The following is a 121,970-nucleotide window of genomic DNA, read 5'->3' on the forward strand; positions in this document are numbered from 1 at the left end:
TTGCCGTGTGGCAGTACCAACCACGGTAGTCCAAGGTAGAACATCCAGTCAATGGAACCAGGTCAAAATTTATGGATTTTTCAGATTTCTACACAAACATGTATAGCCCAGCTGAACAATTGATGTAATTTTGCTAATTATTGGTAATTTATTTATTGAGCAGAATGATTCTTCGGAAATTTCATTGAACTTTGTATATGGGGTGTGTTCCCGCCTAGTGTGTTTCCACAGAAGAACTACAGTCCTCTACACACAGGGCGGCACAGCATACGATGTAAAGGGCTGTGTGCTCATATAGGGCTGTAGTGACCCCTGTCCACCACCAAAAGCTACACAATGAGCATGTGAGCATTGGAATTAGGCCATAGGTCAGTGGGAGAAGGTATCTGGGTCTGATGAATCAGGTTTTTTTCTTTTTGACCATGTGGATAGTGGGGTATATGAGAACTGTTAAACCTGGAAGAGAAATGTAGCACGATGCATTTGTAACAGTACAAATGTGTAGATGTGTAACAGTTACGCACTCATACCTTATTCATACTGCACTTTATATTATTTATATTATGCTGCAACCCAAACACATTTTCTTGTTTTTTAATTATATTGGTACTATACACTATTTAAAATCCCATGGTATATAGGACCACCTCAAAGAATGATGGATCTTGAGGATAAAATATTTTCTTTTTGTTAAGCATTGGTGTAACTTGCTTAACAGATATTCAGATCACATACAGATGTGTTCATTGTAGTCTCTAGGTTACCTTATATATTTTCAGATTCAAATATTTCTATATAATGATCCTATTCTCTAAATTATCATGATGTCATTTAATTTATGGCTGTGTGCTTCAATGGCTCATGGAGGAGAGGAAATAAATGTCTCTTTATTGTCACTGAATTAAGATTCTACCCATGTCCTAATGAAATCTCCTTTGTAACATTTAGGGTGTTTTGACCCCATTTTTTTGATGAAATTGACATTAATACTGCTCTGACATAACTGTGAAATAGTCAAACATTCAATGTCTTTGACATCTCAATGAGAAACGTCAATGAGCGAATTTTTCTGATATTTCGCACATACTTTTCCTTAGAACTGAGCAGTAAGTCTGCTCCTGAGTGGGTTTCACCATATAGACATATAAAACATATAAAAACATGAACAAAAACTGGCACATTTACTTGTGCCAAAATGGTGCGTTTGTGAAGAGTTTCGTTTGTTAATGGCTGTGCAGCTCCCTTATTCCTGGTGATATAGGTTGAATGTACAGGTTGTAGATTCACAAGTCATGTAAAGCCCAGAAACATACATGGTCTGTGAGCAAGAAAGATTAATTCGGAAGATATGAGCAAAAAAGAAAGACGTTTTGTGATAGTGTGACGTGTGAGATTGAAGATGTAGCTGAAGACTCTGGTCGAAGGTGAAAAGCTTTGAAAGAAGGTTGATGAAGTTTGAAGTCCCAGCCGTGGATTGTGTCTCCCTCCAGTGGGGAAGATCTTCATGAATTTCAAGATACATTTATGTATATCTTGGTTTTCGTTAATGAATGATTACTCAAGCAGTTGTTTGAAGCAAACAGTTTAAAGGTTAAAAAAAATCCATAGACTATAGAATGCAAATTAAGAACAATCCACTGGCCTCTAACCCCAGCATGTCTTTAAAAAGACAGATTAACAAAATGTTCAATCCAGCTGCCTGCTTTTGCATGTAATTTACTGGCAATACTATCAACAGACTGAGGGACAGTAACTTTTAGGTTAATTCTATTTTGTTGTTATTATAGTAACACACTCGCCTGTGAACCACCAGACCCAGGTTCAAACCCCACTTACTACCATGGTGTCCCTGAGCACGTGTCTCCAGGGGGACTGTCCCTGTAACTACTGATTGTAAATCGCTCTGATAATGGCGTAATTGTAAAATGTACATTGAATAACTGTTAAACGAGCTGCTTTCAATTTACGGGACTTCAATAGACAAACAGCTGCAGCTGCTTTGTCATTTTTGCAATTGTTGTTTCAGCGTCGTCTACAGACTGATCTTCAGCTTGTCTGTCATACCATCATACACATCAATCATCACCCTGCAGTGCTGGTGAAGCGCCCTGTACAGACGTCCAGACGTCCAGACGCTCGGCAGTGACGTAACGATGGGGGCGGGGCCAGTCAGCGACCATCACAAACTTCCCGTCCAAACTCTTCAAATCGGATAAATGTTACGCCAGGCGACTAGTTCGAATGAAGTCGTGTGTCACCGTGCTGCGGTTGGTTAAACCGGCCCTCCCTGCATCTCTGGGCGTTTTTTTCCATTTTGAAATCGGGACTGCGGGCGTTGCAGGTTAATATTTTTTTTTGGGGGGCGTGTGATGGGCTGTAAAAGTTGATAAAGCCGCGCAGCTTCCTGGTTCTCGCACCGCGGTCATGTCGGAGTGGAAGGGGAAGTGCGCGGCGCTCTTCGGCCTGCAGGGCGTGTCCCTGCCCGACGGCGTGGACTGGAAGTCCGTCTACGAGAAGAAGCCTCTGGGACGGAACCTGCTGAAGAACCCGGCGCCTCAAGGTACGAACGTCGCTCCGAACCCGCTGTCCGCGGCCGCCTCGCCTCGCCTCGCCTTCTAACCGCGGCCCGTGGTGTTTAATCCCAGGCGCGACGCTGGACCAGCCTCCCCCGGAGCCGAAGCTGTCGGAGGTGCCGCCCGCCCCGCACCAGCCGGCGCTCATCCCGCAGGGTGGGTCCACGGAACCGAGCCTGACTGAGCAAATAGGAATAGTCAGATCAGACCCGATAATAATATGTCCACTGTATAGTATAAAAAATGTAATATACAAATAAGCAAGTAAATAGTCCAAGAAAAGAAAAATGTCAGTATATACATAAAATATGATATATATATATATATATATATATATATATATATATATATATATATATATATATAATATAAATTATTAGTTGCCATAGTGATACGAGTAAAACAGGACAGTACCTTGGCGTTGCGTAATCTGGCAGTTCGGTCCCATGCAGGTGACTACGCCGGGTGGAGCACAAGTGCTGAGGAGTTCCACTATGAAGAAGTGCGGGTTCCGGAGGGGGTGGTGGTCTGCTACATGCCCCGGTTCAGGTGCGTGAAATCGTGATCAACGCTGACGATGGGAAATTGTGTGTTGTGATGCGCGCCGTGTTTCTCTCACAGCTGGTTCACGCTAGAACAGAGAGTCGACTTGAAGGCTGAGGGCTTATGGGATGAGCTATTGGACCACTTTCAGCCGGATATTGAAATAGAAGACTGGTGAGTTCATAAACTGGCACCACGATCACTAACTCACATGCCCACAGAAAATCTTACCCCAGTCTGCACATATAACCATTTTTAGGAGAAGCTGGCCCAGTATTATGAATTGACATAATGCAAAGATGTCAACTGGCTGCCCGTCGTACACTTTCAACAATCATGTAGCTTGTAATTCGGGTGCTGTCAAGATAATACATTTGATTGCACAACTCCTATTTGTGTAAATTCTACAGTGACTAAGACACCTTGGCCCAGTTTCAGAAAGCAGGTTTAGTGAAAGTTCAGAGGACGTATACCCTGAGTTATCTCTTGTTTATTGGTTTCACAAAGCCAGTTTAGATGATTTCTGAGTGAGTTACTATGACAGCACATAGAACGTTACTGTTTTTGTAGACAAGCAACAATTTATTTGTATAAAATCTTCACCCCGTATGTTGCTCGTGATACATTGCAGACAGACTCTCAGTTCTGTGCAGACTATTTGCATTGCAATTTTTCTTTTTCTTTTTTTTTTTTTTGCATGAGGGAGCTTTCTATATACTCTATATTAGGTGGCCTAGCGGTTTAGGAAGCTGCACCGTAATCAGAAAGTTGACTGTTCAAATCATGGTGTCGCTGTGTGCGGTGCTGCTGTGTTTCACAATGACAATTCACAACCAGTCTACTGTAGTCATTTGTGGTGTTTTCAGGTCATAGACCTGAAAAGGGGATTTCCACAACCGTATCAGGATGTTGCCCACCAAACACTTATATTAACATGTTATATTGGTGGAAAACCCTGGATCAATACTTAAATTGACACCCACACATTGACTGTCAGCTATTTTTTTGTGCAAAATGACTTTGTAATCGGCATATGCTGCTTTCTACCTCAAGAGAGGTGAAAGTGTGCAGGTGATGATGAAGGGATGATGTGAAATACACTGAACGCACCTTCTTTCCCACCATCTCCATGGTGACTCGCGTAATCTGTGCTCCCCAAATCGGATCTTGTATCCTGGGGATTAAAGCAACTCTGCGTTAATTGAACTAATCGTTATCAGCCATTCTGAAACCATTCTGAAAGTTGGACAGCTCGGGGATACTCAACGATGAATTTAACTACAGGGTTTTTTAAACCCGCTTTCTGAATCAGGGCCCTTTAAATAACATTTAAAAAATATAATAGTTTTGTCAGTCAATTAAAATCCTGTGATTACAGTTTTATGACATCATTTTCAGTACTTTGTAACCTTTTGTAAGTTCTCACCTCATCTCAAAATAAAGTTTCTTGCCCTTTTCTGTTGATGTTGTGTGTCATAAATGAATCTCACGTGAATGGACAAATATCTGATTGAGCGCTGGCCACACTATAAAACTTTAGAGCCCCATACATCAGCATTTCACTTTTCAGTCCACAAACTAAGTGTGAGTTATTTCTGATACATGCTCTTGTTCACACTTAGACAAATACTGCTGTGTCCACGGTCCCTCATGAAGACCGCCAACCACTCACAGTTAAACCATGGCCATAAAACCATTTCTTTACTTTCCATTTACTGTTACACCTTTAATACTCTTAATTCTTATTTTTTCTTATTAGATATCAGCAAAACATCATTGTTGCCAGTGCTGTTAATGCTCACTTGGTACCAGACAGACTTTGTTCCACAGGCAGCTCCGTTCGAAGATAGAAGCCCAAATATTCCAATTATTATATTTTTCTTAGTGCACAGGAAACAATACCAACAAAGTGCTTGTGTTGATAGGTATGAAGAGAGTCAGGTTCATGAGTCCATCTACCAGCTGCAGGTTCAGCTTCTGGGTGCCGATGGCCAGACCGTTATCAGTGAGCACGTGTGCAACCCCCGAGAAGATCTGGAGAATTACTCTCACACCTGGAAGCAGGTAACAGCATCAAGTTGCAGAAAATCCGAGTGTCATCCTGCACAATTCAACTAAATGCTCCTCTTACTTGTGCAGGTTTCCCACACCTTTTCCTCCTACGGTCCTGGAGTGCGATATGTTCACTTTCTCCATAAAGTCAAGAACAGTTTCATGGTTGAGGTCCGTTCTACTCTTGTGACTGGCAGCTCTGTAAAGGTGAAGCCCAGCAAATCTGGACTTTAATTCTTCTTGACCAGCAGGGAGTGGCCAGTCCAAATATATGCAGATGAAATGCCATAGACAGTGCTGAATAAATCTGGGTAGAAACGGTAATGTTGTGTCTTTTGATTTCATTTACTGGACATAAAGGTTCAACAGCCTTAAACACTGCATTGATATACAGATGGTGGATAAATGAGTGGAAGAAGGTGAATAAGACAATTTGACATCCCATCATGCTCTCCAGCAGGTTGCATGAAGTTCAGTCTCACACGCTCACACACTGTAAAGTGAATTTACAGTGTGTGAGCCTACAGACCTATGGCAAAATTCCCCTCTCCTAACAAAAACATAATTCGCATAAATGGATGTCCATTCAGTCTTTATGTTGCAAAAATGGGACCATGAATGTGGACTCAGTAAAACTCACGATCCTCAACCGCTTAGTCCTGTTGTTTGGTCGTGGCTGTCTGAGCCCATCCCAGGACACTGGGGACACACACACACACACACACACACACACCATTCTAGGAGAAAAACGGCGCCAACAAGGGGAGTGCATGCAAACTCCACACACTCAAGGTCTGTGCTGGGATTCCACCTCACAACCATGGAGGGTTGAGATCATGGCACTAACCAGCATGCCTTGTTTTTTTGCACTCCTAGGCATTTCGATTTCTCCTAGTGAAAGAGTAACACCCATCATGTTTTCTGTGTGTTTTGAGGTTGACATGATCCAAATACACATACAGTATGTGGCTCACATACACTTCACTGGCATCCCTCTGCCATCCAGCTCTGTGTTCTTCGCCAACTTTGTACTTATTAAGGTCAAAACATCCCAAGCATTAATAGCCCAAGAAATTGCCCCCTTGCTAAATTATGAATTGACTGTGGTTAATCACATTTTGGGAAAGTTCAGTTCAAAGATTCTGAGCTTTGGTGTTGGGGGTGACGAGTATGGGCAGGATTAGGAATGATTGCATTAGAAGAACAGTTAGGGTTGGCTGTTTTGCCAAACAAGTCAGAGAGGTGAGATTGTGTTGGTTTGGACAGAAGAGGAGAAACACTGAGTATGCTGAGGATTAAACTACCAGGCAGGAGGAAAAGAAGAAGGCCTAGTAGGAGGTTTCTAGATGTGGTTAGAAAGGACATGCAGGTGGTTTGTGTGGAAGAGGGGGAAATGGAGACGGTTGGTAAGTAAGAAGTCAATCAGTTCATGAGCTCAGGCTGAAATGCTCTGCAGCAGAACAATGATCGAAAACATAGCAGCATGTCCACCTCTGAATGGCTTAAGAACAACAAAATGAGGGTTGTAGAGAGGCCGAGTTTAAGTTCAGACTTTGTGGCATGACTTTAAAATGCTGGTACATGCTCAGAAACCCTCCAATATGTTTGAATTAAAACAATGCAACAAAAAGATCATACCGAAATTTCTCCACAGCAATGTGAAGATTGCCATCTATCTCCATACTTTGGCCTTTCCATTATTTTAGTAGAAGTAGAATCATTTTTCTTTTATGCTTTCATTAAATGGCCAGTCTGGTGCTCCTATCTGTTGCCGTTTTTTGATTGTATTTTATTTATTACATGCTTTTCTACCACTTTTCTGGTCTTCAATATACAGACATGGACGGACTCTACAGCTTAACTGTGAGTAGACATCCATGCGATTCAACCTTTCAGGACCCACCATCTTTCTTGTCATGTTCTAACAGTTTTGCTTACCTGAAGAATCTATGAGGTTTGAAAGTGCAATTCAAATAGCAATAAATGGAAGTAAAATTCTTCAATCAATCAATTTTATTTCTAAAGCACTTTAAAACAACACAGTCAACCAAAGCTCTGTACAGAATTCAATTCAAAGCATAGTTAAAATCACATAGGATACAATTACATTTAATACATTAGGTAAAACAGGACATAAAGTATCTAAATAATTATAAAATAATAATTGTAAACCCAACATCTGAAATCTAAAAAAAGGCAAGTTAAAAAAAGATGAGTTTTAGGAGAACTCTTAAAAGCGGGACGTGATTCTGCCTGCCCAATGCACAATGGTACAGCATTCCATAATCTCGGGCCTGTGGAGGTGAAAGCGCAGTCACTTTCTGCTTGTTTTAGGAACAACTAGGCGTGAATGATCGGCTGACCTAAGGGCGCGTGAAGGAGTGCAGGGCTCAATCAAATCAGGTAGATACGGACAAGCAAGGCCATTCAGACATTTAAAGGTGAATAAAAGAATTTTAAAAACAATCCTGTAACAGATTGGGAGCCAGTGCAAGGAAACTAAGACAACCTTGATGTGCTGGTATTTCTTGGCGCTGGTTAAACGTCGTGCCACTGCATTTTGGACCAGTTGTAGTCGATCTAGATATCTCTGATTGTCTCCAGCATATAGAGCATTGCAGTAGTCTAAACAAGATGTAATCACTTCTCTCTATACATCGTACTGCAAATATGAATGAACTGACGTCTGTTACTAATAATAAACACTCTGAACGGCCATAGGAGGGTCAAATAAAACATGTTATTTACTGACAGCTCTTGCCAAGGCTTCCTAAAGTTAAAGTAAAACAGATTGTCAGCCTTGTGATTAGGCCGGCCGGCTGAGTACAAGTTAACAGAAAGCCCGAGCACATTGCATATAGGAGCCTATTTCCTGGCTCTGCCAGTAGAAACCCAGTTATGGGAGGCTGTGGATTGACTTACAAGTTAATCGATTATGTCAGCCAGATAAATGGTTTGGGCCAATGCTATGAGAGCCCAGGTAACACATTGTACCAAGGAGTCTTAAGAGATTGCGGAGGAGTGGGTTGCTTTTTAAGTTGGAGTTTGATAGTTAGAGTGCATCTTTGTTAATTTTCTGGAGTTTTTGTTTTGTTTATTTACATTTGTATATATATTTGTTGTCATGATTTGTCCCTTTTTGTGTTTTGGAGTCTTTCCAATAAAGGAGGCCGTCTGTCATTAACAACCTGGGTTGCTCTAAAAGGGGGAGTTATCAACCCTGTTGCACTGTTCTAATACTATTGGCTGGTAGTGTAATATAAATATTATTATTTAAAAAAATACACACACACACACACACACACATATATATATAGTATAGTATATAGTATAGTAGTATATACCATATACACACACACACACACACACACACACACACACACACACACACATACAGTACAGGCCAAACGTTTGGACACACCTTTTCATTCAATGTATATTCTTTATTATCATGACCATTTACATGGTAGATTCTCACTGAAGGCATCAAAACTATAAATGAACACATGTGGCGTTTGGTGGGTAGTGTAGTGTAGTGTGTGTGTGTGTGTGTGAAAATAAAGAAAATACATTGAAAGAGAAGGTGTGTCCAAACTTTTGGCCTGTGTGTATGTATATATGTATATATGGTATATACTATACTATTTATGTGTGTGATATGTGATTGGCTGTAGGTTTGTACAGTATGCCAGTCAGTGCGCGCGTCCGCGTCCACTGTCGCTGTGTCGCCGCTGCGCGCGCAGCACCTCCTGTTGTGCGCGCGCGGATTATGGAGATGTTGCGTCTGGTGCTCAACACGGCCAGTGTCTTCTCAGCTGTAAGGTAGGTGCGGTGGTGTTTTCTGAAGATGCTTTGCGCCGTTTGGTCCGTGTGACGCGTTGTTCCCACCAGATGAGTCCCACCTACAGCCTCCATTCACCTGCGTCTAACTAGCGCTGCTACAAACCATACAGACTTTTGCAATTTTAATGTAAAGGTTTTATTCTTCTGCACAGCCTGCGTGACCCGCATGTTAATACATTCTGTATTAACATGTAGAAGCCAAGGCCTGCACCTCTCCTCTTAATTATCTCCAAGGCGGCTCTCAGAAAGTAATAACCCTGAAGTTCTGATGTCATGTGATGTATATGTCGAAACACTGTAATATTCTAATACAGAGTAACACTGTGACAACACACACACACAAACACACACACACACACAGAAATGGTGTACTGTAACACTTAAACTCACATCGGGTCAATAAAGGCAATCAATCAGTAAGGCTTCCATACTAGAAACGTGACCCTGAAGTGTGTGTCCATTAAAGTAAACTAACTCTGGGACATCATATTTCTCCCACACCAATCCTCGGTCGACCTAAACACTATTTACCATGGACTGGACTGGACTGATACCGACTTCATTTACGGTTTATTCAGGGACGTGAAAGAAACAGTATAGTGAGTTTTCCCATCTTTTAACCGAGCGTTGGATGTAATTGAAGAGGAATAAGGAAATCATTATTGCTGCTCATGCTGCATTTTAATGTAGTTGTGGAGTAAATACCACATGTAATAATTACAGCTAATTAGACCTTTAAAAGGCAGCATATTGTTTTTCTGCACTTTAATCTGCGTGTGATGAGTGAATCATGGTCTAAAGCAGCACATTTCTTCTTTAAAGCACGGAAAGAATACTTCCCCGGCAAAGTGCCCGACAGGGTAAATAAGGATTAAATGTTACTTATATAAATGTGTTTAATTTTCATTTCACATCATTTTCATGTATGTTTTAAGACTAATCAGCAAAGTAATATGCTAAACATCACAAAGGTCTCAGGTGGAGTCTGGTTATGGTGTTAAATTATCCAACTTTCCCGTCCTGGCTGCGATGTGACGGTGGCACTTTCACTGTTGTCTGTAAAACGTGACTCTCCTGGACCCAGTGTTTGTGTGAGTGTGTGCACGCGTCTCATTGTTTCAGCCCTGTGCTGAATATTTAATAGCTTGTATCACTCTGCCACGCTGCAGAAGTTGAGACCATGGCTCCTTCTTAGGTGACCTGATCACCGGTGGTCAGAAGAGTGACAGTGGTAACAGACACCTCCAGGCTGGTCTGTCTGCTTGTCTGGCAGTCTGTGTCCCCTGTCTGTACTCATCTGGCTCATCTGTCTTCCTCCACAGGACTCCAGACTCACTTTTCCAACTCTGGTGCTCCTAACTTTGCTCCTTTATTCTTTTTTGGTTGATGTAAACCAACACATGGTTTACATCTTATTTATGTCAGAATTAATCAGTAAACGTGCATACTTTTATGAATCATTGTCTTAATTTAGCTATTCTAATTTTGCATAAATAGAATCAGAAAATTGTATTGATCCTGAAAAAAAAAAAACTATTTTTAATGGCTCACATGAAGTTACAGGGTTACAGGAATGAGATTCAGGGTTTAATTATTGAAAGTTATTGTGACACACTGCAGCACAGCACATGGTGACACAATGAAATGTGTCCTCTGTTTTTAATCATCACCCTTGGTGAGCAGGGGGCAGTGTTCCACACTGGGTGCCACTCCTGTCAGCTAAAAAAAGTGGAAATATAATATTAAAGCTTGTTTAAAGATATGGTAAAATGTTAAAACTGAATTTCACTGTGTTCCAATTAGTTGGATCTGATCACAGAAGAATTTTACGAATTCCTCACGATTCAAAGCAGGTGGAATTTGGGTTTACCAACTTGGTTGCAAAATTTTCCTTTAGGGTCAACAGCACAAATCTTTGACGGCATCGTGTGTATAACAAAGCAGTTTTACAGGTTCACTTTTTCTTCTTTTTAAATTGCTGTCCATATTGTAAATATTGACTTGTAACAACAGAAGCACGATTGTTCAAGAAAGGTACAACTGAAAATGTGTTGGTGCTTAAAATGCTTCACTGAGCCGAAATAAAACAAGGTATATGAAATAAAAAAAATATCACTGCATGTAATGTGTTTTATAGATGCATTTTCAGCGTTTAATTCCTGTTATTTTACTCGGGCTTGTGCGGTCAAATTTTTGATTAGCGTGAAAAATTGTGCTGAACTGGTGAAATGGAGACTATGGATCTGAGGTGTGGGAAAAGACGTTCAGGTTCGGGCTTTTCTAAAGAGGAACTTGTCCAGCTCGGGTCTAAATTTTAGCCTGATTTATCCGTGGCTAAATCTACTCTGTATATTTGACGGGTCCAGGCTACTCACCTCTCTGTCTGACTGCACCGCGCACACTTTCAGACATACAGGAATATCTGGACTTCGGCCAATCAGAGAACATCATTTGGAACAGAGGTGGCTGGTGCCATAGGGCAGACTGAAAAGGTGTCAATCCCGTGGACGCATTCTGCAATGAATTTTGGACATACTCAGGGAAGGAAAGTGTCACGGCCGCCATGGCCATACCGTACCCACAGGGGGCGTGTGACCACCCACCGACCAACCCAGAAGAGGAAGACCCCAGGGTCAGCGTGACACAGAAAGATGCAGTGGCCACTCATGGTTGATTCATTCACGTTGAGCAAGCTGTTCCATGTTCGCTTCCCGTTTCTCCCGACCACGTCTTTTGGATTATCGCTGTCTGTTCCTGGTTGCCCTTGTTGTACTTTGACCCTCGCTACAACCCGGACGTTTCGACTGCATCTTTCTGTGTCTCTCCCAAGCCCTAACATGACCCCTCCCGGGCTCTGTACAAAATAGCATAGTCTACTGCACAAATGCAATATGGTCTAAAAAATATTGCAGCAATGCAGTTAGCATTGATGTCTTTCTTGGTTCAGACTCGTCATTGGATGCAATTGACCCCTGTCTTTAATTCAGCACCCCAACTTCAGGAAATTTTTGCCAGTGAGAGGAGAGATATTTGAGAGATTTATAGGGTCACACACTGGTTAAAGAATTAGTGATGCATTTGTAGAAATTCTTTTTGAATCAAGCACAAAATAAATGACATTATCTGTGAATATGCATCAAACATGAAAAAAAACCTTCACAGTTTTTCCCTCTGCAACAAGTAATGAAGATGATGATGACGATGATTATGAAGGTCTGTAAAACAGTGACCTAAGTGAGGAGTATCAGGATGACTTGGAAACCATAAGGAGCAATTGATTGATCTACAAGAAGCAGTTGAGACAGAGTATGCCACAAACTGCAGTATCCCCTCAGCAGTATCAGCATGATGGAACAGTACTCTCTGCCTTCTGGTGTCAGTCACTAACTTGGACCTACAAAAGCTAAATTCACTCCTGGAAGCCCAAGGTCATAAAAACCTGTGCCAGCCAGAACAATGAGGTCAGCTGAAAAAAGTTTTGACCCCATTTCATGAAGCCAGGAACCTTGTGTGCTCTCACTGAACAGTCACCTCATCAGGATGCTGAGCAAAAGCTCTACAGAAGTCCTCCCAGATCCGTTTTCATGGGATGTTTGTGAATGTCAGAGAAACTGTCCACATGATGTCTGCATCGCTAGACCCATCATTTTGCTTCTTTTGGCTGTGAGGTGAAGGAGATGAGTATAGGTATACTTATCACACAGGTATACACAAAACAATAACTGTGTGTATATTATTGTCATTATAATATAAGTGTGGATTTCTTGGTGAAATGGTCCTAGCAGTTAAGGAAGCAGCCGCGTAATCAGAAGGTGGTTTGAATCCTGATCTGCCAAGGTTTCACTGTGGAGCCACTGAGCAAAGTACCGTCCCTACACACTGCTCCTCAGGCGCCTGTCATGGCTGATCACTACTCACCAAGGGTGATGGTTAACAGCAGAGGACACATTTTGTTGTGTCACCGTGTGATGTGCTGCACTGACAACACTTCACTTTCACTTTTTAAGAACTTGTCTTGGCTGAGGCATGCAAAGTCAATGTACCAGACAAGAGAAGTAGCCCCCACCACCGAAAATCTCTTTTCTGGGTACAAAGAAATAAAGAAAACCATTGACCAAGGCAGAGCTGATCTGCTATATTTAGTTGTTAGGTCATGGAGATGACAAAGGAGGACTTCACTTCTGGCAAAGGCAACAGAAGTCTTTCCCAAGGCTTTATTTTGTGGCTATGAGTGTCTGGCTGTGCTTGCCACCAGTGCACCTGTGAAGAGGGAGTTCAATCATGGTGGAATAATCATGCGCCCTCACAGAGCCAGACTAAGTGCAAAGACACTGTCAGAATTAATATTTCTGAAATTCATCAACAGGGAGAGCAGAATTATTAGGCAAGTTGTATTTTTGAGGAATAATTTTATTATTGAACAACAACCATGTTCTCAATGAACCCAAAAAACTCATTAATATCAAAGCTGAATGTTTTTGTTTTTATTTTTAGCTATTTTAGGGGGATATCTGTGTGTGCAGGTGACTATTACTGTGCATAATTATTAGGCAACTTAACAAAAAAACAAATATATACCCATTTCAATTATTTATTTTTACCAGTGAAACCAATATAGCATCTCCACATTCACAAATATACATTTCTGACATTCGAAAACAAAACAAAAACAAATCAGCGACCAATATAGCCACCTTTCTTTGCAAGGACACTCAAAAGCCTGCCATTCATGGATTCTCTCAGTGTTTTGATCTGTTCACCATCAACATTGCGTGCAGCAGCAACCACAGCCTCCCAGACACTGTTCAGAGAGGTGTACTGTTTTCCCTCCTTGTAAATCTCACATTTGATGATGGACCACAGGTTCTCAATGGGGTTCAGATCAGGTGAACAAGGAGGCCATGTCATTAGTTTTTCTTCTTTTATACCCTTTCTTGCCAGCCACGCTGTGGAGTACTTGGACGCGTGTGATGGAGCATTGTCCTGCATGAAAATCATGTTTTTCTTGAAGGATGCAGACTTCTTCCTGTATCACTGCTTGAAGAAGGTGTCTGCAAGAAACTGGCAGTAGGACTGGGAGTTGAGCTTGACTCCATCCTCAATCCGAAAAGGCCCCACAAGCTCATCTTTGATGATACCAGCCCAAACCAGTATTCCACCTCCACCTTGCTAGCTCTCTGCCCTTCACCAATCCAGCCACGGGCCCATCCATCTGGCCCATCAAGACTCACTCTCATTTCATCAGTCCATAAAACCTTAGAAAAATCAATCAGAGATATTTCTTGGCCCAGTCTTGACGTTTCAGCTTGTGTGTCTTGTTCAGTGGTGGTCGTCTTTCAGCCTTTCTTACCTTGGCCATGTCTCTGAGTATTGCACACCTTGTGCTTTTGGGCACTCCAGTGATGTTGCAGCTCTGAAATATGGCCAAACTGGTGGCAAGTGGCATCTTGGCAGCTGCACGCTTGACTTTTCTCTGTTCATGGGCAGTTATTTTGTGCCTTGGTTTTTCCACATGCTTCTTGCAACCCTGTTGACTATTTTGAATGAAACGCTTGATTGTTCGATGATCACGCTTCAGAAGCTTTGCAATTTTAAGAGTGCTGCATGCCTCTGCAAGATATCTCACTATTTTTGACTTTTCTGAGCCTGTCAAGTCCTTCTTTTGACCCATTTTGCCAAAGGAAAGGAAGTTGCCTAATAATTGTGCACACCTGATATAGGGTGTTGATGTCATTAGACCACACCTCTTCTCATTACAGAGATGCACATCACCTAATATGCTTAATTGGTAGTAGGCTTTGGAGCCTATACAGCTTGGAGTAAGACAACATGCATGAAGAGGATGATGTGGACAAAATACTCATTTGCCTAATAATTCTGCACTCCCTGTATTCTGTAGTCTAAACCCTTTGCCTAAACCCTGGCCTATATGTGTTGGTCAGCGTTTGTCGGATTTGTAATTGCTTTAGTTAGTTATTTTCCTCAATATTTGCAAAGATGAGGGACTTGCCAGTTTAGTGCCTTTGGCCTATGATTGGTGGTAGAACATTGTCAGAATGGATTTTAGACCATATGTGATTTTAAAAAACGTTTATCAAGCACAAAGCTTTCATGATGTTTCTTCACATTGCAAATTGAAAAAGTCCTCTGAAGTGCATGTTGAAAGTGAAAGTGAAGTGATTATCATTGGAAACACACTACAGCACAGCAGACAGTGACACAACGAAATGTGTCCTCTGCTTTTAACCCTCACCCTTGGTAAGCAGTGGGAAGCCATGACAGTCGCCCAGGGAGCAGTGTGTGGGGACGGTACTTTGTTCAGTGGCACCTTGACTTGAGAACATCTCTGGGCTGTGTTGTTCTAGACTTGGAGGAGGCCACTGGTGCTTGGCGCTGAAATCATCTGGTTTAATAAAATTATAATTGCTCAAGTTTACATTTGCCTCTGATGTAGAAAACATAAAAATATTTAACACATTTACATTACATTTACAGCATTTACCAGACACACTTATCCAAAGCGACTTACAATCAGTAGTTACAGGGACAGTCCCCCCTGGAGCGACTTAATGTTAAGTGTCTTGCCCAGGGACACAATGGCAGTGAGTGGGATTTTAACCTGGGTCTTCTGGTTCATAGGTGAGTTACTAAACCTGCTGCACATATTACTAGGAAAGTGCAAACTTCATCATTAGCTGGAGTTCTACACGATCTGCTTCCGTAGACGTGATTTATCACCCCCTTTTATTCTGCTTTTTTAGCTGACAAAGCACCATTTTATTCCTCTCCACCTGAATAAATAGACATCTTGAATTGATGAAAAATACCCCAGTCCTTGGACTGTTTGACTTTGTGGAGGCTAAAGGTGTCCACCAAGTAGGTACATTTTTAATTCCTTGGCACAGACACTTCCAACACGTAGCTTCATACATGTGTACTTTCACACCCTCTGTGTGCACTCCAGGTTAAGATCACGGAGCGCAGATTTTGGGACCATTGGAACTGGTTCATGGTGTCTGACGCCGCCGTCGTGTGTGGTTTTCGGTTGTGAAGGATTCAGTGTGTTGGCCTCAGCGTGGACATCAACCAGAAATGCATGTCCTTGGGGTATGGTTTCATAGTTGCTGGTAGCACTTCCACTCTTGGTCTACCTCAAAATTACCCTCATGTCTGTCTTGCAGCTCCAGACAGTTCTCCCAGGGCTAGTTCCATGCAGTTTCTTGCTTTATCATCAGAGTCACCCAGCAGAGAAGCTCCAGGATGTTGAATTGATTTTGGAGCTGGACAAGGAACCCTGTATGTAGTGTCCCTGGGATACCAATACTCATCCTCACCTCCAGGCACTTGAGACATGCTTACTGTGCCACCAAGGTAGATCGCTCATTCTGTCTTGCTTGAGAAATGGCACAAGGCACAAGTGCATGACGTGAAACTGCACAAACTAAACAACTGGGATCTATGATATTACTGAACCAGGAATACCATAGTGAGGAAGGAAAAGTATGTTCCTACTGTCATGTCCGTGAGCTGACGGGGGAATGAAGCGCAGAGGCGGGACATACTGGGAAATATTTATTTATTAATACAAGGAAACAAAACCGGCATGAGGGCCAACAACAGGGGAAACAAAAGGGCAGAACATAAACAAACTCACAGGCGCCAGAAGTGAAAAGAACCAAACATCTAAGTTGCAGGGTCCACATAAAATGTTGCAGGCCCGACCGGCCGCTCCGAAGTTCCTTATAACCCGGCTCCAGCCATGTCCCTAATTACTCACACCTGTTCCATGGTTGGTGACAGGTGCGTCCCCAACATTTATTGTTTTGTAAATCAACTGTTAGAAATTATTAGAAAATTGAATCAGTGACAATCTTCCTCGAACGGGGGGTCCATGCGAGATATCACCTTGTGGGTTACAAACGATCTTGAGAACAGTGAGGAGACAGCCTGGAACAACATGGGGGGGACTGGTCAATGACCCAAAGAGAGCTGGGACCACAGTAACAAAGGATACTATTATTAACACACCACATGTGGAAACATTATGCTTTGGGGCTGCTTTTCTGCAAAGGGAACAGGACGACTGATCTGTATTAAGGAAAGGATGAATGGGGCCATGTGTCATGAGATTTTTGGCAAAAATCTCCGTCCATCAGTGAGAGTGTTGAAGATGAAACGTGGCTTAGATCTTCCAGCATGACAATGATCCCAAACACAAGCAACAAGGGAGTGTCTACATAAAAAGTACTACAAGATTCTGGAGTGGCCTAGCGAATCAATAGAGAATCTGTGTCCAGCAACAGACCCAAAACATGTCAGCTCTTGATAAGATCTGCATGGAAGAATGGGCCAAAATACAAGCTAAAGTGTATGCAAACCTGGTGGAAACCTACAGAAAATGTTTGATCTCTGTCACTGCCAACCAAGGATACATTACAAAGTATTGAGGTGAACTTTTGCATTCCATTAGAACTGAACAATAGTTGTTGCTGAAATTGTGCCTCTCTACATTTATGCAAATATTCCATTCATAAGCTTTTTCCACCAACCAATGTAATTAACCACAATTTAGGCAGGTTTGAATTGAACCAACCCTGCTAGTACATACTTGCATCACCGCCATCTGTGATGAATCATTATGCTGTCATCTGATGTTCGTACTGATTTTGTTTGTGTTGATTGGTAGACAGGATTAGTAATATTTTTTTTTTATTATTGAAAAAGCAATTACTAAACATCTCATGTTCCACTGATCAATGGGCACAGAATGATAATTAATTTGTTAGTGTAGTTAACACAACTGATTAATTAAATATGAGTAATATGATTATCATCATTATTATAAGTAATTGTCTTTATTGTTGACATAGTGAAGCACAGGTTGTGGCAGTCTCTTTTAGTGAATAAGACATTATCGTCCATAAATAGAATATTTATGTCAATAAAGTCAAAATGACAACATCTTCACATGCACATTCCCAGCTGTAAACTTTGCATTATACATCTCCATTTCCAGTTGTCCTTCTTAGGTCCCCTAAAAACAAAATAATAAAAACGTAGATATAAAAACAATAATATTATTAAAAAAAAACAGCTTCTCTGGTTTTCATTTCCTTTTATTTAGTCTGCTTTGGTGCAGTGGGGTGAAATAATCCATGCTGGCCAGGTACCTGAGGCAGACAGAGGAAATGGGAGAAGTGTTTACCCCACCTTACCGCATCAGTTTACCCTTTCTGCTCCTCGTATCATCCGCTGCAGCTTCCTCCTCACCGCCCACATCGAGGCCCACACTTCTACATCGTTTGGTGTTCAGTGAGATGTCCGACCACCTTCAGTCATGCAGCGAGTCATGTGCACTCAGAGAGGAGAAAAACACGTATTGTTGATATATTATTATTGAACAGTTGTAACTACAGATGGTGGGTAGACTGTTGACTTTTGAGACATGGTTTTCAAATATCATATATTTGCTCCTACGCCATGAACCATGATTCAAAATAGGTTTGTGCGTAGCAAATAAAATAAAGAGTGCAGAGAGACGTTAGACAGAAGAGAGGGAATAAGAAAGAGCAGGAGTAGAGACAGAAGAGGGAGGCACTGTGTCTTGGGAGTCCTAGTGAAGCAGAATTGATCTCTTCATCGATGGTAACATGGAAGCACGTTGTAGGTCGCTCTGGACCTCTGCCAAATGCCTTAAATGTAAATGTAGAGATGTGGCTCAAACCTCCAAGGTTTAGCTCCAAGTGTGTGTGTGTGTCGCTCTAAGTGAAATGTACCGTAATTGCGTATAGATGTATTTGAGCATTTTGTGGGCATTGTCACATTGTGTCTTGCCTCCAGCACTGCCACATTTATTTACAGTGGTGGCCTTGCGGGGAAGGAAGTAGACTCATAACTGAAGGGTCGCGCCTTAAAATCCTGAACCACCAAGGTGGTCGCCTTGAGTGGTGCAAGGTACCGTCCCCATACACTGCTCCCCCACTGCTCACTGAGGGTGATATGTTAAATGCAGAGGACACATTTCGTTGTGTCAACAGGTGCAAAACAAATTAACATTACATAAAACAAACTGACATTTCATAAAACAAATTTATAACAAAAGGGAAAAATTTACAAACCTGTGAAATGCTTTTAACATGATCAAAATCAACGAATCAAAATCATAAAAACACTTACACAAGTAAGTGAGCCTCAAGCATATAACGATAGGTACGGTACGAAAGATAGGTACGATAGCCTGGAAGTGCATGCTTCACGGGGTGAAGTAAAGTGAGACTGAGACTGTACATGATGTTGTGAAAGTGAAGTGATTGTCATTGTGATCGACTGCGGGTTGCGGGTTCACAGAGTGTGCCAAAGGTTTGGACACACCTTCTCTTTCAATGTGTTTTCTTTATTTTCATGACCATTTACATTGGTAGATTCTCACTGAAGGTACCAAAACTATGAATGAATGAGTTACGAAATAACTGAAAACATGTTTTTTTTCTTTTAGTTTCTTCTAAATAGCCGCCCTTTGCTCTGATTACTGCTTTGCACACTCATGGCATTCTCTCAATGAGCTTCAAGAGAGCGTCACCTGAAATGGTTTTCCAACAGTCTTGAAGGAGTTCCCAGAGGTGTTTAGCACTTGTTGGTCCAGCTCACCCCAAACCTTCTGGATTGGGTTCAGGTCCGGTGACTGTGGAGGTCAGGTCTCAACTTTTTGTTAAGTACATAACTCCACATGTGTTCATTCATAGTTTTGATGCCTTCAGTGAGAATCTACCAATGTAAATGGTCATGAAAATTTTATATAAGATAGGGAAAGTAAATAGTGAAAGTGTTTTTTTTGCTTGAATTGATTGAGACCCTGGAGAAATACGGATGCTCTGGTTTTCTACAAGCCCCAATCAGATTGACAGTGGGTTCTCCAAGTTTATCAATAGGTTCATCAAGGGTGGTTGTAACCTAGTGGGTAACACAGAAGACCACAAAGTCACAGGTTCAAACCCCACTTGATACCATTGTGTCCCTGAGCAAGACACTTAACTCTGAGAGTCTCGAGGGGGACTGTCCCTTTAACTACTGACAGTAATGTATTACATTTATAAGATATGAACAGTAAAAATATGTTTAATATTGTGCTAGCATCTTGTGGTGAACATTTATACACAGTCAGATACATGGATCTCAAATGTCTAAGGGGCTACATCTTACAGGATCAAAATTGCAGTTATTACCAATTACTTATTTTAGTGTCCACTACCCCCTGATATGGACCCCTCTCTTCCCTTCGTCCTTATAAAGGTGTGGTGGTACACTGTATTGCATGAGGTGACTGTGATAGACATGATAATAATGGTGGCTGGGTCAGGAAACAGGTCAGGGTAGACAGGTATAGACAATGTGTTTTTTATTTTACTTGACATGATGTTAGTGATTTAAGGGTGAAATAATGATCAGAAACATAACTAATGGATATTTTTTCTTTTTTCCAAGGATTTCCTATGAAAAGACCTGGAAAGGACCCCATCATTGAACCAAGATAAATGCCATTTTAACAGCCTAAACATTTTCAACACGGGTGATGTCAGCAAAAAAGGGCTGTTTATTTTGCTATAAGGAAGTCAAAATGTAAAAAAGAGACTGACAGAAGCCATCTTAATACTAGCCCAAGCCCTCTGAATAGCAACCATAAAGAGGCTTTTCTGCCACAGAGAAGGCCCATCCTTCTTCTTGCAATCTTTCCTCCTCCAGGCTATGATGGATGTTTCAGTGGGCTCATTCTCTCTATTCATAGTCTCGCTCATATGCTTCATGGACTCATGGGCGTACTCATTAAAAAATAACCATAGCAGCACCAGTGCAGGGGATAGTGCAGTTGCAAAGCGCTCGTGCTCTGAGCCAGTGGTATGTAAGCCTGGAATCCTGCTACCAGAGTGGTTGCCACAGGAATATAGTATGGGTGAACAGGCAGGCCGGGCTATTGTCTACTTTTCCTGCCTACTCTACATGTTTCTGGGAGTGTCTATCATTGCTGACCGCTTCATGTCTGCCATCGAGGTGATCACTTCACAGGTAGTCTTCTTCATCTTAATGTAATATTTAATTAAGAATTGATCCATCATAAGTTGTGCTTTTTAGATCCCTTATAGTTGAGTACATGATCTGACTAATATTGACATTATATTATATATTATATTTTAATTCCAAGATTATAGACAATTACTGGATGATTAGGCTGGCTCTATTTCAAAACTGAATAGATTTTGAACAGATTTAAATAGCAAAAGCAGCACTTTGTGATATATTTGTGATGTTGTGCCTAGTAATCAGACCAATCCAAAAGCACTATATAAAAAAAATAAAATAACAGCTAAAAATAATATATGACACAACTAAGATGGACTTGGTTGGTCATGTTCCTCTTTTCATTTGTGCTGAGACCATGGGCCTTTCCTCTTTACTACCATTCTAACACCGGTGAAACTCTAAAACAAACATGCTCTTTTTAAACACAGTAAGAAGTAGTAATTCTATGATGGCTGTGAGATGTTACACGGATGCTCCATTGTTGTTGTGAAATGTTTCTCTGCTTGCAAAAAAAAATGTACCTTAAACACAAAAGGTGGTAAAGTGTAACTTTAGTTATTATCGGTATATTTTAGGTTTTTTTGCTCATTCTTAAGAGAGCATCCACAGAAAAAATATATATACACTAAATACCAAGTGCCGCAAGTGCAAGTTTGAGACTCCTGATCTAGACTCTTGCCTGTCTTGGCTCCTACATGGTGGAATGAACTTTCACTAGATGTTCAGTTGAGTCACTATCCAAGGAAAATTAAAAACCTCCCTTTTTATGAAAACTTTAGGAAAAAAATATATTATTATAATAAGAGTTGTTAATGGTATTTGTGGATCAGGTCCAAGTGAGCCAATGATAGCCATCTTAAAGCACTTGTGTATGTCACTCTGCTGTATCTGCCAAATGCTGTAAATGTAAAATTCATCGAAATATGCCTTACTATTGATGTTTTTATCCTTAAAACACATTCAAGCAATTCTGTTTCCACGTGGATCAGTAGCCATTGCCACATGTGTCAAACGGTTAATAAGTGAAAACAGTGAAAAAATGGAGAGGTCAAGGATGGGGTTGTGAGATTCTATGCTTTTCTTCCCCACCCTGTGTTTCTAGTGCATTAGACCCACATTACAGAGACCTCACCATTGAAGAAAGCATATGAGAAGCTAAGCACACAGCTGAGGACATGCTCTGTTTTGCCATCGTAACCCACTCTGCAGGAACATGGGGGATTTTATCATGGCAACACAAAATGTCTTTCAAGCCAACACAGGCAGACAGCCTCCCGGCATCTCCTAACCCTATGACAAGGCCCCAGGAGGGTGTCTGAATATGCTATTGAGTTCCAGACTTTGGCCATTCAAATTGGATGGACAGAAGCAGCACTCGCCAAGGGTTACAAGAGGGGATCAAAGATGAGATGGTGATGTTGACACTTCCAACCTCGGGGTGGGGGCTGTCCTCTTATTTTGGACCGCAAAAGACAAAAAGCTCCACCCATTCGCCTAAACTATGATGTAGGGAACTGAGAACTACTGGCAATAAAGATGGTACCAGAGGAATGGTCCTCTGGTACCAGGGCCCACATTTCAATGCCCACTTATAGCGCCAGTTCTGGTGACAACTGGGAGTCACAGTCAGTCTGACCTCGGGCTATCATCCCCAATCCAGACTGAACAGGCAGACTGAAAGAATCAACCGAAAGCTCGAGAAGTTGTTACCTACGTTGTTACTGCTTGGCTTGACCCACAAACTATGCATGTCACGTCATCCACTGGCCTATCACTGGACATTGCCCAGTGTGGTTCCCTGGGACCTAGCTTGGTGAGTCCCCATTCAGGCCTCCGCCACAATGAGGAGACAGATTGATCGCCGAAGATGGATTGCATCTGTGTATCACCCTGGGGACTAGATGTGGGTGTCAAGCAAGGGTCTGCCAAAGCCCTCAGACCAAAGCTAGGATCTATGTGTGCGTACGACCCCACAGCCAGCGTACGACCCAAGACCCACAAAGAATCTCAGTTTGAAAAATATGGTGGGAGTGTGTTTATACTCTCTGTGCTGCTGCTGCTGCCGTTTTCTGATTGCATTCCTGTGTTTGACCCCACTGCTTCCCCAACCACTCTCATTTGGATTTTTCTTGTCTGCTCTACTGCTTGTTTATGGATTATGTCTCTCTGCCCACCATTCTCTGCCTGACTGATTTCCTGGTATGAACTCTGCTTGTCTATGGATTATGTCTTTCTGCCCATCACTGCATGTGCTAACCAGCACTCGCTCACTATGGCTGCTGGAGTGCGTTCACGCTCACCCCTCTCAAATCCATGCCAGTGGCAGTCTCACTGCCAGGCTCACCCTTGAGATGTTACAAGCAGGTGCTGTTACCTACTATCTCAATGGACCCACTTATTGACAACTTGACTTAATGACTTTTTCCCAAGTCAATTCATCCAAAGTCTTACTTCAATTCTCGCGAACATTCCCACCATTTTATTCACTTCCAGGAATCTTGCTGACCACTCCCACTGAACACAACTAGTATTTTCTGTATACTGTCTACAGGTAATTCTCACTCTCACCCCGATCTCCACTCTTCCTCTTCCCCGAAGTCTATCCAAGTCTATCCCGTCTATCCAAGAAGGGTTGCAGGTTCAGCGCTAACATCGCTGATTTATCCCAGTTTATCCCATTTATCCCAGTTGGGTTGACAGGCTCACAGCCAGTTCCCTCACCTCATGGCCTGGCTCCATCTTCCACAGTCCCATCTGCCTCAGAAAGTCTGCCAGGTTCAGTCCCAACACTAGCATCATGATGACTGGCCCAGTCTCCCACCGTTCCCAGCTGGTTTGGCAGATTTACAGTTTGTTTCCTCTTCTCACCTCTTAGCAACACCTTTTTGGAGTTTCCAGCTCCAGTGCATTTGCCAGTTTTAACTCCAGTTCCAGCCTCATGTCACCTAGCCATTCTTCTAATTGGTTGCCAGGTCCAGTGCCAGATGATGCTCTCTTCTCTCATTGCTGAACGTGCACTTCGCTACACTACCTTTCAGTTTGTCTGTGCCTTATTATAATTTTTATGTTGTGTTTTGGCAGTTGTGCTTTTTTGTTTCAATTTATTATTACAATATTCACAATGTTGTGCACTTGTGTCTAGCGTGTAATGTGTTATAGTGGGATTTCAGTTGTTATTTGAATCATTTTACAACAATGATTTTAACAAATAAAAAATAATTATTTAAAAATCAAAATCAGGGTAAAGATCATATACTCAGGCTCAAATTTATACATACAATCAAACTAATATGTGTTTGAAGGTCTCTTAGCAAGTTACCTTTAACAGAAACCTTTGGTGGCCATCAACTATCTAGAGCAGCAATGTGACCAAGCCTAAGGTGACACATTCAAGGTAAGGTCTTACAATTGAATAATCTAATCTTAATGTCACCTGATTTATCCAGTCCACACTGAGTTATGATGTTTGGGATCATTGTCCAAATGTCAGTTCTATAGTAGATAGATGCTACCACCACCATGACAATTGGTATAGTGTTCTTTTTTTGAAAGCTCCAACTTTACTCCTTCAAACATACCTTATCGACGTGGCAAAACATCTTAAATGTGACTATAAAACCAGAATGATTTTGGCTTGTCCATGTTGCCAGCTGTTAAATAATTTCAGTCAAGTGTCAAGTCAAATTCAGTCCATTTCTGTCAAGCCCTACCTTGGACCTGTACTGAGCTCCTTCTGAGAACTCTGAAAGTTGGTAAATCTGATTAGTATTGTAAAAAAAAAAAATTTAAATTCTTTTAGAGAGAAGCTGCAGTCAGTTATTTTCACTAACAAAAAACAAATAGGCTTTGGCCTTGTCAAGTTTAAAGACATTGTATGTATCTTTTTGAGCCTGTGTGTATATTTGTATGGATTTTGTATGGATTTAAAATATCATAAATATCCCATAATTTATGTATGTTTTACAATATTAGAAAGCAATAATTGAAAGCCAAAAATGACCATGATATTCTGAAGAACATGTAAAGCCTTCAAAATTGGTGGAACGCTACATGTTTGCATCACTTACCAATCACCAATCTCATCAGATCTTTTTAAAGAGACCCAAGGGTAAGATTTAGTAGAATCACTAATGAAATGCCATGGTTTACCAAAGTGTTCAGAGTGCTGTGTAAGGTTAGGGAAGAACAAATTGTAAATGGGAAAAAACATTTAAGTTAGTCAAAATATTATGGCTGAACTTTTAGGGAAGCAGACTCACAAGTAGCAACAAAGTTCAATAAACAGAAAATTTATTAATTGTCATGTTTTTTTGTTGTTTTTCTTTTCAAAATCAATCAGTGCTTGAAACAGTCACACCATATGATCTTTTTGTAGTTTGGAATAATTCAATCATTAATCCAAATGGAATATTAATCCCATGAATATATTATTCAATATCTATATATTAATATAAAACAGCACTTTCTTAACCACAATTTTGACAGTTTTATATACATTTGATATACTTTTTAAAATATATATATATATTTAAAAAGCCATGCTATGTTAAGCTCTAAAATCTGGATGAAACCAAACCAACCACGCACTGCTGAACTGGTCCTACATCTCACATAGTGCAAGGAACACTAACATTTTTATTTGTATGTTTTGGGTCCTAATATGACAGCTTATACTATAAGTGTGACATATACACCCACAGATTATCTAAATATATAACACACATCCCAATACTACACACGATATCTGACAAACACAGTCACTACTTCCTCAAGAGGTTGATTACATGAATGCCAGCCAATCTTGAGACTTAATCTTGCCACGTAACAGGAGTCAATTTGGATCAAGCAAACAGTTTTATTTGTATTATGATTTACAATAAACATTGGCACAAAGCACACATTTGAAAACAATGGCAAGGAAAACCTCCCTGAGCAAAAATGTTTAAATGAACCAAGGCTCAGCAAGGGGAACCTATGTTCCTCTGGTCAGCACTGGATAGCCTGGTTTTAAAATCAATTGAAAGTGAAAGTGAAGCAAAAATGAAGTGAATGCAATGGTTGACCACATGAACTGTGACCATTTTAATTATTTTACCCACACTATCATTTTTCTTAGTTGCATTCCTGTAAATACAGCAGAGTTTTGGGGTTATGTAATAAGTGTCATAATAATAATAATAATGTGTAATTTTAGGAGTTGTTGGCTTTTAAAACTTTTTTATTATTGTATAATTTTCAGCTGGTGCAGATGACAAATGTACTGTAGAAAATGACTGTAACGTTCAGGTGCCCCTGGTCCACCAGGTGGCACCGTAGAGTTTAATGTGTGTACTTTGATTACCATGTGTTCCCATTTCCATAAGCTGCCTCTTTAAGCCTCACTCTTGTGATTTGTATGAATCACCTGTATGTCTGACCATTGTTCCGTTTTCAGTGCAGACATAACCTAAGTTGTTTTTGTTTAAGTTTCATCCTCCATGTTATTTCCCTTGTATTTTCCTTATCAAATCTCCACTATGTCATGCACTTGTGCCTCATGATTACCCCTTGGCGTGACAGTTTGACTGACCTATCGAAGAGCTGCAGTCAATACATACTCACCAGGAAGGGGAAAGGGTGTCAATGTGCCTGTGGGGGTGAGGCTGAAGGGTACGCTCTCTTCACTGTAGCACTCATCACAGGGTTTGTCATCCCATAGTGCATTACACCATCTTGGTCGAAGAAAATGATGATCAGAATGGGTGGATGGAGGACTACCCATGGGAGTGCTGCCTGAAGCTGGAGGAAGATGACTTCAGTGATATCTGGAAGAGAGCGGTGACCTGGAGTTGAGTTGTTCAAGTAACAGTGTTTCCATTGGTGCAACCTCTACCAATGTTCTCAAGAGGTCTCATCTCCACCCAAAACCACTAACTGCACCCAAACGGCATACAATGCTCCCTATTCAGCACCCGATACCCCAGGCCAACTCATTTCCACCAGCACCACTGCCATCAGAAACTCCAGGGTCGCACCCAACACCCACATCTTGCTATATGGCCCTGCCTTCCACCGTCCCATCAGTTTCAACACAGTTGCCACGATGCCTGGACCTGCTATCTCCTGTTCCACCGGCAGCAGAAAGTCAAGGGTGGTGCCCAGTATCAGCACATTAGTGCCAGGTCCCGCCTCCTTCCAGTCTCTGCTGTATTGGCTACTGCAATGCCAGCCCTCACACCTTCAGTCGCGGCCTCACATCACCTGGCCCCACCTCCTTCCATACTGGCAGTGGGATACCAGGATCAGTGGCAGATTATTCCCTCTTTTGTCTTTCTGTGTCTCCATGTCTCTTTTATGTCGTGTCTGTCTTGCTCTCTCATTCCCCCTTCCTGTCTCCGTACAGGAAAGGATTTATCTCCTCCTGGAAGGGCAAAATTCTAAACACAAGGCACATGGAACTAAAATCTTGTGCTGCTTGTGGGGAGGTTGTGTACAATAAAGGCAAAGAAACAGAAAATAGGTTTGCGTGAAGAAAAGCATGGCTTGCGTTGTGTCTAGCGCCAGGGCCTAAATATAACCCATAATCAGATTACAGTTTATGCAACAGTTTAACACAGTATAAAGCAGAGAAACAAAGTCATGTTACATTATGAAAATGCATGCCGCTATTCTCATCATGATATATTTATCATATTTACATTTACCTTTATGGCATTTAGCAAACACCCACAGGGTTTAGTGTCTTTCCTAGGGACACAATGGTAGTAAGTGGGGTTTGAACCCATGACTTTGCATTACCATCCATATTATCTGTCAAAAACAGAGTCTATCAATGTTGAGGAAAATATACTTTGCAATATTTTACATTTTTCATCATTTACTTGCTTAATTTCTTTTTGCCTTCTCATGCATACATTCTCACAGTCCATTGTCTGTCACAGGAAAAAGAGATCACAGTGACAGATTCTAATGGGGAATCATCTGTAATGAAGGTCAGGATTTGGAATGAGACAGTGGCCAACCTAACGCTCATGGCCCTGGGTTCTTCTGCTCCAGAAATTCTGCTGTCGGTCATTGAGGTATAACCCTATCCAACACAAGCCATTTTCTATATTTTAAGACAATTCAGACATTCAGTACAGTGATATTCATTCCAATCCACAGATGAGATTATGTTATTAAACCACATGACCTTGACCCAGAAAATGAGCATGTGAACCATCTATTTGTCTTGAAAAATGTTAATGTGCCCAACTTCTCTGGGTGAGGTGTGGTTTTCCTGACTTCTGTAAATTTGATTTCATCCTGTGGATATGGGTGTTCCTTATCTGCATGCCAGTGGACATCTAGTTTATTTAGTTGTTGAATAGGAAGACAGGACAAGCCAGCGTCATTCACATTCATACCAGAGGGAAGAGGGTGTAAATATTGTGGTGGGGTTAAACTAATGGCTAATGGCACAAATGGTGGAGATACAAACCCTCTATGCTATCTGTAGTTATGGGGAATGCAAATTCAAATAATAGAATATACAAAATTCAGGAAAGTCTAGAAAAATGGACACTTATTAACACCTCCAATGACTAAATGGATGCCAGCTCCAGTGTGGCTAGGAAACATCATCATTAGATTTTACAGGACTGTATATATGAAGAGAATACATTTACTGTGATATAAAAATGCCATCTGCTTTTTTTACGCTGATATGCTACAACTTGTCTGACTTCATCAACTGAACAATCTGCAACTGTTCTACCCGCACCCTTATAAACATATGGCAAATATGACTTCGGTGCTTGTTCACGGCCTCAACACATGCTACCGGCGCTCCACTTTACCACTATTGAGCTCCTGTTGTCTTCCCACCTGTTTCATGACTTCATCTCCTGTGTTACTGCCTTGACTGTTCCTGACTACGTCTCTGCCTGATCCCAACGCTGTGAGTTGATTCCCATGTATCGATCCTCAACTGTGCCTGTGTACCAAACTCTGACCAGGGCTCTGCTACCTGTTGAATTCTGCTCATCCTCCTGTGCCTCCTCCTTCTGAAGCTCATGCTGCCTGGAGTCCTGTCCACAAAAAGAGTTATTCCCCCTGAATACATTTTTTTGTCTGTTAAGATCATTCCTGCCTACTGCATATTGCTTCCCACAACTGATAATGATACTTGTTTCCAGAGCAGGGGTGTACAGAACTCCAGCTTGTTCAAGCATGATATGAATCTGAAAATGTAAATGTACATGAATACTGAAGATGCAGTGGCAGCTTCAGTATGCAAGTTATGCATGTATAATGTTAACAACAAATAAAGCCAAAATCAGTCATCAGTAACAAAGCCAGTGATTACAACATAGTCTAACTGTAACTGTCTGTAAAAGACTTCTCTCTTCTATTTTCATAATAACTTTATTTACATATTTATTCATTTGCCTTTTGAAAGGTCTGTGGCCACAACTTTGAATCCGGAGAGCTTGGTCCAGGGACCATAGTGGGCAGTGCAGCCTTTAATATGTTTGTGATCATTGGGGTGTGTGTGTGGGTCATTCCTGATGGAGAAGTTCGTAAAATCAAGCACCTCAGAGTGTTCTTTTTAACTGCATTCTGGAGCATCTTTGCCTACATATGGCTGTACCTCATCCTTGCTGTTATATCTCCTGGCATTGTAGAGGTGTGTGAATCTCCTTAATCCTATTTCACTTTGTTTAAAGAAATGTTAATTACTTTGCATAACTTTGGCTATAATTCTACATAGTAAATGTGGCCAGTATGTGTGCTACCACTACATAACCATGTTTTTGGCTTCTTACTACTAAATTAACTTATGTCTTGTCAGTTTAAGGGCCTGAAAGACCATGTGCTTTATCTTGATAATGTTGTGTAAACTGAATTTCTCTAAAATGCATCTCAGTATGAAAGATCAGCAGGAGACCACTGATAAATGAGAGACCCCAAAAAAATGTATATTAATTTTATTACATCAAAGCAATGTAATGCATCTCCTGGGCAAAGACCAATTCAGACGGCGAGTGATGGGGATACAAAAAAGCGGTGAAACATTCTGCATTAAAATTACTGCAATTTGCAACTTTTTTTAATAGTCCAGACTTTTTTGTTAATTTTTTTTGGCTGATTCTTAAAAACACTTTGAACCATGTGTACTGTGTGTATTTAAGTATTTATCTGGTTGCACCAGATTTTTACTCTCTGTCTGCCTGAAAAAAGATACACAGACATAGGTGCATTGCAGACACGAGTGCCATGTGACTCCATTTGAAAACAATATAGTTGCATATCAACTCGATTCATTTTTGTAATTTATTTTAAGGCATTAAATACTTATGGATTAATCACCATCACAATCACAAATGAACACTCTTAATTAGATTTTAATATATTTTAAACCAGGATAATTTACTGTCATTTTGTCACCAGCTGAATCTGGTCTTCCCGTGACATTGCCAGTGGTCTCTTGTGACTTTCATTAACTTTAGCAACTATGCATCTACACATTAGTGACCAATTTTTATACATGCTTTTTATATTTATATATTAATTTTGCAGGTGTGGGAGGCTCTGGTCACTCTGTTATATTTTCCTGTATGTGTACTTCTGGCTTGGATTGCTGACCGTAGATTCCTCTGTTACAAATATTTGCACAAACGACATGATGCCAAAAAACGGCACAGCTTGGAAACAGAAGGAAGCCTGGCACACAAGGGTGCGGATGGGATCATAGAAGAAAAATTCCCAGACAGCAATCCTAACAGTTTGACAACTAATTCCACAAGTAATGAGACCAACAAGGAAGACAAAGAAGAGGTGAGATTATCGGGACTTTTTTAGTGTATAGACCTGTGTCAACAGACTCACTGTAACCTCAAATCTTCTTCTTGCCTTATCTTCATCAGCAAGCTTTTAATATTGTTTGTCAATATTAAAACCAATTAAATAAATCCAATGAAAATCCTCTTCCTCTTCCTTCCTTTGGCTGTTCCCGTTAGAGGTTGCTACTGCAGATCAACCAGTCTGGTCATCCGTATAATTGATCTGACAAAAGTTTTACTACAGATGCCCTTCATGACACAACCAGGCTTAGGACCTGAACCAAGAGATACACAAGAAATACACTGCCACGTGCGTCCACTGTCTGGCTGGTTTTAAGAAAAAAATAATACATTTGGCTCTGTATTCATTTTAATCAGTAGCACCATGGGCCATTTCACTTCAGTCTTTAATACAAGAAACATGGAAGACGTAGGGACCATGGGAGACGTAGGGACCATGACACATACAGAAAATGTTTTTTCCATTGTTTATGATCAGGTAATCCAAAGACTGAAAGACCTACACCAGAAGCACCCAGACAAGGACCTGGACCAGCTCATTGAGATTGCTAATTACTCCACACTTGTAGCACAGCGTAAAAGCCGTGCTTTCTACCGCGTTCAGGCCACCCGCATGATGATTGGTGCAGGAAATGTGCTAAGAAAACATGCTGCTGCTGAGCAGGCCCGACGGACCATGCTCGAGACTTCACATGTGGAGGGGGACTCATGTAGCTCAATAGTGTTTGAGCAGGACCGTTATCAGTGCTCAGAGAGCTGTGGTTCGGTGAGCCTGTGGGTATCATTCCAGGGTGCTGAAGGAAACAGCACATTCTGTGTGGACTACAGCACAGAAGACGGCTCTGCCAGAGCTGGGAATGATTACCTTTGCTGCCAAGGCACACTGGTGTTCAAGCCAAAGGAAACGAAGAAGGAGATCAAGGTAATGACCAACAACCACATTTATTTTTTATATAGCCCAAAGTCACATACAGTATGTCTCAATGGGCATTGACTGGCCCTACAGTTGACAGAATGGTATGAAGGGGGGTGTACTTGGGACACCAAGCCCTCTCATCAAAGAATTATCAATAAAGGAGGATGGCCAGCTGATGTACAGTACAGGCCAAAAGTTTGGACACACCTTTCATTCAATGTGTTTTCTTTTTTTATGACCATTTACATTGGTAGATTCTCACTGAAGGCATCAAAACTAAAGGGATTTCATCTAGCCATTATCTCAGTTCATAACATAAAGAAATTACTATCATGGCAGACCCCAAAACAACATTTAAAAAACATGACAGTCAATCCACTGTTCATTTAAATTTAAGCTTCCTATTCTGCTGGAACTATACTGACTGAGATTTTTAAGGCTTTCCTGAAATTTGACTTCATTGTACGCACACCTTCGATATACCTTTTATTAATTATTAGATATTATACTGGGACACATTTTCTTAAATGTACTTCATACATTAGACACGATTATTCTATGTGATCAACCTGGCCACTGATATTCTGATATTCTGAATGATTCCCCATTTGTTAAGAACCAAGCATGGGTCATGCAAAAGCAATAAATGAAGCGGCATGATGAAGACAATGAAAAATTATTGGATATTAGATGTAAAAGGGATGGAGAGGGTCACCAGCCCCAAACTGTTGACTGACTTGGCCCAGCACTCTCTCGAATCTCTTTTCCTCCCGATTGTTAAAGAGGGTTTCCCTTTTTAAACAGTTGTGGTTATAGTATCTGTCCATCCAGAAAAGTTGTATCAATGTAATTTTCATGTTGTCTTTGTGGAAACTATTTTGTACTGAAACAATGAGACAGGCAGTCCACAATAAGATGTACATGATTGCACACAACACTGTTGTATTCTGGAAGACAATAGAATTATTCATCCAGTTGACCACAATGTTTTTAAGAGAAAGATATATATTATTAGAAACACACCTCAAACTCTCAAGAGGTCCAAACTGAAGGTTCTGTCATGGCCCTCACAGGCCCTCAACCTGTACATCACTGAAAAGCTGTGGATAGATCTCAGAAAGGGCCTGCAAAATGGTCCAAAAATCGTGCTGAATTTTCAAGAACAAATGAGAAAAACCTCAAGTAAGATGTGAAAAGCTTGCCAAAGGGTTTGTTACTAAGTATTGACTATGTTTGATGTACATGAGGCGTTGTGAGGTTCCTTTTTTTTAAACCAATCTGAAACAATTCATTTTGTAATCTCTTCACTTCATCATCTCTTCTACAGATTGACATCATTGACGATGACGTATTTGAAGAGGATGAACATTTTTTTGTTCGTCTCCACAACTTGCGGGAAGGCGAGGGTGCCAGTGCTGGAGGAGGGGAACCCTGCAAGTGCAGGCTAGGTGAGCCTCATATGGCCACTGTGACTATTTTGGATGATGACCATGCAGGCATCTTCACATTTGGCCAGAGGGAGCTGAGAGTGGGTGAGAGTTCGGGCACCATTGAAGTCACTGTGTTACGAAAGTCAGGAGTACGAGGCACTGTTGCTTTGCCTTACCACACAGAAGATGGCTCAGCACGCAATGGCATAGATTATGAGCAAACAGCAGGGGAACTGGAGTTCACCAATGAAGTTACCAGGTGAGAGAGCTTTCCATGAGATGCAAAATACAATTTACAGTGCAATGCTTTATCAAAAAACACACAGAATAGTTGATGTTGCCCGGATATCAAGAATTCAGTGTATGAGTGGCTATAATAAGTGACATATTGACTGAAGCCACCCAATGTGCAGACATTGACAGGGGAAGGGAAAAAGCACCGGGCGAACTGGAGATTGTAGTGTGAGACCGTTTGGGTTTCACCTGGAAGGCTGCTGGAGTCGGGGGCAAAGCAGTTGGTCTGTAACATTCATGGCAAAGAAGGCACAATCAAGGAGAATCTAAAGAGAAGTGTCAAGAAGTCAAGAAACAGGCGGTCATTGTGAGATAGAGTGAATCCTGGTAAATAGCTAGCATCAAAGAGAATAATTTACATTGAGCGTGCAGCGTCCAACATAGCCGCCGGATATTTATGTCCAACGCCAACCAAACCTTGTCTACCGAGTGCCTGTCCCCTTGGGCATCTGCGTGCCCCCTGCTGCCCTGGTGGTGGAACAGTAGCCATGACATTTACACATTGAAGTTGAAGTGTTATACGTGTTAGTGAATATATATATATATATATATATATATATATACACACACACACACACACACACACACACACACACACACGTGTACATAGTGAACCAATATAATGTTTATCTGGAACCTGATCCTACATGTAACATTTGAATGATTAAACAAGTTACATGTATGTTACAAAGTTACATACATAAATGTTACAAAGTTACATCCATGTTTGCTCAGGATCCACTAGAACTCCCAGGGTTTTCTGACCCCCTCAGCCATACCAGAGGTAGGCCAAATGGCCCCTTGATTTGAAACTAAGAACTCAATCACTGACAGTTGGCTCCCATTCATTTGTAAATGTGGGCCATTGGAATGTGCCTCTCCCCATCCCCCCATAAAAAACATGTAAAAAACTTTTGGCCCCATGTAAAAACAACTGGGCCAAATAACCCCTCTCTGGTAGAACTAGGGGGATAGGGAAAAAATGGCCCCTCTCTGGGAGTTCTAGCGTTAAACAAATCTGCATCTGCTAAATGCCATAAATATAAAATTTGAGCCAGATAAATCCTGACAGTGTCATCTTGGAATATGCTTGTGCCATAAGTATATTCAGCTTCATGGCTCTTTGTACCTTGATGCGCCCATCACTCTGCAACTGGGTAAATCTGGACCCATCAGACCACTGTACTCGCCTCACTGATCAGTGGTTTTCTTAAGGCTACACAGCTGTTTAGTTCCAGTCCCTTGAGTTCCCTTCACATTGTGCATGTGGAAATGCTCAGACGGTCAATGTTGAACATAGCCATATTGTTTATTTATGCTCTTCTGTGTTGCATATAACCAACCAGTTTGCTAATGGGGATAAACAATTAATGTATTTTTTATATTCATTAAGCTTTTAAAGAACAGTAACCAATGTCATTTGGTTGTCATTGGAAAAGGTTCTATCAAACTGTTTTATCATTCATCTCAACTCCTGTCACAGTTATTGCGAGCCATCTAATTAGCAAGGTGTGCATCAATAGACAATGTGTGACAGTGATAAGGCCTGAGAGAATGCTAATGTCATGTTGGAGATGGAGAGGAAAGCTAGTAAAGAACTATATACAGGAGGTGTGGAAAGCAATCATCACAGCTGTTGACTCATGGACGGCAACCAAGAGAGAACCTGAGACTGAGAGTCGAGACCCAATCTGAGTTTAACTGTTTTTTCAGGTTCACATTTCAGGGGCCCCCACTTAATATCCTGTGCAGACAGGCTCTTAGTCAGTCTCTCTATGTCAGGCTTGGTGTCCTGTTCTATTGTACCACTGGCCTTCTCAGCACAACAATCAGGATGCTGTGACCCCTCTTGGTATATTCAGCACAACCCAGACTAGCATTCTGAGAGAAAGCCAACAAGCAATTTTGTGACTGATCAATTTTGTGACTTACTTAGATTTCCACAAAAAACACCTGCCCAATGTAGGTGGACACATTTAAAAGAGTTAAAAGAGTTGGGTGTCATCTTCTTAGAAGTGATAGTAAAGTTAAAGTGAAGTGATTGTCACTGTAATGCACAGCACACGGTTGCACACAATGAAACGTGTCCTCTGCATTTAACTCATCACCCTGAGTGTGCTGTGTGTGGGCATGGTACTTTCCTCAGTGGCACCTTGGCGGATTCCAACCGGCAACCTTCTGATTATGGGTCAGCTTCCTTAACTGCTAGGCCAAACACAGCACACTCCATAGAATATTGCAAAGATATGACCTCACCAAGAGATTTGGTGTAAAAGGGGAACAGGAGAGGGCCAGGAACTGACCCCTGAGGGACACCAGTAGAGAGCTTGCGGGAAGTAGATGTGTTCCATGTCACCTGGTAAGATCTTTCATCCAGATAGGAAGCTATCCAATGTCATGCTGAGTTGCTAATTCCCAGACTCCCAGGGATGGTCAGAAGAGTCTTGTGGCTGACTGTGTCAAATGCTGCTCGAAGGTCCAGAAAGATTAGCATTGAAGACCATTTTGCTGATCTATAATCATTTAGTTTTTCTGTTACAGCTAGAAGAAAAATCTCTGTGGTGTATGCAGTTTTGAAACCAGACTGATTTGGGTCTTGAAGGTTGTCCTGGCTAAGGTTGTGAGAACATTGAAAATACAGCAGGGAAAATAAGTATTTGACACATCAGCATTTTTTTTGACACATCAGCAATTTCTAAAAGGGCTATTGACACAAAATTTCCACCAGATGTAGCCATCAAGCCAAACATTGAATATATATAAGTATATAAGTTGAGTCATAATAAATTGTGAAGTTTCATATCTTGAAGGTTCCTTGGTTCCTTTTATGAACTTTGATCTTCTCTCTAAAGATTTTCTATTGGATTTAGGTTAGGTGATTGATTTTCTTTCTTTGAAACTACTTCATTTCTTCTCCAAACATGGTGTGTAGAATGACTGCCAGAAAGTTCAATTTTGTTTTCATATGACAATACTATAGTCTCCCAGTAATCCACAGGCTGCTCAAAATGCTGTTTTGCAAACTTTAACCAAGCCTCAACATGTTTTTTGTTCATCAATGGAGTCTTGTGAGGTGAGCATGCATGGATGCCATGGCAGTTTAGTGCATTGCATAGTTTTCTTTGAAACAACAGTACATGCTGAAGCAAGGTCTTCATGAACTTCTTCCAGAGTGGTTCTTGGCTCTTGGAGAACTCTCCTGATTATTCTTTGGACTCCTCAGACAGGGATCTTACATGGAGCACCTGATCGTGGTCGATCGGAGCAGTGGTGGCTGGGGCAGTGGTTGCCTGAGAGAGACTGGTCTATGGAATTGTTATAGAAGCACTATTATTATAATGTATTATATTACTTACCATATTTAGTATTATTTATTTATTATGTATTTAGTATTATTTACCATAACTTTTATAGTAACAAAAAAGGTAGGTGGTGTAGCAGTTCTAGAGTTAGTTGCATAGATCATACATAGATTGGCAAAATGAGCTGGTTTCAGATGCAGGATAGAACACTGAAGTTTATTGGAAACCCACAAAAAAAAAAAAGAAAGAACAAACGTGAGCAAAGCCCATAAACAGGACAGCATCCGTTCACAAACAAAACTCCAACATACAGCGTGTGCAAGACAGAAGATTTGTAAGACTAAAAATGCCCTCTTTACATGGTCTCCGATCCCAAATGAATCTGTTCTCCTTGTTGTCCCTGGCTGATGGAACAACTTACACTGCTCCATTCTACTAGACGGGACTACCACCACCTTTAAGAATACTCACTTGTTTAAAAAAAGTATTTCAAATGAGTCTAACACACACGCACACACACACACACACACACACACACACACACTCACAAAATAAATATATATATATTTGTCTAGCACTTAGCAAATTCCCTAGCAGGTTCTATACTTGGCAAGTTAGGCCTTATCAGGGCTAACTTGACTCACAATCTATGGAAACCGAATGAGAATTGCTGGTGTCTTCTTTGGATAAAAGTGTCTGCCAAGTAAAATAAAGTAAAGATTGGATACGGCAATAGTGAGAGAGTGTGAGTTCCCTTATGGAACTCCCAAAGCAGGTTGTCATCCAGCATGTCCTCGGCCTGACCCCAGCTCTGCTCCTCAGGACCCCTCCCAGTCAACCAGGTACCTGAGGTGGTTCCCCCAGCAGCTTGAGTCTAGGAGGCAATGTAATCCATTCGCTGGCTTCCCCTCCACCTCCTGTCTGGGCAGCACAATCAGCCTCGGGCCTGAGAAGGGAGACATGAAAAGTGGGAGTGGAGTGCAAGTGTGCTGGGACTTCAAGGGTATAAGTGATTGGATCAGATTGAATCGTAAAATCCGGTATGGCTCCATATAGTGCGGCTGCAGCTTCCAGCAGGACAGATGGAGATGGTGGTCCCAGGTGGGCTAGTGTAGTACCAGTAGCTGCACTTTGATGATTTGACCACCTTCTTGTTAACCTCACTTAATATAGTGCAAACCTGCCTGGGGTTAACGGTTGTTGGTAGGCTCTCCCGGTTCCCATGGTCTGTGTTGCCCGCCAACCAATGCTACAAGTGTGAGCTGGACTGTCAGAATTTTTGCGATTTCCCATGCCAAAGATTTTGGAATGCTCACCTGATCACTGAAACTAGTCTCTGAGGCATTCAACTCCACAATGAACAGCTTGGTCGGATCCAGCATCTTCAGCATGGGGGCGGTACAAAAGCCCCCTGTGCCTCACATGTCCACTGCAGTTGCTGCGACTTCCCCTTCAGCAGATCTGTTACAGGGCAGCCATTGTGCTGTAGTGCTTTTACACTGGAATGGTATTACGTTTCCTATAATCTATGCAGGGGCAGTCTCCTCCAAAGAAAAGGCTGGAGGATGTGGAGTGCCAGATATTACTTGTGAGCATTTCTAAGATTTACAGGTCAGAATTATTTGCCCCCCTGTTTAATTCACACTAAACTCTTAATATTCCAATGGAAATGAACATAACAAAAAGACAAATCATAAAATTGGCTTTTAAAACACACCTGAACTATAGATTTCCTGAAACACCACACCTGAGTAATCTATCAGTATCAAACCTTACATTAGGAACCGTGGTTAACAGGCACTTGAACACTTGCACTACTCCCACACTTGTGGTAAGAAGTAATTTCATCATTCAAAAAAAAATAAATGAAATCAGTGTGGACTGGAGAAAGAGAATAGTGGGTGCTCTCTGTGAAGACAAAGGCTACACTGCCAATTACAAATATTTCACAGAAGAGCTGAACAGTGCATCAATGCAAAGTACCAGGTGACAAATTCTGTTGCGAACTAACCTGGGCGTGTGCAAGTGAAAAATTTGAGCCCTTTCGGCACATGGGTGTTGCTTTTGTTTGGAGAAGGAAGAAATGGCCTTCAACATCATAAGCCAGGGTCCAGGAGTGGCCTTCACAGATACCAGATCTCAATTCCATTCATAATCTGTGGTGGCAACTTAAGATCAACGTGTCTGTGGAGATTGAATCTCCAGACTCTGTTCTTTTGGAAGCAATACAAGTATGAACAGTTTTTGTTATGGTAATATCCATGGGAATATTAAGAGTTTTGTGTGATTTCATCAGGAGGACTAATTACTGTATGTGGCAACTGCACTGTTTTTGAATGGAGGTGAGTGGTGGAAAGGCCCCAGAGAGCAGATCTATCCAGGGAGATTGCAAGCTGAATCAGTCTGTGGTTCGGTGGTTCTATTGACATGCCAGCTCTGCCTGGAAATCAGGATGGAGGGTGGCACCTCAGGGGTTGGTGCAGGGGTGAGTTGTCTCCTCTGCTTTGCTAACTCGTGGATAGCGGTCATCGTCTTGGCCAGTCTGCACTGGAACTTATCTACTACATTGTGGGACATGCCTGTGCTGGGCAGAGGGAGTTGCTGTTGGGGAGTGGTTTGTCTGCTGGGTCCATTTTTGACCTAGGCACCAAAAAGGCAAAGCAAGGTTACACTTAACATACAATGACCCAAGAAACAAATTCACAATAACAAAATAATACAAAACAAAAAGCAAGACAAAACATCAGCGCCAGAGGAACAGCTATTACTTCTGTATACCCGAAGGGTGCTGTCTTCCCGCAACTTAACTCTAAGCAGTATGGCACCCAAGAAAGGTGGGTTTGGTGTACCGATCGGAAATATCTGCTCTGCATGGAATAATCTTTAATGCAGAGATCACGTTCGTACTGCTTACTTCCGAGCCCAAACAACCACCCTAAACACCAGACCCAATCACGGCACACTTCCTGTTTGGATCAGCTGACACGTACGGCCAATGAAAGTGCCTATGCACAAAATCCACCCATTCAAAAACAGAGAACAGGCGTGCATGTTAACACCCACAACTTAACAGAGCGTGAGACTTAAAACAATCAATACAATGATGGGTGATCCATCACAATCACATGTTTGGTGAAAATACTGACATACAACCAACTGACATACAACCAACAATACTCAGCAGTTTTCATCAGTGGTGTTGATGAAGATGATGGTGACAGAAGACCACAACAATGGATATATACAGTGCATCACTTTTCCACATTTTGTTATGTTACAGCCTTATTCAAAAATAGATTTAAAAAAATTCCCTCAGACCCCATAATGACAACAAAAGTTGACCTTATTAAAAATGAAAAAACTGAGAAAGGACTTGGATATAAGCAGGCTTTGCTCAATATTTTGTTGATGCACCTTTGGCTGCAATTACAACCTGAAGTTGAATATGATGCCATCCAGGATGTCTCTGTGCTGCAGTCATCTTTCCCTCTATCCTGTCTCCCTGTTCCTGCAGTTTAAAAACATTCTCAGGATTGTACACACTGTAGCTGGTATTTTGGCCCTTCTCAAGATCTGTGATGTTTTGAGGACAGATTCTCCATTGGATTCAGGTCTGGAGACTGGCTAGACCACTGCAAAGCCTTGTTATATTTTTTATGTAGCCAGTTCTTTATTGCCAGGGCAGTGTGTTTGGGATCATTGTCATGCTGGTAGATTCAGCCACTTTTCATCTTCAATGCTGGTAGCACTGGTAGAGAGAAATTTAGCAGAGTAAAATCTTGATCCAGCTATTATTCTGCACCGTCCAGCAAATGCTTGAAATTGATTGTGTGATGTGTGTTGTCCTAAAATGTGTAAATTATGTTTGTTGTTTGTTTTGCTTTATTAAAAGGCTTCAGTTTGTTATATAATGCAAAATACACTTACTGCAGTTTTGTATTATACAGTATTTAAAATAAAAAGCTAAATTTTTGGATATCTATATTTTCAGATTACAAGAAATATCTGGGTATATCTTATTCTTACTAGTGTTGGAAATATGATTTGGGGTTTTATCTCGTGTGCCATTGTGGCCCTCATCTGGACAAGTCAATGTGAAATTTAACTGAATTCCTACATAAAAACTCCTATCAAGACTATTGTGCCCAGGTATTTCCTGATGGCTGCGAATGTGCCCATCAATATCAAAAGTATGATATCAGGAATTTATGAAGTGGGATGTGCTTTAAATTCAGATCTTTCGGATAATCCCGCTACTAAATTAAAAGTGTACTTTTGTTTTTATTTCTTTTCAGTCAGAAATTTACAGTGCGCATAATTAACATGGAGGAAAGTGAAAAGAAAGAAACATTTTTTATTGTCCTTGAAGAACCCAGATGGTTGCAAAGAGGAATCTCAGGTTTGTGTTTGCCTCCATGTTTGTACCTAATTGAGGAACAGTGTCGGGAAGAACTGTGTTACTCAGTATTCTCATTATTTTGATTTCATCCCAAAAATGCAATAAACGTGACCATTCATTGTAAACTTTGTATTTTAATATAATGACTACATTTGGCTGACTGGACAAAGTACATATTTTTTAAAGCATCTAGAAGCAACGTGAAATGCTGACACTGATTGTAGTTTGATTTACTTATACTTATATTTATAAATTCAGAGAAAGTGGGTAATCTAGTAATATATAGTGGATCCATAGTAATATAATGACAAATGCAATTAAAGACTTCCAATATTATGTAATAAATAAAGTAATATAAAGTAATATTAAGTAAAAAGAGCACAATTAGTAAAAAGTAACTTCATTACTTAGAGGAGTAACTTGCCGAATACTGAAGTACATGTATGGAATAAAAAAAAAAAATCATTAGTAACGGCCTTTAAGGCAATATCTATGTTATCCTCATTGACACTGTCATATCATAATGAGGGCATGAGGCACAAGTATACTACTTGGACATATTTATTAAAGAACAGAACAGACTTTGGCTTTGGGGCTGAAGTTAACCAGTGTTGCTGGGTTATAAAATTCAACCAATGCAGACGAGTGATAATGAATCAGTTTTTAGCTAATTGTTCGACAGCATAAATATTTATTGCTCTAAATACACTATTAGTTGGACTGTTAAGATCAGTGGCTCCCAATCTAATTAGCTCCCATAATTCAGCATTGCCTTCCACAATTTCCTTCTCAGGATGCATCTACGCTGAAGAAATCATTATAGAAATAAGAACAAGAAAGGAAATTTAGCAAACTGGTCTGCCAGCATAGTGAGAATTTTTTTATTTTGTTCTTGTAGACCTGTGGTTCTCAAACTATGTTACACCTGGTGGTACTCGACTTCCTCTAATGGTAAACCAGGACACTGAAAATATTGTCTAGGCCCAATAAAGAGATTTTCTTGTCAAGCACTTGTGCCTCGTGCCCTCACATCAGCGTGACAAAACCAATATGGCTTTATTTGTAGGTATGAACTGTTGTTCCTGAATTATGAATATGCTTCTAATCAAAATTTGTATTTTACTTTGATGATTTTACAATATTTTTATTTATAATATGTTTACATCTCTTGGGACAAATAGGTTTATCTGAAACTTCTTTGGTTACTACTATAATTGCTGAAATCTTTGTGTAGACAATGAACCATTCTTAGCACACTCAGAAATGTAAAATGTAAGTCATAGAATAATGCATTTACATTTACATTTACGGCATTTATCAGACGCTCTTATCCAGAGCGACTTACAATCAGTAGTTACAGGGACAGTCCCCCCCTGGAGCAACTTAAGGTTAAGTGTCTTGCTCAGGGACACAATGGTAGTAAGTGGGATTTGAACCTGTGACTCTGTAGTCTTCTGGTTCATAGGCAAGTGTGTTACCCACTAGGCTACTACCATCCCATAATAATGGTTATTGATGTCCTTTATGTCACAAGAAAAACACTGTAGATTTAATCGTTTTAATAAAGTACTAAGTAACAGTTATGCATTTTCATTAGTCTCTAAATGGTTGATGGTTTTTATCAACTGATATTGTTTTATCAACAACATTCATTCCCATCACTGTTCATTTCATTAGAAATATCTATAACCAACAGATATCCTTGTTGGCCAAAATATGCATACATTTGAACCATAATCTCAGTCTCTCAAGGTCACACTAGCACAATGCTTTCCTTCTGGCTTCTTGTGCAGGCATCTTCTACAATCTGTTGTTATTCCTCCTTTCACAGGTTCTGCCAGTCCTGAGCAGGAAGAGGAAAAATGTATAGCTGAAAGGGGGAAGCCAATCTTGGGGGAGTACAGCAGACTAGAAGTCATCATAGAAGACTCATTGGAATTTAAGGTGGATGTGAAAATCTAACATTTATAAGTACAATTTGTTTGTAAGAGGTCATTAATCATGCTTTTTAATTGTTTTCTCTTAGCTTCGTCAGGGAATGTGTCCCAATGGAACGCTTAATGCGGTAAAGTAGATCTACTCTGCTTGTGGGGATTTTGTATGCTGGAATGTGGGGAGAAAAATCTGACCTTTTATAACAGCACTATTCAGGGGGTAACTGGTAGATGTGGTTCACAGAGCACAGTTCAATATGAATAATTAAATCTGCGCTTTAATGTGCAATGTGTAAAATTTGGTCACTGGGTGCTTTTTGTCGGGTGAATATTTTAAATTAAACATTTTTTTTTTCAAGAACATCATTGTTCACTTTGGAACATTAACATCGTACTAGGGGTTTGCAATATGTATCTCACTCACTATCTAATACTTTAATTGTGGTTTTAGCAATGAGATGATCAGCTCATATACGGAACATGCATATTCAGAAACATGCATATATTTCCTACGTAATGTAACAGGAAAGACTAAACCAATGCAAGTGCACAAGTGGCATGGTCAATTTAAGCTTGTGTAGCTGCCTAAAAATAAAAAAAAGCGCAGAGGATACGACCCCCACGATCTTCACCATGTCGGTCCAGGAACTCTGCGCTCTGCTGGCAAGGCTCCCCATGGACTGGCAAGACACGGACAACGACGAGAGCAATGATAACGCGAGTTGGGTGGTCGTGCCGGGATGGCTCCACCCATCGCGCCCATCCATGATCGTTGCAAGGTCCGTGACACCGAGGAGGAACACAGCAACGCGGGGGTAAGCTCTACCCAGACGTCCCCCAGCAGAACGGCAGTGCAGCACCAGCACCCCCCCCCCCCCCCCCCCCCCCCCCCCACCTGCTGCAAAGGACGTCAACCACCCTCCACCCTACACGCCCACCACCATCTCCAGCAACGCCCCCAGCCCCCCGTGGGAAGTACCCATGGTGCCTGGACCCTTCTGCGGCAGTCTGGGATGAGGTGGACACGCCCCAAAGTACCCCTAAGTCCAGCCAGGAGGGTTGCTCCCCCAAAGTTTTATTTTGTGGGGTGCAGTTCAGGTTGGGGGGCTCCTCCTGAGGGGAGGGTGGATGGGGAAGCAACGGAGCTGGGTCCTCCAGTAGCTGGTGAGGAGGGCGGGCCAGGAATGGGCCTGGGCCCGCCCCCAGAGGGCCAGAGTGCCACAGAGCCCCCTGAGAGGCATGAGGACCCAACTGGGACAGGCAGGAAGAGGGCCTGCTTGTCCCAACGGATGCAAAAGGGGCTGGCCAGATGGTCTGGCGAAGCGCCCACACTGGCACCAGGGATGTGCAGCGAGAGGGGCTGCATATGCCCAGAAGGCACCAGCCTGGGGTGCGATGAGCAGTTGCCGGAGGGTTCAGGACCGCCTCCCTGCGTGGTGCAGGGAGAGAAGCTGGTTGCACTGAGACAGGGCCTGCACGTATCCGGGAGGGTCTGCCCTGAATTGTCTGTGCAGGTTGGAGGGTCCGAGGCCACCATGCAGGACCACATCTGGGAGCAAGCCATGGGGTCCGGGTCCTTCAGTGGGAGGACACAGCAGGGCAGGAGCCCTGTGGTTGCTGCCGCCCGCCTCGCCCCCTCATCTGATAAGATTTTACATGGGGACTTGTACAGGTGGCATCCTATGACAGTATAATTCATTGGTTTTATAAAATGATATGGAAGGGTGTCCCAGTACTCATGACAGTATAATGGAAAATCCAACATGTTTGCCGTAATTGGAAATTTTCATGAAATATAGAATACTGAACAAAAATATATTGCCATGCCTATGGTTTTGGGGTTTGTTCATTTGTACTTCTCTGCTGCTTTAAAATAATTTCATCTAGTGGTTCTAGGGTCACATGTGGCTCTTCCATCTTTATGTCGCTCTTTTCATCCATGAGGCTTTGGAAAATAAATAATTATTTAAGTGTACTATATTTTTAGCTGTCTTTTTTATTGTAGTTGGAAGATTTGAAGATTAATGTGATTTTGCAACATTAAAATGCAATGTGTTTAATTTCTGAGTCACAAATGGGAAAATTTACATTTACATTTACAGCATTTATCAGACGCCCTTATCCAGAGCGACTTACAATCAGTAGTTATAGGGACAGTCCCCCCTGGAGCAACTTAGGGTTAAGTGTCTTGCTCAGGGACACAATGGTAGTAAGTGGGATTTGAACCTGGGTCTACTGGTTCATAGGCAAGTGTGTTACCCACTAGGCTACTACCACCTAATGCCGTATATACCCGCCTGGCCACCCCCACCAGAGCTGTTAATCAGTTTGTTCAATTATAGTCTGAAACTTCTTGTGGTGAGTAAACAGTTGTTTGCAATATTTAGTTTTTAATAATTTAAAATCATTAGAGTCAGGGTGACTAGATTTGTAATAATTTAAAATCATTAGAGTCAGGGTGACTAGATTTTTAATCATTTAAAATCATTAGAGTCAGGGTGACTAGATCTCCTCTCTTCACCAAACATGTCCAGCTAGGTTTTTAGACTTGTCTGGGTGATTTTCTAGTCTAGCTAAAAGGACATTCTGGCCATGTTCACCCACTCCAACCCATCCATAAATAAAATAGAACTAGCAACACACTAACCTAGTTCTTAACATAAAAGTTAAGTGAAAGTGAAGTGATTATCATTGTGATACACTGCTCCACAGCACATGCTGCACACAATGAAATGTGTCCTCTGCTTTTAACCATCACCCTTGGTGAGCAGTAGGCAGCCATGACAGCAGTGTGTGGGGACGGTGCTTTGCTCAGTGGCACCATCTGATTACGGGGCTGCTTCCTTAACCGCTAGGCCACCACTGCCCCAAAAGCATTAAAGTAAAAATAATATAATCAGTGTTATCTTCATTTTACATGTCAAAAAGAATGTTCGGCTTCCATTGCTTTCTCTTTTGTGAAAAGTGTTGAAGGTTGCTGACCCCTGATCTACTTGGTTATGGATCCTAGGTGTTAGAATGAACTTCCACTAGATGTAACTAAAGAATTTTAAAGAACTCAGAACCTTCTTTCATAGGAAATATTTCGATTTTAAAAGGCCTGTGTGAACACTGGTTTTTCACGAGCCAGAAATGTATTTTTTCACTTTATGCAAAAGACCAGTGAGCAGACCTGAAATAAACAGATACACAAAATAAATTAGTATATCTGGCACATCATGAAATGGGCAACTACTATGCAGCATGACGAACTAGCATAGCATTGAAAACACTAACGCTCATTTACGGGAAAATAAATACACATTATACTCAGACATCTGCTGAAAATATACATGTAATTATGCTTATGAATTGGTGTTAATAAAAACGGTATTATTATGCAGGTCATAATAATAATTGTAATATAAAAACACAAGCTGGACTGAAAAAAAAACAGTAAAATTCTAGTTAACTCTAGTATAACCACATGCATGTTATATCAGCTGGGAAAACTATTTGATTGTCATCCAAACTCATCTGGTAATAATGCCTGTTCTTATTGACAAAAAATTAACTTTTTTAAATACATTTTCATATCAGCACCAATGTGCTCCATCCTGTAAAGGGTATTAAGTGATCAGAGCTTAAAATCATGTAACTGATGCTCTTTTATATTCTATCAAAATGTAATATGTTACACAGTGTAAATAATTAATCTCATTGTCATTTTGCTGTTCAGGCTACAGTGGATCAGCTGCTGAAGGACACAAGTATGGCTGTTGTAATTGGCACACATTCTTGGAAGGAGCAGTTTATTGAAGCCGTAACAGTAAATGCAGGTCTGTATGAAGCAAGCGGAGTCCCTTTTTAACTCACACAAGCCTGCTATGTGTACCGCAGTAAGGCCTAGATTACTTTTTATTTATATCTGCATGGTTAATGGTCATAATCAATAGATTTGTAGATTTAATAAAAATATGTCTGTACATGTACACATCCACCCTGTAAAAAATAAAAAAATTGGGAAAACGTACAAATTTAAGGCTACTGGCTGCAAATTTTTTGAGCATTTGAGAGAACTTAAAAAAGGCTTGCAAGCACCACCTTTAATACTCATTGCTTATTTTAAAGGATTTAAAGGCTCAAAGTCAGACTTTTTTGTTTTTCTGAAGCACGCCAGAGCCTATATTATAGATTTATATTTTGGTTTATATTTGGTTTTAAGTAACTAGCAGAAAGTCATTTTGTTAGATTTTGGACATGATTATTTCATTCTTCGACATCCAATGTGTGATTTAAGTGTTTGAGATGGATATGTTGAAGGAATTTTTTCAAAATGTAAACTTCTAAAATGTTTTTAAAGAAATTAATTCATGGTCAATGTTCCTGATTGGACCAATCTTCCATGACAAACCTCTTCTGCTGGAAAACATAGAGGAAACCTAACACAACCTATCCATAGGACATGATTTAAAAAATAAGTTTCATAATCATGAACATTTACAAAGTTACAAGTGTTTAAAAGTTACCAGGTGTATTATACAATTTTAAATAAACTTTTCAATAGTGCTAAATCTGTTACTTCCTGTAGGTGAAGGAGAGGAAGGGGAAGAAGGCCGAAGTCCGTCTTGCTGTGACTACTTCATTCATGTTTTTACTGTATTTTGGAAGATTCTGTTCGCCTTTATGCCACCCACCGAGTACTGGAATGGATGGGCTTGCTTTGTGGTGTCTATCTGCATTATTGGCCTTCTTACTGCTGTTATTGGTGACCTTGCATCCCACTTTGGCTGCACAGTAGGGTTGCGAGACTCTGTCACTGCAGTGGTGTTTGTGGCCCTAGGCACCTCCATACCTGGTATGTCTGCATATGTGTGCACACACATATTTTCATTAGGCAATAATAGCAAGTTTTTATTTTTTCCATGCACCGAATGCTGCTTTCTGTAGCTATGTTGTTATTCTTTCATTTCCATGATCGTATTTCCTCTTCACAGATACTTTTGCCAGTAAAGTTGCAGCAGTCCAAGACAAATATGCAGATGCATCAGTAGGAAATGTGACAGGCAGCAATGCAGTAAACGTTTTCCTTGGTATCGGAGTTGCGTGGTCAGTGGCAGCCATATACTGGGAGGTCAAGGGCGAAGAATTTCTTGTGGACCCTGGCACCCTGGCATTCTCGGTCACCCTCTTCACCATATTTGCATTCATCAATATAGGCGTGCTTCTCCTCCGACGCAGACCATCCACTGGTGGTGAGCTGGGTGGACCCCGAGTATCAAGGATACTTACCACACTCCTGTTCTTTGGACTCTGGTTCCTCTACATCCTGTTTTCCAGCCTCGAGGCTTACTGCCACATAACTGGCTTTTGAAGGTGAGATGTTTAACAGACTAACAGTATATGCATAAATGTTGTAAAAATACATGATTTACAACGAATACCCTGTAAAACATCTGATGAAACTTTTTGCAGGAATTGAATTATTTTGTCAACTGCAATGGAATGACCTGACAGGGACAAGACACAAGCAGGGTAGATTTATACTTAGCAAGATAGGTGTACACAATCTAGCAATCAGGAGCACACACACACACACACTATCAACACCATGTCAGTGGTGGCCTAGCGGGGCAGTGGTGGCCAAGCGGCCCCATAATCAGAAGGTTGCTGGTTCGAATTCAGAACCACCAAGGTACCACTGAGCAAAGTGCTACTCACTAAGGGTGATGGGTTAAAAGCAGAAGACATATTTCATTGTGTCACCATGTGCTGCAGTGTTTCACAAAATACAATCACTTTACATTTGTGGACCAGAAAAAGGAACCAGAGTACCCTGCAAAGTCAAGCAATGACAGTAACTAATCCAAGACATGCACACACAGCAGATCCACAACATGCGCAGACCATAGATCAATGACATGGGTTGAGATAGAGAGGAATATTTGGAATAAGTGGAAATATTCAAATGAAGAAATATTTCCAACAATTTCTTAAAATACAGGTCCTTCTAAAAAAATTAGCATATAAGTTCATTATTTCCTGTAATGTACTGATAAACATTAGACTTTCATATATTTTAGATTCATTACACACAACTGAAGGTAGTTCAAGCCTTTTATAGTTTTAATATTGATGATTTTGGCATACAGCTCATGAAAACCCAACATTCCTATCTCTAAAAATGAGCATATTAGCAAAAAAAAGTGTTTTTAATACAAAAAAAAAAAAGTCAACCTTCAAATAATCATGTTCAGTTATGCACTCAATACTTGGTCAGGAATCCTTTTACAGAAATGACTGCTTCAATGGAATAGTTGTGGCACTGCTGAGGTGTTATGGCCGCTTCGATAGCGGCCTTAAGCTCATCCAGAGTGTTGGGTCTTGCATCTTTCTCTTCACAATATCCCACAGATTCTCTATGGGGTTCAGGTCAGGAGAGTTGGCAGGCCAATTGAGCACAGTAATACCATGGTCAGTAAACCATTTACCAGTGGTTTTGGCACTGTGAGCAGGTGCCAGGTTGCTGAAAAATGAAATCTTCATCTCCATAAAGCTTTTCAGCAGATGGAAGCATGAAGTGCTCCAAAATCTCCTGATAGCTAGCTGCAATGACCCTGCCCTTGATAAAACACAGTGGACCAACACCAGCAGCTGACATGGCACCCCAGACCATCACTGACTGTGGGTACTTGACACTGGACTTCAGGCATTTTGGCATTTCCCTCTGCCCAGTCTTCCTCCAGACTCTGGCACCTTGATTTCCGAATGACATGCAAATTTTGCTTTCATTTCTCTGTAGCCCAGGTCAGGCGCTTCTGCCGCTGTTTCTGGTTCAAAAGTGGCTTGATCTGGGGAGGGCGGCACCTGTAGCCCATTTCCTGCACACGCCTGTGCACGGTGGCTCTGGATGTTTCTACTCCAGACTCAGTCCACTGCTTCCGCAGGTCCCCCAAGGTCTGGAATCGGTCCTTCTCCACAATCTTCCTCAGGGTCCGGTCACCTCTTCTAGTTGTGCTGCGTTTTCTGCCACACTTTTTCCTTCCCACAGAGGTGCCTTGATACAGCACTCTGGGAACAGCCTGTTCATTTCTTGCTTGCTTGCTTGGGTGTCAATGATGACCTTCTGGACAGCAGTCAGGTCTGCAGTCTTAGCCATGAACGCGGTTTGGAGTAATGAACCAGGCTGGGAGTTTTTAAAAGCCTCAGGAATCTTTTGCAGGTGTTTAGAGTTAATTAGTTGATTCAGGTGATTAGATTTAGAGAACCTTTTCATGATATGTTAATTTTTTGAGATGGGAACTTTTCATGAGCTGTATGCCAAAATCATCAATATTAAAACAATAAGAGGCTTGAACTACATTCAGATGTGTGTAATGAATCTAAAGTATATGAAAGTCTAATGTTTATCAGTACATTACAGGAAATAATGAACTTTATCACAATATGCAATTTTTTTGACAAGGACCTGTATATGACACTGCAGCAATAGTAAAATTAAGGAGATAAAAATGCTGCCATACTTTAATATATAGATTTATAATCAGTTTGTAGGTTTTTGTTAATTTAGGTGTAATCGTATAAGAGGCTATGTGTAAGACCCTGTTATGGGGGTGAAGGCATTGAACGTAATGCAACTAATTACTTCTGATACTAAGTAATGTAAGAATGGACATCACAGGAGCATGTTTTTTACATGCCTTTTGTCTGAGACATTCCTGTGTCAATAGTTGTGCGTGAAGATTGAACACCTCTGTTTTACATGACTTTTGTCTGAGACATTCCTGTGTCAATAGTTGTGTGTGAAGATTCAACACCTCTGTTTTACATGCCTTTTGTCTGACGGCAACGTGTGAAGTGTCAGCCGCCAGGACCGCTCACTCTCTTTGTCTTCCCCAAATGGGAGGCACCGGGGGCGTGACATCAGAAACAACAGGTTCTGATTGGTCAGTGACAACTTCCTGTAGGCCAGTGACAACTTCCTGTAGGCCAGGGGTATAAAGGTCTGCTCACATGTGGAAAAAGGGACTGAGCTTTCTTGCTCAGGGGTTTTTCCATCGGAAGCCAGAAGGCTTCTGAGTCTTTCTCTCTCCCTCTCTCTCTCTCTCCCCCTTTACTCTTTCTTCTCATTTTTATTTTCTCTGTAACCTTGGTACCTTTTTACATTCAATATTCACATGTAACTACAATAATTATTTACTGGTGTTAATAAATTAGAAACTGTTCATTTTTAACCTATATTGTGCCATGCCTCTTTCTGCCAGGTAACATCAAGTTGGAGTGGTTGAATACAGTGCTTTTGTGTGGAGGGAGAAAGAGTTTTTCTACACACTCTGTTCTCTCTCACACCACATGGTCGTTTTTTACAGTAATAAAATAAATATGATTACCCTTCAAACTCATATTACTCTTGGATTAATCTGTGCCTTTTACTTGTTGTATGCACACAATAATGTAATGGAGTCAGCCAGGAAACAACAGCAAGATATCTTCTTACATATCAGAACCAATGATCAGCATAAAAAAAGCATAAAACTTAATGGAAGAACTGGAAAAGAAAGAGAGCACTGACACGTCACTCCAGACAAGACAGAACTTCTGCTATATGCTGTAAATGTAGAGAGGTCACAGAGGAGTTCACCTGGATTGGTTTGTGGAGTTCCTGGATTGGTTTGTGTTAATTGAGGAGACATATAGACCAATAGGGGGGTTGAAATTAATCGATTAGATCGCGACGACATTGTTTGGTGATTTTCTGGCAGCAGTATAAAAATTCTAGTTAAAAGAAGTGCTGGTAGTGACTGCAAACTGATCTGAGTGCAGTGTCGCTCCGGTTAGGAGTTTGGACGTTCGAAATGAACCCCCTCTGAACATTTGATTGGTGCTTGTATGACTCTGTTTAATGCTCGTTGTTGTTTAGCGTGTTGGGAATGTTGCATGCAGCAGTCATTTGACGCTGGTGCTGAACCCTCATGTGGACGCTTTGAGTTGCTACAATGAGCAGAAAAACTGTTGGCATTCAGTCCACGTTCACCTGCCACCAGAAAAACGCCTGGTTCAGACATCCGTGTGAATGAGGCCTTAACTCTCATATCATCTCACATCTGCCCACTGGAACACAAATTTGCTCCATTGTGCAGCCTACAGTAACAAAATGTCTCCCTGCATTTATAATGGTTACCATGCCAGTAGTGAGCGCAGTTATCCCATTTCATTTATTTTCAAGGCACTTACACCCTCCCATACCTGTAGCACCAGCTAACTCCAGAACACCCAAATCACATACAATGATGTGTGTGGTGTCTTCATTCGTTTTCCAGCTATTTGTGTAATCGCACTGTGATCAGATTTTCTTCTTTTGCAGATAGAATCTCAGTGCAACAGAACAAAGACATGCAGCTAAAGGAACTGGAGACTTCAGGGCAACATTTCCTTATCTCATAATCTACCTGTGGAGTGCTGCTGTTCTCTCACTCTTCTAACGGAGGATATGGCCCTGCTGTTCTGAAGTCTCAAGTGGACTGAGCAGGGAATGAAACATGTCAGAAGCTTCTGTGAATGTTGAGAATGAATTACACGAACATCAGGCCTTGTTACCTAAATTTGATGACGTGTGTGGTCATTAGACACACGCGTGCGCACACACACACACACTCAACATCACTTGGTGTAAAAATTACTCTTGTTCATATATCAGTGGAACAAGAGACTGCTGCTTTCTGTTGTATAGAAGGAGCATTTGTCCACTAAAATGTCCAGTCCACCTTAACACAACAACTGTATAAATATATTAAAATGATTATGAATTTTGTTGGTACTGTAATGTGGAAAATGCATTATTTTGAAATCTGATGGTCTTGTAAAATGATGATCCAACTGATGACAACAGGATTGCAAATCAACAAACAATAAATCAATTTTAAAAAATCCAAAAACACCACTATCGTTGTTTCTGACGCCCTGCAACTGTAGTTATATAATACTCTGATTCCCATGAGAGACAACAATATTCAATACAACTGTAAAATTAGCATCTAATTTACAATGTCCTGCTTTGTGAGGTGGCAACACATCATCACTCATCACACAATAGTCATGCAATCCGAAGTGCAGGAATTAAAGCCACATTTCTAAATATGATGTCATTTTACAAGAGTGAAAATTAGGTGCCACTGAGCAAGATTCCGTCCCCACGCGCCTGTCATGGCAGCCCACTGCTCACCAAGGGTGATGGTTAAATAGAGGACACATTTCACTGTGTGCTGTGTATCGTAATGACAATCACTTCACTTTCACATCCAGTGGTACAGGAGGGCACAACTAAATGATGTGATAAAAGCACATGAGATTTGCGCTCAGCGAAAAAAAAAATTCTTTTTTATTTTTTTAAATATTATTATTATTTTTCAGCGTGTTGCCAGTGGCAGCCACTTCTTCAGAAAGGCCACCAGTGACGACTGATTTCCGATCAATTTCACATAATTAAAAATAAAACATGGCACCAAGAGATTTTGTTGAATTAGTTTAATAGATTTAATTAAAGTAGGTAAGCAGGTGTCTTTAAATACATGTGATCTACCAAGTACAACAAACCCACAGAAGCAGTCGTGGTGTTAAAAGTCCTGAAAAGAAAAACCAATGAGACTGAAACCTGCAAACCAAACTGCCTGCGTGGTGGGGAAATATAAATCCTCCAATCGCTCTTCAGTCTGAGTGAGCCGACATGGCACACAGAATTACCATCCTGGAGAGTCGTTATCACTGCTGTACGATATCTACACTTGGAAGCTCTAAGAAAGAGACAGTGTGACAGTGTCATTGGTGCCAGAATGTTCTCTGTGAAGGAAAATACAACTGACAAATATTTTAATATGCAGGTAACAGATTCATGTTTCTAGAAGAGTTTCTTCAAAAGCTTGAATACATTAAAGAGGAAAAACATACCAAAGTTGTTCTCATTAACACACAGTCAACAAAAAGCATAAATCTGAGTGACATTAAATGTCTACAAAGTTACAAGTGAAAGAAGAGCAGAAGAGGGTGTGTGAGATGAGTGCCCATCATCATCATCAGCATTCACACAGTGCTGTAGTGTAGGAGAGCAATCTTGCACAGGCCACCATCTTATTCTCCTTTGGCACAGAGAGTCTTGGAGTTTCTTAAAAGTCATTGCGAGACGCTCCCAGGAAAGTTGCCGTTCCTGTTTTTGTGTGATGAGCCAATTTTTTTGTTTGCACATCCATCAATCATCGCATTCATCTGTCAGATTCATTCCAGCTGTTTACCTCCATCTGGTTTCTGGTCCAGTCGACTCTTACTGCTCTTCACCATGTAAATAAAGTAGGTGAGCGTCTCCTTCTCATTCACTGGAATATTCCGGAAGTGGCGACTCACGGTCTGAACACACACGAGAAGAGCAAGTTACTAAACAGCAAATGAATCCTGTTCTACTCACCATGAATAAAATACCGGTGTCTGACAGAACCTGAAGCCTAAAGAGCCGTTATAGGAGAGGCATTGCCTATTGATTCACTCTGGTAAACTTAAAAACTAAAAAGAATGAATGTGAAGGTCAGAATGTCAAAGAACACATTTGTTCAATAGTCTGTGCACTAGCGTTAACAAGGTCTCATTCGTTCTCTTGGCTCCAGCATAGTACCGGACCAGGACGGTACGAAGTCTCCACCCTCCCAGTCTACAGATTCATGATTTTATGAACTCTGTCTGCATGAACGACCATCAGGTTACACACCTCAGCTGTCTTGCCTTCCAGTATATGCTAACCACCAACATGGAAATAAACACGTTTTTCACATTTGTATATGATTTTCTAAATCACATAGAAATAAAGATGTCACATAAAACCCCCTTTACAAATCTCAACATGGTGATCGGTGTCCTACCTCAGCCAACTGGGCCTTGTTGAGTCCAGGCCTGGTTTGGAGTTTGTAGTGCCTCTTATAGCGTCGCAGTGTGTTCACCTGCAGCTGAAACAGATCCACCTGCAAAACAGGCGCAGTAAAGCCCTTCAGAGCGTGATCATAGCATCATTTGGTTTGTGTGTGGTTTGCATTTACAAGCCTATGGTTAAAGTTAAAGTGAAGTGATTGTCACACGTGATACACAGCAGTGCAGCACACGGTGCACACAGTGAAATTTGTCCTCTGCATTTAACCCATCACCCTTGGTGAGCAGTGGGCAGCCATGACAGGCGCCCGGGGAGCAGTGCGTGGGGACGGTGCTTTGCTCAGTGGCACCTCAGTGGTACCTTGGCGGATCGGGATTCGAACCAGCAACCTTCTGATTACGGGGCTGCTTCCTTAACCACTAGGCCACCACTGCCCCACCTGAAAGAACCCCACCTGAAAGGACTCCAAACTTATTTTTATGTCGTTGAATGGAAAACTTTTGAATGTATATGTTAACAAATAAAGTCTAAAACAGAAGAAGTCAGTACGTTCCATGGACATTTCACATCATTTCTATCCCATAGGAAAATGTCAATAATGGCCATTCTGTCAAAGATCACACTTGTCCCCGACCCCACAAATACAATGTTAATGCATACAAAAGTTGTCACTTTTGTATTTAACTTGACAAGCAAAGCACCGTCCCCACACACTGCTCCCCGGGCGCCTGTCATGGCTGCCCACTGCTCACCAAGGGTGATGGTTAAAAGCAGAGGACACATTTTGTTGTGTCACCATGTGCTGTGCTGCAGTGTTTCACAATGACAATCAGTTCACTTTCACCTTTTTCGCAATATATCACATCAACTACAAGATCTTAGTTTAATTTTTGAAGATGACTGAGAAAATGACAAATCTCATGTCTCCTTTGTACAAGAGGAGAAATATCTAGGTGGAATCTCCAAAGTATGCATTTTGACCCTATAAGGACCCAAACTGCAGGTACCACTGTAATCTGCAGATTTGTCCTTCCCAGTCTCCAAGCATGCAGGCCAGCAAGATTTTTTTTTTTTTTTGCCGTTTTCCTGTTAATTTGTGTTTTGTTCGGGTAGATGCTCGGCCCATTACACGTTTAGTGGGTGGTTAACTGAGAGAAACTGAAGCCAAATCTCATGGGAATCAGAGTATTATATATTTTCAGCAAATCTGAAAAAAGGCTTAAACTTGCTGGGGAGTGTAAAGATTGGACTCCGGAGCATTGGAAGAAGGTTATGTGGTCTGATGAGTCCAGATGTTCCATCATGCCCACTTCCTACTATACAGGCCTGCTGTGATCTGCAGTTGTTGTCTCTGTGAGCTTCTGCAGTGTCACATCACAGCAAATGTGTAATAAGAGCTAAAAGCGATCAGACAAAATCTTAAAGGGTGTGAATTATATATATTGTTATAAGGATATGAGATGACATAACATGATATGAAATATTGCACACTCTTCCAAACAATCCACATCCGGAGGCATGGGATGAAATGACAATGTGACATTTCTAGCATTTAGTATTTAACTTCCTCAATCTATTCAGTTGCGTCACTTAATGTTACAGTAAAATTGTGAAATGTCCCTCACCTCAGGCACCTCGACATCGTGGTCGGGAGACTCCCCACCATCATCGCTGGTCTTCCTCTTTCTTTTGTTCCGAACACTTTGAATGAAGTTCTTGTGAAAGTCACAGATGTACAGATGTCGAACCTGTGACAAAATGAGACTTTTAATAAACTGTAACCCTCTTCCTCCTGTCCTAGTGTGCGGTCGGGGTCATTCGGGGTCACCTGCAAGCCAGTCAGTTAAACGCTGCGCCAGAAAAACAGAAATCCTGCTCACAATCATTCAGAGGATTATAATCTCTTACATACAAACATTCTACAGCAATCAAAATCCTCCACGGAGTGATGTACAGCGGCAAAAAGTAAAAATGAAGAGTACCGGGGTAGTAGCAGCCTAGCGGGTAACACACTCGCCTATGAACCAGAAGACCCAGGTTCAAATCTCCCTTACTACCATCATGTCCCTGAGCAAGACACTGAACCCTGAGAGTCTCCAGGGGGACTGTCCCTGGTGGCAGGAAACGGACCCGTATCCCGATCCGCCACGGTGCCACGGACACTGCTGTCCAAGGGTGATGGTTAAAAGCAGAGTGAGATTTTTGTGCTGCGGTCACTTCACTTCCCACTACTGGTCGTAAGGCGCTCTGGATAAGGGCGTAAACGTAAAAACGAACAGTACAGGGGCGGTAGTGGCCTGGCAGGTTCTGCGTCCCCCTGTCCCTGTAGGAGCATCTGATAAGCGTGTGTGGAGTCAGCATGTTCTGAGGAACATTTGGGCCTCGGTTCCAGAGAGAGAGAGGGGGGCTGCTCGTACTTACACTCTTGTCGTTGTCCAATTTGAGCTTCTTTTGGGAAATGCTCTTCTGTATCCGCTTGCTGAAGGAGGCGTTTCCAGCCGATCGGCCGCAGCGCTCCCCATCATCGATCAAACAACAACTTTGCCCATAAAACGGTGGAGCAGGCGGCCCGTCGTGACTGTCCTCTTCCGTGCTAAACCCATTCATAATGGAGCCCTCGAAATCCGGGCGACTTCTTCACTCAGCCGGCCCGTACTAGCGAACAATCCGCCGAACGTCGCGAAGTTGTGCAGCGGACGCGAGACGCGAACTTCCTACAAACGCCTGAAGAACTTCACGAAGTCGCACATTTTCAAGTTCGTGCGGTTTGCTTACGCGACAAAGTTTCCTGCCCGACCAACAAGCTAAAATTAGCGACGTTTGCTAACCGGTTAGAAAAGCCCTCAAATAAACGTACCGGCCCCGGCGAAAAGGACGCGTGTTACGTGCATTTAGTCGTGCTGAGCTCGTGTTTACAGCGCAGCTGAAGAGTCTCTTAAAAAGCAGGAAATTTGGAAAACTTAATGAATGGGCTGACTAGCAGCGTCCAGCAGCATTAGCAGCCTGCTCCGAAAGCCTCGGTACAATGGAGCGTGCACTGCAGCGATGACGGAAGTCCCGTGGCAGCGATTCTATTGGTCGATGTACGCAGAAGGCGGGGCTTCAGCTCGTTTCTGGCCTTTCGATTGATCTCTGGACGTGCCATTCATCTGACACGTCGGACTTCCTTCCTTCACGCCAGGCTTGTTTCTTTATGCCTCACGCAACGTCCCTGGTGCTTTTCGTCTGCCGAGTCTGTATTCAAGCTGTTCTTTCTGAAACGATGCAGCGTCTCTAGACATTCGATGTATTTTCAGGAAGATGAAGCAGAGGAAAGAACGTTACACAGAAACACGGTGTTGACATTAAAAGTTGTGTTGCCCGGCGTGGTGCAGCCTGTCGGATGAAACTGGGAAGTTTTGTCGTGGTCCACCTGGTCCAGGATCTGGATCAGATGGCTGGCCGCCCATGCATGTTACAGCCATCACACAGCCTGACTATTGCTCCGTTATGTGATCGCCTACTAAAAAGTTATCAGTTATTAGGGGTGTTCGAAAATATCGATACAGCAATATATTGCGATAGTTTTCGTTGTGATATTGTATTGATACAGGGACGTATACAAATTTAGTCCAAAATTAAGTTCTGAATTATGTTGTTTTGGCTGATTTATTAATGTAATATGATTCATGAAGTTCATACACAGCATTTTGTATATCAGCTCTCTTTCTTCATTGAACTGTAGAACATCACAATATGTGGGACAGTGGGGCAATGTGAGACAGCATACCTGTCAAATTTAATACATTATTATTGTTGATATGGTCATTACTATGTATATAAGAGCTGACTGTTGTTCCAAGGGTAAAATACCTGGGTCACATTATCAGGAATGATCAGAGTGATGAAGATGTAAAGTGGCCTTTCTGTAAATTTTATGCACAAGCGAATATACATATGTGTACAGATTAACTTCAAATTGCTCTGTTTAGAACATCCTTTACATCACTTTATACAGCCCTCCTATGGTATAGGTGTAGTAAAACTAAGACGAATAAGATTAAGGTGGCGATAATGATGCTCTTAGAATATTGTTGACGTATCCTAGATAGGATTTCAGGCTTTACTCAGGAACCTTATAAATAAATTTATGTGCAGATTAACCGAGTCATGAAATGAAAATATTATGTCTATAATTGACCCTGAATATCAGCAGGCTGCAACTGGCTAATAAGTAGGTCTAAATTAAATTGTGCTTGTACCAAAATTAAATAAAATATCTTAAATCTTTGTAGTGCAAATTAAACGAATGAAATTGTCACACAACTTTAGAATACACATTTTCTTCCTCAAAAAAGCAAACAGTTTAACAACAAATTGCCTCAATAATTACAAAAATAATAATTGTCTCACCCTCACATGATTATTTAAAGATGTAATGTCATTAAAATCCCCAAATTGACCCCACAGATGTTTGTTTGATCTGGAAGTTTTAGATTTATATGAATGCACAATGTATTAATATAATGGGAAAAATTAAATAAAAGACATTTGATTGAATATGTAGTGTTTTTATTTTTTGCCTTTCTTGTGCTTCTCTTTCTTTCCCTTCTTGTTTTTGGATTTGGCCCTCATGGCCTTTCGAACACAGAAGCCCCTCCAGTAGGATTGGATGGAAGTCGCAGCACGGGTCTTTAACTCTCTGTCCCTCTCATTCTGTCTACTTTGCTCTTGGGCCTGATGGTATTCTTCCATAATCTGTGAGTACTCCACCTCTAAAACAGAATAGTGCTCCTCTAGTTCTTGCAGTTCAGCTCTCTCCTCCTCAAAGACTAATGACATCCTCTCCATTGCAGTCTGAGGAAAACAAAAATGCATTTTAAATTTCAATTTCTGTTGGGATTATGCGTGAAGGAGCATACAACAGGGGTGGAAAAATTCTTGTGAATTTCTCAGCTTTCTATATTCTCTTAAATATTTTCTGTCTGGTAAATCATGGAATCATGATTTTGTGCATAATGGTATATTTACTTTACTTTATATCTTATGTCAGTGCAGCTTGTTGACATAAAATGACACATGATCAAATAATCATATAGAAAAAATTTATAGATGAAACATTTAACAAGAATGAGGTAAAGAAAAGAGTGCTTGCAGGGTGGAATGGGTGGAGATGAGTGGAGATGAGTGATTTGTGACAGGCGAGTTCAAGCAAGGATAAAACCATCTATGTTATACGGGTTGGAGACAGCAACATGGACAAAAAGACTGGAGGTGGGAGGTGGCAGAGTTAAAGATGCTGAGATTTATGTTGGGGTGACAAGGATAGACAGGATTAGAGGAACAGTTAGGGTTTGATGTTTCGGAGACAAAGTCAGAGAGGTGAGGTTGTGTTTGTCTGGATACTGAGACACTGAAAAGGAGGATGAGGATGGAGCTGCCAGGCAAGACGAATATAGTAGGAGGTTCATGGATGTGGTGAGGAAGACAGGATGTGGAAGAGGAAGAGGGAACATAGGAACTTGAGATCCACAGTGCGATTCATAATGGGAGCAGCGAAGTAAGTCGCATTTATGCAGATTTCGTAGCTCAAGTTCCAGCCAAATCGGTCAAAAGTTCTCAGCAGGGAGAAACAACGATTGGTTGCTGCTTCCCAACACGACAGATATGTGTACAGTGACAGAGTGATCACTGAATGATCACAAATGGATTGTTTATTGGCTATTTGTTCACACCTGTTTTTCCATCATGTCGTTGTCATACTTCTGTATCCAGTTTTCAATTTCTGTCTCAGTCTTGAATGTTCTCTAAAAAAAAAAATTAATTATAAAAATTTGTTCACAAATTAATCCTTTTCTGCAGAATTCTCAGGTCGAAAGGCAACCTGGAAGCTTTGGGTGCTTGTCTAGGTCTACCATATAAATGTTGGTGTTTGGGCTGCTCTTATCCTTTTAATGAATAATTTTCCAGTATTCTTTCCTCTTTCTGTCACCCCCTGTAAATACATTCAAAAGCATGGCATTCCACAGTTATGTCTATTCTATCAGTGCTTCAGTATTGTGTCTTCCTCCCAATTTCACAGTAATAAGCTATCCGAATGTTTGTTAGGTCCCACAAGACCTCCAGTTTTGGAGATGTTGTGACCTGGCTGTTCAGCCACCACGCTGTTTTGTTGCATTTTAAATAACTTAGCTGACAGTCTCAGTCTCTGCAGGTACAAAGATCAGATATGGACAAACATAGTTTTCACACGGACTTATGTCAATTCACAATTGACGTCTGACATATTTGTACAAAATAATTATTCCTCAATTGTACTATAATTTAATATGATTCAGCATTAATAAAACAGTTTTTAAACACATGAACCGTGAATCGGATTCTACAGATTCTATCTATTTAATAACATACCTTGCGGAGGGCTAATTCTGCCTCACGGTTTTCACAAATCAGGTTGTTGAGCTGGAGCTTTATATGACTGATCTCCTGCTGCATACGCTGGATGCATCCCTTAGAGGTATTTTGGTCTGACTGTTTTTGCTTCTCACCGTCTTGCTGAATATGTGTGCAAAAGTCCCCAGACTGTTTCACTACCTGATGCAGTGAGTTTTTCAGCTCACGGACTGATTCATTCTTCTTTGAGTTCTGCCAACCAAAGCAAGTTCATTTTCTTAGAACAGAGTTGTACAAGCTTGTTTTGGAAATAGACAAGCATAGAACGCATATATTACACTACCCGCATTTAAATACGTAATAGCCTTCAATGATTAAAATATCCCGGCTGGCAACATGTTATTTCATTTTAAGATGAATATTTAACAATGAACACAAGGAAAGACTTTGTTGATCATAAAAAGGTGTGACTGCATATCAGAAGGGTCAAGTTATTGGCCTACATCAAGCAAATAAAACAATTGATTTCCCCCCCTTGAAATCTCGAAAGACAACAGGGAACCATCATATAAGAAGAACAGTCCAGAAACAATTTTAGATGGTTTTATTGCTAATAAAAATTGGAATTTAAGTCAATATCATATCTGTGGTTTAATCAGTAAAACCCCAACATTTTCATTCTTACCTTCTCATTCCTGACTTTGATGGCTGATACTACATCCAGCTCCAGCGAGGCTTTCAGCTCTAGATTTTTTTTGTAATGCAGGTAAATCTCCTTCATCCGGCAAACATTCTTCCATTCTTCATCCTGTGTAGTGAGTAGCTGCTCAAGGAGGGTTGTCTGCAGCTCTCGGAGCCCTTCCAAAAGACCATCGCATGATTCCAGCTGGACATCTACTATGTCCTTTAGAAACATATGTGCATCCTTGACACAGGGCCCCAGAGTCTTCTGCTCTTCTATGACTGTACATAACTCTGTACCTTGGACAGTGCACAGTGTTTTAGGATAAGTCTTAGCTGTTGACTGGACATCAACCATCTTTGTTATGCACTCATCCAACACAATCGCAATCCACTGGGTTTCCATTTTCTTCCTGGATAGGTCGATCTGGGAGCCCCTTTGTGTCCCATTACTTTGAAAGGAGCTCTTAGACTCTATAAAAGAAAACCGATGTGAGTAGAAATAAACAATTATGAATGTTAAATATTGTCCTATTTAGAAATTGAAGCAAATAACAAGCACCCTAATATTTATTACAATGTCTAAATAATGTCAACAGTTTTTAAATATCAACTATGTAGAAATCTTTGAACCCTAACATATGTTTCCAAATTTAAAAAAAAAGAATCCAAATATGTGGAAACACACAAATGTGTTCACACTGGTTCAGATTACACATTTGATGACAAAGGCATGCATCTGGCTTGCACATAACTCACCAACAGTGTTGCTGACTTGATTCATATCCTATTTTTTCACAAAGCAGGTAATTTCAAGCACCAAACTTTAGTTAACAGTTGTGTCTATATTTCATAATAATTGTCCAATTGCTTCTGTATAACCTGCAAGGCCCTAGGTCTGATCTGTTTTATTTCCCAGTTGTCATGAGAATGGTTGACACGGCAACACGAGCGTAACAAGATTATTTCTGTTATTTCTATTGGTTGGAGGCGAGATCAGGAGAAGTAGGCGGTGTCAAACCCGGAAAGCACTACTGCGCCTACACTTGCTGGGGAGACTTTTATTTTGACACTATCAGTCTGGCACGGATCACTTTTATTTTGACACCATCAGTCTGGCATGGATCACTTTTACTTTGATACAGTTTCCGGGAAGCTGTTGACGGCAAGTCGTAATGAGCGGATTTTTTTTCTTGATAATGTCTTAGTTTGACGCTTTACAAACGCATTCTAAAGTAGATGCGTGTGTGCATCGATGGGGCAACACACCAAATCGCAGCTGACATTTTGCAGTCGCTCTTGTACGCAGACGTACTACATAAGATCCCAAGATTAGCACAGGTTGCTAATAGGTTTCTTCCTACCAATTATTTCTTTCAACGATAATCAAATTGGGATTGCAATTGGATTATCCACCGACCCGAGTCCGGCTTGTTGTGTCAAGCAATCGCTGTCAAGAACCCAACAAGACCGATGTCGCTGATCTGGAGAATGACTCTCCCGTGATAAACTTCAAAAGTTTCTTTTAGCGCTTCGTGTCCCAGAAATGGCTTCATCGTTTACAGCCAAGCAGCAAGCATCGGTCGGCATTCGGTGAAAGTTTAGCGTTTATGCTTGAGCTTGGCAGCGGAATGGCTCAAGGCGACGACGACGACGTCCCGCTGATTTTAACCTGGGACGAGGACGCGAACAGCGGCTTGCTGTCCGACGGCGCCTTGGAACGAGTGGATGAAAGTAAGCGAGTATTCGGAACTTCATTAAAAGTCTCGCTTGCCAATCTTCAGTCTTCATGGGCTTATTTTCAGGAGAGAAGCACGCATTTCAAGCCATTTGCCTGCCGTCCACCACCATACGCATCTTTTACACAATCATGTTTCAGCCGTGTAATAAACAGCTTATATCGAGTACGATACGACACAGACAATACCGCTCTTCTTCCCCGATTATCGCCGATGTCGCATTTCCGAACCGTTCTACCGATGATCAGCAGTGGCTTGCAGTAAACCTCCAGAAGAGGCTCGTTTAAAAAAAAAAAAAAAAAAAAAAAAAAAAAAATTTATATATATATATATATATACATACACCTTATTTCTAGTATTTTTTTATACGTGTATTAATTATTAATTTTGTTCTGTATAAGAGAGAAAAAATACATATATTATTGATGTATTAATATCAAAATGAACCTTTACTGCCTTTTAATGCTCATGGTTTTTAGAGAATGCTTCCTTTCCGACGCAGAAATGACCGTTCACTGCCAAAGCTTTTTAAAGTTATTTCATCCTCTTGTTTTGCTCTGTTCCAGAGATTTACAGCAACGTGAAGTGTACGAGAAGCAAAATGATGGCCTCGAGACGGGACCTCTGTCTTAATGAGAATCCCCTGAAATACATAGTCTAGTTTTAATTTGTGAATGTAATGCGAAACCTGTTACGCTGCGTTTACACTGCACTCCGTAGATGCAGAGAGCACATTTCACTCTGTGCACAGGGTGCTGTGCTGTGGGGTGTCCTGTGTGACAGTGAATCACTTTCAGCACGCGGTGACACAAGGCGTTTAACCATCACCCTGAGTGAGCAGTGGGCAGTGTGTGGAGGAGCTCGAATCGAACCCTGGCCTTCCACGGGGTTTCTCACAATAAGTGGTTCTTTGTTTAAGGGTACGAGAATATAAACTGCTTTTTCCTTTCCAGATGGTACGGGGGATTGTGACGGTGTGGGCGATGCTTCCGTCCCCAAACCAGTACCAGTTCATTCCAGGGCACAGATCTCTAACAGACAGAGCTGGGAGATTAACTATCAAGAGGCCGCGATCTACCTACAGGTACTTTTTATCAGTACGCCGAACAGGTGAACCTGTCCACCTGATTTAGAACATGAAGTACTTCTACACGCTCAGATGAGCGGGATCTTGTGCGATGGGGGCAGAAAATCTTAAATGGAGTTGCCCCATACTCTGAGTTCATCACACACATTAAATGTGTGTGTGTGTGTGTGTGTGTGGTATATTTCCATTTACACACCACTTTCTGTCTAAAAAGTTCATTCACTCTATTGCAAATGTAAATGCCCCATCACTCTATGTAATCTCTGGCACCTGCAGCCCGAATGGAAATTGTGCTTATTAGACAATGCTCTAAAATAGAGATAAACAGAAGTGAGCTAATGAAACGTCTTTTGATCACAGGAGGGTGAGAATAATGACAAATTCTTCACCCACCCACGGAACCCCCAGGCATTGAATGCGTACCTGTTTGCACACAATCACCTTTTCTACTTAATGGAACTGCTGACAGGGGTGCTGCTCATGATGTTATCTCTATCTGAAGCTCCCGCGGTTCCCTCTCTACGCCTGGATGTCTATGTATGTTGGAAACTTTTTTTTTTTTAATTGACAGTAGTTGGAAAAGTATTTGGATCCTAGTGCATAAGCATTTCATTTTCTTGCAAATGAAGCATGTTTTATATAGAGTGTGTAGACATCATAAAGTTTTCACACATTCAGTTCAGAATTCAATCATTGATGTTGTGGTAATAGGGAAGTAATAATCTGTATTTATGTCGTGTTATATATCAGGTTCATGCAACATTGGAACTGTTGGCCCTGGTTATGGTCGCTTTTGAACTATGTATGAAATTGCGTTGGTTGGGTTTTCATACATTCATTCGCCACAAAAGGACAATGGTGAAGGTACGACCATGCGGAGATATTCTGGGATTTAATGCCTTGCGTGTCGGATGTTCTCATGTTTCACTGCTGTGTTTTGTGCAGACCTCTGTCTTGTTAATCCAGTTTATCGAAGCGATAGTAATTCTGGTACGTCAGACCTCACACCTCCGAGTCACTCGTGCGTTGAGACCAATCTTCCTAGTGGACTGTCGTTACTGTGGAGCAGTCCGTCGGTAAGTTTTTTTTTTTTTTTTTTTGTGTGGACATGTTCGGCATTTGCAAGATAGATGTACAATGTGCTTTCCAGAAATACTATCACTTTAAGGTATTGTGACATGAATTTCACTTCAAAATACAAAAACAACTTAAGCAATAAAAACAAATACATAAATAAAAGAATAAACTTTACTTCATTTTGCAGACGCTTTTATCCAAAGCGACTTACAAGAGGAAGACACCAGCAATTCTCGTTTGATTTCTATAGAATTTTGAGTTTACAAAACTAAGAGCCCTGATAAGGCCAATAAACAAATGAACATTTACATAATACCATAATGCTATAATAATTCATTTAGAACAAACACATACAAAAAAGCACTAGAATCCAACAGAACCAAGACCATTCTTTATGATTTTTCTTTTAAATGTAACCACTTCAAAACCCTAATTGACACACAAAACTACTGATTGTAAGTGGCTCTGGATAAGGGCGCCTGATAAATGCTATAAATGTAAATGTAAAACCATTTTCCTCACATCTGCAAAGTGATCGGGATAAGTGATCTATAAAGGGAGACCATACGTTCTGAAAGCTATTTATATTACCCCTAAACACAACCACCAGCCTCTCATGAGGCAGAACTGCAAAAATCTCTCTATACCATTGTACATAATAACATTTTAAACTATTGTAGACTTTTGTGCCTTTTGGATGAATAACTAAAATAAGATCATCTGTCTGTTAAGAAAATATGTTAAAGTCTGTAACAACAAAGTTTATTTCTTGCATAGCACAATATCACAAAATCTGTCTGCATACCATAAACACATCATAGAAGATTACATGTGCCTGTCCCTTCAGTGGCAAGAAAAAGCATGTGAACTGTTTTGGAATTTTAGTTCTCCTCATTCATTTGTCACGAAATGTGATCAGTTCTTCATCTAAGTCTCAGACATTAACAAATCTTTTAAAATGATTAGTAATCCTTAAATCCAGGGTTTAAAGGTCTTAAAAATACTGCTGTGAATGAAGGGAAACAAGGCTTCAGTCTGCCAGTAACCCATCGGTCCTAGACTGGAAATGACACACAAATAGTACAATCCAAAAATATTGCTGTCGCCCCCTAGTGGCTTGCAGCACTACATGTAAAATTAGTATAGACAAAAGCTAAAAATAACGAATTTGGAGGGGAAAAAATGTTATACCAAGTAATAATATATTAATTAAGATAAACTACAATTAATGTTGTATTTTACAAGAGGATCTGGTCCTGCCGAGAAAAAAACTGACAAATGTTGTTAATTAAACTAATTCAGGCATGCAGGAATGTTCTTTTCAGTAATCAGCAGCTTCCTTTGTGGATATTTCTTTGTGCAGTTTGTGGTGTTTTTTTTTGTCATTTGCAAAGTATTAGATGCAGAGTAACAGATAGAAGGTGTGTTTTTTCTTATTCCTCCTCTAGAAATCTGCGACAGATCTTCCAGTCCCTTCCTCCATTCATAGATATTCTTCTTCTTCTTTTCTTCTTCATGGTCATCTTTGCTATTCTTGGTGAGTCTTCCAGCAGCAATACACACACATATAAATTTACACACACACACACACACATACACACACACACACCAGCAACAACACAAATCCTGCAAATCCGCATTGGACTGAACTCGAATCTCTAGTTCCTGTTTTGGTGCATTTATTATAGAAAAAACAAAAGCAATATACAGGCATTTATTTTCATAGAGCAGTCGCTGCTGATATATGTTTAATGTGTGGGTCTTATTGTATATGTGTTTGTTTCACAGGGTTTTGTTTGTTTTCACCAAATTCTAATGATCCAGTAAGTATTTTGTTTTGACCAGAATAAAAATGGTATCAATCTTGGATTAAATGTGATTCATATTGGCCAATTTTTTTATCCTGGATGCACTATCAGAAAATTAATTTCTCTGCACTTTGCCTTGTAATCTTTTCTTTATTTACAGTGACCAATTTACACAATGTAATACACACCACCACATTTATAGCCACACTCCAAAGCTGACCAATGGCATCAGCTTGCATTAAAATAAATGTCTGGCCACTGATCTTTTTGGTGAATAGTATAATTGTATTCTGATATTATTGTTTTAAGCTGCCAACATTAATAGGTACACATCTAATGATGTTAAGCATTTTAGGGCCAGGTTGGTTAAAATACAAATTTGAGCCAATGTTCTATTCACGACAGAACACCAACTGAGAAATTTTACGATTTTAAACACAAAATGAGTTTATTTCAAATTTGATGCTTGCAACAGGTCTTAAAATAGTTGGGACAGTGGCACAATGTACCATTGTGTAGCATCTGAAGACGTCTGGGCATCAAGGTGTTTTGGTGATGGAAGTTGGTCCCATTCTTGCTTGATGTAGTGTATTCAAATTCAAATTTTGTTTGTTACATATTATATGCAGTGAAATGCTTTTGCGACTGCTATAGATCTCAATATTGCAAGTGAAACCAATATTCAAATATTGCAAACATATTACAATTTTATGTAAACATAAAATATGTGTAACAGGTAGGGTGAAGGTGTGCAAATGTGTAAAGTGAAAGTAAAGTGAAAATTTGTGCAAAATTCTGGGGAGATTGAGTCCAGAAGTGATTAAAAGTGCTGGAGTGTATTAGAGTTCTGTCCTATGTAGTGTTGTTGTGGTTGCGCTCATGTAGCTTGTGGGAAGAAGCTCCTCCTCATTCTCTCTGTGTTGGATTTCAGGGAGCAGAAGCGCTTCCCTGATCGCAGCAGAGAGAGAACAGACCATTGTTGGGGTGGCTATAATGGTGGACAAATATTTTCAGGGCATTGGGTTTTCCTAACCCATCTCTAGATGGTATGGAGGGCTGCAATTGCCAACCTTATATAGGTAAATACACCAGAAATTTAATAAAAATAAAATAATAAAACAAATTAAGTATGACAAGAATTATAAAAACTGGAAAAAAAAAACATTATACAGTGTAGCACGTAATAAATCTTCCAAGTCAGCCTCCTTTGTATTAAAAATAATCAGTATAGTGTCATTTAGTGTCCATTCCTTTCTCTAAATTCTACCTAGCTGCCATTGGTTTGCTCTGTGGTGATTTAAAATACATTAAAACACAATAATCGTAGGAAACGCGTGTTTGGGTTGGTGCATATGAACCTAACCTGAGCACATAGTAAATAGCACGCTGGAGTAAAACATTACTATGCAAAGTGCAGCTTCTTAATCTCGTTGTAGTATGAGAAGTAACATCTTTCATTGCATCTGGAGCGAGTAATCTGTCTCTGTCAACTGTGTATTGTTTTTTCTTATATTGTATTGAATATGGTGTGACAATATTATCAGGTTTACCACCACCATATGTTGTTTTTTTTTTTGAGGGCTGTCAATTGAAATACTTGAACTGTTAAATTGTGCATTTAATCTTCATTCTTAAGACTGAAGGTTGCTACAATGCATATTTAAAATTGACAGAGACGTGTGGGTACAGATGGGGAGTAATGAGTTTTTTATTTTTTACTCCATCAATAAATGGAAATAGAATTTATTGCACCTTTTTTTGTTGTTTTTCTCAATAGTTCGGTCAGGCAACTTTTTAATACATACATACATGCATACATACATACATACATATATATATTTTTTTATTAAAGTTTGAGGGCACCTGACCACTACCTCTACAGGAGCTATTATAATATCCCATCCCATTTACCATTAACATAAGTACAGATTTGGCTCCTCTTTAATATGTGCTTAACACTATATTGTAGGAAATTCATAAGTGGTCTGTTGCATAAAGCTCCTGTACATTTTTGGAAGCAGTTATTGAGTCAATGTGCCTTGGAGACCAGCATGGTCTGACACTTCAGTTTCTGTTGTTCCTAAAATGATTCCTTTATCACTTCCAGTTGACCATGGAATATCACTGCCAATGGTGGTGTAATTCACACAGAATGACCCCCCTGATCGCAGTGATTATGGAAAGTGCCCTAACACTGTCCATATGTCATATGTACTTTTTTTGTTTGGTTTTGTCCTAATACTGTGGCATCCCGCGCATAAAACTGACTTTTAATATGTTACACTGCTCCATGTGGTATGTGCTTAATTTAAAAATCCTTTTCCCCCCTCTCTCTTGTTCTAGTACTTTAATACTTTGGAGAACAGCATTGTGAGTTTGTTTGTCCTGCTTACAACTGCCAAGTAAGAGCTTCATTCATGTTGGTTTATAACAGGATTAATGCTCTATGTTTCTGTTTTCTTTTACCTGTGCTAGCAAAATATTTTACCGTAGCCAAGCATCCATCATTAGGAATACTGTAAAAGGGGAAAAAAATAGCAACTCCCACTATGACGCTGTACACTTGTAACACCAAAGCCATCTTAGTTAACAACAAATGTCCAGACAAAATTTGCAAGCCCCACTATGATGCCTATCTAAAAAGAAATAAATCTAATGAATGTCTATTTAATAATAATAATAATTATTATGGCCTCCAGTTTTGTATTTGTGGAGTTTGCTTGTTGTCTCTGTGTTGGCGAGGATTTCCTGCACAATGTCATGCAAGTGGTTTTAATGTTAAAAGCCAATCATTGTCCCAGTTTTCCAGATGTAATGATGCCGGCCTATTCCCGTAACCGCTGGTCATGTGTGTTTTTCATCATCTATCTGTCGATCGAGTTGTACTTCATCATGAATCTAGTAAGTTGAAGTTGCCTTAGAAAAAAAAAAAATCAAGTGGTACGTTTCTGAGCAACTTCCCTTGTGGTTTTCTCTAAAGCTTCTGGCAGTCGTGTTCGACACCTTTAATGGTGTTGAGAAAATGAAGTTCAAATCTCTACTTCTTCATAAGAGGTCAGCCATTGATCATGCCTTTCATCTCCTTGTTACCAGACAGGTAGGTTCAGAGAATTAAAGAATGTCTGGAGTTGACCGTAACATTTTGGACAAGTTGTGAATGTGTGTGTTTCAGAGGCCTGATGGAATTTCACTTAAGCAGTTTGATGGACTTATGAGATTTTATAAACCACGAATGTGTGCTCGCGACCGCTTCCTCACATACAAAGCCCTCAACCAATCAGATACTCCAGCACTATGGTACTATATGTCCTGTCAGCATTTAATTGTATTCTAAATCACAAAATACCCAGATGAAAATGTCAACGTTGTTTTTATTTGCAGCCTTGAAGACTTCTATAAGTTTTATGAGGTGATTGGGCTAACATGGAAGGTGTGTTGCGGAGTCTTCAGGATGTTGCTATTATTAAGTCTCTCTGGTTTTTAAGCCTGTATGTTCTAATTATGTGTTGTAGGCTCGACAAAGTAGAGAGCACTGGTTTGATGATTTCTCACATACGATGTTTCTCATCTTCAAAGGTTTTGTTACTTCAAATGTTACTTTTACTTTATTAGACAATATTATAAAAATAAATAACTTTATGTTTCATGTTCAACACAGGAATCTACATCCTAGTAAAATCAAAAGCTTTTCAGTATGCAATGTGTAAGTTCTGACTTCAATTTACTCACATTTTAATTACCTTTAGACATTTGGTATATATTTGTTTAGAATTTTTAGTTATATATTATTCTTGTTTATACAGATGTTGTTGTTGCCGTTAATGGGATCTGGATCCTGGTGGAAACAAATATGTTGAACGGTAAGATTTCCCCCCTCCCCCAAATTAGGCCTTAAATCTCGTCAGTTTTGCTGCTAAGTGTTTAAAGAATATAAAATTTTTCTTTTGTTTCATGTTTTTGTTATAAATTACATTTAAATTCCCAACATTTTTCTTTAACTGTGAAAACTGGACATATAATTATGTTAAGTCAAATGAAAATAGCAACTTTAAATCTACTATTTATTAGTAACTTTTGAGAAATGGTCACCAGTCAGCATATTAATAACTAATAACTGGAACAATATGCTCTTTTGTCAGTGAAGTGTTATACAAAATATAAATTTTTTGAAGCTGCTTTTCTTCCACTTCCACAACAGGTGTATCACAAGAGCACATGCTATGAATACTGTAGCACAATATCTAAAAACTTTATTTCATTTCTTTTCCATAAAATCATAAATAATTAATCTATTTTGCAATTTAATTGCAGGTGGATTGCGGTCTGGAACGGTTGCCAGGAGCTACATTGTGTTCCTTACAAGTATGTCAGCTTACATTTGATATAACTTTCTCTGGTTTTCTCTTGTAGGGAAGCACAATATAATGATGTTTCTTTCAAAATAAAGTTTCCTTCATAAAAACATTAGGTGTTAGATGGCAGATTTTGATTAATTGCCTTTTGCATTTGATTAATTATTTTATTTGGATCTACCAACTATGAAAGCTTTAGACTGCTCAGATTTAAAATATAACTTATTGACTATAGCTAACTATAATATTGTGCTGTACATTTGTAGTGTACAGTGTTGTAAAGGACATTTTTATGTGAAACGTTTTAGGAGAAAAAGATTTTGTAGGAGAAATTCTACATGCTTCTCTTATTAATTTATTTTTTTGACATTAATTTATCTCATTAATTTATTAAATTGACAGAACCAGAAGACTAGAATGTTTAATGTTTGGCTGTGGTCTAAATTGAAATGAAGTGTTGTTGAATCCACATATCACAGTGTCCTGTGTAATTCAGTTTCTAAATGCTAATATGGTCAGTCACTCTGTCAAGTGAAGTGATTGTCATTGTGATACACAGCAATGCACATGGTGACACAACAAAATGTGTCGTCTGCTTTTAACAATCACCCTCCGTGAGCTGTGGGCAGCCATGACAGGCGCCCGGGGAGCAGTGTGTGGGGACGGTGCTCTGATCATCCGCACCTCAGTGGCACCTTGGCGGATTGGGATTCGAACCGGCAACCTTCTGATTACGAGGCCACTTCCTTAACCACTGCCCCCGGAAGCGTCTGATAGGTTAATTTACATCACTTGAGTTGATTGGTGGCACACCTGTGGATGTATTTAAAGGCACACCTCAACACACTGCTTCCTTTTGTGAAACCTGGGGAAAGGCTAAAGAAATCAGCCAAGACATCAGGAGGAGAATTGTGGACCTCCACAAGACTGGTTCATCCTTGGGAGCAATTTCCAGATCCCTGAAGGTGCCATGTTCATCTGTTGAAACCATTATACACATGTATAAACATCATGGCAACGTCCAGTCATCATTCCTGAGTCCAAGAGATGGAGGTGTTCTGGTGCGGAATGTGCATATCAATCCCAGAACAACAGAAATGGGACCTCGTGAAGATGCTGGCTGAAGCTGGTAAGAGTGGATCACTATCCACAGTGAAACAAGTTCTGTACCGGCATGCGCTGAAAGGCTACTCAGCCAGGAACAAGCCATCAAAAGCCTTTGCAAATACACACGGGGACAAAGACCCTCATTTCTGGAGACATGTTCTGTTTTCTGACGGAACAAAATATTTGGAGGAAAAAGGGAGGAAGCCTTCAAGCCTGCGAACACCATCCTAACTGTGAAGTACGGAGGTGGCAGCATCATGTTGTGGGGTGTTTTGCTGCAGGAGGGACTGGTGCATATCACAAAATAGATGGCATCATGAAGATTGAAGCAGCATCTCAAACCATCAGGCGCAAATATGTCTTCCAAATGGACAATGACCTTAAGAATACTGCAAAATTGGTTACAAAAGCGGCTTAAGGACAACTAAATCAATGTTTTGGAGTTGCCATCACAAAGCCCTGATCTCAATCCCTTAGAAAATATGTGGTCAGAGCTGAAAAGATGTGTGAGAGCAAGGCGGCCAAAGCATTTGCGTCAAGTCATTCAGTTTAAAGGCAATTCTATCAAATACTAAACAATTGTATGTAAACTTTTGACTTTGAAGAAAGTAAGAAAAAATCTCTCACACATTATTTTGACATTTAGCAAATAGAAATTTTTTTGGGAATGGACCTAAAACTGGTTTTTGTATGATTTAATATCAGACGGTAAGAAAAAAAAAAGTTATGTGTTTTTATACAGTGTATGTAAACTTTTGATTTCAGCTGTGTATATGAGCAAAGGGTTACTGGTTGTACCCAGTTTGTTGTCTTGCATTTTATAATTCTATACTCTTGTCTTTCTTACTTTAGCTTCATTCTTTATTCCTTTCCAGTTTATGGTGTTGAAATGCTGCTGAAGATCACAGGTCTTGGACCAATGGCCTACTTTAGCTCAGGTTGGAACTTGTAAGTGATGACTCCACACATACACACAAAACAGTTTTTGTGGGATTAATTACGTCACTGGGAATTAACTTATTTATGTAATTTATTCATTAGAATCAATGTTTTGTTTATGGCCATTGCACTGGTTTGCCAGACAATTAGAATTTTTCAAAACCTCAAATTAATTGAAGTATTTTATCAGGGACTTATTGAAATTGCCGGTCCACAGTCTCAATATTTATGGTGTTTTTTTGTTTTTTTTCTTTCAGGTTTGACTTTTTAGTGACAGTAATAGCTTTTCTTGGTTTAATTGCAACGGCATTCAACATGGAACCCTTTTACTTTATTGTTATTCTCAGACTTCTTCAGCTCCTTCGGTAAGTATAATGGTGTGTGTGTGTGTGTGTGTGTGTGTGTGTGTGTGTGTGTGTGTAGTGACTATCGTGGGCGGCTAAGTCTCACACATGGATGGGTGAGCTGCTAGAGCTCTTATCTGCTGAAAATTTTGTCAGAACAACCACAGACTTCTCTGACGCTACATACATACCGATTTCAACTACAGTCTGTTGTACATAACATCTATGAGCAGGATAAAATATGAAAATTGCAAAGTGTGTTTTTATCCGTTTTTGAAAGTGAAAGGTATTTTGCTGAATTACAACCTGCTTTGTTCCCCTCTCAGGCTCTTCAAAATAAAACAGCGATTTCGTAATGTTCTGGATACCATGTTCGAACTCTTCCCACGTATGGCCAGGTAAAATAATTCTTTCCATTTGCCCTTCATCCACTCCGTTGTTCCATTTTTTTTCTCTATCACAGTTTCTTTGTTTCTATTTGTTTGCAGTCTAGGTCTGACCCTCATCATATTTTATTACTCTTTTGCTATTGTGGGGATGGAGTTTTTTGCTGACGTCATCTACCCTAACTGCTGCAAGTAAGATGATATGCATTATTTCATAATGCCAGCATTCATTACTTGACGAGTCCTTGAAGCTTATTTAAGACTTCTGTTTGTTTAGTACCAGCACTGTAGCTGACGCTTACCGGCAAGTCAACATAACCATTGGAAATGACACAGTCCTGCAGGATGGATACTATTACCTGAACAACTTCAACAATATTCTCAGCAGCTTTGGTACCCATTCCTTATTGCCCGCATTTATTGCCTCCACTGGCACACCACAACACATTATAGTTCCTTGCTTACTGTGCTTCTATTTTATGTCTCTCTTTTTTTTTCTCTCCAGTGACATTGTTTGAACTGACTGTTGTGAATAACTGGTACATTACCATGGTGCGTATTCTTCCTCTCTTATCCGTGTACCAGAATAAGCACTTTCATTAATACAGAGACCATGTTCCCGTGGTTTACACAAAATTCCACAAATGTACATTTTCTGCAGTTAGTACTGTGGAATAGATTCAAATTCATACTTTTCAGGCTGGTTTTAGCAAACCATTAAATGCTTGACTCTCAAGCAAGAACTCATCTAACTTGTTAAATCAATTTAAAGTACCTAAGAAAATGGAATGTTAATTTGCATGTTAATTTGGAATGTTCATTTAGTGTAATGTTTATATGTACATTTTACTTTTTTTTTTTTTTTTTTTTTTTTTTTTTAAATAAAGACTGCAGAAACACAGTGTTAATAATAGATACTGTCTAACTCAATTCAGGAGGGGGTGACCTCCCAAACGTCTCACTGGAGTCGGCTGTACTTCATGACTTTTTATATTGTCACCATGGTGAGTACACACATGTTGGGCTTCTGAAAAGTTGTGAACTACTGTATTGTAATCTTGACATTCATTTGCTTTCTGTGCTGTCACCCAGGTTGTCATGACTATTATTGTGGCCTTTATATTGGATGCCTTTGTCTTCAGGATGAATTACAGTCGGAAGAACAGGGAGACGCTTGACAACTCTGAAGGTTCAGTTCTTGTATAAATGAGGAGTTGTGTAGTCAAATAATAAATGCCAGGATTGCTTCTGATAATCTGTCACTGTCATACTCTGTCTGGTCAGATGAGAAAGGGATTGTATTCGAGGCTGAAGTGGCTTGTGCTGAGATCCGTCAAACTTTGGAGCTGTACAAGCAGATACTCCCTGGCACAAACCTCAGCTCACTGCAAGGGCTTTGTGTGGCCATAGAACAGACTGCGGTAAGGACTGGTGTGTGCAAATAAATAACGTTGCGAGGACAGTTACTCCTTCAGAATTGTAATAATGACATGTTTGCATTGTGAGGAAAAGGACATTTTTTATGTCAGTAGTGCATGGTTGGTCTTTTTTTTTTTTCCGCATCAATTCCACCTATAAATTAATACAGTGCATCAGGGTTTATTGGAAAATTCTCATCAGTTGGTTTGTATCTTGGCTTATCAAGCTCGAGGAGATATATATATATGAATTGCTAAAATTGTAATGTAATGGATTCTTTTCTTTTTTGCATTTAGGACTCTGTTGTATTTTTGGGACGGCGGGCACGCACTAAAAGCGATCTGAGCATGAAGATGTATGAGGAAGAGATCCAGGTACAAATCTGATATATGAATTTGGAACATAGTATTCTTGTCAGGGCACTTTTAATTTGTAAATGTGGATATGCTTTAGAGTACCAATTATCTCCCAATAAGATTTCCTTCCATTTTTTTTCCCCCTTTCCTTTGATTTGTCTAACTGAAATATATTATCCTACAAGTCATTTAGTGTCTGCATATACATTTGCGTTTGGTCAAGAAACATCCACATGTCTGACTGCAGGACTCAAGGTTTTGCCACCTCCACCCGACTGTCTTCTTCCCACCATGCAACTCTTTCAGGTCAACCTGATATAAAAGATAATAGGACCACAACACTTTCTTCCATTTCTGTGGGGTTTCGTACTGATTCTCACATGTCCATTGTTCGAGCTTTCTGTGGTGGGCATGGGTCCACCGCCTGCAGCTGCGTAGCCGCATGAATTGCAAGCTTTTCTGGCCCAATCATCTACAAGAACAATATGGTCCTTGTCAGAATCACACTTTTCCGTTTGTTTCTGCTTCCACTAAACCAAATTCAAGAATTCAACTGTTTGTGTGAATTTGACTGTTTTGTTTGTTTTACAGGAGTGGTATGAAGAGTTCTCAAGAATCAGCTTTTCTCAATCGGAACAAACACTACAAGATTGAGTCTCCTCCCAGCAAAGCACCAGCCTTGCAGTGTCATTCAGATGGAAACGTCACTTACTTTGTGACCAGCCGGGGCCATCGGTCCATGTTAATGCTGTTCAGGGACGTGTCCCACACCTTTTGTTTCTCGTTGCACTTTGTGTTCTAAGCTATAGAGTATGAAGCTGAATTGATAAGGTAAATATTAGCAAGGATGCTATTCCATGCTTTTAGTGGCCTCTGTAGTTTATGTTTTATAGAGTTAACTATTTTAAACTTTATGTATTGTCATATAATCTGCTGAGAGAACTGGATAACCTGTTTTAGTTCAAATGCTAAAGGTATTGCCTCAGTTATATCAGGTATAACAATTTAAGGACTTTTCAGAGGAGGTTGTGGTCGTCATTGTGGTCCAAGCTTTATTTTTATGATGACATCACTGATGACTTCAGTATGACGACATTAGTAGCCCGCTGGAGCTTTGCCACATATTTTCTCTGTGGTTTGGTTAATTCTGTTGGCTATCAGGGAAGGACCGTTATGCAGACATTTTGTCTGGTGACATGCATGTTCAAATGCTGTTTAAGTCTTTGAATCAGTAAGAATGATTTACTTAACAGTTGAATGTTAAGTAAATGCCAATACTTTAATCTCACCAATTATCAATGACTGGGTGAAACAAAGAAATATACTTTACCTGTACCTGTCAATCAGTGTTTTAAAGTCATTTAATAAAATAACGATACAGAAGTAGAATAACAGTCATATGCTGTTGTATAGAATACCATGTGAATTTTAATTTAATGCCCAATGTTGCCTGTGATCCTTCACCAAACCATATGCACTCCTTCAAACTTGATGTCACTTTGTAGTCTAAATGTATTTCTAATGTATTATCAAGGGATGCAGTAAACTTTATCTTGTTTTTAATATTGTGTAATGTTTTTTTTTCTTCATACAATTTAAGAAACACTGTGGTCTGTGGGGTAAAAAAGCAGGGATTCACAGCGCAGCATCTATAAGTCACTGAGTATTTTCAAACGGCAGCTTAAGACCTTCCTCTCTGGACAATACTTAGACCAACTTTCGTATAGTCTGACTTATATGAGAAAAACTACAACCCCGTGAAATAAGACGATTGTCTTCATGGGTTTGAGTGCTAGTGAACCAGAACATTGATGGTAACATGAAAGTATGTTGTAAGTCGCTCTGGACAAGGGCGTTCACAGTATGTATTACATAAAAAATGAATGGAATGAGCCAAGCTTCACATAGGGAGCAGCCCTACGCACAATCGGCCAGCAGCAGGCAGAGAACAGGGCTTTGCTCAGCAAGCAGTCCTTGCATCTGCAGACATGTTACTGGGGCGGAGTCCGCTGCCACAAGTGGACGTGTGGCATGATGCTTTCACAGTACGTATGTGTTTGGCACCTTCCATAGCTCCAAAATGTCCCACTTGGTAAGGATAATCTTATCTTATCCAGACATCCACTGCCCTGGGCAGCCAGTTGGCCACCAAACTCTTTGCTTTTTAGTAAGTAGTTGCCTGAGATCTGACCTTTTGGGAAAGTTGAGAAATTGCTGCTTTGCCCACTTTACCCATCCACTCAATGACTGTGAGCGCATCCTTCCATTGCCTTTCCTTTACCACTGGCTTATAGTTGCTATTAAAATGTGGTGGTAATTAAATGTGTTATTAATGGTGTGGTGTGGCGGTAGTAGTCTAGTGGGTAACACACTCCCCTATGAACCAGAAGACCCAGGTTCAAATCCCACTTACTGCCATTGTGTCCCTGAGCAAGACACTTAACCCTGAGTGTCTCCAGGGGGGACTGTCCCTGTAACTACTGATTGTAAGTCACTCTGGATAAGGGCGTCTGATAAATGCTGTAAATGTAAAATATGAAACTAAATCCTCTTGTCAAGCTGAGGGGAAATTTTATTATGGGTACTTCATCTCATTCTCAGCAAATTTGATTCCTGGTAGCTACACATCAGTGAGAAATCCCTCAACTCTACCTTAATATCTATTTATTAAAACGTGTATCTTCAGCTGCGAGTTGTCATTCGCCCTTTTTTTCACGCTCCAATATGGCCATGACAAAATCATAAACTTTTACAAATCTAAAAATTAAAACTTTTTCGAAGATTTCGAAAAATATTCCTCGCCCCTGAATGGCAAGGCGGGGGCGAAATAAGAAGAGTTACGCGAACGTTTCTCTAAACGCACCCCACTCGTCCTCGGCGGCTGGCGGAAGTGTCCGCCGAGGGAAAGTTGACACCTGGCGCGACGCGACGCGACATTAGCCAGCGGCAGGCGACATGAAGCGGAAGGAGAAGCGGCTGCTGCAGCTCGCCGGGCTCTTCGTGGCCGCCCTGCTGTTTCTGCCCGACGTCGGCCTGTGGTCTTTATACCGGGAGCAGCTGACAGAAAAGTCGCTGGACGCAGGTGGGGGGACAGGCGACATTTCTCAGGTACACCCCGAGAATCGAGAAGGAACATGCGTCCCCACAACTTTTTTTTTTTTCTTGTTTGACTTGTTGCTCCCTCGGGTTCGGGTTCGCTGTGACGAGCGTGTATTATCCCAAATAAAACACGCGAAGGCGATTGAACTTTTCCGCGCCGCGGCCACGTAGCTCAGGAAGTCGGGATTGGAAGCAGGCTGGAGCTGACTACGCGTGGCGTGGCTTGTCACTTTCTGCTCGATAAGCTGCTACGTGGCGTGCGGGGTGACAAGTTCGTTGTTTCATGCAGCGTTTCCGCACAGCGCAAGGGACCGTCTGAAAAGTCCATGCAGCGAAAAGACTGAACAACGACGGTCCCCTGCGTCTGGGCTTGTGGTGCCAGGTTCCGATTCGGATTGCCAGTTATTTAAAGTCATTCTCTGTTAGTTTTCTCTTGTGCACATTAGTCTATTAGTATAATAACCATCGATTACATGCTTAGGTACACACCCCTACATAACCAAAAAATCCACAAATATTAACTGCGGAAGTTATCTAGTAAACTTATTCAGTAAACTCTATTTACTCAAGTACATAACTCCACATGTGTTCATTCATAGTTTTGATGCCATCAGTGAGAATCTACCAATGTAAATAGTCATGAAGATTAAGAAAACACAATGAATGAGTAGGTATGTCCACTGGATCCAAGAAAAGGCACATGGCACAACACAGGTGTCTTTGTTGCAGCAATAGGTGGGTATGTGGACTGGTTAATTCCATAGCCTAGGGTTCTTTGGGAAATGTGTGAGTATTATTGACATCCCGATTCAGTCATAAAGCTACTCTGCTTGATTTTGTGTGTGCTTCTAAATACTGCAGAATCAGCGGAGAAGGAATGGGATGCAGAAGATAGACTGGCATGACTATGAAGCCATTCAGAAAGATGCTCTCCGGACGGGTAAGACATTCGCACCACTATTTGTTCACACTTATGTTGATCATCTGTGAAATGCTGTCATAATGTTTTCATCAGTCTGGTGAAGTAAGGACTAGGAACACTGACAATTGTCAATCTAACATGTGTGAGCTGCTGGAGAATATTGTGTATTTTGTATATGGGAAAGAGCCCAGAGCTTAACTAGAATCTGACTAGTGAAAAAAAAAGTGCAACTATTTGCAAAGTGCCAAGCAACGCAGAAAGCACCACACTGCACGTCTCTGCACACACCACTGTTAGGGTTGAATTCTGTTGAACCTCTGCGCAATGTGACGCAATATGTAGAAACCATGTAATGAAACCATCTCGAATTGTATGACTAAATGCAATGATTATGTACGACTACGCCCGCAATGAAAAGGCAAAGCTCATAATTTATGTCTGCAAACTGTATGGCCCGACTGCTCACACTACATGAGTAATATGAACATGTCAGACCTCCATACCCGGAAGTGTACATGTTCAATAAGAAGCTACTTTTTTTTCACTGGCTGTTGCACTCGGAGTAACAGTCATGCTCAGCAATTAGGAGTGTCATTTCCTTTACACTCAACTATCAGATGTGTACCAATATAAAGGGATGGCCAATAGCATGCTTGAACAAAAACTCTACTCATGCTACATGTAAACGGCTACTGTGGAGGTCAAAGAGGTATTTCTGGTATATGGGTGGCTGCAGGGTTTTGGACACAGGATGCACAATTAGTATATCACACCTCAATTTCAATAAAAATTTGCGTATAGAACATAAATGATGTTCTTTGCTACTTAAACACATGCACTCAACCACAGTTCAGTTAAATCTTTTGTTTCAGAGAAAAATAAATATTTGATAACCAGTGTTCTAGTCCCAATAGAGCCACTTACTGTTTTCCAACTGCACACTCATCGCTTTTTTATAAAGCATTTTCTAGTTGCACGCAAAAAAAAAAATTTTGGGAGTCGCAATACCTGTTAGGTTAATCACAATTAGATTTTTTTTTCTTAAAATTGTTCAGTCCTAGGCAATTCTAATAAATGTCATTAGTAATCCAAATGTAATCTATATTTCATAGTTGACTCAGGATACTAAATGGGGTTTTTGAATAAGTTCAGCAGTGTATGTGTCTTTCTGAATTTATGTATGTGCGTAGGGAATGGCGAGCAAGGAAAGCCATTTCCTTTGACAGATGCAGACTCTGTGGACCAGGCTTACAGAGAAAACGGTTTCAACATCTATGTCAGTGACAAAATTGCCCTCAACAGATCACTGCCTGACATAAGACATCCCAAGTGAGTACAACCCTTTCTACAACCATATTTTAGCGCCTATGTCTTCTCAGATATCAGGAGCAAAAATATATCTTGTATAAAAAACAAAAAAAAAGGCCACACTCCCAAGCACATTCAAGTTGTTTTATAGTGTGATCCTGTGAACCTGTGGAGTTGTAACTACCAGCCACCCACTTCTTCTCTCATTTCTGATTTTCCTTCATTAAAGCTCTCAGTTTAATCTATAAAGCATTTACGAGTTTAGTACTGTTTGATCAGCTTTGTGCTATGTTTTTTAGTTTATCTCTGATTACAGTAAATAAAGTCACTACCCGGATCATTGTTAAGAGTTCTAGGTGCACCAGGGGTGCTTACTATCATGTATGCAACACACACGGGTGACAAAATGAGAATCAGTACAGAAGATCTCATTATCCTTATCCCTATACAAAATAATTTGGTCTGGATAAATCCCAGGAATTATCCTAGAAGAAAAAATCAGCTGTTTTGAAGAGTGGGTGGTACGAGTCAAGACCCCCTGTTCTCAGCTCACATCTGTAACCTGTGGGGTTTGGCAATGGAAATGTTGAGAGATCTATAAATCCAAAAACAGAAACCACTTTAGGCTGTGCTAGTGTCAGTTATTCAAACACAATTATGTAGAGATTTGTGATCGTGTGTATTCATGTCTGGATGTGCAGGTTAACCAGATTAAAATACACACAGCAGGGATCACCGACATCATGCCGATTTGTTTTTTTAAGAACCCTCAAAAACTGCTGTCGATGAAAGAACGTTTTTGTTAAACCAGAACTGATTAGCAAGGAAGAACACTTTCTTTTATGCAAAGAAAGTTTTTTGACTCTAAATGTCCATTATCAGTCCATTATAATGTCCCATTTCCTCATGCAGCCCTGAGATGATAATGAGATGATAAAAAGTCAAATTACAAAATTAGAAACCTTCTTTTCTTTGTTTTTCTTACTTTCTACATTGCAAATAAATACTGACACCTTCCAAATTATGATAGAACATGAATGAAATTTTGTGTGCAGTTTCTAGATTCTAGTAGCCACCATTTGCTTTGACAGCTTTGCACACTCTTGGCATTCTCAGCCTCATGAAGTAGTCACTTGGAATGGTCTTCAATTAACAGATGTACCTTGTCAATATCTTTGAGACCATCAGATGAGTTGTGCAGAGGTAGGGTTGGTACTAACGTTTACACAGTGAATAGACCTTTTTGACTGTGTAAGATTCTCCGGATGAAATCCGAGCTTCAGGTGAAGATTCAAAGATGAGGCTGGGCTCAAGCAGAGTTTATTGAGAGCAATAAAGTTGTTCTTACAAGATGTTGCGATTGGCCAGCAAGTGTCTCTCTAATATTCCTCACACTACGCAACACCACACACACTGGGTTGTCTGGAGCCAGCACATCCAGTGGACAGATTGTTTATCAGAGCTATTATTTCATGAGAAGTCTAAAACAGACTAAAAGCTAAATAAATGCTAGGAAAATAAAAGTAGGAAACCATATACTAAATAAATGTAAAATCATTTTAAAATTGTCGCTCTCTCCTGTGATTCTATGGAAAACCAATTGAATCAAAAACATTATCACTGGAAACCAGAACATTTGGAGGGGATGAGGGCAGTGAAAGTCGGCAGATTTCCTGGCAGGCTGTACTGGTAAAATGTCTTCCTTGATCAGAGTCAATCTGACATTGTAGATGTAGTCCTTGACAAAGTCTTTTGCTGAATGGGTAGCTGTTGCCTTTTGGCATGGAGAAGCTTCAACACACCTTGAGAATTTGTCAAAAATGACAAGCACATCAGAGTATCCCTGACATTTGGGCAAAGTGATGTAATCCACTTGTAGGTGGAGAAAAGGACCGGGTGGAGCAGGCATCATCAGTAATGAACTGGATTGGGTTTCTGACAGATCATACATCGTCCAACAACCTATTGTGTCTGACTCTGGAACCGGGACTCCAGCTGGTAAATTGCTTCAGTCAACACTGGTGTTCGTGAACAATGTGTCCTACAGAATGACTCTTGAGCCAGATATGTATCTTGTGCCACTGGAGCTACCATTCTGTATGATGTTTGCATATCTCCAGATGTCATCTCTGTGGAGTTTCGCACCCTCTTCCATCCAGGACCATTTTTCTACAGTCAGGCTTTGTTTCTGTATTTCTTTGATGTCGTCGAAATGCTTAAATAATTCTCTTAGTTGAAAGCTTTTTTCTGTTGGTTTTCACCACATCATGCCCTCTGGGGTTGCCAAGCTTACCAGATGAGTTTCGACCTTTACTTTTCTTGTGCCAACACATCCTCTCTAGTAACCTATCCAAGCCATCCACAAAGGGCCATAGAAGAATAATTTCCATAATTTTCACTGGTTATTTCTGAGTGTTTAAGACAGATTTGATGAAAGTGTTGGGCATAATGTCTTCTTTCTTCATTTGGTGACCTTGAACCATTTTTGCATATGCTCTCATCCTTCTTCAAACCTTTGGCCATCTTTTCTCAGTGCTAATTCCGTGGATTCGCTCAAGCTTGCACTGTCAGAAGCTGAAAACTTTGTGCCAGTATCTGTATCTGTATCACAAGGATGTAATTTGTAGATCTGTCACAGACGACTGAACTCCCTACGTCTCTCTCTTCTCCACCAGATTAACTCTGCTTGACACTTGTAAATCTCAGCTCAGCTGAGCACAGCCAAATAGTTGTCAAGGTTTTTTTCTTTGTTTCCACAGTGTCACTGAAATTTGTCATATGATCAACATCCACCTCTGGTGGTTCTATTCCTCTTTTTTTCTGTTGTTGGACTTTTTGATATTTTGTTAATACTGACACACTTTCTAGACAATGACATACAAAGCCATCCAAGTACAAGTTTTCCTTTTTATTGACAAGACCAATTTCTTTAAAAATAGTACTTGTATTTGCTCCATTTAGCAAATTCTCATCTCTTCACCACAGACTCTCTTCTTACTCTTTAGATAATTTTCTTTTAGACAAGCAAACCTTCTTCTCTTTCCTTATCTTTAACAGCTTTACAAAGAAAGGATGATGGTCTTATCTCCAATTCTTTTGGTCAGCTGCTCATTAATTCTGTCTTGTTCCATTCCTCGAGTCAATCCTGTTCATGCCAAATGTTAGACTCTCGAAATGAAATCCGAGGTTCAGATGAAGAGAGAAAAATATGAGGTTGGGAGTTTCCTTACTTTAGCAGAATTTAATGTGAGGAAAATGTTATGATCTGCCAATCTCACTCACACACTGGTTTCTTCTACCTTCCTATCTAATTTGTGGCCAAATGGCTCAAACCAGCAATCACATGGACACACTGTTTATCAGATCTTGGCCTTGCAAGAAAACCATTAATCCATGAAAAACAAGGAACAGAGTATAGAGAAACAGAATGTGTGCAGAGTGAATGCAAAGCAGCCAACAAGTGCTGAGAACCTCTGGGAACTCCTTCAATATTGTTGGAAAACCATTCCAGCATATTCTATTTTTTTGGTTTGCTTTTAACTACATACAGTGGGTAGGGAAAGTATTCAGACCCCTTAAGTTTTTCCACTCTTTGTTATATTGCAGCCAAAAATAATGTTTTTTTTCCTCATTAATGTACACACAGCACCCCATATTAACAGAAAAACACAGAATTGTTGACATTTTTGTAGATTTATTAACAAAGACAAACTGAAATATCACATGGTTTTAAGTATTCAGACACTTTGCTATTTAACTACGATGCTGTCCATTTCTTCTGATCGTCCGTGAGATGGTTCTACACCTTCATTTGAGTCCAGCTGTGTTTGATTATACTGGTTGGACGTGATTAGGAAAGCCACCCCCCTGTCTATATAAGACTTTACAGCTCACAACGCATGTCAGAGCAAATGAGAATCATGAGGTCAAAGGAACTGCCAGATGAGCTCAGAGACAGAATTGTGGCAAGGCACAGATCTGGCCAAGGTTACAAAAAAATTCAGCACTTAAGGTTCCTAAGAGCACAGTGGCCTCCATAATCCTTAACTGGAAGACGTTTGGGACGACCACAATCCTTTTTAAAAAAAAGTGAAGTGATTGTCACATGTGATACACAGCAGCACAGCACACGGTGCACACAGTGAAATTTGTCCTCTGCATTTAACCTATCACCCTGAGTGAGCAGTCCTTCTGTCCAAACTGAGCTATTGGGGGAGAAGAGGCTATTGGTGAGAGAGGTAAAGAACCACCCAAAGATCACTGTCGCTGAGCTCAAGAGATGAGGTCAGAAACTGGGAGAAAGTTGTAGAAAGTCAACAATCACTGCAGCCCTCTAGTTGGGGCTTTATGGCAGAGTGGCCAGACGGAAGCCACTACTCAGTGCAACCCACAAGGAGTTTGCAAAAAAAGATGGCAAGAAATAAGATTATCTGGTCTGATGAGATCAAGATAGAACTTTTTGGCCTAAATTTTAAGTGGTATGTGTGGAGAAAACCTGGCACTGCTCATCACCTGTCCAATACAGTCCCAACAGTGAAGCACGGTGGTGGCAGCATCATGCTGTGGGGTGTTTTGCAGCTGCAGGGACAGGGCGACTGGTTCTCCAGAGTGCTCAGGACATCAGAATGAGCCGAAGGTTTACCTTCCAACAGGACAATGACTCTAAGCACACAGCTAAAATAATGAAGGAGTGGATTCACAACAACTCCGTGATCTTGAATGGCCCAGCCAGAGCCCTGACTCAAACCCCATTGAGCACCTCTGGAGAGACCTAAAAATGGCGGTCCACCAACGTTTACCATCCATCCTGCCAGAACTGGAGACGATCTGCAGGGAGGAATGGCAGAGGATCCCCAAATCCAGGTGTGAAAATCTTGTTGCATCTTTCCCAAAAGGATTCATGGCTGTATTAGATCAAAAGAGTGTTTCTACTAATACTGAACAAAGGGTCTGAATACTTAGGACTATGTGATATTTCAGTTTTTCTTTCATAATACATCTGCAAAAATGTCAACAATTCTGTTTTTCTGTCAATATGGGGTGCTGTGTGTACATTAATGAGGAAAAAATAACTAAACAATTTTAGCAAATGGCTGCAATATAACAAAGAGCGAAAGATATAAGGGCATCTGAATACTTTCTGTACCCACTGTAATTTCATGTGTCCCTTCATAATTTGGATGTCTTCTGTATTAATATACAATGTTGAGGACAAAAGATAAATAAAGGAAAAACATTCAATGAGAAGGCATCCAAACAGCCATGCTGACTGAAGCAGGGTGTATGAGATTTGTTTGTTAAGGACATGGCACATTAAACTTTGCTTCACCTGGCTTGTAAAAATGAAAGTCCATCATGGAGACCTCACAGAGGGCACACAGATTTTGATTTGAATAAGTGTTCTGTGGCCCACACTGTTGAGATTCAAGTGTGAGTGAGGTTTTATTATGTGGAAACCAAAAAAAGTGTCCTCAGGAATGTCACTGGGGTTTGTCACAGCAGCACATCCTACTCTGCCTGTCTTTTCTAAACTGTGATACATGTGGCTGTCTAACCTCCGCTGCATTACTGATCTGAGAGTGGAGCAGTGTATCAAACTAAAGGCCTCTTACTTTAAAACCCTACTCACTTTAAGTTTTCTGAGTGGGAAGTAGGGCTGTGCTGTTTGAGGAGGCTTATGCTTTAAAGATGGATTCTTGTGAAGTCTGCAGCTTCATGTTTCAAAAAGGTTAGATGTTGTTTCTCAGTCTTTCTGTCTGCTAATGGAGGCTGGAAGACCCAACATCAGCTGGGACTGCTTAGTTTGCTTATATAGGCTTACATTGGGTGTATGAAGTATCAAAGGATTCAAAGGATTAGCACATGCACAAATGTAATAAAGTAGAAAAAAACATTCCACGCTTCAAACTGTGCTTGTTGGCCATAGCCTCCAACTGTAGAAACAGATCAATGATGGGTCATCATATGATTCAGCACAAAGACAAATCTTTTTTTTTTTTAATCCACACCAAGTTTTTATAATGTTTGTGTGTTTCAGCTGTAAGCAGAAGCTTTATGCTGAGTGGCTGCCTAACACCAGTGTTATAATCCCATTCCATAATGAGGGCTGGTCATCACTGTTGCGCACTGTCCACAGCGTCCTCAATCGTTCTCCACCTCAGCTCATTGCAGAGATCATACTGGTGGATGACTTCAGTGACAGAGGTACTCCTTCACTTTCTGTGTCTCTAAAAATGATGTGCACTGCTTTATGTGTTCATTGCTTTGTCATGATTCTGCTAAACCCATAACTTATTGTCAGCAGTAAGGTTGCATCGCTTCATGCATTACTCTGGAACAGTGTAAATCAAGTCTCATCAGACCAAATTATTATTTTTTTTTATTTTTCCAGAGTCCAGTCTTTACCCTTCCAAGTAAAATGAAGCCTGATTCCTACTACCTACTACCACTAGGGTGGTAGTAGCCTAGTGGGTAACACACTCGCCTATGAACCAGAAGACCCGGGTTCGAATCCCACTTACTACCATTGTGTCCCTGAGCAAGACACTTAACCCTAAATTGCTCCAGGGAGACTGTCCCTGTAACTACTCCAGTCTCCAGGGAGACTGTCCCTGTAACTACTGGTTGTAAGGATAAGGGCGACTGATAAATGCTGTAAATGTAAAATGTAAATGATGGTTCTTCCAGGTTTACCTGTTAACTGTATCTTTTAAGTTTCAATAATATGTTGCCATCTGAAGCATTTTCCTCGCTGCAGATTGCCCATGTGCTCGTTTTAATCCAGGTTGCAACTGTTATAGTGAGGTGAAGAAGAAATTCCACCACACTTGCAGACAGTGGTTCTGGTGGCTCTGATATAACAAGTTTCTGGAGCTACTGCTTCTGGTGGGACAGGTGCTTTACTAGAAGAACAAGCAGTGGTCTGAGGTTCTGAAGCAGTCTGCTTCAAACACAGCGAGTTCTTGTTTGCATAAAACAAAAGACCTAAAGAGCTTTGTCAGTACAATTTGGATGTTTGTGTAATATTGAATCGAAATGGATCAGACAGTCTTTTTTGGTTTGATCTTTCTATATTGTAAGTCATTTTTATTTTGTGTATAAACCTGTAAAAAATATATATTTAGACCCTAGGGGTGTTAGAAAATATGAATACAGCAATATATGGGGATATTTTACGTGCTGATATTGTATCAATACAGGGACATCAAATATCCATATTTCTGTGTACAAATGTAGTCCACCAGGTGGTGCTGTCAGCAGAGATGAGATTCAGTGTTCAACTACCATTTAATCTCTACTATTTCACTAAAGGTGACAGGGATGCAAATACAGTGTCTAAAGTGTAATAATCTATAGGCAGTTCTGAACCTATACTTTTTGAGTCTTTAAATGTTATTAATGTTATTGATTGGATGGGTGGAGGGGATTGGAAAGGAGATGAGGTGTGCATTCATTGCCTTTCCATTTTGAGACCGAGATGTCAGCTGATACCACAGTGAATGTTAGTTAGTCTAGCGGGTAAGGAAGCCAACCCATTGTGGGTTTGAATCCCGAACTGCCAAGGTGTCACTGAGCAAGGTACGGTCCCCCCACACTGCTCCCCAGGAGCCTTTAGTGGCTGCCCACTGCTCACCAAGGATGGGAGACATTTTGTTGTGTGCTGTGTTTCACAATGACAATCAAGTGAGTATAAAAATTTATAGAATTCTACACTGTCTCCTGTAGATCACTTGAAAGCACCACTAGAAAATTACATGACTCATGTGCCGAAGGTCCGGATCCTACGTACCAAGAAAAGGGAAGGATTAATACGGACCCGCTTACTGGGAGCAGCTAATGCTATCGGGGAAGTAATCACCTTTCTTGATTCACACTGCGAGGCCAATGTGAACTGGCTTCCACCTCTTCTGGGTAAAATTTTGTATATATATATATATAACAAATCAGTCAGACACAAACATTTTAGGCTAAAAATATAACACAACCCCCTCTCCTCCATGGACCAGATCGCATTGCTCAAGATAAAAAAACAATTGTGTGCCCAATGATTGATGTGATTGACAACGACAACTTTGGCTATGAGACTCAGGCAGGGGACGCAATGCGGGGTGCCTTTGATTGGGAAATGTATTACAAGCGCATCCCTATTCCTGCCGAGTTGGCAAAGGAGGACGCTAGTGAGCCATTTGAGTGAGTATAAACCTAATAATGTCTCTTTCTGTTTTATTTTAACAAAATAAGTTACAATCCATGTATCCTCATATGATATAAAGTCAAGTTATTACTTATTTTAACACTTCAACCTAAATGAGTTAGCAAAGCTATGAGGCAATATTTTTATCTGAGTCTGAAAAGAAAGGAATATTGAGCAAAGCAGGAAAGGGTTCAAAACATAAAACAATGTGTTGTAAATGTGATGTTTTGGTATAATTCTGAATTTTTAACAAACCATGAAGATTTACATGGTTTGCCATACCCTAATAATGGTATCTGGTACCAAGTGTTCAGGTGGTGCTTCCATGGATCCGACTTATTTTTGTAGTGCATGTCACACAGCGGGGGCTTTGTCTTCAGAATAGTCTGTTTCAGTTCAAGGAAACAGGACATTCAGTGTAGGGCTGTCCTTACCACCAGATGCTATGACCCAGCCATCTAGCCAACATCATTTCCTTACCACTGGAAACTGGGAACAAGAGGTGCGGTTTTGGAGATGCTCGGTTTTAATTTGAGCCCCATGAACTGTGTTTTAAATCTGAATTACAGAAGAACAGGATAACAGTCCTGGAACATTCCCAGCCATTGTAACAACAAATGTGGGCCAAATTCTGTTTGAAATATAGTTATTGAGACGTTTTGCTCTTGAAATATGAATTTGCCTCAGACTCAGAAAGGATTTTAATATTGTGTACAATTTTGTCACAGGCTGTTCATAAAGGAAGTGTATTTAGTAACGCAGTGTTGTGTTTTGCTCCTTTTCTTCTAAAATAATTAGTCTCAGACCAATTTTCGAATCAATTCTTCTGTGAACCTTCAGAAATCCAGCCGTGATTTATCTTTAGCGTGTCTGTTTGAATCTTTGCCTTCATTAATGTTTGTGCTGCCTTCAGGTCTCCCGTTATGGCAGGTGGGCTATTTGCTGTGAACAGGAAATGGTTTTGGGAGTTGGGAGGGTATGATACTGGACTGGAGATCTGGGGAGGAGAGCAGTATGAGATTTCATTTAAGGTAATTAATTTGAGCATTGTTATTTACTTCTTATACATTTTAATGTTATTTTTGACATTATTCAAAAACTCCTTGAAAAAATTGTGATGTTATATTAAGTTATGTAAACTCCCATAGAGTATTAAGAGTATCTATGCACTGATCAGCCATAACATAATACCACCAACCTAAAATTGAGCATAGTCATAATATTGAATAATATTATGACTATGATGACAATAACAGTAATAACAAGTAAGAAGACCACAAACATTCAGTAAAACTAATACTGAGGAATTTAATTTGTGCTATAAGTTTACACATTGTGTTTCAATTGATACCAACAGTCAAGATTTTAAAAGCAAATATTATAGAATTACTTTTTTTGTATTTGCTAATACACTGCTCAAAGGGAACACTTTACATCACCCTGCTCACTCAGGGTGATGGGTTAAATGCAGAGGACAAATTTCACTGTGTGCACCGTGTGCTGTGCTGCTGTGTATCACACGTGACAATCACTTCACTTTCAATATAACAAATCTATCACACTTCTGTTAAATCAAACTGCCAACACTGACAATCAATCTGACATGCTGTTCTGTAAATGGAATAGACAACGGGTGGAAATTACAGGCAATTAGCGAGACATCCACAATAAAGGCGTGGTCCTGCAGGTGGTGACCACAGACTCACTTCCTATGCCTTCTGGCAAAATGACCTCCAGCAGGACACAGATGTGCATGTGGCTGCTCAAACAGTCCAAAACAGACTCCATGAGGGTGGTATGAGGGCTTGTGCTTACAGCCCAACACCGTGCAGCACATTTGGCATTTGCCAGAGAACACCAAGATTGGCAAATTCGCCACTGTGCTTTTCACAGATGAAAGCAGGTTAACACTTAGCACATGTGACAGATGTGAGTCTGGAGACATCATGGCGAACGTTCTGCTGCCAGCAACATCCTCCAGCATGGGTCAGTTATGGTGTGGGGTGGCATTTCTTTGGGAAGCCATGCAGTCCTCCATGTGCTCGCCAGAGGTGGCCTGACTGTCATTAGGTACCGAGATGAGATTCTCAGACCCCTTGTGAGACCATATGCTGGTACGGTTGGCCCTGTGTTCCTCCTGGGAACCGCTCCTTCCCCAGACCTGAATCCAATTGAGCACATCTGGGACATCATGTCTTGCTCCAGCCACCAACAGCACATTGCACCACAGACTGTCCAGGAGTTGGAGAATGCTTTAGTCCAGGTCTGGGAGGAGATCCCTCAGGAGACCATCCGCCACCTCATCAGGAGCATGTCCAGGCGTTGTAGGGAGGTCATACAGGCACGTGGAGGCCACACACACTCTACTGAGACTCATTTTGGCTTGTTTTAAGGACATTACATTAAAGTTGGGTCAGCCAGTAGTGTGTTCTTCCACTTTAATTTTGAGTGTGACTCAAAATTGTTTTCCATTGATATTTTTTGTCTGATTTTGTTGTGAGCACATTCAACTATTTAAAGAGCAAAGTATTTAAGAACAATGTCTTGTTTTTGTGTTCCTTTTTTTGAACAGTTCATATTTTATCATTAAAATATTATCTAACAAAATTAACACGTTTAATTATATGTTGCTCTCTACACGTGTTTTTGAATTTTAGGTTTGGATGTGTGGAGGACGCATGGAGGATGTCCCCTGCTCCAGAGTTGGGCATATCTACAGGAAATATGTGCCTTATAAGCTTCCTGGTGGAGTCAGTCTTGCAAAAGTAAGTATTGTTTCAGGTACCCAGGCCATGATTCCAGTGCATTGAGAGAGAATAAAAACAATGCTGGAGGAGGAACAAAATACAACAAAACAGGACAGTCACAAAAAACCTTTTCCAAAATCAGGTTAATGTCAGATCAGAGAAAAGCAAGTTCTTTGCTTATGTTTTCGACCAGGATTAGGGTAGCCTTAGCCTTTGTATACCACTAAAGCACCATGACAACACCTTGGAAGAATTTGCTTTGTAGCGTTCCCTCTGCCTGGATGCCCTAAAGGCGCAGTTCATGGTTTACCACTGCATGCCTGTACAAGAACCTACAGACATAACAACCTACTTGTGATATTAGCATCAGACAACTGGTGGAGACACTTGCTAGAGGGCGTCTTCACTTATTTCATGTTTGGACAGAGCATAAAGTAAATCAATCTGGCCACATCTGTGCCTGAATTCATTCAGTCTGAAGGATGTGTTCTACCTCCTATGATCTGGACTGGTGGACCCCATCTACCTGCCCTATCTATCAAGGGAAACTGTTGCCCCTTAAAACCCTGCTTTCTAGTTTGCCATGACTTGTTCATAATCTGTAAAATTTACAGTACAGGCCAAATGTTTGGACACACCTTCTCATGTCAATGTCTTTATTTTCATGACCATTTACATTGGTAGATTCTCCCTGAAGGCATCAAAACTATGAATGAACACATGTGGAGGTGTGTCCAAACTTCATCAATAGTCAAATATCACCAAATAAATTATATAGAATAGTATTTTTTTATTGGTTCATGTTTTGTTGAAACTTTTTCTTTTTTTAAGATTTTTAGTAGTTTGTATAATTGTATTGCTAAAATATTTTTTGGAATCATTCCCCCTGTAGAATCTGAAGCGTGTAGCAGAAGTTTGGATGGACGAGTATGCTGAATTTATCTATCAGCGGCGGCCTGAATATCGGCATTTGTCCGTAGGAGACACAAGTGCTCAGAGGGAGCTTCGCTCCAGGTTGCAATGTAAGAACTTCAGGTGGTTCATGACAGAAGTCGCATGGGACCTGCCCAAGCACTATCCACCCGTAGAACCCTCTGCTGCTGCATGGGGAGAGGTATGGCCTACACACCTGCACGTAGCAGCCTCACGAGCATATAGCAGGAGCATCAAACATTACACATAAAATTACACATCATTTCTCCAATCTTTTAAACATCCACTGAACCACCTGTAATATACACCAAGAACTCCCCTTACTCTTCTTTGGAACACTTCTCTATCCTGACATCAGCAGAGATCCTACAACTCATCACACACTGGATCCAGTCACTTCCACAATGCTTCAGTGTGTGTCTCCCAAACTTATTCCCTTCGTCACATCTGTATTTAATGAGTCCATAATATCTGGTCATATCACAAAAGCCTTCAAAAAGGCAAGAATAATTTCAATTCCAAAGAACCCCACCCTCAATCCCTCAGATATTTTCAACAACAAAACACTTCTCGCTTCCAGTCTTTACCGCAATAACCTTCTGTGGCTTCTGAGTCTTCTGGTCAACTGTTAAGTCTGGGGTTAAAAGGGAAAACACCACCAATGTTTTGACAATAGGAATCTCATCTAAAATGAAATTCTTAAATTATATGCTATGCATACATTGCTATACTATTAAATAAGGATGACAAAAACATTTGCAGATAATGCAGATAATGTGTTTTGTTTACTTCCTGTGTGTGTCTGACCCCTACATTAAATTGGAGACAGACATTGAAATCAGTTTAGGGTGCTTGCAGTGGAAATCAAACTGTGTTTTTGTTTTTTGTGTTTAGCTGCGTAATGTTGGCACGGGGCTATGTCTGGACAGCAAAAACCTTGCTTCTGGATCTCCCATATATCTGGAGACATGCCTCAAAGGGCGCAGCGAAGCTGTGTGGCTTCAGGGCCAGGTGAGAACACTACATATTTACCTCCCACAAATAAAAATAGAATGGAGATCATAGGCTATATCATCAAAGATCAGGACTAATATACAGTGGATACACCCTTTTTTGTAATGTAAAAAATGACATCACAGTAAAAAGTTTCCAAACCGTTGTAAACAGCTTTTAATGTGACACATTCAATTGAAGAACAAATAAACCAATAAAAAATATACAGTACCAGTCCAAAGTTTGGACTCGCCTTCTCATTCAATGTTTTTTTGTAAATTAATATTGATTACCTCTAAACTATGAAGGAACACAATTAATTATATAGAAAACAAAAAAACTGCAATAGGTTGTACATTTAAGATGCTTCAAATTAGTCAACTTTGCTTTGATTACTGCTTTGCACAAACTTGCTGTTCTCTCAGCTTCATGAGGTCATCACTTGGAATGGTTAATTTACAGATCTGCCTTGACGAGTTAATTATTCGCCTTCTTAATTTGTTTGAGACAATCGGTTGAGTTGTGCAGAGGTAGGGTTTTTACAAACGTTTATTTGACTGGTGTTCTAAGAAACACTCAACTAAGTAAAGAGAAATTACTTTAAACATATTTACATTTCATATACATTTATGGCATTTATCAGACGCCCTTATCCAGAGCGACTTACAATCAGTATTTACAGGGACAGTCTCCCTGGAGCAACTTAGGGTTAAGGGTCTTGCTCAGGGACACAATGGTAGTAAGTGGGATTTGAACCCGGGTCTTCTGGTTCATAGGCGAGTGTGTTACCCACTAGGCTACTACCACCCACATATACAAGCAGCCCTGTAATCAGAAGGTTGCCGGTTCGAATCCCAATCCGCCAAGGTGCAGAGGACAAATTTCGTTGTATGCACGTGTGCTGTGCTGCAGTGTTCCACAATCACTTCACTTTCACTTTTAACAAAGACCATCAAACACTACGATGAAACTGCATTGATCAGCAAATTAACAGCACCTCAGATTCATATACATCACAGAATTTAAGTAGCAGAAACATCTACAGTTCAGAGGGTCTGATTCATGCAAACAAGCCATTTCTGAGGAAGAAGGAGAGTTGGTTGGGCCAAGAAACAAAAGGAATGGTCTGACTAGTCCAAATTTGAAAGTTTTGATTCCTTGTAGAAAAGGTGAGCAGATGGTTCCCACTGTCAGGCATGGTGACACTGTTGATGTTTCATTTAAAATTCCAGGCAAACTTAACCAGCATGGTTCCACATCATTTTACAGCAACCTGACATCATATCTGGTTTACGCTTAGTGGGACCATCGTTTGACAGACAAACTCAGCTCCAGGCTATGTAAGGACAGTCTGACCAAGAAAGAGAGTAGTGGAGTGCTGCATCAGATGACCTGAATCCAGTTGTGATGGTTGGGGATGATTTGGACCACAGAGTGAAGGCAAAGCAGCCAACAAGTGCTCAGCACCTCTGGGAACTGGATTGTTGGAAAACCATTCCATGTGATGACCTGAATGAGAGAATGGCAAAAAATGCAAAGCTGTATGTGGTGGAATCTAAAATATAAAGCATATTCTGATTGAACTGTTTTTGTTAATAATTCCATTTGTGTCCACTTTGGATGTCTTCAGTAGTAATAGAAAATAATAGAAAATAATAGTAATAGTAATACCAGTTGTGAAGTTTGTTAGTAATCTTGTTTGTTTCGTGTAAGGGCAATGTTTTTCTCATCATGTTCAGTTAATCAACTTTGTTTTAGTTGTGGTGTGCGAAGTGGTATTAGCCTAGTGTGTAACACACTATGAATCAGAAGATCACAAAGTCACAGGTCCAAACTCTGTGTCCCTGAGCAAGGCACTTATCCCTGAGTGCCTCCAGGGGGACTGTCTCTGTCACTCCGATTGTAAGGTCCTCTGGACAAGGGCGTCTGATAAATGCCGTAAATGTAAATGCAAATATTGACTACCAGCCAGAACCAAACATGAAACAGAACAATGGGTACCATGGTGTGTTTCTCTTTTTGTGAATGGTGATTAGTTGATGATGTTTTTGTGCGAGATAAAAGTACATGGTGAGGTAAATATGTGTGATTACCCTCTAGGTGTTCACATTTGGTTGGAGAGAGGATATTCGGGTAGGAGATCCACTCCATACCAAAAAAGTCTGCTTTGATGCCATCTCCCACTACAGTCCTGTCACACTCTATGACTGTCATGGCATGAAAGGAAATCAGCTCTGGCGCTACAAGAAGGCAAGAAAGGGTTCATTGCTTTTTAGTCATGTTACAGGGTTGAAAAGGATTGTAATATAATGAATAAATCCTGGGGTTTTAGTGGATTCTAGGCTTTATTGATTGAAATGAACTATAGATTGAACATTAACTTTTTATATTATGTGAACCATTCATTTTTTAATTTAAAAGCTTTATAGACAACGTTACAATTCCTACCATAAAGTTGCTGCAATCTTTAATAAAAGTTAAAATATTAGTAATGCCGACCATTACCATCATTTTTAATAAAGTTTTTTGTGCTGGAAAATTAAATACCTTGTCTATCCTTTCTTATCTTTCAGGACAGAACCATTTATCACCCTGTTAGTAACAGCTGCATAGACTGCAGTGTGGAAGAGAAGAGAGTCTTTATGAACAGGTGCAATCCCAGTTCCCCCAGCCAGCAGTGGCAGTTCGAGCACATCAACTCATCTGTTTTAAACAGCTTCAACCTCAACCAGCACTAACCCAGCAGGACATCTGGAGCAGTGAAGACAAGAAAGAGGACAGCAGAGGACCCATACTTTATGAGAATTTATGTTTGTGTGTGTGTGAGTGATAGAGAGAGAGACAGTGAACTGGGGTGATGGTGTGCCTTATGAAATCCTGTTAGCAATAAAATCCTTTTGTTTGCCGCAGAAAGAATCATGAACAACTGTTCATCAGCCAGCAGATTGAATTCCCTTTTAGACTGGTACGGAGTGGTTTCAGAACTGGCGAAACAAGAACAAGACAAAAAATCCAAAATAATCAACACAATGAATATAAACACATATGTCTCATCCCTTAACGTAATGCTATTGTTCGCAACAAATGGGCTGTTTCATGACACCATGAAAACTATTGAGAATCGTGTCACTTCTTTTGTTGTATGAGGTGGTGGAAGTTATGTGGAAAAAGAAGAACTGATATTCTGAAAAGTATAATTTTCTCAAATGTAAATAAAGCAAATTACCTTTCTATTTTTCTAATAAATGGTTGTCTGGCCAATGAAGTATTTGTCTGAGTATGGATTAATTATAATTGTATTATTTATTTTTTATGGTATCATAATTAGAGTTTGAGCTATGTAGTGCAGGGGTGTCCAAACCTTTTTCAATGACTCAATAGAGGTGAGGGAAATTGGCTCACATGCTTGGATTTGTAGTGTAGCCCATATGCATAATTTGTGGGGGAGTTGGGGTGTCATGTGCCACAATAATCAGATCCAGCCAATATAAACCCCCCACCCCTATATAGATATATAATCACGTCATTCCAAGTAATAAATATGTGAATTATCTTGCGATATTTGCCACAAAATAACAGCATGTTTAATCATCTGGCAATGTTACTCACCCTCCTGTTAAATACTTGGTATTAGCCAACCCTTCATTTTTGAGGGGCGTCTGGCATTTTTTTTTATAATTTTCTTGTTTTTTGAGGCTATTAAACATTTGTCATGGCATCCTTCAGTCTAGTGTATTTTTACACAAAGCAAAAATATGACATTTATGATTTGTTGTTCCTTTTAAGTTTTGAGTTTTACGTGGTAACATAACTGTTCACATGTTCAGTGCAGCAGTGTGTAAAAATGCAGACATTATGATACTAACATTATCATCCCTTCATACAGAAGAAAAGTACACAAAAGTAAGTACACCCCTCACATTTTATAAATATTGTATTATATTTTTCCTTCGGACAACACTGAAGATATGACACTTTGAGCAAATGTAAAGTAGTCAGTGTTCAGCTTGTATAACAGCTTAAATTTGCTGACACATCAAAACTGAACACTCAGCTAATATTGTCTAAACCGCTGGCAACGAAAGGAAATTGTCCAAACTACACAATTAACTGGTTTTCCCTGCCCAGGTTAACCAGGTCTCATGTGTGAATGGGGAGCAGGTGTGTCACTCTCACACTCTCATACTGGACACTAGTTCAACATGGCAAATCGTGGTCATGAACTAGGAAAAAAAGAATTGTTGTTCTACATAAGGATGGCTATAAGAAGAGTGCCACACCCTGAAACTGAACTCCAGCATGATGGCCAAGACCATAAAGCGGTTTAACAGTCAGAACAGGTCTCACCATGGTCCACCAGAGAAGTTGAGAGCAGGTGCTCAGCACCATATCCAGTGGCCACATTTTGAAAATAGACGTATGAGGGCTGCCAGCATTGCTGCAGAGGTTGAACACTGCTTCAAATTGGTCTGCATGGCTGTCATTCCAGAAGAAAGCCTCTTCAAAAAGATGATGCAAAAGAAAGCCCACAATCAGCAGAGGTCTGATGAGATCAAGATAAATGTATTTAGTTTAGATGGTGTCATGTGGTTTGAGCCAGGATTCAAACGTCCACATTGCTAACCGCTGTGCCACCATATTCATAATAAGAACGTTTATTGTTTGAAATGCCATTGAATGAAGTTATGTGGCTAGTTGCTTATAAAAACAGCAAAAAAAAACTTTTCGCTGCTTCATTCTCAGGAACTGATTTAATGATTTTTCCCTTTGCTTCGTCTATTTAAGGATAATCCACCTTTTTCATATCCTGATTACAGACGCTTACAGTATTTTATTGTCCTATAGGTAAATAAAAGTAAAACATCAGTCAGTGTTGGTGTCCTCATGGGATAACAATTGAGGCGAAGATGACTGTTGAATGTCCATGTCAACTCAAAATGCACATTAACACAACTACATTATACATTATAAAAATTGTGTCACAGGGCCAAATAAATGTACTTTAAATTGAGGGACAGGGATGTGTGGGAACGTAGCTAAATGGGTAAATCTGGGACTAGAACATTCCAGCCTGACTGGAATGAGCCAGTGCAACTCTCTAATCCTGGATTATCTGTGAGGTTGATAACCCCTCCTCCCCTTCAGTCTAAATAAGGATCTTATGTATGCCGACCAAGTTCCATACAAACACCAAGTAGTCACCCATCCTCGGTTCCTCAAGTCCCTCCCAGGACAGTCAGGACAGGACACCGTCACAGAAACTGACCTATTTTACTCCACTGGGAGTTCTATTTTTGAAACTTGCATTGCTACACTCACCTGAATAAAAATGGCTCTGATGAAATCTGGGTGGCTATGGAGACAAAGTAAGTTCTATTTGATTTTAGTTCACTTTATGCCAGTGGTTTGGAGTCTTTGTGTTTGTAAAGTATACCATATCATAAATATGAAGTCACTTGACTTCACCTAATTAATCAAGTGTAAAACCCAGCTTTATTAATGAACAAACATGAATATAGGTGCCCTGTCACCTTGTTGAATTCACAAATAATACATATTTGCTGAATTACAGTGCATATAAAAAATCTATATAAAAATCTCTCCAGTGTACTGTGAATATAGGCCCTCTTTCCACTGGCAGCAGATAGTTCACCTATTATAAAATTCATGAATAAATAATATTTGAAATTAGCATTAGTTCATTGCATTCATCAGGACTAAGAGTCAATATTACCTATCCTATATCAGTATGAGCTGGTAGACAGAACCTGATTCATATGCAGATTTTCCAGTGACAGATTATTATTAGGATTAGGATTGCATTTCCCAGTTCTTCTAGTCAAGATCAATTTTATTCTTTTAGTGTCCTGTTTTAATGGAGGTGCTGGTAATGTTGATAGGTTAAAGATTATATTGATTCATATTTTGTATGAAAAATCTGTTTCAGTCATATGTTTTACTGTCTTCAGAATTGAAGTGTCATTCTGTGCAAAAATTCTGAGAGGTATAGGAGGAGCAACAATAATTATACCATTCAGATGTCCTAAAAGACCCATATTACAGGACTCTTTCAATGTCCTTTTATACAAAAGAATTGTAGTTACAATAATTAGGTACGTTTATTCAGTCCATGCCTATCTATATCTATCTATAAATCGCTGTCTATACTTTCTATATCAGTACACTGTGGTGTAACAAAAAAGTTGCATTTTACTCTACATTGTACGTTGGAAAAAGGTATAAACATATGATTTTTCATATTCTGACGGTCAGTGTAATTAACGTACAGACCTGCAGCATATTGCAAAAACTGTGCACAATAAAATGTTTACTACTTTATAACATTCCTATTGCTTTTCACACCATAAACCGGGCCAGTTCTAGACAGGTATATATGAGGGAGCAGAGATGATATACAGTCATATATGAGGGAGCAACAGAGACAGGAAATGGATCAGCTGGTGTGCTCTGAATAACTGTTGTCGTGTAACAAAAAAAAAATAAAACTAAATAAAACAAATCAAATTGTAACTAAAAACATAACATTTACCTTAATTGGATGGCCTATATCAAAAATATTCAAACCCAACAATAACACTTGCCAATATTAATTATCACAGTATTAACGTTCCCTTTGTGAGCTGCCAGGGTGGAACGTTTTTTTTTACTCTCTGTCTGGGTCCTCCAGTCGGCTCTATGCAGCAGACAGGCTGACAGTTGTGCTTGTGGTGTGTTCAAACTGTACAATTAAATTGCATGCAGAAAAAAGCTCATGATTTATGTACACACACTGTATGGTCCAATGATCAGACACAACCTGACTGAGAAACTTGACACCGACTCATTTGCATACTAACAGTGATTGGATATTTAGCTGGGGGAAGGATGAGTGGCGATCAGCACAAAAACAGTGAAAGGAGGCAAAAGAGGGGAATCCCTCTTGTTTGATTTAAGGAGGCATGTCATCAGTTTAGACTAGACTAAAATATTCATGGATAATTCTGACTAAAATATAACTAAAATGCTGTGACTTTTAGTTGCTTAACAGAGCCTCAGAGACAGCACAGAAAGCTCAAGGGCAGTGGATCAGGATGAAAAAAAAAGAATGTTGCATTGATACAGAGTAGGTTAAACTGAGTGGGTGAAGGTGCCTGAAGTTGGAAGATCCAAAGCATTCAGCGAAAAAGCAATTTCAGTGAGAACATTTGGTTAATATTGACCTGAAACAGGGGGACAAATACTGTCACATCTGTTACATACCTATATTTTATAAATAATTTAAAGCACCTCAGAACCGTTAAGATAATCTTTTCTTCTTTTTAATACTGAACCGATCACAGAAACATATCTAATGTTGACCTGCTTGGTAGACAATTTGTGTTATTCATATGTTATAATTTGCACCCTAGTATATTAAACCCTTTTGCAACCAAAATGTGTGCTTCTCTCTTTTTGCTTTCTGTTGATCAGTTCAATCAGTTATGTGCATTTTTACGTTCCCCTGGATCCCACTGTGGGTGATCACTTGATTTCTGGCATGTGGGCTGGACGTGTGTGGATGGGGAAGGCTACAATAGTTGACTACAATAGCAGCAATTCCACAAATTTGTGAACTATACTGTTAATCCATGATCATTTACATTAACAGGTTCTATACTGAAACGCTGGAAGTTGAACTGGTGTGATCTTTGGATTGATGGGAGTCTGGTATTCTACAAGTCAGAGAGTCGTAAAGACTATGAGAACAGAGTGAGTCTCAAGACCAACTGTGTGAATGTAAAGTCAGGATTGGAATCTGTAGGTAAGCCTACACATTCACAGACAAATATGTTCCTTATATCATTAAATAGAACATTTATCTGATAAATGATCTGATATTTTTGTTCAGAGTGAGGTGTAGTCACTGTGGATAATAACTGTCACAGTGGTCTATATCTAACCAGGAATCGTGTACACTCTCAGGTGTGTGTCCTCCAGAGGGTCACCCCAGAGAAAATCTGGTTGTAGTGTGCCTCAAAGATGGCTCCAATGTCATTCTGTGTGCAAACAGTGAGGATGAAGCACTGTGAGTAATAATATAATCCACTGGTTTCTACAACAGAATCATACAATTTGTTTCTGCCGGCTAACAAAATGGTGTTAGTCTTTGAACTTTGAAAAATGGGTAATAATCAATGTTTTTTCTAATCTTATTTGTCTTTGTAGGGCATGGAAACTGACAATGTTGGAAGCAAAGAGAAATCCGGTGGGTTTCAGTACATAACACCTTCTTTTTGCCACTGGGATATGTGATTGGATATGCATCATTTGTGTGTTCAAATAAAATTAGCTTGGGAAAAGTTTACAGCGTAACTGATGCCAAACTAACCAAGCTGATACATTTCATAATTTTATCCATTCATAACATTATCCATTCCTTGTCCCTATGTTGTTCTGTTTTATGTCTAGTCCTGCAAGTGATTGGTATTGTGCCACACCTGTTTTCAGTATTATAAATACAGCGTTAGAGTTAGAGATGAGGTTTAGCACTCTTTAACACTGCATTGTTTATGAGTACTGTACACATGTACTAAGCGATACACTTGTCTTTTTCAGGTATTCACATACAATCCCTATGATGATACCTACCAGTCAGTAGGATTGGACAGCCACAATGCAATATACATCAATCCTGGCAGTGCAGGTAAAACCATAGCCCTGCTATAATATTAGGGCTTTTTAGCTTTTTCTTCTCCTTCTCACCCTTTTGGCAGCTTTCGTTATGGGTCATCACAGTGGATCCGTTGGTGTGGTTGACTGCACAATTGGCATGACAAATTATTTTTGCCAGATGCTCTTCTTGACATATCCCTCCCCATTTACCCAGGATTGGGACTAAAAAGAAATTCACGTGCAAAGGTGCTATTGACATTAAATCCTCACCAGATGTTGATAAGAACCCATCCAATCCACATATGCAAAGAAATCAAACTGTTGATGCATGTATGAAAATGGAATGACACAGGAGAAAGGTACTGAATAACTCAGGGTGCAAAAAGCCATGGAAAGTCCTGATACCCTCTGAAATCTGTCAGAAATTAGAAGGCAATCCTCACACTTAAAATGCCTTTCCCGAAAAAACCCTCCCCATTTACCCAGGCTTGGGACTGGCAACAAGAAATACACTGTCATATGGTCACAGTTCTGTTGACTTCTGAACAGAAAGAATGTACCAGGTTTAGAATCTTGCCAGAAAATACGCGTTAACTCGTGATAGGGAAGTGTGGCATAGCGTGTAAGGAAGCGGACCCGTAATTGGAAGGTTTCTGGTTCGAGTCCCGAACCACCAAGGTGTCACTGAGCAAAGAACAGTCCCCACACACTGCTCCCTGAGCACCTTTAATGGCTGCTCACTGCTTACCAAGGGTGACGGGTTAAATGCAGAGTTCACTTTCACTAAAGCTCAGAGTTCATAGAAGAGAACGGAACCTTCAGGACCTGAAGACTTTTAATGTGGAAAATGGACCTGAGCAATGAATGTGTTTCTCCATACAAGAAAGACTTTTGTATGCCATATTAAATATATTGCTGTAAACATGTTCAATAATTTTCCCATGTGCCATTCTAATTTATTACACATAATTACACATACAACATTTTTGTTGGATTTCTTCCCAATATCAAGTGAGAATTTCATATCAATAGCACCTAGAAAAACTTAGAAAATTATATATTCCTCTATATTTACTTTCATTGCTCATCGTATGAACACATTTAATGTTTTTTCCTTCCTCCAATTTTAATTTGTAAATGCATATCCATTTCTGCTGTTCAGGTCTTGACACAGTCCAGTTGGAATTTTAAGTATATTATCAAGTATATCATATTTCAAGCATGAACCAGAAGACCACAAAGTCACAGGTTCCCAGGTTCAAACCCCACAATCTCCATTGTGTGCCTGAGCAAGACATTTAACCAGGGGAACTGTATCTACAACTCCTTATTGTAGGTTGCTCTGGATAAGGGCATCTGATAAATGTCATAAATCTAAATTAAATTTAAGCATATGACAGGGTTCCTAGAGAAGAGTGGTGGTTTTGAATGAGGATGTCAGGAGGGGCAGAGAGGTATGTTAAAGTGGACAGTGTGTGAGTGGTGAGGTCTGCAGTAGGAGTGACAGATGTGTTCAAGGTGGACCTGGGACCAGCTCTCAGCTGATTCTTGTTTTCTATGGGGATGGACAGATTGGCAGATCAGAGATCATACAAGATTCCCCATGATCTATGAAGCACTTTAAGCAGTTATATGTAATTCTGGATTAGAGCATCTGCCAAACACTGCAAATGTAAATGTTTGCAGATGACATTGTTCTGTGTAGAGAGAGTAGGGTGGAGGAGGAAGAGAACCTGGAGATATGTGTGAGCATTTCATATGTGTGTGTGCGTGCTTTTCACCTGTATCTGTGTGAGTGTTTTATATGTGTGTGTGCGAGTTTTCAGTAGTATAAATGCATGCTTGTTAGTTTCATATGTGAATGTGTTTCACATGTGTTTGTGTAACAAAAGTCTGAAATATTTCCTAAACGGCCCCTCATATTGAGAGGAGGCCATATGCTCTAGAAAAGGAGAGGAATGAAAGTCAGTAGGCTTAAGACAGACTGCATGTGTGAACGAGAGGGAGCAAAGGAGTACAGCTGGTGAAGCAATGGGAAGTGTGAAAGGGAGGTTTTGACAGGTGGGCAATGATAAAAATAAAGGCAGAGGTAAAAATGCTGAGATTTGCACTGATTTTTACAAGAGAGGCACTGAGTATATTTGTAGAAGGATGCTACAGATGGAGCTGTCAGGAAAAAGGAGGGCCATTCTTAGTTTATAGTATTTTTTCACACATACGTAACACACATTGCACAGTAATGTAAAAAAGAGCATTCCACAAAAGGTGTTAAAATAGGTGTTGGTGTGTTCTTCTGTTTCAGGGACACACCACATATGGATCCATAGAGAGCCATACGATGATGGTATAGGGGAGCAGGTGGCCCTGGGGCTGCTGGCAGGCATGGCTGCTGGGGCAGCACTGCGCTCCTTTCTGTGGATGCCATTCTGGTTCTGTTGAAAGAGCATTGCTAAGGTGCCTCTCTGGCAATAAGAGTCAGCACTAAGAGAAGTACTAAATCCAGACAGATGCTGTTGTAGGCCTCTGGTGCATTAGTGGCCTTAATGCACATGAGACATTATAAGCATTTTACAGTGTGAGATGTCGTTGGAGATGGCGCTCTGATGTGTATTTCCCTAAGATCACTAGTACAGGTTTGCACCAAATACCACAGTTTCTGTCCATTTTTTTAGAGCAACAACTGCACTGGACTGACATTACAAATGAGGGGAGGAGTCATGAGGGGAGGAGTCATTTATGCAGGGATCTGCAGTCCCAAAGCCTGACATGACTGGTCCCCAGGACAAAGAATTTGAGAAACACTGCCATACATTAATTATTATTATCACCATAATAATATTACTAAAGTTCCTCCCCAGTTTTACAAATGCTGTATATATACATCCTTCATCACAACTTATATTTTATAATTTGCTATGTATAGGATTTGTTCTCATGTTACAACATACTTTAACATTTATTACACAGTATTAGCTTCAAATATGGAATTACTTTTACAAAGTAAATCCAAAAGCAAGGAAATGGAGAATCTTGACAGGAAATGGAGAGTGAGACTTTTCTTCATGAACTAAAGTACATTATCTGCTGCCTGAGGTTTGTCACTATTTAGCAAACCATTGACTGCACACCCAGACTGTAAAACTAGAGCTCTGATGTAGAAATTGGACCATGCTATGGCTTATTTGTAGAAAAAGTCGTGTTTTGTTCAAGTTGATTAAAAATATTTAAACAAATGTGGCAATGTTTTATTGTGCACCTTAGCTCATAAAAGGAGGGGGATGTGACAGTAGGCCAAGCAAACACAGAAACTGGAGGCTGTTGATGGGAGGAAATCCCACACCACCATGGTACAAATACCAATAAAGACATTATGGACGAGAGCCGTCTATTTAACAAAGAATACACAGGAAGTTGAAGGTAGGACCAGGAACCTTGACTAAGAAAATACAGCCATTATTAAAAGGTTTATATTGTTTGAGAAGCTAAAAATTTACTCAATCAATTTATGGAACCTACTGGTGATATTCCACTTCTGACATGATTTTGGAATGTACCACCACACACCCCTAAGCAGTTATTCCTCTTTCCACAAGACCCTGATTCAACTTAGCAGTCTAGTTGAAAATAATTGTACAAAGGCTTTGAACAAAATTTATAATGACCACAAGAAATGTCCCATCTAAATTGTTGATCAGTTGTTGTCTCCACATCCCTTGTCTCCATGCTGATGCAGTCCGTGCCAGCGTTTTTACTCCAAGTCAAAGTCAGATATCCTGTTGTCCGTTCATGTCAAGTCATCAGTCTTCCCTCGAGCCCGCACTGCCGTGTGATATTTCTGCTGTGTGGCCACACACGTCTGTGTTTAACAATCTGCACTTCCCATTCTCAGGGTTTGCCAGTGTCTGTTTAGCCTGTTGTCATGATCCGGACCGGCAGGGGTGACTCTGGATCCGGAGTTTGGACCAGAGTTTCATGTCCGTCTTATGTAATATTCCCTGATCGTGTTCACCTGGTGTATATTTATATAATTGTATAAAACTATCCTGTTTGTGTCTGTTCGCCGTCGGGTCATTGTGCGTGTTTATGTTCCCTTGTCTCGTGTAGTTTGTATTAAACCCGTCGCGTGAAATCGTGCGAATGCATCCTTCTTCATCGCCATGTCCAGCCCACCCGTGACACCTGTGTTTCCCTGCCAGGTTCAGTGCCCCTGTCTGCATGTGCCTCATGTCACAACCTGGTTACCGTGTCTGCCTTTCCTTATCCCTGGCTCCAAACTCCCCATTCCCAAAGTACTGACCCTGAATGTTTGATTATGTCCCTTTTTATATTGTCTTGTCTGCAATAACATGCACATGTTTTAACAAACACACATTCTGTCTGTAGAGCCAGATCCCAACTTAGCGGATTCTTGTAAATTCAAAGGTTTATTTGCTTGAGTTTATTATAAATACAGGCACTTCAGTGGAGTAGCGGTTCTACAAAGTTCTAAAGATGAGCATGAACTAGCAATGTAGTCCTATCAAGGCCTACAGTAATCACTGAACAAGTAAAAGTCCCCAACGGTGGAGAATTCATAACACGTCGCTTTTATTGCTGCACGGTAATAAATGAACACATGGAAGATCTAAAGAACTAAAACCCTGTCAGCACACCTCTTAACTCGGCAATGCAGAGACAATAGGCTGCAGCCCACCATCTTCTAAAAGGAGGCGCTGACCTTGTCCAGGATGTTCCTGCCAGGCAAGATGAACCTTCTTGCAATCCTGATTCTGCCTGATTCCAAAAGAAAGTTTTACTTTACTCCAAACTCCCCCATGCCCCCTAAATAAGCAAAAAAGAAGTGGTGCTAGAGCCATCAGCAGGTAATTGCAAGAAATATTTTATTTTTTTAAAAGTGTAAATATGACACCCAATCTACATCAGCTCCCCTGCACGCTGCAAAAGAATCACACCAGACTTCTCATGGGACGAGCAGCTTGGTGAGTTAAAACTGTCTTAAAATACCACCAGAATAACTCATAACTTCGACAAAAACACACACACACACACACACACACAAAAGAAGGTGTACACATTTAAAAACCGCCAGGATCATCTGCTTAATTCAACAGTCAGAGGCTCTGGATGGGGGTTTGTAATGGCAGAGGGGAAAAACCAGATGCAGGACAGGAAACAGGGTTATTTCAAACATCACAAAACTTCTAGACAGTCCAACATAAAAGCAATAACAAGTGAAGAAATGTTTCATTTTTATAAGATGGTCATTGACCAAATTACTAAGCTTTTAGTTAACTTGGCCATTGGTTATTGGTTAACACACCCAACACTGAGTAGATAAACAGAAAACAGGCCAACAGGTTTTTTGTAGCTCGCATAAGAAGTTTCCATTTATAAGAATGCTACACGCTTATGCTAACAGATTAGCCTGCTGCTCAAGCAGAAGTATGTCTTCGGTAAGGATAGCCGATAAAGGTTGGTGGGCAAAAAACAACATGTAAATAACAATGTATGTAAATACCAAATGGAAGCTACAGGCGTCTTGTAGCCAGTTAGCATTGTGGCTAAACAAGTGCAATGCTAAATTGTAAACAGGATAACGCGCTTGCAAGCCTTGTTCCTCTCTAGTGTCCCAGTGACTTTGTGCTAGGCTGACACCTAGTGGGCTGGGATTGTTACTACAACGTCATCTACATTTCTTCACACCAGCGCAACAAAAAACCTGGACTAAATAATTTCTATTAAATACAGGTCCTTCTCAAATTTGCATATTGTGATAAAGTTCGTTCTTTCCTGTAATGTACTGATAAACATTAGACTTTCATATATTTTAGATTCATTACACACAACTGAAGGTAGTTCAAGCCTCTTATTGTTTTAATATTGATGATTTTTGTATACAGCTCATGAAAACCCAAAGTTCCTATCTCAAAAAAGTAGCATATTACTGTGCTCAATTGGCCTGCCAACTCTTCTGACCTGAAGCCCATAGAGAATCTGTGGGATATTGTGAAGAGAGAGTTGAGAGACGCAAGACCCAACACTCTGGATGAGCTTAAGGCCGCTATCGAAGCATCCTGGGCCTCCATAACACCTCAGCAGTGCCACAGGCTGATTGCCTCCATGCCACGCCGCATTGAAGCAGTCATTTCTGCAAAAGCATTCCCGACCAAGTATTGAGTGCATAACTGAGCCCTTCAAAACAAAACGGAATATTTACTTTAATTATTATTTATTTTTTTGTTCCATGAGAAAAAGTGTTATCCAGAGCACCCCATCTCACCCATTTCCCGCCTCCGTTGCCACCATGTGCCCTGTGTCCCCTGTTTGCACTATGTAGCCCAGTTTGTCGATGTTGCACACGTGCATTTTATGTCAGTATGTAACATTTGTAAATGTTACATGTAGTACCAGGTTTCTTTATTTAACTATGTACTGTCTAACTTGAACCCTTCAAAATTCTGTCTGCCCCCTCATATATGCCCAGTGTTGGGAAGGTTACTTTTAAAATGTATTCCGTTACAGATAACAGAATACATGCCCCAAAATGTAGTTTGTAACGTCTTCCATTAAGTAACTCAATGTGAGTAACGTATTCTGAATACTTTGGATTACTTAATATATTGTCATGCCTTTTACAACTACATGAATGTATCAATCACAGATAATTGTTTTTCGCCAACCATTTCTTTATTTATAAAGCTGAAAAGTGGAAGAGTATTAGCCAAACATAAAATATGCCATTGAAAAGTATTTGTTATGGTCACCAACATTATGATGGTGTGTCACCTTACACACACTCAGTCCATGTGCACTGTAAGAGTATATAGATCATGGTGTATTAAATCATATTTATTTACAATTTCAGGGGTTGCATGAATTTATCAAACTTGAGGGACTGCGCATGCGCCTAAATAGCCTAAAATATGTATATATATATAATATATATGTAACAGGAAAAGGCCGCCGTGTAATCCATTTATTTTTAAAAAGTAACTGTATTCTGATTATCACTCATTTAAACGGTAACTGTAACAAAATACAGTTACTCATATTTCGTATTCTAAATACATGTATTCCGTTACTCCACAACACTGTATATGCCTGTCTAGACCCAAGACTGCTGTAGATTAGAGCACTGAAAACTGTTGATGGCAAAATGTGTAGAAATAATACCACTTGTTACCTCCGGCCCAACACCACCTTCACTGTAAATTTCACCTTGGAACTTTGATCATACGCACATTGGTTTATGATAAATGGTCACTTCTACACACATAGTGAGTTTCCAGTGACCCAAAACAGTTAAAACTGTTGTCTGCCAAGAAATTGCCATTTATCATAACTCAATGTTTATTTGAGCACAGGAAGCGGACCCGTACCTGGAAAGTTGTGAGTTCAAATCCTGAACCGCCTAGTTGCCACTGATGTACCATAAATTCTTTCAAGACATGTCTTCTGTGTCTCATACATTCTTTGGGTCTTTAACAATGAAAAATTTAAACCTGTTTAATTGACATTCAGCACATATATCTACCAACTTCTCTGATCAACAAGACTGAGAAAAATCCATTTCAAGGAGAAGTAAAACTGGATCAGGCTGAGGCAGTGTGTTGGGACCGCGCCTTGGCGGTTCGGGTTTGCTTCCTTAGCTACTATGCCTGCACTGCCTAGCGGCTGTCAATCAAAAGACAGGCCAGTGCATGCTGGACGTCAGTGTGGATATATGATTAAAAGAGGGCGAACTTAAGCTATTTACTTATTAAATGTACTCATCAATCAGTCATATAGACATTTTCATAGTTCTGAAATACAGGTCTTTATTAAGGTTGACAAAATCTAGCAGTGCAAATTATTAGCCTTTGTGCACAGCGTCACACAACAATGACCGTGACAATCAACTCATAAAGAAATAGTAAAATAAACTGAAGAAGAATCGGTCAAAACACTGGAAAACAGAAGTTCATTTGGGTTCTATGCTTGGGACAACATACTGAACAATTCTGACAGAGTATAACGGAGTATGTGTTTTATTAGCTTGATTGACAACATTGGTTAACATTAAAAAAGGTGAAGCTGTCAATCATCATGTAGATTAATAAATATCACAATGTCAGAGGTTAAATAATGTGAGCAAACCACAAAATTGAGCAGTTCTAGAAACAAAGAAAAAAAAATAAAAATAAATGGAAGCCCTATAAAAAGAAAAAACTGAATAAAGCCATGGCTGCAGGCGTGTAACTGATACTTCAAACAATAATGCAATTTACATAAATTCTATACTGGTGATGTGTACTATGGTTCCTATATCTGAACATAACCAAAAAAAAAGGTGAAAGTTGGTAAGAGAAACGCTCCCCACAGTACAACGGACGATTCGTCTGGTCGGTGGGCGGGGCGTAGGCTCTGATTTTTACGAAGGCATGTGTAAAGACTCCGTGGTACGACCTTGACTGATCTGGCCTGGTTTAGAGGTTGAAAAAGGTTACTAATCAATCATTCGGTTCACTCTGAATTATCTGGACTTCCTATATCTGAAAGCCGCATGCATTTGTTTGTACCATGCAGCTCGTTTGTCATCCCGTCTCGAGAAAATGCATTAACAGCGAAGAGTCAGAAACGTCAGTCGTTACAATGAGTCACAATTGAGCATTAAAAAGATGCGAATGAAGAAGAGGAAAAGAAAAGCACACGCACATCAACAAGCAACACATTGTGCTTGTCAAGCTTAAGGTCATCTCAGTGAATCAGCAATAAAACACAACGGTAAAGACGACGCCCAGGTAGTGTTTTTTTTTTTTTTTCCTTCAGACCGGGATGTGGACAGTGCGGCATGGGTGGGAGCCGTGGAAGCACACGGAGAGACAGATGAAGAGGACGGGGAGGGTGATGTCAGCAAGGCTCAACAGGAGCAGCCACCTTCACTGACTGGTTGCTCTGGGGAATCTGGTGGCAACTTTATGTCAATCACTGAAGGGGGGAGGAGTTAAGGAGCGTTCAGCCACGCTCTGAAAAGTTGCAAAGTTGTACACTTCACTCATTTGCACAAAAAGGATACTGTCTTCTCGGCTCTTGTCCTGTGTGCTCTCCATGCCAGGCAAGGCAGCAGCAACACGCCGGAAGAGCTGCCAAAAAGGGGAGGCGTTACTTACCCAGCTCAGAAATCAAGTCGGCACCAAGAGTGCTGAACAGTAGGAATAATAAAAGTGAACCAGAATATTTCCTCTCGGAATCATCTCTCCCTGTGTGTTTCACCAGCTGTCATGACCAGGATCATATGGATTTTATTCATTAAATCTTAGAATAAGAAATACGTTCGCATGATGTGCATTTCAGAGCGCACCGGGACAGTTGATTCAAACCCCCGATTTTAAACCACGCAAAGTATTAAAAGGAGAGACAGAGATGAATCCAGCTGTGGTAGAGCAGCCGCCAGCACGGGCCGGACGGGCCACACGGGCATGTGGGCTACTACCTGCTTGACATTGTAGCCTGTCTTTGCACTCGTTTCGATAAACAGAACATTCAGCTCTTTTGCTCTCTGCTCTCCCTCTTCACTTGTTATATGTCTGTAGTGATAGAACGTCAACACATACGCATGCACACACACACACACACACACACACACAGAAAACACACAAGAGAACATACAGTAAAAATTTTACAATTCACAGGCATCCCGCCTCTCCTCTGGTTGACATGGCTGCTCCTGCTCATTATGAAGGTGCCTGAAACTTTTAAAACCGCCAGTAAGAACCTGGCAAAATGCACCCACGGGACAGCAGCCCTTCTGATCAGTCAAGATGGGGTTGTAAATGAGTGTGTGTGTGTGTGTGTGTGTGTGTGTGTGGAGGCAGACCTCCACAGGCAGAGCAGAAGCAGGTCGACAGCAACACACAGGAGAGCGGCTCGCATACACACTCACCTGTTTGACATTGTAGCCTGCTTTAGCACTTGTTTCAATAAACATTACATTAAGCTCTTTGGCCTTCCTCTCGCCTTCCTCAATTGATACTTGCCTGCAGTGAGTGAGAGGGTTATTAAACAAGAATGACACTCCACCAAGGCCCTGGTTTACTATGTAAAGCAAACTGGAGTGAGGTTACAACCAACTCTATACTGCATGACAGCATCATTTAAAAGGGTGCTAGAAAGACGACGTGTCAAAAACGTGCTTTTTCGTCTTTTGACGGCGCCTCTTGAGCATCAACAACTGACGGCATTTTTATTCAGCATTCAATTTTGACCAGGAAATTGGCCACTTCAAAAATAAATCACTTACCTAATGCATGAACTTTAACATTTCTACCCCCCAAGCAAACTGCGTCCTTAATAAAAACTAGTTTCTGATTTACTGTAAGCTGTAAATCTGAAATTCACAACCCAATTTCCTGAAGATTACTTGACGAGCATCACACCAAAAAAAAGAAAACAGCATTTAACCTTTTATCTGCCAGATCAGTCTTGTTTCCAACCAGCATGATGATGACATCACTCCCTCTCTCTGTTCTGACATCATCAATCCATTTTGTGGTCTGCTGAAAGGAGTTGACGTCTGATAAGAAACAGAAAAGTGAAAAAGAAAATAAAGGAAATTGAAACAGATTTGCACTGAAATTGAATATTGACAGGACAGTAAAATGCAGTTGAAAGCGCTTAGACAGAACCACAGAGACAATGGGGGACAACTGAAAGAAGCAAGAAACAGAAAAATCCCTATTTACACCCTGCCAAATAAAAAAAAGCTCCACCAAGCATACATGACATTTTTTCTCCTATATATTAAAAAAAAATATGGATTAATGTTTCATCCATCTTCATAATGAAAGCTAAGCATGTTTGATATTGTGAACACATGTAATTTACAGAGATTTGAGACATTTACATTAAGAAGTCTATGCAAAGCCCCAATTTATGTTGCTATAAGGCGTAACTCTTAAGATATTGAGATAGTCCATCCAGAAATGCATCTCAATAAGGAAAGTTAACAATAGATGACATAATAGGTGATTTATGTTTATCTCATAATGCATTTTATGTGTTTGAATTGAATGTGAATATTTTCAACAAGTATAATTCTGGCATGTTTGGGCTCAAGTACAGACTCCCTGCCGGTGTTGCCAGATTTCAATATTATATTCTGGGAAAAATAGTTTGTAGTATTAAGGAACCCATTTCTTATTTAAGTTTGATTGTAAGCAGTGGCAGTTAAATAATTACCAGATTGCATCAGCAGTTTTCGTACATGTTGACATTTTTAACCGGATTATCGCAAATTTTTAGCATACAAAATTTCACATGACCAATGTGTTTCTCCGTTCAGATAAAAACAAATAAAATAATAAAAACCTTTAGCTGGGGGGGGGGGGGTATAGAACCAGCACATATACAGTGACAAACGGGGAAAAAAAAAAAAAAAAGTGTTACTGCGAACAAAACAGAAAACATTCCCATGTAGCATAAGGTGACAAATGGAAAAAAGAAAAAGGCGGAAAATTAGTAATGGGAAAGAAGGTTGGCAGAAAGGTCAGACAGAGCTTTACTCTGGATTTGTGGACGTTTCTTTTCTTCCTGTGGTTCAGCCTCCACCTGCTACACTCACTTGTGATGTCATAGACAACCACGGCCACAGTTGAGTCTGTTGAGTATGTAGCTAGCGATCAGACTTCGGAAACGCTCCCGACCAGCCGTGTCCCAAAGTTTCAGCCGCACCTGACCACACATGTTAGCACCAGAGAGCAAGCAGAGAGAGAGAGAGAGACGGGATGGGAGGGTGGGAGAAAGAGGTGGTGGGGAGGAGGAGGAGGAGGAGAGAGGGGGAAGAGGAAGTGGTAAGAGAAAAGGGATTTGGACAGAAGGCTTGGGCAGGCCAGTGGCCCAGCAGGGTACCTACTTGTGATGTCGTATACAACGACAGCAGCAGCAGAGTCTCGGATGTAGCTGGGAATGAGGCTACGGAAGCGCTCCTGGCCTGCAGTGTCCCAGAGCTGCAACCTGATCTGTGTGGAATGGCAGAACAAAGTGGAAGGGCGACAAAGGAACTGTGGGTCTCATGATTACATAAAAAATAATAATAAAAGCACTAACAACCATGAAAAAAATGGAGCCGATGGGGAAATAAGCAGAAGGATGAAGACTGGATGATTGTCTGGAAGGAACATGCTGGGAATGGAATAGTTGCACCTGAAGTGCTCCCTCAAAGCGAGAAACAGAGCAGGAATGACAGGTACCGCAGCACAGGAGAACCCGCTTAATGTCCAGGCCAATTAAACATTTCCTGTTAAAACTTAGAAAACCTTCACTTTTCACCTTTTATTTATAATAAAAGTATTTATAATAAAAACGACTATCCCACCCAACATATATATAGAACTTCAGATTAAATCAAGCACAGACATGTTCTGGATTCTTGGGCTCTCGTTAAGTTATGTGCTTGGAATGCCTAACATCGCACATATTTTCATCTGAGCAGCTCTTCTTTGAAATGAATTCTGGCAGATAATTATGGCCAATGAACATATTGTGCTGAGGTAGTAATAAGGAGCAGACCGAAGATAGGAAACATGAATTAGAAAATTCTTAATTGCATGTATTTGTTCCATCAACATATGAAACTGTAAGAGGAAAAAGGTTTACAAATGACCACACATACACAGACTAATATGGAATCAGATTTGTGCCAAATTTTGAAACAAAAGTCTAACCGAATCCTCAGGAAGTGTAAATGTAAAATGCAATATAGAGGTGTGTGTGTGTGTGTGTGTGTGTGTGTGTGTGTGTGTGTGTGTGTGTGTATATATATATATATATATATGTGAGAGAGAGAGAGAGAGAGAGAGAGAGAGAGAGAGAGAGAGAATCTGCTCCACACAAAAATTATCGATGGAAATTAAATCGATCAACCCATGGAGGTCTGGAATTGGAGTCACGCTCAAAATTAAAATGGAGAAACACACTGATCCAACTTTGATGTAATGTCTTTAAAACACGTCAAAATGATTCTCAGTAGTGTGTGTGGCCTCCACATGCCTGTATGACCTCCCTACAACACCTGGACATGCTCCTGATGAGGTGGTGGATGGTCTCCTGAGGGATCTCCCTTTAGATGTGTGCATTTTCAGTTGTTTGGCAGCTCTTATCTGGTAACACCATGAGGGCACCATATATTGTAAATGTCAATACCACCAGGATCCCTTCTCATCATTATCGATGCAACACCCCTATTTTAACCCCCGGGAAGATGGCGGTCAGGCAACGCACCTTGGTTGTGTTGCTTGCGGCATTAAGTTTAAAATGTAACTTTTTGTGCATGGGGAAAGCGCCACCCAAAGAAATCAGTCAGGTTATGCAGGAGACATGACTGAGGGGACATGAGGGCAGTGGTGGCCTAGCGGTTAAGGAAGAGGCCCTGACATGGCCAGTTTGAGACGAGCCATCAGACTGTCTGCTAAGCAATTTAGCAGAGCACTGTCCACTGTGCTGTACAATTATTTAATGTTATGGACCCAATTTAAATAAGAGGGCCTGAACGTAGACGTTATTAGACTTTCACTTTATATGAAGAGCTGAAAGAAAAAAAATCTATTTTATGAATTTTATTAAATTAATCAACCCACTCTAATTGTAAACAGAATATCAAACATGAGATTTTCAGGTGTTCAAAGAAGATCACATTTTCAACTTTAAAAGTTGAAATTAAAAGTCCATACTTACTGTTCTATCCTCCAGATACATGGTTTTTGATAAAAAGTCGATTCCTATTGTAGCCTGAAAAATTGGAAACAGACAATTCCAGAGAGTGAATTCAAATGCCAGAGTTTGGAAAAGAATCAATGGTCAGTATTAGACAGACAATCTTAAGTAATCATCTGGTATGCTTACCTGATAAGTGTTATCAAAGCTGTCATACATGAATCTGGTGATCAGTGAAGTCTTTCCCACTAAAGAAGAGAAAAAGAAAGAACAAGAGAGACACAAACGTTTTTTTCCACAACCAAACAGAAGAGGCGCCATGACCATGCTACTGTCATTTAGCAGGAGTTAAAGACAGTGGAGGACAGGAGGCTGTTGATAGACATCAGAAAGGGTGGAGACACCTAAAGGAGAGGTCTGAAAACGATCTCAAGGTATGGTGCAGACAGCAGAATGACCAGGTTCAATCCCCACTTAGTACCATTGTGTCCCTAAGCAAGGCACTTAACCCAGAGTGTCTCCAGGACAGGGGTGGCCACATCCAGCCCGTTGGTCTTTTTAAACCGGCCCGCTGTAGATACAGAATAGCCAAAGTAAAGTCGTAATTATGACACTTCGCATTAGAACTCGTCCTGTAATGCCTGGTGCAAAGCAGACAGGTTTTTACACTGACTTGCGCGGTAAATTAGTGTCGACTAGGGAGAAAGATGCAAAAAATGGTGAGGAGGTGCGGAGTTGAAACGGACTCGAGCCTCCGGCGGTTATGTTGAGGTTGCACCGTCTGGGTTTGGGACAACTTTGACCGTGATGTTAATATATGTATAAACGACACATTCTTCACAAAGTTAAGGAGCCGTGTGACGCGCACATTCTGGCAGAAATAAGAACTTTTTATTTGTACGAGGTGGTAGCCGAAGTCAACAGTACAACATGCCCATTTTCTTACTTACTAACTAGCGGGTTGCTCTTACTCTCTGGCTCCACGTAATGTAGACACTGTGTTTAACCCCCATATAACACAAATGTCAACTATTTACATCAGACCCGCTCACTTCCTTTTCTTTCTTCGTCTAGCAAGCCTTCCTCCGATAAGCAACACAGTTCCCACTAAAAGCGAATGTAAATATTAAAACTGTAATGCCTTTTTTATGTTTATGTCTGCATATGGCCCCTTGCCCACCCCTGCACCAGGGTGACTGTCCCTGTCACTACTGATCGCAAGGCACTCTGGATAAGGCCATCTGGTAAATACTCTAAATGTTTAAGGTCCTCCTTTACGCCACATCCATTTTCAGCCTGAGCCTGAGCCTGCACACACTCTCGACCCTGCGGGAAAGCTCCTGTGTGAACCCCCACCTGACTGCCTGGATCATGGAATACCACAGTACGAACGTCAGGTACTGATGTGGGGGTCTTTTTAACTCGCAGCTAAAGTCCTTCGGTGTGTGCAGGACACTGTTAATGACGCTGTGGGAGCATCTGCACTCAGACTGAAAGAAACTGAGAAGACTAATAAAATGTCTTCAAATTTTACTGGGGATACTAAACACTTGTACGTGTTACAATGCCTCCAGTTCGTCACAAAGAGCATCCTGGTGCCATAGTCCAGGTCTCCACATGATGGAGACACACATATCCACCATGTGACCTAAACCCAGCCTTTTCAACACTGACCGCGATGTGTGTGCAAGGCCACATAGTGGCACAGCGCCGCACATGCGCAGATCCGATCAGGCAAGTGGTTCGGATCCGGCACTGGCAACCGCCAGTCATAGGAAACAGTGGATTTCAGAGCAAAAACGGTCTAAAACGGGTTCACATGCCACACCCTCCCCTGACACCTTTCCACCAGAACAGATCAGGAAGATGCTATGACCCAGCAGCCTACTGCAAATCAATAGATTAGAATAGAACAGAATGCCTTTTATTGTGACTATGGGCATTAGGAGTGTGAATTGACAAGGATCTCACGAAATACAAGGTGCTGTGATAGGTGTCATGTTTTGCGGTACAGCGCCATCTACAGGAGAGGAGGTTGTAGTCGCACGATGACCTCGCTGAAGAAAACGCTTGACAGGACGAATCGACATTTGACGTTATGATTTCACCACATAAAATATCGCGAACACCCCTAATATTCATGTTCAATGAGATTACAAGCAACTCCTTCAGTGCAGAGATGAGTGTATAAAATAAGGATTATGGAATTCCAACGTGACAGCGCTATATGCTTATAGAAGAATAAATAACTGAGTTTTATATACTGTGTGTGTGTATGTGTGTGGGGGGTTCCACATTATTGCACATTGTTTTCACAGTAATGATGAACGAGAATAATGATATTTTACAATAAACAGATTATATACACACACGCACTCATACAGATACTAATATTAATATTGCATTGCTGGAGGACAGAAGGAAGAAAGTCCGGGGGTTCGATCCAAGGTCCAAATGTTCAGTTGCTGTCTAATATTTCCCAGCCGACAGCCAGGCGCCGGTCCAACCAGCTGATCTACGATAATCACTCGTCATAAAGCTGCGGATCATAAATCTTCCTCGCTACATTCAGCACGGATCCACGACCACTGATGCTAACGGGATTAGCCCATCTCTGCTAGCTGCATGCTAGCGCTGGAGAAGGAATAAAGAAGGTAAATAAACAGCGGAGGAAGCGGCGTGTTGCAGATCGGTGGATAAGCCGCGGCTGCCGGCGATCGTCGGGGAGCCAAGCGAGGCCACTTCCCGAACCAATTTCAAGCACGCACGTTGGTATTCGATCGGCTGGTCGCGGATCGGGTTACATCGCACGAATGGGTCTTATTCCCCGTGTTTACCGCCGGATACTCACCACTCTGCTCGCCCAGAAATACCAGTTTAAATTTCCTCAGGGGATTTCCGAAATCTCCTGCTGCGGACATGTCTGCTGCGGTAGTTCAGACTCGCTGCTGTTATGGTCGAACTAAGCGCAACAGGTAAACTAATCGCAGGAGCTCGGAGTAGAAAATAGTTCCGTCTGATGCAAGAAGAACTCAGTTGGCTTCCGTGGGCTCTGAGATTGCGCCCCAGTCCATCGCCTGTCTCGGTTTACGCGGGCAGCTGAATCACAGCAGAGCGCTTCGCGAATTTCATCTCCGCTGTCGCGGTGGCATCTTCTTCTTCTTCTTCTTCTGCTGCTGGTGGGATTTCCGAGCGCTTTGGCCGCAGCTGCCAAGTACATTACCGCCACCTACTGGGCTGGAGTCCACAGCTGCAGCGCGGACTTCTATCATTCCCAACACGCACACGACGTTCACACACACGCTACCGGCGGATTGACAGCATTTTACCAGACGCCCTTATCCAGAGCGCCCTACAATCAGTAGTTACTGGGACAGTCCCCCCTGGAGACACTCAGGGTTAATCGCCCTGCTCAGGGATACAATGGTAGTAGATGGGGTTTGAACCTGGGTCTTCTGGTTCATACATTTACGGCATTTTACGGCATTACGGCATTCATAGGACAAAGATCTATCAAAGACCTATCAGCGTGGTTGTTTGTGGTCGGTTTGCTGTTGTGATGTTTTCCCTAGATCATAAAGAATGAAGCATGCAGATTTTTTATTTTCTTTGTTCAAACAACGCAGCTCTTGTCCATGTTTGACCTTTTACGTCACTGCTCAGCATGCAACATTTAGCACAAACTGGCTACTGTGTGAATAAATTAGCAGCAAACATTGCCCAGACTTTGTTAACATTAGCATGAACAAGTTTTCAGATTGTTTCACAAGGGTGGTAGTAGCCTAGTGGGTAACACACTCGCCTATGAACCAGAAGACCCAGGTTCAAATCCCACTTACTACCATTATGTCCCTGAGCAAGACACTTAACCCTGAGTTGCTCCGGGGGGACTGTCACTCTGGATAAGGCCGTCTGATAAATGCCATAAATGTAAATTTAAAACTGTTCATTCCAGAAATGCTCTTACATGTTCTATTTTTGTGAATATTGATGAAGAAATAGTGGTGTTTTGAGCTGTTGTAATGGGCTGCACCGTATCCTGAGGGTAAACCCTAATACGTGTCTAAAACAAAACCACTCAGTAGCTTTTTCCAGCCATGTGATATGCACATATTGATTTTTAATTAGCAAGCTACTATCCGTGCCTCTAAAGATGTTTAAATGCTCACACACTGCACGACCAGTTTAGACTCATGAAGGTTCTTCTTATCTGGCCACTGCCTTAATGAAGCAATCCATCACAGATCCTCGGACGGGTCAAATGATCGGCTGCAGGGACCCAAAAAAAGGCCCCCTCCTGCCCACGCCAGACTCTTTGGCATTGTTTCTAGTCTGCAAACAGTTGTATAGTTTATTACGTAAAGTTTGTTGTATCCTGGTGGTAGATAGGACATAGAGTATAGAATAGAATGCCTTTATTGTCACTATACATATGTACAATGGTTTTATATACAGTGTATATTTAATTGCTGTGTGGTTCACAATACCACAGATTTATCAGGGCAGCAAATGAATGCAAATGAATCTCGTGGAAATGTGCAGTATTGTAATCATTTTTAGCAGGAGTTAAAGACAGTGAAGGACAGGAGGCTGTTGATAGACATCAGAAAGGGTAGAGACACAGAATGACCAGGTTCAATCCCCACTTAGTACCATTGTGTCCCTAAGCAAGGCACTAGTATTGTAATCATTTT

General features: G+C 40.6%; 8 protein-coding genes across 14 annotated transcripts; 5 read left to right on the plus strand and 3 right to left on the minus strand.

Annotated features, from left to right (window-relative positions):
- The first annotated feature begins 2,183 nt into the window (after positions 1 to 2,183).
- Positions 2,184 to 5,492, plus strand: nccrp1 (P1, F-box associated domain containing). The gene is made up of 6 exons (XM_028982354.1): positions 2,184 to 2,560; positions 2,646 to 2,729; positions 3,026 to 3,122; positions 3,195 to 3,290; positions 5,042 to 5,180; positions 5,256 to 5,492. The coding sequence occupies exons 1-6, from the start codon at positions 2,425 to 2,427 to the stop codon at positions 5,400 to 5,402; spliced, it is 699 nt and encodes a 232-aa protein (XP_028838187.1). The 5' UTR covers positions 2,184 to 2,424; the 3' UTR covers positions 5,403 to 5,492.
- Positions 5,493 to 8,892: 3,400 nt separating this feature from the next.
- Positions 8,893 to 53,099, plus strand: slc8a2a (solute carrier family 8 member 2a). Its single transcript, XM_028983097.1, has 14 exons — positions 8,893 to 8,990; positions 20,493 to 21,071; positions 28,007 to 28,144; positions 29,506 to 29,733; positions 30,627 to 30,884; positions 31,389 to 31,832; positions 33,154 to 33,515; positions 41,148 to 41,251; positions 43,083 to 43,195; positions 43,278 to 43,316; positions 46,904 to 47,003; positions 47,756 to 48,022; positions 48,162 to 48,540; positions 52,529 to 53,099. Exons 2-13 carry the CDS (start codon positions 20,754 to 20,756, stop codon positions 48,536 to 48,538), a joined length of 2,748 nt encoding a protein of 915 aa, XP_028838930.1. The 5' UTR covers positions 8,893 to 8,990; positions 20,493 to 20,753; the 3' UTR covers positions 48,539 to 48,540; positions 52,529 to 53,099.
- sap30l (sap30-like) lies at positions 39,141 to 58,104 on the minus strand. 3 transcript variants are annotated; one of them, XM_028983098.1, is made up of 5 exons: positions 57,494 to 58,104; positions 56,698 to 56,820; positions 55,068 to 55,166; positions 54,450 to 54,561; positions 39,141 to 39,492 (listed from the first exon to the last, which is right to left on the minus strand). In XM_028983098.1, the coding sequence occupies exons 1-5, from the start codon at positions 57,677 to 57,679 to the stop codon at positions 39,407 to 39,409; spliced, it is 606 nt and encodes a 201-aa protein (XP_028838931.1). In that variant the 5' UTR covers positions 57,680 to 58,104; the 3' UTR covers positions 39,141 to 39,406. The 3 variants fall into 3 exon arrangements, with proteins under 3 accessions (XP_028838931.1, XP_028838932.1, XP_028838933.1); XM_028983099.1 differs by lacking the exon at positions 39,141 to 39,492 and adding an exon at positions 53,674 to 54,364; XM_028983100.1 differs by lacking the exon at positions 39,141 to 39,492 and having other exon boundaries at positions 53,674 to 54,561.
- A 721-nt stretch (positions 58,105 to 58,825) lies between these two features.
- On the minus strand, positions 58,826 to 63,833 carry drc10 (dynein regulatory complex subunit 10). The gene is made up of 5 exons (XM_028983873.1): positions 62,885 to 63,833; positions 62,130 to 62,599; positions 61,463 to 61,696; positions 60,787 to 60,858; positions 58,826 to 59,908 (listed from the first exon to the last, which is right to left on the minus strand). The coding sequence occupies exons 1-5, from the start codon at positions 62,907 to 62,909 to the stop codon at positions 59,624 to 59,626; spliced, it is 1,086 nt and encodes a 361-aa protein (XP_028839706.1). The 5' UTR covers positions 62,910 to 63,833; the 3' UTR covers positions 58,826 to 59,623.
- tpcn1 (two pore segment channel 1) lies at positions 63,228 to 78,302 on the plus strand. 3 transcript variants are annotated; one of them, XM_028983870.1, is made up of 27 exons: positions 63,231 to 63,859; positions 64,818 to 64,948; positions 65,312 to 65,488; positions 65,702 to 65,815; positions 65,897 to 66,027; positions 67,477 to 67,565; positions 67,817 to 67,851; positions 70,180 to 70,238; positions 70,638 to 70,737; positions 70,817 to 70,933; positions 71,009 to 71,133; positions 71,218 to 71,266; positions 71,349 to 71,412; positions 71,495 to 71,539; positions 71,640 to 71,696; positions 72,148 to 72,198; positions 74,171 to 74,243; positions 74,492 to 74,599; positions 74,905 to 74,976; positions 75,067 to 75,156; positions 75,242 to 75,357; positions 75,470 to 75,516; positions 75,900 to 75,968; positions 76,057 to 76,153; positions 76,249 to 76,385; positions 76,680 to 76,757; positions 77,331 to 78,302. In XM_028983870.1, exons 1-27 carry the CDS (start codon positions 63,736 to 63,738, stop codon positions 77,391 to 77,393), a joined length of 2,418 nt encoding a protein of 805 aa, XP_028839703.1. In that variant the 5' UTR covers positions 63,231 to 63,735; the 3' UTR covers positions 77,394 to 78,302. The 3 variants fall into 3 exon arrangements, with proteins under 3 accessions (XP_028839704.1, XP_028839705.1, XP_028839703.1); XM_028983871.1 differs by lacking the exons at positions 76,680 to 76,757; positions 77,331 to 78,302 and having other exon boundaries at positions 63,228 to 63,859; positions 76,107 to 76,153; XM_028983872.1 differs by lacking the exons at positions 76,057 to 76,153; positions 76,249 to 76,385; positions 76,680 to 76,757; positions 77,331 to 78,302 and having other exon boundaries at positions 63,229 to 63,859; positions 75,852 to 75,968.
- A 1,253-nt stretch (positions 78,303 to 79,555) lies between these two features.
- On the plus strand, positions 79,556 to 98,200 carry galnt10 (UDP-N-acetyl-alpha-D-galactosamine:polypeptide N-acetylgalactosaminyltransferase 10 (GalNAc-T10)). Its single transcript, XM_028984806.1, has 12 exons — positions 79,556 to 79,847; positions 80,700 to 80,778; positions 81,951 to 82,089; positions 88,106 to 88,272; positions 89,794 to 89,979; positions 90,075 to 90,258; positions 91,176 to 91,293; positions 92,920 to 93,027; positions 93,902 to 94,123; positions 94,837 to 94,953; positions 97,036 to 97,185; positions 97,509 to 98,200. Exons 1-12 carry the CDS (start codon positions 79,695 to 79,697, stop codon positions 97,671 to 97,673), a joined length of 1,788 nt encoding a protein of 595 aa, XP_028840639.1. The 5' UTR covers positions 79,556 to 79,694; the 3' UTR covers positions 97,674 to 98,200.
- A 1,925-nt stretch (positions 98,201 to 100,125) lies between these two features.
- plekhb1 (pleckstrin homology domain containing B1) lies at positions 100,126 to 106,820 on the plus strand. 2 transcript variants are annotated; one of them, XM_028983797.1, is made up of 6 exons: positions 100,126 to 100,301; positions 102,584 to 102,736; positions 102,898 to 103,000; positions 103,141 to 103,180; positions 103,531 to 103,618; positions 105,890 to 106,820. In XM_028983797.1, exons 1-6 carry the CDS (start codon positions 100,265 to 100,267, stop codon positions 106,024 to 106,026), a joined length of 558 nt encoding a protein of 185 aa, XP_028839630.1. In that variant the 5' UTR covers positions 100,126 to 100,264; the 3' UTR covers positions 106,027 to 106,820. The 2 variants fall into 2 exon arrangements, with proteins under 2 accessions (XP_028839630.1, XP_028839631.1); XM_028983798.1 differs by having other exon boundaries at positions 102,584 to 102,684; positions 102,879 to 103,000.
- A 4,558-nt stretch (positions 106,821 to 111,378) lies between these two features.
- Positions 111,379 to 120,472, minus strand: rab6a (RAB6A, member RAS oncogene family). Of its 2 annotated transcripts, none has more exons than XM_028983607.1 (8): positions 120,128 to 120,472; positions 117,466 to 117,524; positions 117,298 to 117,351; positions 115,478 to 115,583; positions 114,028 to 114,139; positions 113,060 to 113,153; positions 112,643 to 112,709; positions 111,379 to 112,554 (listed from the first exon to the last, which is right to left on the minus strand). In XM_028983607.1, the coding sequence occupies exons 1-8, from the start codon at positions 120,195 to 120,197 to the stop codon at positions 112,487 to 112,489; spliced, it is 630 nt and encodes a 209-aa protein (XP_028839440.1). In that variant the 5' UTR covers positions 120,198 to 120,472; the 3' UTR covers positions 111,379 to 112,486. The 2 variants fall into 2 exon arrangements, with proteins under 2 accessions (XP_028839440.1, XP_028839439.1); XM_028983606.1 differs by lacking the exon at positions 113,060 to 113,153 and adding an exon at positions 113,510 to 113,603 and having other exon boundaries at positions 120,128 to 120,470.
- Between the last annotated feature and the right edge of the window lie 1,498 nt (positions 120,473 to 121,970).

This window comes from Denticeps clupeoides, chromosome 6 (assembly GCF_900700375.1).
Source record: "Denticeps clupeoides chromosome 6, fDenClu1.1, whole genome shotgun sequence".
Taxonomy (NCBI): Eukaryota; Metazoa; Chordata; class Actinopteri; order Clupeiformes; family Denticipitidae; genus Denticeps; species Denticeps clupeoides.

What these genes read in the sequence shown, in the direction of transcription:
- sap30l (XM_028983098.1), bottom strand. Translation starts at nt 57,679, where the DNA reads ATGAATGGGTTTAGCACGGAAGAGGACAGTCACGACGGGCCGCCTGCT. An exon ending in AATTGGACAACGACAAGAGT is followed by an intron (nt 56,821 to 57,493) that starts GTAAGTACGAGC and finishes ATTTTGTCACAG; the next exon opens with GTTCGACATCTGTACATCTG. An exon ending in GGACCAGAAACCAGATGGAG is followed by an intron (nt 39,493 to 54,449) that starts GTAAACAGCTGG and finishes TTTGGTGCCTAG; the next exon opens with GTCAAAAATGGACCCAGCAG.
- slc8a2a (XM_028983097.1), top strand. Translation starts at nt 20,754, where the DNA reads ATGATGGATGTTTCAGTGGGCTCATTCTCTCTATTCATAGTCTCGCTC. An exon ending in TTCACCAATGAAGTTACCAG is followed by an intron (nt 33,516 to 41,147) that starts GTGAGAGAGCTT and finishes ATTTCTTTTCAG; the next exon opens with TCAGAAATTTACAGTGCGCA. An exon ending in CCAATGGAACGCTTAATGCG is followed by an intron (nt 43,317 to 46,903) that starts GTAAAGTAGATC and finishes TTTGCTGTTCAG; the next exon opens with GCTACAGTGGATCAGCTGCT.
- plekhb1 (XM_028983797.1), top strand. Translation starts at nt 100,265, where the DNA reads ATGGCTCTGATGAAATCTGGGTGGCTATGGAGACAAA. An exon ending in GTCAGGATTGGAATCTGTAG is followed by an intron (nt 102,737 to 102,897) that starts GTAAGCCTACAC and finishes GTACACTCTCAG; the next exon opens with GTGTGTGTCCTCCAGAGGGT. An exon ending in TGGAAGCAAAGAGAAATCCG is followed by an intron (nt 103,181 to 103,530) that starts GTGGGTTTCAGT and finishes TGTCTTTTTCAG; the next exon opens with GTATTCACATACAATCCCTA.
- galnt10 (XM_028984806.1), top strand. Translation starts at nt 79,695, where the DNA reads ATGAAGCGGAAGGAGAAGCGGCTGCTGCAGCTCGCCGGGCTCTTCGTG. An exon ending in GGATGACTTCAGTGACAGAG is followed by an intron (nt 88,273 to 89,793) that starts GTACTCCTTCAC and finishes TGTCTCCTGTAG; the next exon opens with ATCACTTGAAAGCACCACTA. An exon ending in AGCTCTGGCGCTACAAGAAG is followed by an intron (nt 97,186 to 97,508) that starts GCAAGAAAGGGT and finishes CTTATCTTTCAG; the next exon opens with GACAGAACCATTTATCACCC.
- nccrp1 (XM_028982354.1), top strand. Translation starts at nt 2,425, where the DNA reads ATGTCGGAGTGGAAGGGGAAGTGCGCGGCGCTCTTCGGCCTGCAGGGC. An exon ending in GCCGGCGCTCATCCCGCAGG is followed by an intron (nt 2,730 to 3,025) that starts GTGGGTCCACGG and finishes GGTCCCATGCAG; the next exon opens with GTGACTACGCCGGGTGGAGC. An exon ending in TGCTACATGCCCCGGTTCAG is followed by an intron (nt 3,123 to 3,194) that starts GTGCGTGAAATC and finishes TTTCTCTCACAG; the next exon opens with CTGGTTCACGCTAGAACAGA.
- drc10 (XM_028983873.1), bottom strand. Translation starts at nt 62,909, where the DNA reads ATGAATCAAGTCAGCAACACTGTTG. An exon ending in CAGAATTAGCCCTCCGCAAG is followed by an intron (nt 60,859 to 61,462) that starts GTATGTTATTAA and finishes TTTTTTTTTTAG; the next exon opens with AGAACATTCAAGACTGAGAC. An exon ending in ACGACATGATGGAAAAACAG is followed by an intron (nt 59,909 to 60,786) that starts GTGTGAACAAAT and finishes TGTTTTCCTCAG; the next exon opens with ACTGCAATGGAGAGGATGTC.
- rab6a (XM_028983607.1), bottom strand. Translation starts at nt 120,197, where the DNA reads ATGTCCGCAGCAGGAGATTTCGGAAATCCCCTGAGGAAATTTAAACTG. An exon ending in ATTTCTGGGCGAGCAGAGTG is followed by an intron (nt 117,525 to 120,127) that starts GTGAGTATCCGG and finishes TCTCTTCTTTAG; the next exon opens with TGGGAAAGACTTCACTGATC. An exon ending in ACTGATCTGGCAGATAAAAG is followed by an intron (nt 113,154 to 114,027) that starts GTTAAATGCTGT and finishes CTATCACTACAG; the next exon opens with ACATATAACAAGTGAAGAGG.
- tpcn1 (XM_028983870.1), top strand. Translation starts at nt 63,736, where the DNA reads ATGCTTGAGCTTGGCAGCGGAATGGCTCAAGGCGACGACGACGACGTC. An exon ending in ATAACTGGTACATTACCATG is followed by an intron (nt 75,517 to 75,899) that starts GTGCGTATTCTT and finishes AACTCAATTCAG; the next exon opens with GAGGGGGTGACCTCCCAAAC. An exon ending in CTTTTTATATTGTCACCATG is followed by an intron (nt 75,969 to 76,056) that starts GTGAGTACACAC and finishes GCTGTCACCCAG; the next exon opens with GTTGTCATGACTATTATTGT.